General features: G+C 39.5%; 1 protein-coding gene and 1 long non-coding RNA gene across 4 annotated transcripts; one reads left to right on the top strand and one right to left on the bottom strand.

The window, feature by feature from the left end:
- Positions 1-2,231: 2,231 nt before the first annotated feature.
- On the bottom strand, positions 2,232-84,534 carry RAP1A (RAP1A, member of RAS oncogene family). Of its 3 annotated transcripts, none has more exons than XM_070367504.1 (8): positions 84,407-84,534; positions 20,792-20,875; positions 18,881-18,949; positions 16,838-16,894; positions 14,033-14,173; positions 11,988-12,131; positions 5,951-6,066; positions 2,232-2,922 (listed from the first exon to the last, which is right to left on the bottom strand). In XM_070367504.1, the coding sequence occupies exons 2-7, from the start codon at positions 20,846-20,848 to the stop codon at positions 5,980-5,982; spliced, it is 555 nt and encodes a 184-aa protein (XP_070223605.1). In that variant the 5' UTR covers positions 20,849-20,875; positions 84,407-84,534; the 3' UTR covers positions 2,232-2,922; positions 5,951-5,979. The 3 variants fall into 3 exon arrangements, with proteins under 3 accessions (XP_070223605.1, XP_070223606.1, XP_070223604.1); XM_070367505.1 differs by lacking the exon at positions 84,407-84,534 and adding an exon at positions 83,993-84,011; XM_070367503.1 differs by lacking the exon at positions 84,407-84,534 and adding an exon at positions 39,366-39,433.
- A 200-nt stretch (positions 84,535-84,734) lies between these two features.
- LOC138987216 (uncharacterized) lies at positions 84,735-98,835 on the top strand. Its single transcript, XR_011463641.1, has 3 exons — positions 84,735-84,956; positions 90,117-90,245; positions 98,258-98,835. It is a non-coding gene; the product is annotated as an uncharacterized lncRNA (long non-coding RNA).
- Positions 98,836-144,179: the final 45,344 nt, after the last annotated feature.

The raw sequence follows: 144,179 nt of genomic DNA on the forward strand, positions 1-144,179 counted from the left end.
AGGTGCAAGAGATCAGTTCAAAGTTGTAGGGGAAGAGAGTAATACCACTATCCATCTCGAAACATTTCTAAGAGAATTTACCCTGTGGACACACTAGTGAATTACTATTCATATCTCAGATGAATTTCTTATATCTTCTTTGTCCAATTAAAAACTCATGAGGGAAGGCATTTTATTGCCTCTTGGTGAGGCACGCAGTGTTTATAGAATAGATGGCTTTAATATATACTTTTAATTCAATGCTGCCAGAAGCGTTAACTGATACTGAAGCTCCCCCTGGTGGAGGGTAAAATTATAGATAACATATTTATTGTTAAGTTTTTAAAACTATGATTGGGGCACTACTAAGCCATTCAAGTTGTTTGTATTCAAAGTGGGAAAGAGCAAACAATCAACTATGACATCAAGTCTCCTTTAAATCATAATATTACTCATATAACCAAAGTTATTACACTTAAATAGCCATAAATACTAATATGCTATCAGTTCTTGAATATTTACCATATGAGATTCATATAATATCCTTGAGGACTTTTAAATTTTATGCTATAAAAATACACCACTATTTTCAGGTACCCTCCCTTATGGAACCAAGACTAAGGACTCCACATAGAGACATTATAAAAGCACACCTCTCTCATTTTCTGACAGGATACCTTTCCCTCTTGCTCAGCAATGGCAGATTTCTTTCGGATAGCGATGCATACCTCTGATTTTAGCTGGTCCTGCTCTGTACACTACTGTGTGCCAGAAGGGCATTTTTCTTCACAATTCTACCTTTATCCCAAGTGGACTGTATAAGATGTAACAAATCCAGTGTCATGTTCTAAAACAGAGGACGTGGAGTTCACGCTACTCCTTAAGCAGACTGGAACTTGGGAGTTATTTAAAATAATTCCTACTTAATCTGGCAAATAACTATACAATCTGTGTAACAGGTAATATCTAGAAATGTTTGCTCGCTTATGAGATGTTTGTCTATGATTTTAAGTCCAAAGGAATGTTTGAGAGGTGTGTTTTAAAGAAGAACGACTTTAGAGGACCTTAAAATATGCCACACTGACCTGGACAGACCGGCCCTAATGCTTCGCTTATTTTTCAAATTTATTGCATTTAGGAGATTTTGGCCCCTCAGTCCCAGACATATGTATAACTGGATCAGCAGAAGGTAAGTATTAGGTAACTAAGTTTATTAGAAACTTAAAAGAATACAATTTCCAAAAAAATTTTTTACAATATTTTAACATTTTCTCAGGTTGGTCAGAACTTACATTTGAAATTTGATCTTGAAATGTCAATTTAGTAACTGATGGGGCTGACCACACTCCTGGAAAGTCTCAGCAAGGCGTGAACACTACTTCACACCCAGTTGCAATGAGACAGCGTCTAGATCCCTGAGCAATGATTTAGACTTTCTAGGACTGGTCTCCTTGATATTCAGTAACAAGGCACAGGGTTTCCCAAGCTTCTTTCCTTCCCCAGTACTTAAGTGGCTAATGAGCTGTTTGGCTCTACTTCATGGCATACATAAGTCATATCACTCTAGGTCCATGATCTACTTAAGCCCCAACTTCTGCAAAAAATGGAAAAAAACTGGGAAGGAAAAGAAAAGCACCACTATATAGCCAGCTAAAAATTTTAACTTAGCAACCTTTTCCATATGACCACCACTATACTGCTTCTTACACAGCTGAAGAAAAAGCAACTGACACATCCTTTATATGCTTTTTCACTTTCACCCACTTTTCTTAGATACTTCAATCTACAATACTATGAAGCAAATCTGAAAAATTTTACATAACATTTCATGGTGGACTTATACTCAACAAATTAACAATGGCAAAAGGATTTCCTTGATGAAATTACAAGCTGGGGAAGACTGGAAGTAGTAAAAGTTAAACCCTGATACAGTGTTAAACTTATCTTTTTACATATAAAAATAATACACAGTGGGATATTTTATTCAATAAGATACAATCTTTAAGATCAAGAGAGAATATACAAAACTATTGTATGTAGTATGATGTATTTCACTGTATAATAGGAATAAATATTATAGAACAGAAAGTGCGAGGTCTGCTCATAGAGAAATCACCACTTACTTAGGGGTTTAAAGCCAAGTGCTCTGCAGGTACCAGTCAGAAAGGAGCTACTGCTGCATTTAAAACAATGTGGTCATTATAAAATAAAGCCCTTAAATCTATAAACAATAACAAAACACACAAACCAAATGAAAATGTACTAAAATTTAATCATCCATAAAAGCTGTAATTTAATCTGACAGTAAAACACAAGAAGCGATATTAGAGTGGGTTTAGTCTATTATAGATTTCAGCTTTGAAAGCCATAGAAATCAGTATCCCAGTTTTTTCCCTATAAAAGACCCATTTTTCCAAAGCATTATGCACAAACAATTTTAATTAGAATATAATGACAGAATGATATTTCATAATTTTTTAAATATAAAATGAAGTCAATGACTCAAAAAAGTTATCTGCTGCAATGAGTTTGAGGGGAAATTTTTTCATAATCTATACCATTACAGATAAAGTATAATGGTTCAACTTTTAGTGCTTGACAGGGAGGAAACATGATAAAAAGGTCAATATGAAATCATTTGATTATAGTAGCAATATCTAACATTTGAAATGCATCCATGCTCTTTTGTATAATCATATTAGAGTCAAGTATATTTATTTTCACATCTGTTATAACTGCTATTGCAAAGGAGAAATACTATTGTCTTATTTTCCAAGAGATATACACAGAGCAATTCTTTTCTCCAGGGAACTTGTGCAAACCAATATAAGATCTAAATTCTTCACATAATATATAAAACAGGAGAAGCCTCTTCAGATTTATTTTTTGAAGTATGGAATGCTGGCACTTTCCAATTAGGCAACAGTTCTTCATTCCTGTAATCTAGAACATCGAATAGATACAGATATATATATACATATATATATATATTTATATGTATGTTTAATCTCAATGTCAGAACATGATAGTAAATAGATATCTAGTATTATAGAAAGAAATGTTTTTAGCTGATCATTAGATAACTAAATATATTAAACAGATATAGTAACAAGGTTATTTTAAACTCTCTTTAAAATGTTTTTAAAAACAGTTTTATTGTATTTCGTGTTTCACAATGTATCCAGCAGTCCTGTCTGTACAGAGGAAAACAGTGATGATTTCCACCCCATTATCACCTTATTTTTAAAAGTTCCTTTTCTACTAAGAAAACAACTCATGGCTGCATCAACTTCCCATGGAAAATTCTTTAATTCAACCATTTTATGGTTATTATATTAGAGCTGTAAGTATTACTGTTAGCCGTTCAGTCATGTCCATCTCTTTGAGACCCCATGGACAGTAGCCCGTCAGGTTCCTCTGTTCATGGAATTCTCAAGGCAAGAATACTAGAGTGGGTATGGAGTGTTTAGCCATTCCCCCCTCCAGGGGATCTTCCCAACCCAAGGATTGAACCTGGGTATCCTGCACTGCAGGCAGATTCTTTACCATCTGAAGTACCAGGGAACTCCATATTAGGGTTACCTCTTCCAATTTAGGCTAGGTCAAAAAGAGATAATACAGAAATAGCTGATGCCTGTTTTCAAGGGCAGAAAATTCAAAGTAAGGATTACTATTCAGCAGAAGAAAATTAGGTTAAAGGAGTAATTTCCTGAAGATGAATTTCTTTCCTCCATTTTCAAAAGTAGGACATATTAGAAAAAGACTAACATGTTTCAATATGATTTTGCCTAATGGCTAAGGCTAGATAAGTTGCCCTTAAGCTTCACATACTCTTTCTAAAAACACTTAAGAGTTGCTGTTTAAATTTATTCTGTATCTCAGTACCTTTTAAATGGGATCAACATGGCACTTCAAGCCTATAGCTCTGCAAAGTATTCTGATTACTAAGTGACCTACTATTTGGTATTATCAAATAGGCACAGAGGTCCTGGGTAACATTAAATATATTGAAGGCTGAATTACCTATCAGAGTCTAAGAATTTATGCAACCAGGATGAAAGTCTTATTTCTAGATTTAAGTCAAGATTTCTTTCCTCTAAGGTAAACTCACAGTAATACACTGTAGTGTGTGTATGAATGAATATTCACAATAGGCCAGAAGATGGCACCTCTTCCTTTAAACATAAGCTAAAAGGACATTTTCAGAGAACTGGAAATTCAGTGAGAGTCAGCTCAGATAATGATAAAAATGAAGCAGTCATATAAGAGTTAAATACATTTCAGAACAGGAACTGGAATTTGGAGTTCTCTTTTCTTTTTACCTTTGTACCCTTCCCTAAAGAAATGCAAATAGCAGCAATTTTATCAATAATCCTCTTCAGAGAGCTGATGATTCATAGCTACTGACTCAAGATTTCACTAAAAGCCTAAAGCAACCATGCGGCCAGAAGCTGTTTTTCCAAAGTCTGACTACCAGAGGCAACCTAGGAACTTTTCTGCTTTCCCTCTACTTTATTTCAAAAGGGGGCATAATTACTCAGTTGTTTCCCCTAAGAGAAATTTGTTCATATCTCTAAGGAAGCACATATTAGTTAATTTGGTACTCTGGAAGAGGTAATCTACTAAATGGACCCAAGGGACTTACAAGAGTTAGCACAACCAACTCTCAAGTGGGGAGCAACTGACTTTCCTCTAAGTGGACCAAGTTTAGTAACAGTCCCATAATTAGCATCAAATTACATCATAAACCCACTTCATGAAAATATTCTTTCATGGTATGGACATGAGTTTGAGTAAACTCCAGGAGCTGGTGATTGACAGGGAGGCCTGGCATGCTGCAGTCCATGGGGTTGCAAAGAGTCAGATACGACTGAGTGACTGAACTGAACTGAATGTTTAGAGTTGAAGAACATAAGCAGAAACTGTTCAGGGGATTTAAGTATATAATTAAAGACAAACAAACAAATGGCCCCACACAGCCTGGTTTCTCACTTGATAGGCAGCTTCAATGCTGTCACTAATTTCTCTCCAATGGGTTCACTTAATGAAAACTTAAGTGCTACTTAAAATCAACTACTACTCAGAGACCTACAGAAGAAACATTTGAAAGAAGTCAACCCATACCTGAGAGGAAATAACTACTAAAACTATACTGACGTACCATCACACCCAGCAGAACTGCTCAAGTTCCAAGAACTGGCAATACTAAATTTTCAAAGGATGTGGAATTCGTAAACTGCTAGTATGTGTGTAAACTGGTACAACTACTTTGAAAGACTTAACAGTTTCCACTAAAGCTAACCACACATACAGTGTACTGTCTGGTCATTCAATTCCTACATACAGAAATGCATATGCATATACGTATATGTGCATAAAGACTTGTACAAGAAAGTGCACAGGAATCATACTTGTTCCTGAGAAGAACTCAAATGTCCATCAATAGCAGAATACATAAATATACTGCTAGTGTAGTCATACAACAGAAATAAACTACTGCTACATGCAACAAGGATTAGTCTTAGAAACACTTTTGAGTGAAACAAGCCAGACATAAAATAGCACATTATATGCTTTTGTTTCTGCTTCATTCAAAGAGGGGCAAAACTCACTTTTTCCCAGATGAACCACTGTTCCACTTCAATTCAGTATGAATTTGGGTGTGACCTTGGAAGGCTTTCCATCTATTCAACCACTATTTTTTGAATACCCATTCTATACTAGGTACTGGGGATGCTTTGGAGCAAAACAGATATGATTCCTGCCCTCCCTCAGAAAGCCTAGACCCTCACTGAGAAAAAGACAAATTTTCCAACAGATGAACATATCTACAAGTTATATAACACATTTACATTTACAAATTACAGAAGCCTGGAAATACCCCAATAGGTGAAGTGGGAAGTGGTTAACGGTGGGGAAAGCCCAACCTAAGAGGCTGAGAAAGGTGTTTGTTCTGCTTTTAGCACCTTACCTGGCTCAGAGCTGCTGCTTACTGTGGGTCTAAAGCAGCAGACACGATTTCTTTTTAGGCTTCTTCTTTTCCACTGGTGTTTTTCTATTTATCTGTCTGACCAGGTCATAAAATATCTAAATAAAAGCAAGAAAAAAGTAGTACTTATTCAAACAATATTTGAGACCTTTTTCCATAAAACAATCTTGATTCTGTTAAATATTTTTCTGCTCTTGGGTCTGTATTTCGTCGCTTATCAGCAGGTCTCAGACACTCCAGCTGATTTTCAGTCAGGGTAAGGCAGGACTTATCTATTTACAATGAAAGAAATACATTTGTTCTTAGATACTCAATAACAAGTTAATAAAAAGAATTAGTAGTGAAGAAATAAGAGAAATCACATTCTTCACGGAATCTTCTATGCTTCAAAAACCTAATTATACTTGTTTTATTTTTTAAAAATTTCAAACTTATAGAAAAGGTGCAAGATTAGCACCAAGAACTTAAGTATTTTCTTCACCCATGTTCACCAATTAGTAACATTCTGCCAAGTGTATATTTTTCCAAAGAGGAAATGCAGATGTCCAACAGGCACATAAAAAGATGCACAACATTGCTAATCACAGGGAAATGCAAACTAAAATGGCAACAAGACACCACCTCACATCTCTCAGAATGGCAAGCATCAAAAGGAATACAAATAACAAATGTTGGTGAGGATGTAAAGAAAAGGGAACGCTCACATATTGTTGGTGGGAATGTAAATTGGTGCAGCCACTCTGGAAAACAGTATAGAGGTTTCATAAAAAACTAAAAACAGAATTATCATATGACCCAGCAATTCCACTCCTGGGCACATATCCAGTGAAAAACACTGATTTGAAAAGGTACATGCCCACCCATGTTCATAGCAGCATTATTTACAAGTGCAAGATATGGAAGTGTCTACCAACAGATGAATGGATAAAGAAGATGTAGTGTACATACACAATGGAATACTACTCATCATGGGCTTAGTTGCTCAGTCGTGTCTGACTGACTCTTTGTGACCCCATAGACTGCAGCCTGCCAGGCTCCTCTGTCCATGGGGATTCTCCAGGCAACAATACTGGAGTGGGTTGCCATGCCCTCCTCCAGGGGATCTTCCCAACCCAGGGATCAAACCCAGGTCTCCCACACTGCAGGCAGATTCTTTTACCTTCTGAGCCACCAGGGAAGCCCACTAATCATAATAAAGAATAATTAAATTTTGCCATTTACAACAATATGTATTGGACTTAGAGGGCATTAGGCTAAATGAAGTAAGTCAGACAGAGAAGACAAATATTGTGTAATATCACTTACATGAGGAATTTAAAAAATACAGCTAGTGAATAGAACAAAAAAAACCACAGACTCAGATGCAGAGAACAAACTAGTTGTTACCCATGAATAAAGAAGCCGGGAGAGGCCATATAAGGGTAGGGGGTTAAGAGACACAAACTATCAGGTATAAAATAAGCTATAAGGATTTATTATATAATACAGAGAATATAACCAATATTTTGTAACTATAATGGAGTATAACCTTTAAAAATTATGAATCACTACACCATACACCTATAAAACATAATATTGTACAGCGAGCATGCTCAGTTGCTGTCATGTCTGACTCTCTGTGATTCCATGGACCAGCTCACAAGGCTTCTCTCTCCATGGGATTTTCTAGGCAAGAATACTGGATTGGGTTGCCATTTCCTATTCCAGGGATCTTCCTGACGCAGAGATTGAACCCACATTCTTGTGTCCCCTGCACTGACAGGTGGATTCTTTAGTACTCCTCCATCTGGGAAGCCCAATATTGTACAGCAACTAGGTGAAAATTGAAGTGTTAGTTGTTCAGTCGTGTCCAACTCTTTGCAACCTCATGGACTGTAGCCCACCAGGCTCCTCTGTCCATGGAATTCTCGAGGCAAGAATACTGGAGTGGACTGCCATTCCCTTCATGTCTCCTACACTGCAGGCAGATATTTTACTGTCTGAACCACCAAAGAAGCCCATACAGCAACTACACTATAAATTAAAAAAATAATTAATGGTCCCAAGATCACAAGCCTAAATTATTTGTTAAGGGGGTACCACTACCAAACAATTTATTCAAAGCTATAAAAGTGCTTCATTTACATTCTTTTCCTTCTGGTCCATCCTACTCAGTTCCATTTTCTTCAAACCATTTAATTCTATTATCTTATTTCTAAGAAAGCTGAAAACATAAGAGTTTATTAACAAAATGGTAGTTTCTGTTTCACACAACTCCAAAACCCTCCAAGAACTTAATATGCATAGTGAAAGTCGCTCAGTCGTGTCCCATTCTTTGAGACCCCATGGACTATACAGCCCATGGAATTCTCCAGGCCAGAATACTGGAGTGGGTAGCCTTTCCTTTCTTCAGGGGATCTTCCCAACCCAGGGATAGAAGCCAGGTCTCCTGCATCACAGGCAGATTCTTTATCAGCTGAGCCACAAGGGAAGCCCATACTTATTATTATGCTTAATATGCATCAGATCAGATCAGATCAGATCAGTCGCTCAGTCGTGTCCGACTCTTTGCGACCCCGTGAATCGCAGCACACCAGGCCTCCCTGTCCATCACCAACTCCCGGAGTTCACTCAGACTCACGTCCATTGAGTCCATGATGCTATCCAGCCATCTCATCCTCTGTCGTCCCCTTCTCCTCCTGCCCCCAATCCCTCCCAGCATCAGAGTCTTTTCCAATGAGTCAACTCTTCACATGAGGTGGCCAAAGTACTGGAGTTTCAGCTTTAGCATCATTCCTTAAGAAATCCCAGGACTGATCTCCTTCAGAATGGACTGGTTGGATCTCCTTGCAGTCCAAGGGACTCTCAAGAGGCTTCTCCAACGCCACAGTTCAAAAGCATCAATTCTTCGGCGCTCAGCTTTCTTCACAGTCCAACTCTCATATCCATACATGACCACAGGAAAAACCATTGCCTTGAGTAGACGAACCTTTGTAGGCAAAGTAATGTCTCTGCTTTTGAATATGCTATCTAGGTTGGTCATAACTTTCCTTCCAAGGAGTAAGAGTCTTTTAATTTCATGGCTGCAGTCACCATCTGTAGTCATTTTGGAGCCCAGAAAAATAAAGTCTGACACTGTTTCCACTGTTTCCCATCTAGCCACAAACAAAATCTCATTAGTTCCTCAGCTTTAATACATGAGCTATAAAGTGAAAAATAACAAAAGGATAAACTAAAATAGTAAATTGATCAAAACAGCACATTTCTTCATGCTAGCCAGTCTGGGTTTCTGGTACTAAACAAAATGATAACTGGTTTTGTTGTATTATCCTCAAGGATTTCTTTGGCAAATGGTGCCTACCTCACAGTAGCAGCTGGTTCAGTGATGAGGGCAAGTTCAAACTATGGTTATTTGGTTAGATATGCTGAAAGTCCTCAGCCTAGATTCTTCCTCATCTTTCTGAACTATAGAAAAATCTAAAGGGAACACAGAATAATTTTTTAATCCCTCTGTCATTCCTCAATTGGGATGTCTTGATTCCAATGTCTAGCACCAGCAAAGAACAATTAAGTCCTGATTAAGACTGATGTGATTCTGATACAGCTATATACTACTTTCAGAACACAACTTGTTCACAAAATGATGTGAAACAAGTTTTAAAAAATTATATATTCTACGATATAGACAGTAGAGAATTAAAGAGGGCAATTTAGTTAAGCAGAATGTCCCCAAACTTGAGACCAAGAGCTGAATTGTGTTAAAGTAGGATCCCTCTATCTTCAGGGACTCAGAGATCACATATGTATTTCCAAAATATTAGCTATCTGAGAAACTATTAACTACCCATGAAACTCTATAGTTGGATTATCAGGCTATCAAGACAGAAATATTAAAAGAAACAAGTTATTATACTGTCAAGAATTTTTAGCATGACGTTTGTATGTTTTCCAAAAGAATAAAGAGCCTTAAACACCTAATGTATTTCATTTTGTTGTATCATTTTTCTATTTTTGTTTTAAAACATTTATGTCAACAGTCGACTTCAATGAGGCTACTGGTTTCCAATGCAGCAGGCCTCCGAGGGAGGGAGGCCATCCCAGAGGGAGGCTTAGCAGCACGTAAGTTCCCACAAACAGGTAATGCTTCAAAGGTAAGAAATGCCTCCTGTCCCCTCTGGTCCCTGGACCCTGGCCCAGCTCAGCTCTAGCTGGGCCCTATGAAATCTGTGGGTGGGTACCAGTGAGGATAACCACAAGGATGCAGGAACTAGATCCAATCATGCTGCAGATGGTGACCTGGCACTACTATTTCCTTAGCCAAGCTCATCTATCAATCTTGTATTATCTCAAAGTTATCTCCTTGAGATAATTCTCAAAGAGTAAGACTAAACCAAAAATTAAAATTATGATTAGCCATGTTTTACAAGATAACATCTATGAAATCATAATTCTACAACAGGGAAAGCTGAAACAGGAAACATTTCACACTTCCTTTCATTACTTGGCAGTGAATTAAAAGTAAGTGTTGTTGAAGATCACAGCAAAACTTTTCCCCCATTGGTATGTTAACTTCTTTAGGGCATGACCAGTGTCTGTCCAGATGAGTGTTACTGGTGCCTAACACAGAGCCAGGCACACAGGGACATGATGAATACTCAGTGAATAAATAAAATCTGTGAATTTCTTATTTTTATGTATTTATTTAAGCTGGTTTTACCTAAGAAGCAAGCTTTGACATTCTTTATTTTTGTAAAACAGAGGATGTGTATCAAGCTTAAATTTTTTTCACACCACATGTTTAAAATAATTTGGTCATTGTCTATAACCATAAAAGAAAAAGAGACCAAAAGGACCAAAGGCCGGAGAGGAATGGCAAGCAAAAACACACAGAAGACTCTGACAACCCAACCCAGTCTTAACTTTCATCTATGTGGTGTGCTGAATTCTTAGTGACTGCCTGTGATCCTATAAATGGCAAAAGAAAGTGAAAGTGAAGTGGCTCAGTCATGGCCAACTCTTCGTGACCCCCATGGACTGTAGCCTACCAGGCTCCTCCGTCCATGGGATTTTCCAGGCAAGAGTACTGGAGTGGGTTGCCATTTCCTTCTCCAGGGGATCTTCCCGACCCAGGGATCAAACCCAGGTCTCCCGCCTTGTAGGCAGACGCTTTTACCATCTGAGCCACCAGGGAAGTCCTAAAGATAAATGGCAAGCACACTGGCAAATGAGAACGTTTGCTCTACTAGGAAAGGAAAGAAGTCTATTTCATTTTTTTGTTTGTTTTAAAGCCTGATGTTAAAATTAACAAAAGCAAGGGAACCTCTTAATATTTCGCTTGCATGTGGTGGTGGCAGTTGGGAACTGCACTCATCTTTTAGGGATCCAGTAAACCATTGGCCCTTTACACTCAGGCAGACAAGCTCACTTGTTAAGCATTCCTGTCCCCAGCTGTGTTCTCAGGATAGCGGAATGCTTAAGTCATGGACAGAAAAAGCCTTGTACACCTGCTCTAACAGGCCTAAAAGACAGAGTGAATTATAGCTCTGTATCCATCCACTCACACAGATTCTTCGAGTCATACACCAAAGGGAAGCACGACTCAAATTACACGACGTCCTTCTGTACAACGTAAGTTCATTATAGTAACTACCTTGATTTCTGTATTTTTCTACTGAATTTTACAACCTGTTTACACACATCTGCATAGCTAACTGCTGTAAGACAAGGGTGATATGCCAATTTTCACACACCACTTTCTGGTGTGTCATTTAGAGGCTTAGCAGGATTTAAAATACACTTTCTTTAACTTAAACTTCCCCTTTGCCGACAAGGTAAGTATATATGTTCTCATTATAGCCATCAAAGTGATTTTATACAGAGAAGGAATATAGTTTCTAGGAATTAGTGTTTTCCATAAACTGATGAAGATTGCTTAAAAGAACACTGCTTTTTCTTTTTAAAAAGTTGTTTTTAACTGTTAGCTTGAAAGAAGGGAAACTCAAAAGGCACTTATTTGTGCTGCCTCACAGCTGTTGGTTACCTCATTAACGTTGATCTTTGACTTTGCAGAAGATTCTAAAAAGGCACAGTTACACCACTGTCTTGCTAAATTCTGACCCTGTTCTTTGCCAACTACTCGCTCGTCTTCCAGGTCACACTTATTGCCAACCAAAATCATTGGAACCTGTGGAAAGGAAAAGACATATAATAAGCAACCAACATACTTGTTACTCAGCTTCTGATAAGCAAGCAACTACCCTCCACCAACTAAAATGTGTTAGGATTATTAGTTTCACCAAAGAAAAGTGAAAGTGAAAGTCACTCAGTCATGTCAGACTCTTTGTGACCCCATGATGTAGCCTGCCAGGCTCCTCTGTCCATGGAATTTTCCAGGCCAGAATACTGGAGTGGGAGCCATTCCCTTCTCTAGGGGATCTTCCCAACCTAGGGATTGAACCCAGGTCTTCCACAATGCAGGCAGATTCTTTACCATCTGAGCCAGGGAAGCCCATAAGCTTCACCAAGTGCTTTAAAAAAGGTGTATGTATGTGTGTTGGGGAGAAGATGCAAGGGGAAGAGACAGAAAAAAATGGACAAGATTCTACCACACTGATCTGCTAAAATCATTTTAAGAATATAATCCCAAAATTATTATGTGGACTCATGCTAATGGCTGAATTCCAAGTAGAAAAATATGAAGGAAAAGGAAATGCCTGCAATACAGAGAAGAACATACTCAATGGTCTGGGTGTGTGTTAAGTGCCTCAACTCACAGGACCAACAAACGTCAAAAACACAGCACAACCAACACAGTAATAAGTTTTACTTCTAGATCTGAAAACTAGCTTAGGTGAGACATGAAGAAACAGTAAGACTAAAAATAAAGCCACTGAGCAGCTATGTCTTCATCTATGATTTGATCTCTAGTTTATTACATGGGATAAAGAGATTAACATTATCAGAGTTCAGTGATTTGCATGTAATTGCCTATGAAAAAAGAACTCTCTTAGATGAATTAGTCATGGGAAGAAAGAGAACTATTCATTAGGTTATGGCTGGTCATGAGTCATATGGTGCAAACCCCTCCTGCCTACAATATCACCCAAAGTCATGGTTGCTGAGCAGGTGCCTGTGTTCCCATCAATAATGAGTGAGAACACACAGAAACAGAAAGGAAGGTCCAGATGAAATTTTATACCCTAACTTACACAACTTTTGAAAAGGAACTTTGTAATTCAAAACGGAGACAAACATGTAAAATATAGATTTCATCTTTGCAAAAAGGCACATTATACATCAAATAATTTTTCTAAAACAGTATATTTTACCACAATAAAAATTAACATTAAAAAATCTAAAACAAAAATAATTATAAAACTGAGTTAATTAAAATATTTAATATAATTCAAAGGAAATAACTAAGTAAAAACTGTACCGAGAGAATTTTAGAAATGGGAACAAAGCTTTATGGTTCTTGATAATGTTCTCTGAACACTGTTTTTGACATTAACTAACTGCCACCTTTCCAAGCAAAATCTGAGTCCCCCTTCTGCTACCAAGTATTCTTTGACTCTTCTTTTTTCACTACACTTGTGACCCATGTAGCACATGGTGGGTCATAAGTGCAGCGGAAAAAGAGGAACTTTACATACGTGTCCTTCATTTCATGTCCTTTCATTTCATTTCTAACCATCTCATCGGCATATCTGTTGTTGTTTAGTTGCTAAGTCGTGTCTGACTCTTGCAACTCCATGGACTGTTGCCTGCCAGGCTTCTCTGTCCATGCAATTTTCTAGGCAAGCGGAGTGGTTTGCCATTTCCTTCTCCAGGGGCTCTTCCTGACCCAGGGACTGAACCCGTGTCTCCTGCTTGGCAAGTGGATTCTATACCACTGAGCCACCTGGGACACCCTCTCAGTATATTATCTGCACGTAAATTTAGAAAGCTTAAAATTGTTTTTGGTTACCGGGCCTCTTTTAGGCACAAGGTAGATACCCTCCAAGTCCCTATTGATACAGAAAATGGATACTTTATATTTGGCCACAGAGAGATGGCAATACACCATATATAGAGAGAAATACTTACATCTTCTGTGTCCTTAACTCGTAAAATCTGTTCCCTCAGGTCTTGTAAGTCATTAAATGTGGACTGAGCGGTAATAGAATATACTAGTGCAAACCCTTGGCCATTCTTCATATACAAATCCCTCATTGCTGTAAATTGCTCCTATAATAAAAACATGCAATAAATTATAAATATGACTCCTTAAATGTACTGAATTGAAACAATAAAATGGAAACAATTTAAATCAGAATACCAACAAGTTAGCTACTGAATTCTTTATTACATGTTATAGTGACAGGAAACTCAAGACATGATACACAGCTTCTGGAAAATCTGAGGTGAATGTTCCTGTCTCCTATTTACCTGACTAAAAACAATAAACTGTAGAATTACAAGGGAAATATTAACCACTTTTTTTTTTTTGGCTGGGCTACTGTAGCATGCAGGTCTTAGTTCCCTGACCAGGGATTAAACCCATGCTACCTGCAGGGGGAGGGTGCAGTCTTAGCCACTGGACCACCAGGGAAGTCCTCACTTTAATTTGTTTTTGTGTGATTTAGAAAAACTGCATATAATTCTTTTATATATCCAGATTTTAATTAAATTATTTTGGTGCTACAAAAGATGATCTCCAAGGTAGTGTTTTCAGAAAAGTTCAAGGAGTAAACCCTGATGCCCTCCAACATTAACAGGTTGGGGAGATGAAGCCAAATCAGGAAAGGACTTGGAAACAATGAATGATACAAGGAGAAAACCAAGCAAGTATTGTTTCCTGGAAGTCAAATGAATAAAATTTTCACAGAGAAGGATAATGATCTACTGAATCAAAGGTTGCTGAAAAAGTCAAGGGAACTGAGGATATATGTGAGGGATGTATTCTGAATGACAGATCATGTGCTTGAAGCTATGTAAAGAGGGGCTTGAGGATATGAGGGATAATCAAAGATATTAGAATAAACAGACTGCAGATGCCAGAGAAGTTGAAGGGTTTGAAAGGAAGTGAGCTGGAGAAACAAGATGGTGAGTGAAGAGTAAGACACTTGAAAATGAAATTCAGGACGGTATTACGTTATTGGTTATCATACAGTCTAGGGTAAAGACCATGGGAATGAATGAATGAAGCAGAGTAGAGGTCAAGAAACTGACAAGCCAAGCTACTAAACCATCTCTATTACCCATACAGATTCTATTTGGATACCAAAATCACCAACACTTTGGACTAAAGCAGTGTTGGAGAAAGTGAGCAATCCTAAAGGAGAAAGAACTGATTTAGAATAAGACTAATGAGCATCAACTACTTTCCAACTTTTATGCAAGGCACTGGGGATAGACAAATATACAAAAAAATTATAACACAGCATGCTGACTGCTAGGATGGGAAAAATACAAGATATTTGAGAAAATAAGGGAGGATCTCTGCAGCGGAGGAAAACTTCCTTAATTTGGACAAGAGGAAGAAGAATGTCCTCACAGTTGTAGAAGCTGTGAAAGGAAGAAGTAGAAAGTTTTTTTTTTAAGTTTTTTAACTGTTGGGGTCTTTGGAAACAATGGGGAATTATTGCTGATTCAGAAGCTAGGAAAACTGGGGGTTGGGGAAAGTGGCAAGAGGGAGAGACCTCAATTCAGCTGATACAAGGCTCCTGTTGGAATAAAGATTCATTTTCCCACAAAAGGACAGGAAAATATGGTATAATTTGTACTCTAATTGCTCCAGTATTTTCATGTTTTTTGATCTGAAATTTTCTCACCATTTATAAAATTATAATGGGGTATATTTGTGAATTTTAAAACAACTTAAAACATTTAAGAATGCCATTCATTTTAGAGCATTGCCTAACAGGAAAAGTCTATACATATGGAGAAAAAAAAAGAAAATCATTTAATGTGTGCATTTTTTGTGGCAGCATAAAACATCATTAATTAACAAAAAAACTTAAAAAGGTAATGACAAGTGAAGATAATAAAATAAAAGCAAATACATAGAGTTCATTAACTATATTATAGGTATTTTGTGCCAAATGATTTATAGTCACCATCTCATTTGATCAGTGTTGTTGTTTAGTTGCTAAGTCACGTCCAACTGTCCTGCAACCCCACGGACTGCAGCCCACCAGGCTCCTCTGTCCATAGGATTTCCCAGCCAAGAATACTGGAGTGGGTTGCTGTTCAGTTCTTCGGGGGATCTTCCCGACCCAGGAACTAAACCTGAGTCTCCTGCACTGGCAGGTGCATTCTTCACCACTGAGTCACCAGGGAAGCCCCATTTGATCATTACAAGCACCCTATAATGTACTATCATCATTATACTCCTTTAAAGATATGAAAAATGAGGCTCGAAATAATCCTAAAGATTTTTGTCAGAAAACACTGCTACATCACTAGTCCCGTGAGATGTTAAAATGCTAATAAAAAGCAAAAACAATTTTTAAAATAAATGAATTACCATGGTATCAAGAGACAGTCTTATTTAAGCCCAGCGAAATACCTATCTTAACTAAAATTCTGGATTTAAAATACCTTAAATACCTTTTTTTTTTAAAGAGCAGTAATAGCATAACGCTCACCTCAATACAGGAAAAAAGAAACTCAACACACAGATTCTGTAGGTGAACTCAACATACAATTTAATAGTGATATGTGGGCATTAAGTACATCAAAGAGTTTAATGCACGTAAGAAAATGTAAGAAGTTTTACATTTAGAGACTTAAGTTCTTAATCAGAACAATTGTTTCTACTCAGAGGAATCAATCAGGTGACAAAAACCTGTTTACAAATTAAAATCTAACAAGAAAAAAGGAGAGAGAGAGAGAAAGAAACATCCTTACTGTTCCCGCTGTGTCCAGGATTTCGAGCATACACTGTTGGCAGTCTACTTCAACTTGCTGTTGGGGTCGGGGTTGGGGGTGGAGAATAAAAAAGTAACATCAAAATGTCAGTCTGTTTTCCTCCCACCTCTTCACTCAAAGTTCCTATTAACAACTGGAAGCCTTTCTCTAGCAGTTTGCTGTATTGGTGGAGACCTAACTTGGTAGTATAATAAAGAATAGGAGGTCTCAAACACATTCTACCAGGACTGTTAATGCTGAGTTTAGATATTTTTCTGACCACCTTGAAATATGAGCATTGATTTCTGTTATTATTAGAAGGCAGTGGTCATATTCTGCAATTTAAGAAAAACAGCAATAAACAGGTATAGTTCTAAAAGGAAAAAAAAACAGCAATAAAGTATGTATATTTATATTATCTTCAAAACAAGGCACAAAAGTACCAAGTAGCTCAAAATATAGCCAAGATTTGGGGGTAAAGAAAACTGACCACTTACCACATTCAAGTCGTCAAAGTTTTACTTAAATGTGCCCCCAATTTAATACAGAGTAAAATTTAAACTGAAGAGATAAAGGGAACACAATAACACTGAACTCATACAGTTTTCAAGACTTTAACAAAAAGGTACTTCTTTGGAAAAGCTGTGTGCATAAGGTGAAATTTTATGTACTAAATTCTATTTTCCCAGGGTTTTACAGAAAAAGAGAAGGCTGGCCCAAAGAAAGTACCAACTATTAATGGTTTGGAAAATTTTTAATAAATATGGGATTAAGAAAAGTGCTTCAGCACTCAAGGTACAGATCTCTGTTTATAGTTGAAGCTTTAACCAGCAACTTATTTGGGGGAGATTTCAGTAATGCAACACTGTCTTCTAAAAATAAACTTGTTAACCTAAGGACTATTTTAAACTGCTTCTGTGTCAAATAAAGGATTGATGAAGAGGACCATGGGCAGTTCTACAAACTCACACTCCACCACTTATAGGACTAATGTGATAATAATCTGCACAATCTGTGAGGGGGCATGTTCAATGAATAATGGATTAGGTCTGTGGTTTCTCAATATATCACAATTTTGTTTCCAATTTGCAGATAATGAAACTGCTCTGCTGGTAGGCTTAATGAACTTAATTCAGCAAGAGTTACAGTACTATTTAAGGTAAATTCTAGAACATCTAACAACACAACCCTTTCTTATTTGTTGAAAGGCAGGTTTAATCTTTTGGATGGGGGCGCCTACCAGGCTTTCTTACAGCACTGTCTTTTCTACCCCATAACATACTTGGGAAATAAAATCATGAAAGTTCGCCACAATTCTAGCTAGTCTTATAATTAAATAAAACAGTACTTTTTGTCAAGACCAACTATTAAAATTTATTTTCCTTTTAAATAAGTGTTATTTTTCAGAAAGTAGTTTTTGGTTCACAGCAAAACTGAGCAGAATATATCCCTTTCCTGCTCCTTGCTAGCCTCCTCCATAGCAGCACCCAACTTATATCAGAGTGGTACAAGTGGGAGGGTCAATGAACCTATATCTACATCAACACATTACCATGCAAAGTCCATGGTTAGCAGTTTTACTCTTGGTGTTGTGCTTTCTATAGGCTGGGATAAAAATGTACAGTGCCAGGTATCCACCCCTTACAGAATTATACAGAATCCAAATATAGAATTTTTTAAGTCTAAAGATGAAATATTTCTGAAGTTATTTAACTACATAAAAATAACTTTCAGTCACAGTATAACTTCAAGCATAAAGTGATCCTAATTTTAGTCCATAAAAAGAATTAAAAATATACCTAAAAAATATACTTATTTATATGCAATTTTTCTACATTCAGAAAATTCCCATCGTTAAATGCATACATTAAAGAACGATTAACAATCAGTAAGAACACAGAGCTCTCTACAGTTAAGCAATAGTCTGTCTTGGTGAAACTTTTTAAAATAGATACAGAGTATCTGTATCATTTCTCAAAACTATTTTCAAAAAAGCTATTCCATGGATACTTGTAAGCATGTGTATACAAGTTTCACGTTTACCTTTCTGTAGGAATCTTCTATCGTTGGGTCATATTTTTCAACAAAAATTCCCTGAACAAACTGAACTGTCTAGGAAAAAAAAAGCAGATAAAAGTTAAGGACTTAGAAGAAAAACCTGCCCGTCTTATAGGTCATTTAATGTCACAAAGTGGTAAAGATTAAGTGAAATTATGTGAAAACTCTGGGTGAACATGCAAATATAAAGTATCATTGTTTTTCCTTATAAGGACACATTCATAATTAATAATATATTTATGAAAGGAGGTGGTCATGTTAAAAACGGTCAGCTGACATTACACTGTTAAAATAATTACTATATTAAGTTTTAAAATACAACCAGGATACATATACATAAGGACATGGATTCTCATTCACTAAAATCTGAAAATTTATCAGTGTTTCCTATTACCCACCTTTATGTATCTATAGCAATTTTTATCTCATGCCCTCAAAGGATAGAGGCAAAAGTTATAAATTTTAAAAAGTTTTGAAACACGCTTTCTAATTGTGGGGGGGAAAAAAAAGAGGGAATTAAAATTTATTGAGTGTATTAAATTTATAATCACAGTCACATATCATATTCACCCTTTTGCTATTGCTAAGTCACTTCAGTCGTGTCCGACTCTGTGTGACCCCATAGACGGCAGCCCACCAGGCTCCCCCGTCCCTGGGATTCTCCAGGCAAGAACACTGGAGTGGGTTGACATTTCCTTCTCCAATGCATGAAAATGAGAAGTGAAAGTGAAGTCGCTCAGTCGTGTCCGACTCTTAGCGACCCCATGGACTGCAGCCCACCAGGCTCCTCCATCCATGGGATTTTCCAGGCAAGAGTACTGGAGTGCCAGCTGAGATTCAAATGTCATTCACACTTCAACTAGCCAGTGAAATATTTTATACACTATTTTAGCTTGCACTAAATAGGTCAACTTGAATATGGTCAGCTTCAACTATCTGTAATAGTGGTTCCATCTCCTCAGCTCTCATTTACTCTTCAATCTACCCAGGATGGTTATGACATCATTCCTACTGAAGCTGCTTTGATCACAACCAGCTACCTCTGTGTTATGACTTCTGCACAGTCATGTAAAGGTACTCTTTATATCCAAGTATAAAGATACATTGTTCCATCCTGGATCCTTCAATCCTACCCACTCTTTCAAGGTTGAGAGGTACTCAGAGCACTGTCCTGACTTTTCTCTCTCTAGTCCCTCCCTAGACAACCTCACTAATTCCTATGGATTTCTATTTTTATTCATGGACATATGAAAAAGTGCAAAAGACACAAAAGCATATGTAATGATAATTGAACCTATTTATTACCACTTTTTCCAATTCTATTCCCAAGGAAGTGACTGATATGCTATTTGTAACTTACTGAACCTTGCAGAAATAGTCTCTGTTCTTTTGTAATATCTCCAACTTCCTTTCTTATCTCTATGAAGAAGACTGTGACTATTTTGTTGACAGTTGTAACTTTAGAGTCTGATGTTGTAGAAGCTCAATAAATAATAAATACAGCATGTGTACAAAAAAATGACCTTTATGCTACATAAGCCTGGGGTAGGGTAGGATAGGAATTATTCCACTGGTACCTTTAATCATCAGTTTTCCCCACTAGAAAGTAAATTCCTTAGAAATGAGAATAATTTCTTTCTTTTAAATCACAAACACTAATGTTTGCCATATTATAGATAGTTAATAAATATTTGGTAAATGAAAGAAGAAGAGCCACCATTATAAAAATACACATCCATGGTTACTCAATGAGTCTGGGTCCCCTGGTGAGCCAGATACTAGGCATATAAAAACAATGCCACTTTTTCTCTTTAGTGACTAGAAATTGTAAGGCAAGAAGATATGAACATCCTTTTTGTATTATATTAATTCATTATAGTTAGCTGGCTAACTTACCAGAGCAGACTTCCCCACGCCTCCTGAACCAAGGACCACTAGCTTGTACTCACGCATGATGTGGTCTGTTTAAATACTGATAATCTGAAAGAAAAAAAAAAATCAAAGATTAGTAAACATGCTAAGAATAGCCTAAGAACATACAACTGTTACATAAAATAACATGACATTTTTCATTTTTGTTTGTTTGTTTTTCCTGAAAACTATCCAAAGTTCTGACCAGAGGTCTTCTTTGTTGAAAAAAGGTAATTCATTTGAAATTCCAGAATCCTCGTATTTTTTTGTTTTGTTGTTTAGTCGCTAACTTGTGTCTGACTCTTGTGTGATCCCATGGATGTAGCCTGCCAGGCTCCTCTATCCATGGGATTTCCCAGAGACTGAACCCATGCCTCCTGCACTGGCAGGTAGATTCTTTACCCCTGAGCCACCAGGGCTCTCCCATTCATATTTTAGTACAGAAGTAAGCAAACCAGGGCTTCCCTGGTGACTCAGCTGGTAAAGAATCCGCCTACAATGAGGGAGACCTGGGTTGATTCCCAGGATGGGAAGGTCCCCTGAAGAAGGGAAAGGCTACCCACTCCAGTACTCTTGCCTGGATAATTTCATGGACTGTTTAGTCCACGGGGTCACAAAGAGTTGGACACAACTGAACAACTTTCACTTCACTAAACAAACCCTAGAGTAAAAAAATACTCTCAGTTCAGTTCAGTTGCTCAGTCGTGTACGACTCTTTGCAACCCCATGAACTGCAGCATGCCAGGCTTCCCTGTCCATCACCAACTCCCAGAGTCCATCCAAACCCATGTCCATTGAGTCAGTGATGTCATTCAACCATCTCATCCTCTGTTGTCCCCTTCTCTTCCTGCCCTCAATCTTTCCCAGCATCAGGGTCTTTTCCAATGAGTCAGCTGTTTGCATCAGGTGGCCAAAGTATTGGGGTTTCAGCTTTAACATCAGTCCTTCCAATGAACACCCAGGACTGATCTCCTTTAGGATGGACTGGCTGGATCTCCTTGCAGTCCAAGGACCTCTCAAGAGTCTTCTCCAACACCACAGTTCAAAAGCATCCATTTTTCAGTGCTCAGCTTTCTTTATAGTCCAACACTCACATCCATACATGACCACTGGAAAAACCATAGCCTTGACTAGACGGACCTTTGTTGATAAAGTGATGTCTCTGCTTTTTAATATGTGGTCTAGGTTGGTCATAACTTTCCTTCCAAGGAGTAAGTGTCTTTTAATTTCACATCTGTAATCACCATCTGCAGTGATTTTGGAGCCCAGAAAAATAAAGTCTGACACTGTTTCCCGTCTATTTGCCATGAAGTGATGGGACCAGATGCCATGATCTTCGTTTTCTGAATGTTGAGCTTTAAGCCAACTTTTTCACTCTCCTCTTTCACTTTCAACAAGAGGCTCTTTAGTTCTTCTTCACTTTCTGCCATAAGGGTGGTATCATCTGCATATCTGAGGTTATTGATATTTCTCCCGGCAATCTTGATTCCAGCTTGTGCTTCATCCAGCCCAGCATTTCTCATGATGTATTCGGCATATAAGTTAAATAGGCAGGGTGACAATATACAGCCTTGTTGTACTCCTTTTCCTATTTGGAACCAGTCTGGCGTTCCATGTCCAGTTCTAACTGTTGCTTCCTGACCTGCATACAGATTTCTCAAGAGGCAGATCAGGTGGTCTGGTATTCCCATTTCTTTCAGAATTTTCCAGTTTATTGTGATCCACACAGTTAAAGGCTTTGGCATAGTCAATTAGCAGAAATAGATGTTTTTTTGGAACTCTCTTGCTTTTTCGATGATCCAGCAGATGTTGGCAATTTGATCTCTGGTTCCTCTGCCTTTTCTACAACCAGCTTGAACATCAGGAAGTTCACGGTTCACGTATTGCTGAAGCCTGGCTTGGAGAATTTTGAGCATTCCTTTACTAGTGTGTGAGATGAGTGCAATTGTGCAGTAGTTTGAGCATTCTTTGGCATTGCCTTTCTTTGGGATTGGAATGAAAACTGACCTTTTCCAGTCCTGTGGCCACTGCTGAGTTTTCCAGATTTGCTGACATATTGACTGCAACACTTTCACATCATCATCTTTTAGGATTTGAAATAGCTCAAATGGAATTCCATCACCTCCACTAGCTTTGTTCATAGTGATGCTTTCTAAAGCCCATTTGACTTCACATTTCAGGATGTCTGGCTCTAGGTGAGTGATCAAACCATGGTGATTATCTGGGTCATGAAGATCTTTTTTGTACAGTTCTGTGTATTCTTGCCACCTTTTCTTAATATCTTCTGCTTCTGTTAGGTCCCTACCATTTCTGTCCTTTATTGAGCCCATCTTTGCATGAAATGTTCCCTTGGTTTGTACAGGAGACAGGAATCAAGACCATCCCCAAGAAAAACAAATGCAAAAAAGCAAAATGGCTGTCTGAGGAGGCCTTACAAATAGCTGTGAAAAGAAGAGAAGCAAAAAGCAAGGGAGAAAAGGAAAGATATACACATTGAATGCATCCAAAGAATAGCATGGAGATATGAAAGCCTTCCTCGGTGATCAATGCAAAGAAATAGAGGAAAACAATAGAATGGGAAAGACTAGAGAGCTCTTCAAGAAAGAAAATACTCTACATGCTTCCAAAAAAAGCTTAAGAACAAGCTTCAAAGGATTGAGTCAATCCATAGAAAAAACTGCCTGTCAGGACAAGTCCAAAATTTTTTTAAAGAAGAAAAAAAATTCCACCATTCAATAATATAAAATTTACAATGTCCACAGCATCCAAAAAAATTATTACAGATGACAAAGAAAATATGACCTGAAATTAGGGTGGAATGAGTCAACTGAAACAGTCCCAGAACTGAGACAATGGAATTAGTCCATAAGAACTCTAAAACTGATATGATAAATACGCTCAAGGATTTAAAGGAAAATATAACGAGGAGAGAAATGGTAGACATAAAAAACAACCAAAATGAACTTTCAATGTTCAAAAATAATGTCTGATGCGCTTAACAGTATCTTAAACACTGCAGAAGGAAACTTCAAAGGAACTGAGATAAAGATAGAATAAAGTTGATGATAAGGAGGGTAAAGAGTGGAGAGACAGAGGAGGAAGGAGGGAGAAAAGAAAAGGAAGAAGGAAAATAAAAGAAGAAAAAAGAAGAAAACCACAGGACAATATCCAGCTATCAGGTAGGCTAATATATTTGTAACTGGAATGGGGGGGGGGGATTCGAAAAATAAAACAGATAATAAAATACTTTCAAAATTTGATAAATTATAAATTCATAGATCCAAGAAATTCAATGCATCCTCTCCTTAGTATAAATACAAAGAAAAGAACAATGCATAATAATCAAATTCCTGAAAGTTGTCAAAAAGAGAAAATCACAAGAAGCCCAAAGAAAAAGTTTAGATATAGAAGAACAAAGTTATGAAAATATATAGATTTTCTCAAGAAGCTAGGCAAGACAAAAGAAAATACACCTTTCAAATGCTTCAAGAAAAATATGGTCAACCTAGAATGCTAAATACAATGAATATAGCCCTCAAAAATGAAAGTGAAATAAAAAATCCTCTCAGATCCCCAAAAAAGAAAGAAAAACTGAGGAGAGGAAAAATGTTCACCAGCATGCACTTAATATACCATAGGAAAGGAAGGGAACAGGAAGAATGATGTTCAAGGTTCTTACGTTATATTTGTAGTAGTACAGTAATATTATTTGAAGGTAGGTAATTATGTATCAGGCCTTCCTGGTAGCTCAGCTGGTAAAAGAATCTGCCTGCAATGCAGGAGACCGGGGTTCAATCCCTGGGTTGGGACGATCCCCTGGAGAAGGGAACGGTTACCCACCCCCGTATTCTGGCCTGGAGAATTTCATGAAGTGTATGAAGAATTTCCATGGGGTCGGATATGGGTGAGTGACTTTCACTTTCGCTTTCAATTATATGTTAACGATGCATACTGTACATACTAGAGCAACAACAGGGATAGAAGGGCAGGGAAGAAATGGCAACCCACTCCAGTGTTCTTGCCTGGAGAATCCCAGGGACAGTGGAGCCTGGTGGGCTGCCGTCTATGGGGTCACACAGAGTCGGGCACGACTGATGTGACTTAGAAAGCAAGCAAATAAGCCAAGAGCTGAGATAAAATGAAATACTGAACAACACAATTAATTCATCCACAAAACAGCAGGAAAAATACAAGCAAACAAAAAAGCACAGACGAGATGGGAGAAATACAAAACAGGATAGAATTAAAAGGCAACCACATCATTATATTAAACGTAAATCATCTATTCTAATATTCCAACATTCAAATTCAAAGGCAAGATAAAAAAAAGCAAGACCTAATTATATGTTATCCTCAAGAAACAAACAAATACAAGAAAAGTTAAAAGTAACATTTACTAGTGACGAAGTCACAGTTGGCACTAACATTACCACTGTGGTTTGTTGCCTGCATCCAAAATAGAAACAAACACTAAATTTCATTTAGAGGTTGCTGTTACTGTTAAGTCCTCTGACTCTTTGCAACCGCACAGACTGCAGCACGCCACACTTCCCCGTCCTTCGCCATCTCCTGGAGTTTGCTCAGACTCATGTCCACTGAGTCAATGATGCCATCCAATCATCTCATCCTCTGTTGCCCCCTTCTCCTCCTGCCCTCAATCTTTCCCAGCATCAGGGTCTTTTCCAATGAGTTGGCTCTTCACATCAGGTGGCCAAAGTACTGGAGCTCTAGCATCAGTCCTTCCAACGATTATTCAGGGTTGATTTACTAACCTTACTAACATTTAGAGGTTAGTAAAAAATAAAGATGTATCTTTTTTTTTTCTGTACAAATGCTGGGGACTCTAGATTATGACTCCCTACCTATTCTAAGCAGTTAGCATTTTAGGTTACTCTAGTCAGTGTTCTCAAACATTTTGGCTTCAGATTTCTTTATACTATTTGCTATACTCTTTTTTATATGGGTTCTCAGGAATGGATGCTAGATTTTTTTCCCAATCTTTTCCTGCATCTATTGGTACTACGTTTTTCTCTTTTTCTTCTACCAATATGTTCACGCTCACCACTTCCGTCCAACAGTACTAAGCTATATACAGGAGGCTCTGTGCGTGTGCTCAGTTGTGTCTGACTCTCTGCCTCCTCCTGGACTGCTGCCTGCCAAGCTCCTCTGTCCGTGGCATTTTTCAAGGCAAGAATACTGGAGCAGGTTACCATGCCCTCCTCCACAGGATCTTCCTGATCCAGGGATCAAACTGTGTCTCTTGAGTCTCCTGATTGGCAGGTGGATTCTTTACCACTGTGCTACCTGCAAAGTCCATAGGAGGTTTTAAGCCTATAAGCCTATGCAAAAGGAAGAAATGAAACTTATTTTCACAGGCTGACATGATTCTGTATGTACAAAATCCTAAAAGGAATATGCAAAAAAAAAAAAAGCTACCAGACTAAGAAGTGAATTTAGCAAGGCTTCAGGATAAAAGGTTGATACAAAAAAAGGCAATTATATTTCCATATACTGGAAAAGAACTGGAAATGAAATTTTTTAAATACCATTTATATTAGTATCCAATAAGAAATACTTAGGTAAGTGTAACAAAATGTGTGCAAGACTTCTGTATTAAAACTACAAAATGTGTCTGGTTAAGGACTTAATGATTATAGAGCTATGCCATAAGATATGTCCATATCATTGTTAAGATATCAAGTCTCCTCAAATTGATATACAGATTCAATGTGATCACAATCACAATCTTTTTGTAGAAACTGACAAGATGACTTCATTTATATGAAAATATAAATAAGAATAGCCACCACAGTTTTGGGAAAAAAAAGAAAACATCTTATACTACCTGATTTCAAGACATACTATAAAACTACAATAATAAAGACAGTGTTGTATTAGCCTAAGGACAAACATAGAGCAGTAGAATCAAATCAAGTCCAGAATTAAAACCATGGACATACATTCCATTCATTTTTTACAAAAGGGACTGTGGTACCCATCCTCTCAGATGCTCTCCAGTGATCCTGGCCTCTTGGTAGTCCTGATTTGTGTTGTTCCCTCTCGTATTCATATCCTTGTGTAGTTTCTTCCCACGCTTACTCAAGATTGGTTATGTGACCAACAGAAAATGGCAGACAATATCTGACTTCCAAGATTATCATCTAAAAGGCATTGCTTGGACCATTGTCTCTGGGATCACTCCCTTTGAGGGAAACCACCACCATGTCATGAGGACAATCAGCCATTCTAAGAGGCCTCTGACCCATTTGTCAACTATGTGAGCCAGCCGCCTTTGAAGCCTGTCTTATAGTCAAGCTTTAATTCAGATAATTGTAGCCTCAAGAGACCATGAGCCAGACTCTTCCAGTCAAGCTACTCCCAAATCTCTAATCCTTAGAAAGTGAGGGACAATAAATAATTACTGTTGTTTTAAGACAATAAGGTTTGGGTTCATCTGTTACACAAGAATAGATCATTAATACAGGGGCTAAAGAAACTCAGTGTGTAAAAGTCTTTTCAACAAGTCAAGCTGGGGGGGGAGGGGCGGTGGGGGGGAAGAACTTCAACTCTTGGTGCTCATACTAGCCAAAATCCAGAAACAATACAAGTATACATCAAGAGGTGAATGGGTAAATGGTGGCATATCCAATCAATGGAATACTACTAATAAAAAGAAACTACTGACAGATGCAGTAATGTAGATGAATCTGAAAAACATGCTCAGCAAAATCAGCCAAATATGAGACAGTGAATATTGTATGATTCCACTTACATAAAATTCCAAATACGAAACTCAGTTATAGTGCCAAAAAGCTACGTGGGACCAGTGGTGATAGGGCAGGAGTGATGACTACAAAGGAGCATAAGGGAACTTTTCAGGGTGAAGGAAATGAGCTCTATCTTGATCATGATGGTAGTTACATGGGTATACAGATTTATCGAAACTTACTGAACTGTATATTTAAAATAGGTGCATTTTATTACATGTAAATTATAGCTCAATAGAATTAATTTAGGAAATTCAATGGGAAAGAGGGAAGAAATTTCTCAGACTAACAGTTATATGTGAAAGTCAAAGTATCAGTCATGTCTGACTCTTTGCAACCCCATGGACTGTAGCCCACCAGGCTCCTCTCTCCATGGAATTCTCCAGGCAAGAATACTGGAGTGGGTTGCCATTCCCTTCTCCAGGGGATAATCCCAACCCATGAATTAAACCTGGGTCTCCTGGACTGCAGGCAGATTCTTTACTGTCTGAGTCACCAGGGAAGCCCCCAAACAGTTATATATATATACATACTGTTAGAAACCGAATATGCCCCCTGAAAATTCTTATATTGAAGCTCTCCCCACAATATGATGGTATTAAGAGGTGGGACCTTTGGGAGATAATTAGGATTATATGAGGTCATAAGGGCAGAGCCCTCATGTATGGGATTATACCCTTGAAAGAGACTGAGAGCTTGCTTCTCTCTGCCCTCTCCCATGTGAGGATACAAGACAACCAAATACAAGCCAGGAAGTGGGTCCTTACCAAACACCTAATCTGCTAGGGCACTGATCTTGGACTTCTCAGCCTCCAGAACAGTGAGAAATAAATCTGTTGTTTAAGCCACCCAGACTATGATAATTTGTTATAGTGGCTGGAACAAAGCAACATGGTAAGGATAAATTAGTAGACTATGTAACAGACATGACACCAAGAATAGCTTTGTTCTGAATCAAATATTTTTAAAATATCTCCCAGGTAACAGGTCTGTTAATATGGACTAGATACCAGGGACAAAAAACAAAAATATGTTTCCTTCCTCAAAGAGCTCACAGAGGGGGAAAAAAAAAAAAAAAACTACAATATAGTTGCAAACAAAGTTACTATAGAGACAAGACTAAAGGGTTGGGGAAGGATGGAGGAACAGAGAAGGGGCAGGAGGAGAAGGGGACGACAGAAGATGAGATGGCTGGATGGCATCACTGACTTGATGGACGAGAGTCTGAATGAACTCTGGGAGTTGGTGATGGACAGGGAGGCCTGGCGTGCTGCGATTCGTGGGGTTGCAAAGAGTCGGACACGACTGAGCGACTGAACTGAACTGAACTGACATAAAAGCTAAGTGAAAAGCTAAAGAGGAATGTTATAGGTATGTAGTGAAGGGCATTCTAAGCAGAGGAAACAGGTGAACAAATACTCCAAACTATTAAATACAGAAGATTCAGGGAATACTGCATAGCTCAGCATGAGTAAAACACAGGGTTTAAAAATAAGGTATGGAAATTGAAGTCAGGTATGGAGACTGGGTTATGCTTACAAAAGCATTTGCCATGTTAAGAGTACTTTTTATCTAGTAAGCAATGAGGAGAAAACAATGATTTTTTTTAAAAAAGTAATGTATACACAAATATTATATAATTATAATATAGAAAGCTGATACAGTATATAAGGGAGATCAAAGGAAAAGAGAGATCAGAGATAGAATAGCAGGAAGCTACTGTAACAGCTCAGGTGGGAAATGACACAGGCCTGTAGAGTAGCTCTACAGCTGAAGGCGGGCAGTGTTTTTCTGAAGGTAAAACTGACAAGACTCCATAGCTGATTAGAGGTTATTACTGAGGCTTTTATTAAGAGGATTGAAGAACAGTCAGGATAATTCTCAGGTATCTATCTTGGGCAATTTAGGGGGCTGGTGGCACACCTCCTCCAATTAAGATAGGAAATATAAAAGAAGATTTAAAAAGAAAGTTAAATCTTTCTGCCAAAAATTAAGTTTGAGATGCTTACAGGAAAAGCAGGTAAACAACTGACAGACCAAGTCTGGAAGCTCAGTAGAAACCATTAAGGACTTAGGAGTGGGTGTTACAAAAGAGGGTAGTAGTTGAAACCATAGCAGATGAGATCAAACAAGGAGAATTTATTAATTCAGTGAAAACAGAAGAAAGCTAAGAACTGAACTCTGAGAAACAACCACATTTTACTATCTAGATGAATAGGAACCTGAGGAATAAACGAGGTGGGAGATGTTTGTGCTGGATACTAGTAATCCTATTAACTCTTATCTGTACCAAGTAGTCCTTTCATTTCTATGGGGTGCAAAAAAGCTAACTATTAAACACAAGAGACAGATCCCCATATCCCTAACCCCCTTTCCAGGCTCCCAGTGATTCTCAGTCTGGGGATTGCTGTCATTTTAATAAGAGGCAAATTCATCATCTCTCTTATCCAAAAATGTGTATCTTTTTAGAGGGAATCCTAATATAGCAAGGCTCATTTATGCTTCCCAAATTGCCTCCTAGGGCAATAGCATTTGGGGAAACGCACTCAGACGTGGCCAAATTATTTTGGGTATTCTATAACAACAAAATATTTGGCCCCCGTTCCTCAACTTGAGGAGCAAGACAGTCAACTTACAAAGTTATTTTTCACGTGTTTTGTAAGCACAGAAAATCGTTTTCTTTACACCAAACAAGTACCATGGATTATAAATGTATACACATATGCACACATGCAAATACAATAATAATATAGCTCAGATAAGGAATCACATACAAATACCAATGAGGAATAATGTAGATGAATATTTTCTTTTTAAAAGGGGTTAGTTCTAACTTATTACTGCCAAGTTAGAAAACCACTACGTTCTTCCAAGCAAATCCCATGCCTTTTTATGGAAATCTCCTGTGCCCTGCACTCCCAACACAGCACCAGAAAATTTCTCACTCTGGTTAAGACTCCCCGACAAATAAGGAGGATAAGAATAAACATTACACTATGCTTACATTTTAAGTCAATCTTGAATCCCTAACACTATGGCCCAAGTTATAATATAACAATTTTTTCATGCTTCAAACTTCAGTAAAACTACTTCTAAATTTCACAAAATAACTTAATGATTTTCCCTGTGATACAAATAGACCTGCTTTTACTGTTTTTAAATATTTAAACTAATTACAAGATGAAATGATTTCTCCTGTACAACTGAAGTTATGAAACAAAATTCATTAAAGGAAATTTAGTTGTGACAAGAAATTTTGGATAAAAAGTGTTTTACATTAAGGAACACTGAAACTTTTTAACAAGCAGTTATACTGTTGGTTATATTTAAATATTTACAGAAGCTGTGAATATTTTAAATCTGACAACTGACCACAAAATACTGGGGATGGGTGGGGATGGTGGTAAGTAATATGGAAATGATGGTAAGACTTAACTTTCTAAAATAAAAAACAACGTTCCTCATAATACATCATAGTGGAAAGTCAATCGTTTCTGTAACATGAAGTCATAGTACTATCCCACTGAAAGATTATCTTCCTTGATACTTTCTCCTCTTGTTTTTCTCAAGACTAGTACTTTGGGGGGAGGATATATATGGGGATAAAATAATCAGACATAATATACTTACAAATGAAGTTTATAAATTAGTCTTCACATTCTAAAACCAGGTAACTCAGCTCAACAGTACTTTCTTACCCCTTACCAAATGAAAGAAGATAAGCTCCTGGAAATAGAAAAGGCAAGCTGGAACTCTCAAAAACAGTAGACAATTAGTCACTGATTTGAGTAAAATCTGACAAAAGGCAATAAATTCAACAAGCAGCAGAACAAAAGCCAAAGAAAATAGAATTAAGAGGATCTATAAAACACTGTAAAATAAATGTAATATCCTTAAAGAAAACCGTGAAGCTATTAAATCTACATAAAAGACCCTGGAGTGACTTGCCTGGCAGTCCAGTGGTTCAGAATCCGCCTACCAATGCAGAGCACAAGAATTTGATCCCAGGTCTGGGATGATCCCACATGCCTCGAGCAACTACGCCCAGACACAACTACTGAATGTGTGCTCCAGAGCCCTCAAGCCGAAACTATTGAAGCTCACACTCCTACAGCCTGTGCTCCATAACAACGAGAAGCACCCCTGCTTGCTACAACTAGAGAAAGCCCATGCAAAGCAATGAAGACCCAGTGCAGCCAAAAAGTAAATAAATACATTGTAAAAAAAAAAAAATTAAAAATTAAATTATGCAGAAGTGGTGTTGTATGACTTCTGAAGCTAGAAAGGGTGCGAGAAATTCCTCCTGGATCTCTATTTGAAGTCTGAAGTCATGCCTTTGGGCCCAGAGTTAAAAGGCTGCCCTGAAGTGGCCACTTTGGAAAAACCACAGAGATGGACAGAGCTGCCAGAGGAGCCCCAGCTGTGAGACCTATCAATAAAGAAGATAATTCCAGACAGCCACCATTTGACTGCATCACTCAGAGGAGAGACCTTGGGCCAGATCTTCCTAGATGAGTCATTCCCTAATTCCATACTCAAGAAACTATGGACGATAATAAATGGTTACTGTCTTGAAGTGAAAGCCGCTCCATCCTGTCTCTTTGTGATCCCGTGGACTAGAATTCTCTAGGCCTGAATACTGGAGTGGGGAGCCTTTCCCTTCTCCAGGGGATCTTCCCAAGCCAGGAATCAAACCCAGGTCAGATTCTTTACCAGCTGAGCCACAGGGAAGGCCATTGAATACTGGAGTGGGTAGCCTGTCCCTTCTCCAGTGGATCTTCCCAATAAAGGAATCAAACCAGGGTCTCCTACATTGCAGGTGGATTCTTGACCAACTGAGCTATCCGGGAAGCCTGGTTACTGTCTTAAGCCACAATAATTTGAATGGTTTGACTACTAAAAACAGGAGGTAGAAAGGAAAAAACAAAAGAACAAAGAACAGATGGACAAACTGAAAATAATGGATAACCTAAATATCATTAATTACATGAGTACATATTCAATAGGAAAAATGAAAATTAAAATGCAAAACAAAACATATATATAGCAAAAGTTAACAGAACCAAAGGGAAAACTAGTCAAACAAAAAATCAGGATTAGATTTTAACAAATTCAATAACTGAGAGAAAAGGAAGACAAAGTCAGTAAGGATATATTAAGGATTTGACCAAATAATGAATCAACTTAATTCAGATGACATATATAAAACACCACACCCCAAACCCAGCAACTGCAAATTACACATTTTTCTAAATTGCATATGGATCATTTATTAGAACAGACAATACTGGGCCATAAATCAGGTTTAAACAAATTTCAAAGGACTGAAATCATACAAAGTGTACATTCTGACCATAATGCAATTAAATTAGGAATCAATACAAAAATATAATTATATAATCTCCAAATGTTTTTAAGTTAACACAATCCTAAATAATATACAGGTCAAAGAAGAAATCAGATGGAAAGTAAAGGATCAGAGCTAAATGATAATAAAAATATATATCAGCAAAAATTATAGCTAAGTATTTGATTATCACTGTAAAATAAGTACAAAAATCTGAAAATAAAACTGTGATTATCTCAACCTTTTAGTTTGGGAGAAGACAGAAAGGAAGGCATGTTAAAAGTCTTTCTCTTCTTGGGAAGAGCATAAAGATACTGAGCCTCTCTTTTTCCATATACTGAAAAAATATAAATAAAGCATGAAAAATATAATATCAATAACTAAATCACATATAACTTAAAAATCACTAGAGGAAAAACAAGCACAGAAAACTTGACCAGTGCCAGAATCACAAAGTGAAAACTAAACAACACAAAAGAAAGGTAAAGAAAAGAGTATAGGAATAAGACAAAATAAATCAGTAATCCCAATAAAAAGAAATCCTAAATCCTAATTCTGCAAACCACAAATGATACAACTTTATTCTATGCAGATTATGATGACAAACTTAGAAAACAATACACTTTTCTTGCATGTAGCAAATCTTCTAGCATGCTATATTACTAGCTGGCTTTGTCTTTTCTTGTTAAATACTGAATTCAGTATTTTAGCAATACTGAATTCAGTATTTAACAACAGAATGCCTGAACTACAGTAAGCGTTTCTTTTGTGGCAATTCACTCTAAAAACATCTCTAGATACAGTCATCTGTTCCTTTGAACTCTATACTCACTAAACAGAGTACATTCCATTTCTGGATAATTTTACATTGCTGTTTCTCTGTACTGGCTACTTGTTGGGCCCCTGCCTCTGATGCTAAACAGTATAAAGAGAACTCTCCCAGGCTACGCTCCTTCAAATATTTGAGGACAGCTATTTCCCCAACCATAACCTCTTTTTCAATAAGCAGTCCTATTCCTTTTTCAAATGATGGTTTCAAAATCTGTATTCATTCTGTTTCCTCTGCAAAAGTTTTAGGTCTTCAGTTTAGTTCAGTTCAGTCACTCAGTTGTCTCCGACTCTTTGTGACCCCATGAACTGCAGCATGCCAGGCCTCCCTGTCCATCACCAACTCTCGGAGTTCACTCAAACTCATGCCAATCGAGTCGGTGATGCCATCCAGCCATCTCATCCTCTGTCATCTCCTTCTCCTCCTGCCCCCAATCCCTCCCAGCATGAGTCTTTTCCAATGAGTCAACTCTTCGCATGAGGTGGCCAAAGTACTGGAGTTTCAGCTTTAGCATCAGTCCTTCCAATGAACACCCAGGACTGATATCTCCTTTAGAATGGACCGGTTGGATCTCCTTGCAGTCCAAGGAACTCTCAAGAGTCTTCTCCAACACCACAGCTCAAAAGCATCAATTCTTCGGCACTCAGCTTTCTTCACAGTCCAACTCTCACATCCATACATGACCACTGGAAAAACCATAGCCTTGACTAGACGAACCTTTGTTGGCAAAGTAATGTCTCTGCTTTTCAATATACTATCTAGGTTGGTCATAACTTTCCTTCCAAGGAGTGTCTCTTAATTTCATGGCTGCAATCACCATTTGCAGTGATTTGGGAGCCTAGAAAAATAAAGTCTGACACTGTTTTCACTGTTTCCCCATCTATTTCCCATGAAGTGATGGGACCAGATGCCGTGATCTTTGTTTTCTGAATGTTGAGCTTTAAGCCAACTTTTTCACTCTCCTCTTTCACTTTCATCAAGAGGCTTTTTAGTTCGTCTTCACTTTCTGCCATAAGGGTGGTGTCATCTGCATATCTGAGGTTATTGACATTTCTCCCGGCTTTAGGTCTTACATTCTCTTAAAAGTAATATATGCTAATTAGTACTATTAGCAGGCATTATGAAAAGGCTTATAATAAAAAGAGCAGTCACTGTATCTCCTTGTGTGTGTGCGTGCATCTGTGTGTTAGTCATTCAGCCATGCAGAACTCTTTGTGACCCCATGGACTGGAGCCTGCCAGGCTCCTCTGTCCATGTGATTTTCCAGGCAAGAATACTGGAGTGGGTTGCCATTTCCTTCTCCAGGAGATCTTCCCGACCCAGGGATCGAACCTGGGTCTCTCACATTGCACCCAGATTCTTTACCATCTGAGCCATCAGGGAAGCTCTAAACCTTAACCTATTTCCAACTTCTAGTTCTTTCTCTGAGTGTTCCCCATACTTCTGAGTAAGATATTTATACTCCTATCTCTTGATTTTTAGTTTTAGATATTGCTATTATGGTAGGTGAGAATTCTAGCTCTCTTAACACAGAGCAAAAGAATATACTAAGATTACATTTCCTTTTTCATATAATATGTGTTTATTCTGGAATTGTCTACCAACATTTTCTACCCAAACTTGCCAGATAATCTATCAATATCATACCCTTCTCTCCCCTGCTGCCGTCAAAATCCTTCCTGGAGCTTGCTGTAATCTGTACCAGCTGCTCTCTAGGCCTGCAGATGTCTATCAGTCTAGGACTTTGTTATGTGTTGGTGTGCTTCAAAGTGCCTATCTACAGAGGTTACCACCACTAATTCTTCTTTTCTTTTGTCTATGGTTTTATTTTCCCCAACACCACAAAGGAATGCAGTTCCAATATTATCATATCTCACAAATTTTCAAGAGAAGCTAGAATTCTAACGTTTGGGAAAGGTTCCAGTTTAAGCTAGGATTTAAACTCAAATTATTTGTGTGTGTGTGTAAACACACACACACACACACACATATATAAAAAATATGGAGAAGGCAATGGCACCCCACTTCAGTACTCTTGCCTGGAAAATCCCATGGACAGGGGAGCCTGGTGGGCTGCAGTCCATGGGGTCGCTAAGAGTCAGACACGACTGAGTGACTTCACTTTCACTTTTCACTTTCATGCATTGGAGAAGGCAATGGCAACCCACTCCAGTGTTCTTGCCTGGAGAATCCCAGGGACGGGGGAGCCTGGTGGGCTGCCGTCTACAGGGTCTCGCAGAGTTGGACACGACTGAAGTGACTTAGCAGCAGCAGCAGCATATATAAATATATATATATGTATATATATTTTTAATTGGAGTATACTTGCCTTACAATGCTGTGCTGGTTTCTGCTGTAGAACAATGAGAATCAGCTATATGCTTACATATATTCCCTCCCTCCTGAGCCTCCTATCCCTTCTAGGTCATCACAGAGCACTGAGGTGAGCTCCCTGACCACTATTATTTCTACTGCTCCTCCAGAAAATAAGGAAGTTGTCCCTATAAGTCAGCATCTTTTTTAAGTACACTGTCTAAATCAATTGAACAGTGTGAATATGAACTACAGGGCTGGTGACAATATTTTTTTTAAGAGAAAGAAAGAAAACACTATAGATCATTTTCAGTACTGTGTCATTACTTTTTTGAACCAGCATCGAAAACTTAAAAGAAGAAAAGCTTTTAAAAGCACAATGTCTCCACTGCTTCTCAGGTTCTTACATTTCTTTGAGGGGTTCCCAGGTGGTGCTAGTGGTAAAGAATCTGCCTGCCAATACAGGAGACATAAGAGACATGGGTTCAATCCCCGGGTCAAGAAGACCCCCTGAAGGAGGGCATGCCAATCCACTCCAGTATTCTTGCCTGGAGAGTCCCGTGGACAGAGGGGCCTGGTGGCTACAGGTCACAGGGTCACAATATCTCACAAAGAGTGGGACTGAAGCGACTTGACACAGTACATTTCTTTACTAAATGACACTTCCTTCTTTATATATTAAAAAGGATCATAAATACTACCATTCTAAAAGAAACTCATTCATCAATTATCCCCAAACAAGTTTTTACTAAAATTTTTAATAAATTATGACTGAGACAATTATTCCATTCGTTGTACCCTTGATATTCTCTACAAATTCAAAGTAAAGGATTAAAATGTTTAATCCAACCATATTACTTTATCAAGAGTAAAATTTCTGGCAAATTTGACCAGTGGTCTTGAAAGACTTAATACTAGTATGCAACAAATGCAATAATCTACCATTTGAAGTTATTCCTTAAAAAATGTGTTAGTAAGTATACATGTTTCGTTTACAATAATCTTTGTAGCATCTGTAGTTACATCTCTTTTATTATGGTCTCTCTTCTGATGCATCCTAGTAGATCTGTTAATTCTATTAGTCTTTTTCTAAAAATCAACTTTGGCTCTGTTGACTCTTCATTGTTGGCTTCTTTTATATTTCTTTAATATCTACTTTTATGTCTATTATTTCCTTCTTTTCTTTATTCTGTCCTTTTTCTAATTTAGATTGAATGCCTGGCTCTTTCATTTTCAGCCTTTCTTCTTTTCCAATGAGTATCTCAGAGCCTCAATCTGGGATCTCTTTCTTCTACCCAAAGTGTATCTTTTAGAATTTCTCTTAATGATATTCTACTGGTGGTAAAACATTTTAATTTTTCTGAAAACTTTATGTACCTACATTCTTAAAAGATATTTTAACTTTAATAGTTATTTATTCTCAGCACACCATAGTTATTCTTTTCTTTTGGTTTCAGTTTCAATTTTTCCTTTTAATAAACTAGTCTAATAGTAGATCTTTTGAAGGTAATCTGTCTTCTCCTTCAGACTATTCCTGATTTTGTGCAAATTTAACTATGACATGTTTAGGTATTGGTTTTTCCTCTCCTGTTTAGGATACACTTCTTGAATTTATGCCTTTTTGAAATTTTAGAAATTCTCAATTATAAACTCTTCAAATATTATTTCTACTCGACTTTTCTTCACATCTGTATTCTGCTTTGATAACTGTTAGATCTTATGCTTTTCTTGTATTGGTTAAGGTTAATATGAGACTGGGCTGATACAGTAAGAGATTCTACTATGGCTTAAACAAAATTCAAATTTTTTTCCTCTCTCACGTGACAGTAGAAAGGGACAGTTCAGGACTGGTTTGGCAGCTCAGCAGTCTGAGAGCTGAGCTCTTGTACCTTGTTGCTCTGTCATCCTTAGAGTACTGCCCTGTGCCACAGAGCTAAACAGTCCACTACCATGCCCACATTCCAGTCTATGGGAAGGAAGAGGATGGAGCTGGCGCATCTCTCTTCTTACAGGCATAAACCAGAAAGCTAAAACCTATGCACACAGAACTTCTACTTGCATCCAAATTGCTGAAACTGACACACAGTCAGAAAGACACTGAGATGGAAGCTATAGCTGGAGAGCAAAGCTTCCGACTAATAGTGATTACTCAGATGGAAAAAGAAATCAAGGGAATTTAGCAATCTCTGCCCCAATTTTCAAATTCTCTTTTCTTCTCTTACATATGCTTTATCTGTGTCTCTGCATTTTGCTTAATTTATTTTTCAGGTCATCTTCCAGCTCATGAATTCCCTAATCTATTGTTAAACCTATCTATTGAATTTAAAACTTGTATTTGTATTTTTCATTTCCAAAAGTTCTTTTATTCATTTTTTCTCAAAGCCATTGGTAATTGTTCATAGTCATTCTCCTTCTCACAGCATTACGGTGAAATGTTCAGAAGTCTGAACTTAGGATCCATACTGCCTGACTAGAATCCTGCTCTACTATTTACTAAACTCTGACTAGAACACTGACTACGAAGAATCTGGGAATGACACTATTAAACAGAATATGGGAGACTATCACTCTATCCAAAAATATTCCCTAAAAAAAAAAAAAAAAAGGAGGGAATACCTATCTTCTTTTAGCAACAGAGTAAATCATCATAAAGTACATCAGAGTGGACCGCTTTTTATATGTAGTATAATCTACTTAGATGAATATTCTTCAGCAACTGTTATCATTACAGGCAAATAAAACATTTGTAAACCATGAAGAAAATTTTATAGGCAGTGACTAATACTTTCTATGTTGCCCCCAAAAGATTTTTCTTTAAAAGATAAGTCTTACTAAGTTAACTTTACTAATCTATGCTAAGTATATCAATTATAGAATCCTGATGTCAGAATCTTGACATTTCCATAAATAGAAATATTTACTCTAATGTTATTCCCTTAAGGGCACTGCCATATAAATTACATAACCATAATCTGAAAATTTAAGACTAACACTAAAGCAAGTCATAGCAAATTAAAAAAAAAAAAACAAAAACATGAATTTAAAGAGGCTTCCCAGGTGGCGCTAGTGGTAAAGAATCTGCCTGTCAATGCAGGAGACATAAGAGACCTGGGTTCGATTCATGGGTCAGGAAGACCCCCTGGAGCAGGGCATGGCAACTCCAGTATCTTGTCTGGAGAATCCTATGGACAGAGGAGCCTGGTGAGCTACAGTCCATAGGGCTGCAAAGAATTGGACATGACTAAAGTGACTTAGCATGCATGCACATGAATTTAAAATAATTTCTAGAGCAAAACAGCATACCTGTCACAAATTTCTGAAATCTTTAGAGACTTCACTTCTTAAAACCAACAGAAATGTTGTGATCTCTCCTAGAAGGGAAAGTAAAACGATGTGACCAATAACCTCTATAGAGCATTTTATCATGTACAAAGCTCTTTATGTTTTAGTTTACCATATCAAAACTGTATATGATTTCCCCCACTATAAAGATAAGGAAACCATCTAAGGTTTAACTTGAGTTAACGACTTACGTGCAAAGTAACTAGGAAGCTCTATTCAAACTTATCCTGACAGTAAATGCCATTCTCTTTCCAATGTATTCTGCTTTGTTACATAACAACAACAAAACAATATTAACAGCATATATTTACTGAGAACTTACCACATGCCAGGCACTACCATGAAAAATCCTCACAAAAGTCTTAATGAGGTAGGTACTATAATTTGCCCAAACCACACATCCAGTAAGAGAATCCACACTTCAAACTTTGGCAGCCTGGATCCCAAGTTCACACTCTAAAACGCTAAATCACCTCTACTCTTATATGTGCATAGATACTTGTAAATACATGGAATACCTCTGGAAGGAAACTGAGGAATTAGGGGACAAGGAAAGATTTTTACTGTATGCCTTACATACATTTCTTGAAGGCAACAAAGGGGTTGGGGTAGGAATTCACTACAGATATGGAATTTCATGGGAAAAAAAGGTGTAGATTCAAGATAATGAAAAGCCTAATAAAAAAATTATTTTAAAAGAGTCCAGGTGGTTTGAGCATTTACAATGAACAGCTGGGATAAAGCTAGGGGGAAAGAATGAGTACATATGTGGTTTAAACAGTGATTAGGCTAGCAAGCTACCAAAGACCCTGTAAGATAAAAGACCTGAAATTTCCCTATTCCCTATCAGAGGAAGAAAGCCACTTAAGGTTTTTCAACAGATAATTCGAGGGAAAAAAAGATTAAAAAAAAAAAAATCTCCCAACTTCTATGAGAAGTGTGTAGGTAGGAACAAAGGATTGAGAAATTGGAGCAGGAAGTCCAGTCAGGAAAACAAAGAATGGGGCTGGAATTTGAGACACAGAGAGGGTTAGCCTTAAAGTAAGGGGACATAGTTCCGCAACACTGTTGTGAACACCAAGTCAGATAAATCATATATATAGCACTTAGCACAGTGCCTGGCTAAAAAACAACTACTACACTTTACTACTACTTCACTGCTTTACTACTGTAATTAGAGTTACTGGTATTTGGAAAAGAACTGTGGAAAGGTAATGCAACACAAGAGTGCACAGCACTGTCAGATTAGGAACCCCAAATCAGGAGGCAGCATAATAAAATTTACTGATTCTGAACTTTATTGAATTGAAGGGTCATCAGTTCTCTGAAAACTGTTAGCACACAGAGAGAAGAGGAGACAAAGGAACCCAAACTAAGAACCCCTGATCAAAAGAAACCCCTGGCATATCTGGATCCCTGTGTGAGCCTGGGAAAGTTATTTGTTAATATACAATTTCCTTATTAGGGAAACAAAGCTGGATTAAGATACTGGTTCCTGATAATTAAACAAAATAACATATTTTAAGTAGGTACAAAATGCTTAAAACATGGGAGAAATTAAATGCTTTCCCCTCCTAAAGTAAAAACACAGTATCAACATTTTGGTTTGATGAAAACACTGCCACATTAGAAAACCACTGCTCAGATTCTAATTTACTAGTCTGTTTGCTTTAAGAACTTCAAATCTATCTTAGCATGGCCAGGTTGTCATGAATTTCTGATTTGCAGAAACTCTGAAGGTTCCTGTGGGCAGAGCATTGGCTCTGTGACAAGAAATAACACACACACAGACACCTTTGTCTTCAAAATTTCCTGTTGAGGACAGTCTTAGTCCTAACCAACTTCTTTATATTTGAGATAAGAGGAGTTCAGAAGAATATAATAAGGAAATTATTTAAAGCTTGCTTTCACGAGACAATCAATTTGATCAGGTCTAAAAACGGACCATTAAATAAGAACTAAACTTAATCAGGGGATATTGTGTTTTGTGTATAATGCTAAGAAATACACAAAAAATACATAAAATAAAAATCACTGCTCTAAATATGTCAATATGCTTTTTCACCAGTAGTGTCAAATGCTGAGCTTTCATATAAAAGGGATAAAGTGGAAGCAGCAATGATTCTTGAGTGTACTATTCCCACCAAGACCCAAATTGGAGGTAAAATTACATGCAAAATTGGAATATAATTTGAGACAAATGCAAGATTTCAAAGAAGTTTTTTTACATTAAATTGAGAAAGTCTACCCCCAAAAGTCCTTGCCAAATTATTACCTAGGAATCTCCATTTTAATAAAAATTTAGTAGACTCTGAAAAAAAATAAATAAATATTGATTTTTAGTTTCTAGGATTTTTATATTGAAGAAGAGTAACACTGGGTGAGAGATTTCATTTTCTTGTAATGGAACCAAATGGGGATTCTATAAATGGGAGATCCTAATTTAGCAATTAAGAGTTATGAACTGCTGAACCACCTAGGTTTATAAATGGAATTCATGGTAAGAATCAGTTCCAAACATTCTTTTTTTGTATGGCCATGAAAACCCTAACAGATTAAGCTACCATAGGTTTATACCTAAATCACTGCAATAGCCTCTTACCGAGTCTCTTCACATCCAATTTTCCCCTCTCCACTCTTCCTCCCACAGTGAAAATAGAATGATCTTTATAAAAAAGACATATTTCATCATGTTAGTGACCCTCCTCCCAAATCCCTCCGGTTAAGATACTTTAGTGATCTGCCACCACCCTTTAGGATAAAGTCAAAATATGTTGACATGGCCTGCAAGAGTCTGCCACAGTTTGGTCCCTAATTCCCACACTAGCGTTATCTCACAATGTGCTCCCTCTTCGCTCTACATGCTCCAGCCGAACTGGCTTTATACCATTTTCTCCACTGTGCCATGCTCTCTCCTGACAGACAGTGGTCAGCTGGTAAACTATTCTGGAGAAAAATAAAGCATGAAAGGGGGTACAGGGAGTTCACAGGGCATGAAGATTTGTAGTATGAAAAAAGTGATATTCGAGTAAAGACCTAAACGCAATGGTAAAGAAGAGAGTCATGTGGACATCTGAAGGAAATGGCAAAGTCTTGAGATGCCTGGTGACATCTATAGAGAAAGGAGGGCACCCTAATTAGAGGGCAATGATGAGAGGATTAGTAGGAGGTAAGGTAAGAGATGAAACAGCTAAATATGGGCTTTCAGGCCATAAGGACAGTGGCTTTTACTTGGTATGACAAGGTAAGTCACAGGACAGTTCTGATCAAAGGATGACAAGTTCCCACTGAAATTTTAGACAGATTTCTCTAATCTGTTGTGTGGTGAAAGGAAGGAGGAGATCAAGGGCAAAAGCAGGGAGAACTATTTGAAGGCAAATGAAACCCAGAAGATGGCAACATGGACCAGTGGAAATGGTAAGAATTAGTTATCTTCCAGATACATTTAAATACAGGGCCTAAAAGGAGTGAAGAGTTAGGAAGAAAAAAGCTACTAAACAATTAACAGAAGACAGATACCAAACAGAGAACATCAAGCAGGATAAACACCAAAAAATCTACACCTAGGAATATATTCAAACTGCAGAAAATCAAAGACAAAGAGAAAATGTTGAAGAAGCCAGAGGGGGGAAAACACAACTTCTAGAGGAGCAAGGATGAGAATTACATGAGATGTCTCTTCAGAAATTACACAAAAATGAGAAGAATAAAGTGAAATGTTTAAGCATTGAAAGAAAAAACCCCCACAAAGCTACAATTCTGTAAATCCAGCAAAATTATATTTCAAATGACAGAGAAATACAGACTTTCTCAAACAAAATTTCAGGGGAATCTGTTGTTTTATATATCTGCTCTGTAACAAATGTTAATAGAAGTTCTTGAAAAGAAGAGAAATAATTTAAGCCAGAAACTTGAAACCAAATAAGAATATATGAAGGTAAAATTAAATCTTTTATTTTTCTTGTTCTTAACTGATCTAACAGATAATAATTTGAAATAACAGCAGTAATGAATTAGATGATTACAGCTGATGGATAAATGAATGACAGCAATGTTATAAGGGATTTTAGGAACTGGAAATAACTGTTATAAAGTGCCTGTATTATCTGTGAGGTAGTATAGTGTTACATGAAACTAGACTTGGATTAGTTATAAATGTACATTTCAAATTCATGGGCAATCACTAAAAAAAAGTGTAACTGATATGGTAAGAGAAGAGAAATAAAAAATGCTCAATTAAAACCAGAAGGTAGCAGAAAAAGAGTAGAAGACAAGAAACAAGGGCAATGAACAGAAAACAGTCACACCTATGGTAGCTATTAATCCAGCTACATTAAAATCATTAGTCAAAAGTCTAAATACACCAATTAAAACAAAGAGGTGTCAGAGTAGATCAAGAAACCCACTTTGAATGTAAAGACACAGATTAAAAATAAAGAGGTGGAGCAAAATATACTCTGCTAATACTAATCAAAAGAAAGCTGGAGTAGCCATATTAAGTTCAGAGCAAGCTGACTTACGAGCAAGGAAAATTATCAGGGATAAAGAGAGGAATGTATAATGTATATTAGTATCCATAATGATAAAGTGGTCACTTCTCCAAGATATAGCAGTCCTCAAGGGCTTCTCTTGTGGCTCAGCTGGTAAAGAACCCGCCTGCAATGCAGGAGACCTGGGTTTGATCCCTGGGTTGGGAAGATCCCCTGGAGAAGGGAAAGGTTACCCACTCCAGTATTCTGGCCTGTAGAATTCCACGGACTGTGTAGTCAGACACAACTGAGCGACTTTCATGAATGAATGAATGAATGAATGTGTATGTGCCCAACAACAGTGTCAAAATACATGAGGCAAAAACTGACCAAAGAGCAAGGAAAACAGATGAATCTACCATTACAGCTGGAGAGGCTAACACCCCTTTATTAGTAATTGGCAGATACAGCAGCAGAAAACAGTAAGGACACGGCTGAACGGAACAACACTGCCAATCAATTGGACCTGACTGATAACTTTACAATACCTCATGAACAACAAGATATATATTATTTATAAGGGCATATGGAACATTTAAATAGATAGACCATGTGGGACTTCCCTGGTGATCTAGTGGTTAAGATTCGGCACTTGCAATGCAGAGGGTCAGCGTGGGTTTGATCCCTGGTCAGGGGAACCAGGATCTCATGTGCTAGTAGGGGGGCGGGGGAAAGACAGACCCCATAATCTAGACTATAAATAAGTCTCAGTAAATTAAAAGAAATTTAAGTCCACAAAGTATTTTTTCTGACCAGAGTGGAATCAATAATAGAAAGACATCAAGAAAATCCCCAAATATCCAAAAATTATAACATATCTCTAAATAATCCTTGATTCAAGGAAGAAATCAAAAAGGAAATTAGAACAGAATTAAAATACTAAACAAATGAAAATAAATATAACATATCAAAATTTGTAGCCCAGAAATAAACCCTTATATAAATGATCAAATGAATTTTGACAAAGGTATTAATACCATCCAATGAGGAAAAGGCAGTCTTTTCAACATATGTATTGGGAAAACTAGATATTCACATGCAAAAGAATTAATTGGACTCTGGCCTTACACTATATATGAAAATTAATTCAAAACAGATCAAAGACCTAAAGGTAAAAGCGAAACTATAAAACTCTTAGAAGAAAATAAAGGGGAAAGTTTCATGACACTGGATTTGGCAATTATTTTTTGGATATGACATCAGAAGTACAGACAACAAAAGCAAAAACTGATGAATTGAACTACATCAAAATTTAAAACTTCTGTGCATAAAGAGACACAACCAACACTTTAAAATGGCTACCTGGAAGAAAGTACTTGCAAATCATATATCTGATAAGGGCTTAATATTCAAAATAAAAACTGCTGAAACTGAACAACAACAAAAAAAGCCCAAACAAAATGGGGAAAGGACTTGAATAGACACTTCTCCAAAGATGATACACGGATGGATAATATATACATGTAAAGATACTCAACATTGCTAATTATTCAGTTCAGTCACTCAGTCATGTCCGACTCTGCGACCCCATGGACTGCAGCACACCAGGCCTCCCTGTTCATCACCAACTCCCAGTTTTTACTCAAACTCATGTCCATTGAGTCAGTGATACCATCCAACCATCTCATCTTCCATCGTCCCCTTCTCCTTCTGCCTTCAATCTTTCCCAGCATCAGGATCTTTTCAAATTAATTGGTTCTTAGCATCAGGTGGCCAAAGTATTGGAGCTTCAGCTTTAGCATCAGTCCTTCCAATGAACACCCAGGACTGATCTCCTTTAGGATGGACTGGGTGGATCTCCTTGCAGTCCAAGGGACTCTCAAAAGTCTTCTCCAACACCACAGTTCAAAAGCATCTTCAGTGCTCAGCTATCTTTATAGTCCAACTCTCACATCCATACATGACTACTGGAAAAACCATAGCTTTGACTAGACTGACCTTTGTTGGCAAAGTGATGTCTCTACTTTTTAATAAGCTGTCTAGGTTGGTCATAACTTTTCTTCCAAAACTAGCGTCTTTTAATTTCATGGCTGCAGTCACCATCTGCAGTGATTTTGGAGCCCAGGGAAATAGTCTGTCATTGTTTCCCCATCTATTTGCCATGAAGTGATGGGACCAGATGCCATGATCTTAGTTTTCTGAATGTTGACTTTTAAGTCAACTTCTCCATTCTTCTCTTTCACTTTCAAGAGGCTCATGAAAAGGCTCATTTACCTTTCATGGAAAGGTAAATCAAAACCATAATGAAATACTGCTTTATATTCATTAGGATGGCTATTACAAAAACAAAACAAATGAAGAAACCAGAAAACAAGTCTTGGTGAGGATGTGGAGAAATTACAATCTTTGTGCACTGCTGGTGGGAATGTGGAAAAAGGTATGGCAATTCCTCAAAAAAATTAAAAATACAATTACCATATAATCCAGCAATTCCACTTCTGGGTATAGACCTAAGAGACCTGAAAGCAGGGATTCAACCACATATTTATAGTATACTCATGTTTACAACAGTATTATTCACAATAGGACAAAAGTGCAAACAACCCAAGTGTCCATCAATAGATGAATGGATAAACAAAATGTCGTATGTTCATGGGGCTTCCCTGGTGGCTCAGAGGTAAAGAATCTGCCTGCGTATGCAGGAGACCCCAGATGGATCCCTGGTTCAGGAAGATCCCCTGAAGAAAGAAATGGCAACCCACTCCCGTATTCTTGCTTGGGAAATTCCATGGACAGAGGAGCCTAGTGGGCTACAGTCCATGGAGTCACAAAAGTCGAACACGGCTTAGCAACTAAACAACAACAAACAATTGTATGTACATACAATGCACTATTATTCAGCTTTAAATGAAACTGTGATACCTGCTACAACATGGATCAATTTTGAGGCTATAATAAGTGAAATAAGCCAGTCACGAAAGGACAAATACTGTATGACTCCACATGTATGAAGTATCTATAATAGTTAATAATCAAATTCATAGACAAAAAGTAGAATGGTGGTTGCCAGAGGGAGGAAATGGGAATTAGTGTTTAACAGATATGGAGTTTCAGTTTGGGAAGATGAAAGTAAGTTCTGGAGATGGATGAACAATTTCACAAAAATGTAGATGTACTTAGTGCCACTAAACGATACACTTAAAAATGGTTACAGTGGTAAATTTTATGTTATGTGTATTCTATCACAATTTAAAAATAATGTAATTCACCATGCTGCTGCTGCTGCTAAGTCGCTTCAGTCGTGTCCGACTCTGTGCGACCCCATAGACAGCAGCCCACCAGGCTCCCCCGTCCCTGGGATTCTCCAGGCAAGAACACTGGAGTGGGTTGCCATTTCCTTCTCCAATGCATGAAAGTGAAAAGTGAAAGTGAAGTCGCTCAGTCGTGTCCGACTCTTAGCGACCCCATGGACTGCAGCCTAGCAGGCTCCTCCATCCATGGGATTTTCCAGGCAAGAGTACTGGAGTGGGGTGCCATTGCCTTCTCCCAATTCACCATACTAAGTTAAAATAAATCATAGAGAGAGGTGCCAGCAAAGAAAGACCAGATGCAACAGCCGTTAAGGTAAGGGGAAAGCCAAATATGTGGTTTCTTGGAACAAAAAGAAACTATTTGAAAGAAAAGGAACTGATCAACTGTTAAATGCTGTTGACAAGTCAAGTAAGACGAGGATTGCGAACTGACCACTGGAGGTCACTGGAGACTTGATGAACCATTTCAGTGAAATAACCTAGGCCAAAAGCCGGACTAGATTCAAGGCTGGGAGATGGCAAACTGGAAACATTAGATGACTTTTTCTGAGGCGTCTGCTTAAAGAATAGAGAAATGGGGTGGCCACTATGACAACGCAAAGAGGATGTGGGTTCAAAAGGGGTTTTATTTATTCTATTTTTACAGTACGTTAGAAGTTCAGTAAGTCAAACACTTAAGAACTACTTAGTAACGTTTGTCCAGAATGAACCATTCTCAAGACTAGCTTTACTGCTTGACACTAGAAGGTACAGAGCTGCAATTCTGAATCTTGCTTCCCTCCACCTCTCAAAAGTATGCTATCTTATTTTTCCAAGGTCATTAAATTTTTTTTTAGTAAAACTCTTTATCAAATAATACTGCTGGGCTGGAAGAAGCACAAGCTGGAATCAAGATTGCAGGGAGAAATATCAATAACCTCAGATATGCAGATGATACCACCCTTATGGCAGAAAGTGAAGAGGAACTAAAAAGCCTCTTGATGAAAGTGAAAGTAGAGAGTGAAAAAGTTGGCTTAAAACTCAACATTCAGAAAACAAAGATCATGGCATCCCGTCCCATCGTGGAAACAGTGTCAGACTTTATTTTTTTGGGCTCCAAAATCACAGCAGATGGTGACTGCAGCCATGAAATTAAAAGACGCTTACTCCTTGGAAGGAAAGTTATGACCAACCTAGATAGCATATTCAAAAGCAGAGACATTACTTTGCCAACAAAGGTCCGTCTAGTCAAGGCTATGGTTTTTCCAGTGGTCATGTATGGATGTGAGAGTTGGACTGTGAAGAAGGCTGAGCGCCGAAGAATTGATGCTTTTGAACTGTGGTGTTGGAGAAGACTCTTGGGAGTCCCTTGGACTGCAAGGAGATCCAACCAGTCCATTCTGAAGGAGATCAGCCCTGGGATTTCTTTGGAAGGAATGATGCTAAAACTGAAACTCCAGTATTTTGGCCACCTCATGCGAAGAGCTGACTCATTGGAAAAGACTCTGATGCCGGGAGGGATTGGGGGCAGGAGGAGAAGGGGACAACAGAGGATGAGATGGCTGGATGGCATCATGGACTCGATGATGAGTCTGAGTGAACTCCGGGAGTTGGTGATGGACAGGGAGGCCTGGCGTGCTGCGATTCATGGGGTCGCAAAGAGTCGGACACGACTGAGTGAACTGAACTGAACTGAAATGTACAAAAATTTAACTATCTTTTTTGATCTGTATCCAAACATTTTGTTACAATAGATAACACTGCAATGAATCTGTGCATACATTTTTATCCAGAGTTACCATTTTTTCTTGGGGTAACATTTTCAGATGGATCATTATTAGTTTTAAGGTTAGGAGCTTTTTGAAGGTTCTTCATGGAGATAAGTAGTTTTATCAACTTACATTCCCATATCAAGAATACGTGGGTCTTGGGAATTCCCTGGTGGTCCAGTGGTTTGGACTCTGAGCTTCCACTGCAGGGGGTATGGTGTCGATTTCTGGTCAGGGAACTGAGATCCCCTAGGCCTCCACGTGGCCAGAAAAAGAAAAAAAGTCCTAGTTTTCCCTAATAATCTTCCCTAAAAGCTTCAACGTAAATTTGCTCATTACAATTTAAATGTTCTTATTTGTCGGCTGTATCATCAAAGATGCATTATGCTGTTTTTAGTTTAAATTTCTTCAATTAACTAGGGAGGTTAAAATATTTATCAAGTCACCTCTTTTTTCTTTTGTGAACTGCCTATTCTCATTTGTTTTCAAAAAAGTTATTTTTCCTGTTATGTTTATTGATTAGGGACAGTCACTCTTTTGCTTACTGCAATTTTTCCCTGTAGGTGTTATTTACTTTTAACTTTTTATCATATTCAAGTAAATTTTTGTTAATCATGTTAAATCTGCATTTTCCTTTGCCATTTTTCCCTTTCACAATTTGGTTTATAACTACTAAGGAGTGCATATGGGTGAATTAAAGCAAAAGACTGGCTTTAGGAGTGAAAGTTCTGCTGTAAGGAAGTCAGAAAGCTTCTGGTTTATTGGTCTCTATTTAGAGTAAAATTTATAAATGTATATGCAATAAATAAATAAGTATATAATAAAATTTGGTAAAGGCAACAGGACTTGGATTCAGAACATCTGTAATTAGGTGCTGGCTCTACCAGTTAGCAGCTAAAAGACTTTGGACTTCTTAACCTTACTCAACTCTCCTAAGCTATAAATAACAGCATTTCTGAGGGCTTACCATATGCCAAGCATGACTCCAGGAATTTCACTCAATTTGTCAACTTATTTAAATACAACTCTATGATATTATAATCACCACTTTACATAAGAGAAAACATGTAACCTAGAGAGGTTAAATAAATCATTAAAATTCACACACAATCAGTAAATGGCAGAACCAGGATTTGAATCTAGGCTTTCTGACTCCAGTGCCCTCATCCTGGCTCCTCATCACTCTATTATATGATCTCTTTCAACTCTAAAATGGGAATGATATCATTCATCTCATAGGTGTGGGGAAAGGAGGAAAGGAGGCAATATTCATGAAAGAATTTTATTGTGTAAAGTGGCAAACATGAGGAAGAGTACTATTAAAGATTCTTGTTCTGAATATCAGCAAGAAATCAGAAATACTTTATGACTTAATAAAACAAAAAAGATGGGAAATTCTTTACCACATACACTGAGAATTAAAATCCTTACGGTAACCTGTTAAAAGTACCATGGAGATAGCCCTTAGGCTCCAGCTATCTGGCTGGAAAAAGTCTGTCTCAGGCTAGAAGAATATACAATTTATTCCATGAAAATGACAACATAAAGCATGATCCCAAATTAGTTAAATATGCACGTTCAGAAGCCCTCTGAAAACAAGAGACTCAGTTTGTCTTTCTCCCTTAGTCTTGCCACTGCTTCCTCTTCTGTGTAACAGATATAGCTTATATCCCTCATGGTGTTATACCATACCTACCCACTTCCTTTTTCTATCCAAATCCTCCAAGCCCTGTGGGGTGCATTTCAAGTCCCAACTTCAAAGTTCTATCCAGTAACTCATGCCTATAGTCTTCTTTATCTAACCTCTTATTACAAAAACTACTTAAGTCTTCAGTTATGTATTCTATTGCTAAGATAGAACTCACATACCGTAAAATGGTTTAAATTACATTCACAAGGTTGTACAATGATTCACCACTACCTAATTCCAGAACATTTTCACCACTCTAAAAAGAAAACCCCCATGTCCATTATTTACTTACTCCCCCATTCCCTACCCCTAGCTTCTGGCAACCATTAATCTACTTTCTGCCTCTATGGATTTGACTATTCTTAGAGTTATGAAACAACAGAAATATATGACCTTTTATGTCTGGTTTCTTAATGTTTTTCGCGGTTCATCCCTGTTGTAGCATACATCAGTACTCCATTTCTTGCTATGGCTGAATATTCCGTTGTATGGCTACACCACATTTTGTTTATACATTCAATGGTGAGTTGCTTCCACTTTTTGGCTATTATGATCAATAATGTCATGAACACAATGTACAAGATTTTATGTGAACCTGCTTACAATTCTCTTGGGTTATATACCTAGAAGAGAACTGCTGGGTCATATGGTAACTCTAAGTTTAACTTATTGAGGAACTTCCAAAGTGTTTCTCACAGTGGCTATACCATTTTATATTCTCACCACATCCTCGTCAACAGTTGTTACTGCCCATTTTTTTTGATTACAGATATCCTAGTGAGTGTGAAATGGTATCTTATTGTGGTTTTGATTTACATTTCCTAATGTCTCTGGTTATATTTTATGTGATATATTTCCTCTAATTTATAGTCAGCAAGCTTTTCCTATAAAGGGCCAGACAGTAAATGTTTCATGCTTTGAGGGCTACATATGGTCTATTCTACATATTCTCCTCTGTTTTTTTTTTTTGTTTTTCAAACAACAAAAGCAAAAGCCATGCTTAGCTTGCTGCTGCTGCTGCTAAGTTGCTTCAGTTGTGTCCGACTCTGTGCGACCCCACAGACGGCAGCCCACCAGGCTCCCCCGTCCCTGGGATTCTCCAGGCAAGAACACTGGAGTGGGTTGCCATTTCCTTCTCCAATGCATGAAAGTGAAAAGTGAAAGTGAAGTCGCTCCATCGTGTCTGACTCTTAGCAACCCCATGGACTGCAGCCCACCAGGCTCCTCCATCCATGGGATTTTCCAGGCAAGAGTACTGGAGTGGGGTGCCAGAGGGCCATATAAAAATGAGCCTCGGACTGTAGTCTGGGAACCTCTACTCAGATTGTTTCATACTTAGCCTGGCCTTTCCTATCAATGTCAATTTTGTTGAAAGCAAAGACCAGACTATTTTACATTCCTTCATAGTGATCTGCACAGTTCAGTTTAGTCACTCAGAGGTGTCTGACTCTTTGCGACCCCATGGACTGCAGCACGTCAGGCTTCCCTGTCCACCAACTCTCGGAGCTTGCTGAAACTCATGTGTATCAAATTGGTGATGCCATTCAACCATCTCATCTTCTGCCATCCCCTTCTCCTCCTGCCCTCAATCTTTCCCAGCATCAGGGTCTTTTCATATGAGTCAGTTCTCCCCATGAGGTGGTCAAAGTATTGGAGCTTCAGCTTCAGCATCAGTACCTCCAAAGAATATGGAGGACGGATTTCCTTTAGGATTGACTGGTTGGATCTCCTTACTGTGCAAAAGACTCTCAAGAGTCTTCTCCAACACCATAGTTCAACAGCATCAATTCTTTGGCACTCAGCTTTATCCATGGTCCAACTCTCACATCCATACCTGACTACCTGACTCTGATCTGCACAGAGTCCACAAATACAAAAGCAGAGTTTTTAAAAATACTTGAACTGAACTTTCTGCACAAAGAATATCCCCAATTAAAAAAATATCTTCCCACAGGTATTTACACAATATAAATAAAGCATACTAGTTATCCTAAAACTACAAATAAGATTAGAATTATAGTAATGTACTATGGCAGAACTCATTATTTGTTCCTCTAACTTACTAGCCATAAAACAAAAGGTATATATATACTTTGGCAAATGTGAAAACCCAGTAATTTCAACAATTTGAGTTTTACATTCTGGAAATTATAGGTTGATCACAAAGAAGGAATTAATTCTACATAGAAACTCCTGGACAAAGAATGAAAACTAATGTATCAGGGAGCAGACAGCTAGTTATTTATTTCTGGAAGTCACTGAACTTCTTCCAAGTCCAGATTTCTCATCTTTAATAGCAGAAGTGGTTTCATCCGTCCTACCTTTCCCACAAAACTGTGAAGATCAAATGAGACAAAGTTTATAAAATTTTATAAAAATCACTACAAATAATATGATTCATATATTGTTAGAAGAATTCTAAGCCAAAACCAAGATTTCACTATTAAAATAAGTATAAACAAGAGTTCTCTGGGTCTTTAGAGTTATAACAAGTATTTTTCCTAACGGTCCACATGACATCAACAAACTCTATGGTGATTTTTTAAAAAAATCTTTCTAAAAGAGCAATGGAAATCAGTACAAACTTGGTGTTACATTCTGAGTCTCAAAAAGGTTAACCAAGTGCATAAAAACATTCAGACCAGTTCCCCGGGTCTTAGAAATCTAAGACAACATTCATTTTACGGCATCTTTACTTTATTCTAGCTAAAAGGAATAATATACTAAACATTCCTTTGAACATTAAACTGCCTGCTAAAAATTCATGGGAACCAAACAGTAACTTCAAAGACAAAGCCAGAATCAGTAGTAAAGTTTTGATCAATAGAAAAGAAGGAATAATATAAATATCTAATATTCTATGTTAAGTACCTTTATACAGACCATACCATTTGATTTTTATGACCATAAGGTAGGGGTACTATTATTATTCATATTACAGCTAAAAAGTGAGGCTAAGAAAAATATCTTACCAAAGCTCACAGTAATCTGCATAGCAGGGATTAGAATTCAGATAAACTGTGTTTATCACATTTCATTTGGTTAGCAACCAAAGCTAACATTTGGTACAAAAAAGCTAACCAAAAACAAAATCTAAGGAAAAGGCAACATTTCCAAAAGTGTGCTTCAATTATTTTTCTTCCCATATCTGAGTACTGCAAAGCTGATAAAAAAAAGTAGTTAATGACCAGAAGACCACGTAAAAAAATAGGGTGATGTCCATGGGATTTCCCAAGCAAGAATACTGGAGTGGTTTGCCACTTCCATCTCTGTGCGATCTTTCCAACCCAGGGATCAAACCAAGGTCTCCTACATTGGCAGGCAGATTCTTTTCCACTGAGCCACCAGGGAAGCCCACCTTAAGTATTATTAAAGTCTTGAGGCGCAGGGTTCAAAGAGAGACACTACAATTAAACATTTACAATTAAATTTTCTAGAAGTTACAATCTTAGATCTAAAGCCCTGTTTCTTTTTTTTAATATAAATTTATTTATTTTAATTGGAGGCTAATTACTTTACAATACTGTAGTGGTTTTGCCATACAAGCCCTGTTTCTAACAATGCATTTTTTAAAATTTTATTTTATTTTTAAACTTTACATAATTGTATTAGTTTTGCCAAATATCAAAATGAATCCGCCACAGGTATACATGTGCTAACAATGCATTTTCACTGGCTAGAAGCGAATAATTCAAACATTGGCCTGAATCAATCTGTAAGGCACACCAAACGGAGCAAACATCGACCTTACCTTGCTATCTAGATTAATACAGAAAAAAAAAAAACAATAAAACAATGGTCCCCAGTGCCACAAATATCTATTATGTTTATCTACTATAAATGAGACACCGAGAGACAAAGGAAGATAAAACCAGTTACCCAAATTTAACAACAAAAAAATACTATAATCTCATTTTTCAAAGTGTTGGTTTGATTAACTTACCAATTATATAGACTGTAGATAACAAAAATTGCTAGAAAAAGCCAAATACCTTTCAAAAAAGCAAACTGGTTCTGTGTTGAGAAGGTGCTCCACTTTGAGGGATGCACCCATTTTTTAATTCTTAGTTTGCATTTGCTGACATTTATTTACAAATTGCACATCAAGTTAAAAAAAGAATAGAAAAGGAAATCTGATGGAGAACTTAAAGACAGACAAACACACGCTGTCTTTCCAAATAAGAAAAAAAAAAAACATCTCCAGCTCTAAATGGCAGAGCTCCCCTACTAAACAGACGTAAGTATACTAGTGGATACAAACAGGCAAAAATGAAAAAGTCTGCCAAATTAATGTTATGTTATGAGAGGAAAGAGAAAGAATAGGAAAGGATCTGGTCAATAATTAGGATTCTGTCAAAACTAGGGTGGTGGAGCATACAAAAGGAAACAGAGATGCTTACCATTAGCACACAAAAATGGAGCAAAAAGTATTGTGCAGTCCAGACATGACTCAAATATTCATTGGAAGGACTGATGCTGAAGCTGAAGCTCCAATACTCTGGCCACAAGATGCAAAGAGCCAACTCATTAGAAAAGATCCTGATGCTGGAAAAGACTGAAGGCAGAAGGAGAAGGGGACGACAGAGGATGAGATGGTTGGATGGCATCACTGACTCGATGGATATGAGTTTGAGCAAAGTCCAGGAGATGGTGAAGGACAAGGAAGCCTGGCGTGCTGCAGTCCACAGGGTTGCAGAGTTGGATACGACTAAGCGACTGAACAACAACATTAAGAATTACTGATAACCGTCTAAATTAGTATCTTGTTTCAATACTTGGCCTGGTATAAACATACCCGTGTGTGGGTGTGTTCTGCAAAAACCTCCACAGCACAGATTTTCCACCTCACTGAAACTTCTGATACAATCATCTCCTTTCCTTCCCTCCTAAACCTGGACTCCAAGAGTGATCCTCAGAGCAGCTTAATAGTAGCTAAGCACAGACACTGAACCTAACTTCCTGGGTTGTGAAGTCCAGCTCTGACACTTGTTCTGTAACCTCAGCAATGTCTTGACCTCTCTGTGCCTTAGTATCATCATGGGGCAAATAGTACCTATGTCACAGGGTTATTTTGAGTAAATATGTTAGTATCTTTAAAGCAAACTTATAAATATGCCTACCACAGAGGAAGGGCTCTAGAAGTGTTTGTTCTTTACCATTATTGCCATTTTTGTCTGAGTTATTCTTTGCCTTGAATATCCTGAATATTCATTTCAAGGACTGATGCTGAAGCTGAAACACCATACTTTGGCCACCTGATACGAAGAACTGACTCACTGGAAAAGACCCTGATGCTGGGAAAGACTGACGGTGGGAGGAGAAGGGGACGACAGAGGATGAGATGGTTGGATGGCATCACTGACTTGATGGACATGAGTTTAGTCAACTCCAGGAGTTGGCGATGGACAGGGACGCCTGGAGTGCTATAGTCCATGGGGTCACAAAGAGTCAGACGTGACTGAGCGACTGAACTGAACTGATGGTTAGTTCTATGTGTCAATCCGGTTAGGTTGTGTGTGTGTGCCATGCTAAGTCGCTTCAGTCATGTCTGACTCTTTGCGACCCCATGGACTGTAACCCACCAGGCTCCTCTGTCCATGGGATTCCCCAGGTAAGAATACTGGAATGGGTTGTCATTTCCTCCTCCAGGGGAATCTTCCTGACCCAGGGATCAAACTTGTTTCTCTTGTGTCTTCTGCATTGGCAGGTGGGTTCTTTACCACTAGTGCCACCAGGAAAGCCCAGTTAGGCTACAGCACTCAGTTATTCAAATAAACACTAATCTAGGTGTTGCTGTGAAGGTATTATGTGACTGTTGCTAACCATCACGTAAAGAAGATTATTAATAAGGTGAGGAGGCCTCACCTAATCAACTGAAAGCTCTTAAGGGACAAAAATGATGTTTCACTGAAGAAATTCTGTCACCAAGAATTTATGCCAAAGTTTCCAGCTGGTATGCCCTATAGATTTTGGACTTGAGCAACAGTTAGAACTGGACATGGAACAACAGACTGGTTCCAAATAGGAAAAGGAGTACGTGAAGGCTGTATATTGTCATCCTGCTTATTTAACTTATATGCAGAGTACATCATGAGAAACGCTGGGCTGGAAGAAGCACAAGCTGGAATCAAGATTGCGGGGAGAAATATCAATAACCTCAGATATGCAGATAACACCACCCTTATGGCGTAAAGTGAAGAGGAACTAAAAACCCTCTTGATGAAGGTGAAAGAGGAAAGTGAAAAAGTTGGCTTAAAACTCAACATTCAGAAAACGAAGATCATGGCATCTAGTCCCATCACTTCATGGGAAATAGATGGCAAACAGTGGAAACAGTGTCAGACTTTATTTTGGGGGCTCCAAAATCACTGCAGGTGGTGACTGCAGCCATGACATTAAAAGACGCTTACTCCTTGGAAGAAAAGTTATGACCAACCTAGATAGCATATTCAAAAGCAGAGACATTACTTTGCCAACAAAGGTCCGTCTAGTCAAGGCTATGGTTTTTCCAGTGGTCATGTATGGATGTGAGAGTTGGACTGTGAAGAAAGCTGAGCGCCGAAGAATTGATGCTTTTGAACTGTGGTGTTGGAGAAGCCTCTTGAGAGTCCCTTGGACTGCAAGGAGATCCAACCAGTCCATTCTGAAGGAGATCAGCCCTGGGATTTCTTTGGAAGGAATGATGCTAAAGCTGAAACTGCAGTACTTAGGCCACCTCATGTAAAGAGTTGACTCATTGGAAAAGACTCTGATGCTGGGAGGGATTGGGGGCAGGAGGAGAAGGGGATGACAGAGGATGAGATGACTGGATGGCATCACGGACTCTATGGACGTGAGTCTGAGTGAACTCCGGGAGTTGGTGATCGACAGGGAGGCCTGGCGTGCTGCGATTCATGAGGTCGCAAAGAGTCGGACACGACTGAGCGACTGAACTGAACTGAACCCCTACAATCATATAAGCCAATTCCTTGAAATAATTTTTTATTTTTATACACACAGAGACAAAAATGCATATGTGTGTATGCTAATGTGTATGTGTGCACATGTATCCTACTGGTCTGTTTCTCTGGAGAACCCTGACTGATACAAATATCTGCTGTTTACTGATGCTGAGAACAAGATAAAGTCTGTTTCTGTTGCTTGCAACCAAAGGACTCCAAGGACAGTTATATATGTCACCACCTGAGAAGGAGAGTCCACAAAGATCTCACTGTTCAACCACATGCTAATAGTTTAAGATCAAAGTTGTAACCAGAAATTTTAAATTCTAAACCTAATGGCAATAAAACTAATTTTCTAGACTCCTCCAAAGTAAGAGAAACTAAAGAATGAAGGTATACTTAAGAAAAAAAGGGTATCTAAAACAGCTGTTAGAACGTTCAGGCTCCTTTATATTAGTTCAGTCTACTACCTGTTTTTGTGTGGCCTATAAACTAAGAATAGTTTTCACATTAAAAAAATTTTTTTAATAAAAAAAAAAAAATTTTAAGAAAAACAGTATTTTGTGACATGTGGAAACTACATGAAATTCAAATTTCAGTGTTCATAAATAAAGTGGACACAGCTATGCCCATCTGTTTACATATGGTCTATGGCTGCTTTGCCTATAACAGTAGAACTGAGTACTGCAACAGAGTCAATGTGACCCTAAAAGCCTAAAATATTTATTATCTGTCTCTTTACTGAAAAATCTTTGCTGATCCCCAATCTAGTTTCTCAGAAAAATCATAGCCTATCTTTAGGAGGAATGGGCAAGAAAAGGATAGGAAATGTTAGAAAAGAGGATATAAGAAAAGGAACAAATTAATTGTAGGTATACTGTTTTGAAACCTTATCATGCACAAAATACTGTTTGCAGCACTTTACATATATTAGTATTTTTAATACTTAAAACATTCTTAGGAGGTGGAGACCATGACCCTGATTTTATAGATAAGGCAGAGAGGCTAAAACAAACTTGCCACGCTCAACAGACATAAATTACAGAACAAGGATTACAACCCAGGCTGTTTGGCTTTAGCATCCATGCGGTTAACCACATCATACTGCTTTATCACTCATCTTCTTGTCTATCTAATCTGCACAGTACTAATGATGCTGATTTTCCTTAAAACTAAAGTATTACAAACCATGTAACTGAACCAACACTGGAATAAATGAAGATGTTTGTGGCTGTATATTCATTAGAGAACTTGAGGGACGACAAACACCTATGCCTGTCTTCTTTCTTGAAGACAGGAAACTCAGGAAGATGCCCCCCTGGATTCAATCACCTTCCCCAAACTATACCTGAACTCAAAAGCTCAAGCAAGCTTCTATATGCAGGCCAAGATAATGCATGTTCTCCTCCCACATGTTTTGCCTCATCCTGACCAATTAAATAAGAATCTGGACAGTGGAGCCGTGATGCTGATATTTCTTAAAACTTCTCAGTTAATTCTAATACACAGTCTTTCCAGGGTTGAGACCTGCCATACTACATTTCTCTCCTTTCAAGGAGAAGAGCGGTGATCAAAAGAAAAGAGTACAGGTGAGGGGAGGGGCAAAAGCAGAGATGGGGAAAATTGACAAAACTTATCTTTCAAGAATGGAATTTTCATTTAGTACCATAGCATCCTAGCAAAGTGCATTTCTAAGTCTTCGTGTATCAACTACATCCAAAAACTTAAAATAAATCCAAAAAAGTAGGTATAAAAATAAAACTAAATGTTTTTATATATGCATGTATATACAGGAATTTCTATAAGATACACAGCAAACAGATAATCATTATTTTTGCCTTATCTGTATTTTTTACTTGATCTGTGTTTTTTGTCAACTTGTATTTTTTATAATGTTATTACTTGATTAATTAGAAATAATTTTAAAAGTGTAACTAAAAGGGTGTTCAAGGATCACTTTAATTATACTTTGAATATGAAAATAACTACATAAAGAACTAGTAAAACTTACTTGGTACCCCCTGGAAAGCAGTCTACTTCTTGTCAGCAGTCTCCCCAACTTCTATGTGCAGCAGAGATGTATATTCTAACAAATCTATTAAAGAATTTTTTCCACCAGATGACTATTAACTAACTAAAATCTTACTGGTACTAATTTATCACAGTACCTAGTGAGGGGAAAATATTTTAAATAATAAAAAATAATAAGGGCTTCCCTGGTGGCTCAGTGGTAAAGAATCTGCCTGCCAATGCAGGAGCAAAGGTTCAATCTCTGGTCCCACAAGACCCTACATGTCTTGGAGCAACCAGCCCGTGCGCCACGACTACTGAGCCTGTGCTCTAGAGCCTGGTGGCTGCAAATACTGAGCCCATGTGCCACAACTACTGAAGCCCAAGCTCTGCAACTAGAGAAGCCACCACAGTGAGAAGCCTGCGCACCACAACTAGGGAGTAGCCCCTGCTCACCACACTAGAGAAAAGCCCACACGGCCACAGAGACCCAGCACAGCCAAAAGTTAATACATAAATAAAACTATAAAAAATAATAATAAAATAGAAATATTTCAATGTCTTACAAACACAAATATCTATTACACATTCTAATTTTTATAATCATTTGTAATGATCTCACATAACAGTTAAAATCAAATCTCCTCTTTAAATGCACTATTCATTTAAATGAATCTTAAGTTTTTACTATGGCTTCAGAAACAAAGTAGGCAATGGGGGTAGTAAGACAACATCCAAGTAATCACACAGGCTTGGCCAAAGGTCTAAAGTCATAGTGAGTTAATGTTCAAGCACAGCTTGTCATTCGTTTGCTACTGTGATTCTCAGTAAAAGACCCAGCTTCATGTACATTCACAAAGTGTTTAAGTTTGCACTAAAGAATAACACCTCAAACCTGGTTAAATGCTAAGTAAGCCTCAACAGATAAAACCACATGTCTATTGGTAAAGAATCTGCCTGCCGATGCAGGTAGACCTAAGTGACGTGGGTTCCATCCCTGGGTCGGGAAGATCCCCTGGAGGAGGGCACAGCAACTTACTCCAGCATTCTTGCCTGGAGAATCCCATGAACAGAGGAGCCTGGTAGGCTACAATCCACGGTGTTGCAAAGAGTTGGACACAACTGAAGCGACTTAGCACGCACACACACTGAAACGTAACTGGCAAGAAAAACCAGACCATGAAGGAACACGGTTGGTTTTCATTTGGCCAGAACCATGACCCAAAGTAAGAACTTAACTCCAACTCTTAGAAAAGAGTCCTCTCTGAATTACCTAGGTACCGAGTATCATTTGTTGTTCAGTTGCTAACCCATGTCTGACTCTTCATGATCCCATCGGCTGCAGTACGTCAGGTTTCCCTGTCCTTCACTATCTCCCAGCGTTTGCTCAAACTCATGTCCATTGAGTCAATGATGCCACGCAACCATCTCAACCTCTGTCATCCCCTTCTCCTCCTGTCCTCAATCTTTCCCAGCAGCAGGGCCTTTTCCAAAAAGCCAACTGTTCACATCAGGTGGCCAATACTGAATATCATGTATTCTATTCATTATCGTTAGCTTTTAACGTGGTGGTGAACATGGTACTCTCAGAAGAGATTTTTCTTGACAGAGGTAAACTAAGTCTTCCAGAATACTAACAGTGTTTTAAAGTCTCACTCAAAAATGTATTAGGGAGTTCCCTGGCAGTCCAGTGGTTAGGATTCCACACTTTCACTGCTGAGGGCGTGAGTTTCTGAGTTCCCTGGGCGTGGAATTCACAAGCCATGTGGTAGCCCAGAGGGGGAAAAAAAAGGAAAAAAACCAAAAGTATGTCTTAAGAAAAAAAGTTAGGTTACAGTTAGTAAGTAGGGTCAAAACAACATTTAAAGATTTGGGTAATGGTGTGAGCAGTTAAATTTAAATGAGAAACTATCTCAGAAAAAAATGCCTTAAAAAAAAAAGCCTAAAAACATTTCTACTTTGAAAACCAAAGCATAATTCTTTCACAAGGTTTAATGGATCTATTCTCATGTATTTTGAACTTTAGGAAACTAAACTTATGAAAAATGTAAGCAGAAACAGTATATACTATGAGATACCTAAAATAAGGGCATTACCAAAAATGTAGAAAGAGACATATTATATCTCCTTTTAAAAGGAATAAAAGTTAGATAGCAAAGAGAGGACATATCCAAGATATTTCAATCAATAAACCAAAGATTAAAAGAAATGCTGGACAGGAACGCTGTGGTTCCAAGTATTTCCACAGAGCTCACAGCGCAACAATTTGCTCGTCCACTGTGCAACTCAGAGGTGCCTGCAGAATTCTGAATTACTGCCAGGCACTTAAAGTTCTCAAGCCTAAATATGTCAGTCCTCAAAAATTTGTATTATTCTAATCTAGTTAAAATACATATACTTGTCTTCTTAAAAAAAAAAAAAGGAAAACTTAGCCAAACTTAAACAGTAACTCAGAATCTGAAAAATATACAAAAGCACATCTGCCTATTAAAGAAACCTTTAGTATTTCCAGATATGAGAGTACAACACTACAAAGTGTAGTAACAAAAATCTAGTGCCAACATCAGAGTAGGTAAATAAAAGATGAAAAAGAGAAAGCCTAAAGAGACTCAAGCATATAATGCCATTTCAATTCTTAAATGACCCAGCAATTCCACCATAAATGGAAATTTATGAAACAGAAAAACACAAGCAAACAAATATGTATGTCAGAAACAATCACACACACACAAAACAGGAAACAAAAGGCCCTTCAACAGAAGAATGGATAAATGTGTACAGTAATTCAGTAAATACTCCAAAAAGAAATGAGATAAATTACAAGAGTCATATGAAAAGATGACCAAAATGCCCTGGACAAAAAAGAAAAAGCAACTTGCCACAGTTAAAGTTCAGCCTATTAATCGTTTTCAAAAGATACATAGATACAAGTTTATAAACTATTTATGTTAGAATATATACAGGGAAAAGCTGGATAAATATTCACAGTACTAGTGGTTGTCCTTAGAGAAAGGAACTTTCATTAAGTTATACATATCAAAAATATTAAGATATACAGAATAAAATAATTCTGTTTCTTGGAATTCATCCTAGGGAAATAAGTAAGAATGCCTGGAGAAATTCAACTACAATGATATTCAAAAAAGAGTTTTTATTATAAAATATTGAAAGCTAAGGGAATAAGTTTTTTAAATGATGGCAAATTCACATAACAGAGTATTTACTATCTATTGATATTATTTATCCAATAAATACTAAAATATATCCATTTTGACAAAAAAGTCACAATATACTTTTTAAAGGGAGCATGCATCTGATTTCATTTTCTGAAGGAAAAAAGGTATGTACTGAAAACCATGGGGCAAGATGTTAGTAAATGTTAACAGGCTGGGAGGTAAATGAAGGGTGATTTTCCTTTTAGTTTATTGCACTCATTCCAACAGGGGCAATATCACTTCTAAAGGGGTAAAAAAAATCTTTACCTTTTAGTGTATAAAGAAAAAGATTAACATACAATAAATAAACAAATATACAGGATACCCATGGTATTAAAATTTCATGAGGGGAACAATTAGGAAAAAACATATAAAGACTAGACTGAGGGAAGCAAGTGATACTGATAAAAAAGGCTAAGAAACTATCTCATTGGTACTCTCACTTTTTTCTACAATGAACTAGGTGTTACTCGAGTCTGAATAAGTAATATATGTACACTGATTGAACTACTGAAAAAGGAACTTACTATGAAAAGTTAACATTAATTTTCATTACTAAATATAAAGTTTATTCCTATAGTCTTGAAGTTTTAAAAATACAATACAGAGTTTTAAACACATAATGTTAAAATAAAAATACAGAGGGACTTCCTTAGTGGTCCAGTGGTTAAGAATCCACCTGCCAATGCAGGGGACATGGGTTTGATTCCTGCTCTGGGAAGATGCCACATGTGGCAGAGCAACTAAAGTCCATGAAAGAAAGTGAAAGTGAAAGTGTTAGCTGCTCAGTTGTGTGGGACTCTTTGCAACCCCATGATAACTCTGTTGGTAAAGAATCCGCCTGTAATGCAGGAGACCCCGGTTCAATTCCTAGGTGGGGAAGATCCCCTGGAGAAGGGAAAGGCTACCCACTCCAGTATTCTGGCCTGGAGAATTCCATGGACCTACTGTCCACATGGTGGTAAAGAGTTGAAGAGGACTGAGCAACTTTCACTTTCACTTTTTTTCACTTTGCAATCCCATGGACTGTACCTGCCAGGTTCCTCTGTCCATGGAATTCTCCAGGTAAGAATACTGAAGTGGGTGGCCAATTTCCTTTTCCAGAGGATCTTCTCCACCCAGGGATTGAACCACAGTCTTCTGTATTGCAGGTAGATTCTTTACCACCTGAGCCACCGACTAAGCCCTTACGCCGCAACTATTGAGCCTGTGCTCTAGAGCCTGGGAGCTGCGACTACTGAAGCCTGAGCACCCTAGAGCCAGTGCTCAGCAACAAGAGAAGCCACTGGAACGAGATGCCCGAGCCACAACAGCTAGAGAGTAGCTTCTGCTTGCTGTAACTACTAGAGAAAACCCAAGCACAGCAATGAAAAATCAGTGAAGTCAAGGATAATTTAATTAACTCTTTTAAAAGCTAGACCTACAAAATGAAATTATAAGAGAAAAAGAAATTGAAACAGAGTATTACATCAGAATCATCTGGGATCACAAGGTTCCTTGACCATACTGCAGATATGATAATAAAATCAACATTTCTAGGGATGAGGCTAGTAGCTTTTATTAAATGAGGCACAATTCTATCATCATGCCACTCTATGGAAATATGAAATCCAGACAGATATATATCCTATTATCCATTATCTCTACTGGGTACAAGGCATTGTAAAGAATATAAAAGAAATAAGCAAAACTCATAAACTTTGCCACTAAAATAGTCATTTCAGTTAAATCTTCAAAACCCAGCATTAACTACTGGCCTTCTCAGGCAGGGCAGTATCATTCACAAAGAAACACAAGTTTTTAACCCTATGATAGAGAGTAAACAAGTAGGAAACAAAAATCACTGCTGAGTAATAATAACTAGGATGCTGTCAGCTACACTCAATTCTCTACAGTTAATACCGTGTTTGGCATGTCAGCCTTGAAATATACAGAATTCAAAATTTTGCCTACCCCAAATTAAAAATCTCCCCTGTTAAGAGACTCTGGGTTTAAAACATGAAACCACATATGCCAAGATTTACTGTGTATATAAATAATGAATCTACCTAACTGTACAGGCAATAGTCCCACTTAACTAAAGAAGACTATACTGGTTAGTCAAAATAGGCACAAAGGATTAAGATACTACTTCATTCCCTAGCAGTCGTCTCCAATTTCTTACAGACATCAATGCCAACTTTTGGTGGTAGTAATAATGATGGCAGCAATAATATTTAAGAGCTTTTTGTATGCCAGGCATACTTATTCAATCTTTAAATATGTCTAAGAAATAGGTACTGCTCTTTTTCCATTCTACAGATGAAAACAACCGAAAAATAAAGAAATGAAGTAACAGCTAGTAGATACTAACATATAAACTTCCATGGAGTGTTTGCCTACTAACCACAAATGCAGTATCAAATGACCAAATATTCAAAATGAGATGTGGCATATCATTTATATAAATAAGCTTATATCTTGTGATTAACAATCATCTATAAAACAGTATACAAATGAATGTAACTAAGGCACAATTGCACTCATCTCACACGCTAGTAAAGTAATGCTCAAAATTCTCCAAGCCAGGCTTCAGCAATATGTGAACCGTGAACTTCCTGATGTTCAAGCTGGTTTTAGAAAAGGAAGAGGAACCAGAGATCAAATTGCCAACATCCGCTGGATCATGGAAAAAGCAAGAGAGTTCCAGAAAAACATCTATTTCTGCTTTATTGACTATGCTAAAGCCTTTGACTGTGTGGATCACAATAAACTGTGGAAAATTCTGAAAGAGATGGGAATACCAGACCACCTGATCTGCCTCTTGAGAAATCTGTATGCAGGTCAGGAAGCAACAGTTAGAACTGGACATGGAACAACAGACTGGTTCCAAATAGGAAAAGGAGTTCGTCAAGGCTGTATACTGTCACCCTGCTTATTTAACTTATATGCAGAGTACATCATGAGAAACGCTGGACTGGGAGAAACACAAGCTGGAATCAAGATTGCCGGGAGAAATATCAATAACCTCAGATATGCAGATGACACCACCCTTATGGCAGAAAGTGGAGAGGAACTCAAAAGCCTCTTGATGAAAGTGAAAGAGGAGAGTGAAAAAGTTGGCTTAAAGCTCAACATTCAGAAAACGAAGATCATGGCATCCGGTCCCACCACTTCATGAGAAATAGATGGGGAAACAGTGGAAACAGTGTCAGACTTTGTTTTTCTGGGCTCCAAAATCACTACAGATGGTGACTGCAGCCATGAAATTAAAAAGACGCTTACTCCTTGGAAGGAAAGTTATGACCAACCTAGATAGCATATTCAAAAGCAGAGACATTACTTTGCCTACAAAGGTTCGTCTAGTCAAGGCTATGGTTTTTCCTGTGGTCATGTATGGATGTGAGAGTTGGACTGTGAAGAAGGCTGAGTGCCGAAGAATTGATGCTTTTCAACTGTGGTGTTGGAGAAGACTCTTGACAGTCCCTTGAACTGCAAGGAGATCCAACCAGTCCATTCTGAAGGAGATCAGCCCTGGGATTTCTTTGGAAGGAATGATGCTAAAGCTGAAACTCCAATACTTTGGCCACCTCATGCAAAGAGTTGACTCATTGGAAAAGACTCTGATGCTGGGAGGGACTGGGGGCAGGAGGAGAAGGGGATGACAGAGGATGAGATGGCTGGATGGCATCACTGACTCGATGGACGTAAGTCTGAGTGAACTCCGGGAATTGGTGATGGACAGGGAGGCCTGGCGTGCTGCGATTCACGGGGTCGCAAAGAGTCGGACACAACTGAGCGACTGATCTGATCTGATCTGAAGGCAAACCTGAGTGAGAAGAATCAAAAGTTTTCCCAAGTTATCATACAATAGTACAATACTTTTCCCTCTTTTCTCACTTACTACACCAAGAAAATGAACTTAAATTTGCCTTAAAGTACAGACTTTATCATTATGCATAATTCCATATCAGGAATACATTTGTTTAATTCATTTGTAAAGCCTTTAACTCATTTTATCCCCAAAGAACCTTCATTTTTAAAAGCTTTATTAAATTCAATTTCATATTCTATAATGAACATCTTAGAACCCAATTATAAAATATATGAACAGTGTATAAAATTCAGGAAATAAAATTTAAAATTAAAAAGAAAAATAAAAATCACCTGTAATTCCAACTTCATGATAACTTTGGTCCTTTTGATGTTTCCTTTTCACCTACATTCTACATATGAATAGGAACTTGTAAAAATAAGAACTGAAATCGTACTACATAAACACTGTTAATCAACTTTTTCTCTCTAACAAAAGTGCCTTTTTTTAAATGGTGTGGACAAATGCTATATGACTGTGTGTGTGTGCATGTACATGGGCGTTCAGTATATCTGACTCTACCAGCCCGTGGACTGTAGCCTGCCAGGCTCCTCCGTCTATGGAATTTTCCAGGCAAGAATACTGGAATGGGTTGCCATTTCCTACTCCAGGGGATCTTCCTGACTGAGGGACTGAACCCACGTCTCCTGCATCTCCTGCACTGGCAGCAGATTCTTTACCACATCACCTGGGAAGCACATTATATGACTGACTTTCTATAAAACACTGGCTTATAGGATTGAAAAAGAAGTTTCTTATATCGTGAAAATTAACCACAAGGTGGAGGGGGGACAGTTGGTCCTTCACATAGAGTCATTTCTCTTTTTCAAGTACTTGAATGCTTTAAAAAAACAATCATTTAAAAATTTTTACTCATTAAATAGGCATTTTCTACATTACTAAAAAACCTCACTTGTCCGTCTTCAGCACACCAACACACAGAAAGCATTAATACATACATATATTATGTATTCCATACATAGTTATGGAAACGTTATGGTTGCCAAAGATCAAAAATGTGACAGTCCATGTAGACACAAGCTCAACCCAGTACAGTTGAACCTAAACAGAGCCAGCCTGGAACACCACAAAGCAATGATTCTTTATATCCAATGCTTAAGGCCTACTGCTTACATATAACTCAAGCAGATGGCACTAGTGGTGACACCATCCCAAGCTTGTTCTACTGATGCCAGCAGTACAATTCTAAAGCATAACAGGAATAACAGAATGACTCCATCACCTAAAACCTTCCTAACGATGGTTTCAACTGCAGATTTTGGTTGGTACTTAAACTATAAGGCTGTCACTTTTTCCATGTAAAAACCATATTTAAATAGCAGTAAGAAGTTACTATTTAAAATTCAAAATGTTTCACATAGTTCGTCCCATGTGTGAAACTCGATATTCAAAAGGCACAGGAACTTTTCTTTTAAAGAGTATATCTTGGAAGGACTGATGTTGAAGATGAAACTCCAATACTTTGGCCACCTCATGCGAAGAGCTGACTCATTGGAAAAGACCCTGATGCTGGGAGGGACTGGGGGCAGGAGGAGAAGGGGACGACAGAGGATGAGACGGCTGGATGGCATCACCGACTCGATGGACACGAGTCTGGGTGAACTCCAGGAGTTGGTGATGGACAGGGAGGCTTGGCGTGCTGTGATTCATGGGGTCGCAAAGAGTCAGACACAACTGAGCGACTGAACTGAACTGAACTATTTCTCCAGTTACGAGTTACTTAAATTCCAGATCTGTCATATGGATATAAAAGAAACATCATCGAAATAACCTAGTATCTGAAGATCTAAACAAATAAAAGTGGGTCTGAGACATAAGATTCACCCTCCAGCTCACTTGTCCATGGTTTTTCTTAAATTAATCTAATATTCCTAAGTAATGTATGAAAGTTTCACTTACACCAACTTTTAGATATACACATCAACAGGCAAATTGTTGCTTGTACTTTATATGCAAAACAATTTTCTGAAGCATGAAAATTTCATGCCAAGGGGTTACGCATGTCATTACTAAACTGATTATATGATTAAAATAAAGAGCAGCAGAATATAACAGTAGAGCAGTTGAAAACTCATACAGAAATCTAGCCCCTAAAAACCTACAAAAAGAGCACTTTGAGGATACCAAGAACCAAAATATCACATAAAGTTATCTTTTATAGACCCATATTATAACCTTAGTCTCAAACTACTAGAAACAAATTTAAAAATATGTCCCATCTTCACAAAAACAAGGCTCTTCACTCTGTCCAGGTTTATTGTACTTCAGACCCAAACCAACAAGACAGATCCCATCCTGCACGAAGTAGTGATACTGCCAAAATGGTGAGATTCGTCATATCCTCTCAGAAGGTCCCTCTAGGCCACCGTGTCTAACCTAAAGTGTTCTTTCTATTCTTCAATGTTAATTTATCTCCGAATAGCCCTCATTTCATCAATTTCCTTTCTTTTCTCTTTAGGTGAAAATAAATTTCTTTTCCACAGTCCAGCAAAACAACTTCCATGTGTTATCCATTCCCTTATAGAAAATCCTTATTAGATTTCTTTCCCTTTTGCAACCCTCCACTAAAATAGTTTCTTTTAATCTCTCGATTATCAGCAACTATTTTCATCTCTTAAGTATCCATTCCTATTAAGAATTCATTTAAATGTCCACTTTAGTTCAGTTCAGTCGCTCAGGTGTGTCTGACTCTTTGTGACCCTATGGACTGCAGCACGCCAGGCCTCCCTGTCCATCACCAACTCCCAAAGTTTACTCAAACTCATGTCCATTGAGTCGGTGATGCCATCCAACCATCTCATCCTCTGTCGTCCCCTTCTCCTCCTGCCTTCAATCCTTCCCAGCATCAGGGTCTTTACCAATGAATCAGTTCTTCACATCAGGTGGCTAAAGTATTGGAGCTTCAGCCTCAGCATCAGTCCTTCCAATGAATATTCAGGACTGATTTCCTTTAGGATGGACTGGTTGGATCTCCTTGCTGTCCAAGGGGCTCTCAAGAGTCTTTTCCAACACGACAGTTCAAAAGCATCAATTCTTTGGTGCTCAGCTTTCTTTCTAGTCCAACTCTCAAATCCATACATGACTACTGGAAAAACCATAGCTGTGACTAGATGGACCTTTGCTAAGGCAAAGTAATGTCTCTGCTTTTTAATATGCTGTCTAGATTTAATATGCTGTCTAGATAACTTTTCTTCCAAGGAGCAAGCATCTTTGAATTTCATGGTTACAGTCACCATCTGCAGTGATTTTGGAGCCCAAGAAAATAAAGTCTCTCACTGTTTTCATTTTTTCCCCATCTATTTGCCATGAAGTGATGGGACCAGACGCCATGATCTTAGTTTTCTGAATTTTGAGTTTTAAGCCAACTGTTTCACTCTCCTCTTTTACTTTCATTAAGAGGCTTTTTAGTTCTTCTTTGCTTTCTGCCATAAGGGCAGTGTCATCTGCATATCTGAGGTTATTGATTATTTCTCCCGGCAATCTTGATTCCAGCTTGTGCTTCACCCAGCCCAGTGTTTTTCATGATGTACTCTGCATATAAGTTAAATAAGCAGGGTGACAATATACAGCCTTGACATACTCCTTTCTCGATTTGGAACTCTGTGGTTCCATGTCCAGTTCTAACTGTTGTTTCCTGACCTGCATACAGATCTCTCAAGAGGCAGGTCAGGTGGTCTGGTATTCCCATCTCTTGAGAATTTTCCACAGTTTGTTGTGATCCACACAGTCAAAGGCTTTGGCGTAGTCAATAAAGCAGAAGTAGATGTCTTTCTGGAACTCTCTTGCTTTTTCAATGATCCAATGCATTTTGGCAATTTGATCTCTGGTTCCTCTGCTTTTTCTAAATCCAGTTTGAACATGTAGAAGTTCATGGTTCACGTACTGTTGAAGCCTGGCTTGGAGAATTTTGAACATTACTTTACTAGTGTGTGAGATCATTTAAATGTACTCTAAACTTAATTAATTAAGATATTAATTTATTTGAGAGGTTAGAAACTTTTGAAAGGTTAGATCTCATACTGCTGTTCTGCCTGAGTATTAATATCAGTTGGAGAAAAAAGTCCCATTATGTAATTTTTTTAACCCTACTAACCATTAAATGCCCCCAAATTACTGGATCATATTTCTGAACAAATCACACACGATGATATACTAGTGGTGGTGGTGGTTTAGTCACTCAGTCGTGTCCGACTCTTTAAGACCCCATGGACTGTAGCCCACCAGGCTCCTCTGTCCATGGGATTTTCCAGGCAAGAACACTGGAGTGGGTTGCCAGTTCCTTCTCCAATGATATACTAGCAGAAGACAGAAATACACACATACTTCCCCCACAATGAAACAGAGATTAGATGAACAACACATGTTGGCTGCATAAACAGTTTGATTACTGTTGTTCATTTCAAAAAACTAAGCTTTTAAACAGTTAAAATTTAAGTGATACAAACAGAACCAAAAGATGATGATATCCTGAATACAAATGGAAAGATCTAGAGCAAATTTCCTTTAAGCTGAAAACATCAGGGACTACTTGAGTAGTCAAAATCTTAGTGAAAATTACACTTTCTGGGTTTCTGGTCTTTATTTCTCTCCTTAGAATTTTTAATGTGTGATTTATTTTAAGCAATTTAAGCCTTATGGGGAAGTAAGAGTTTTGCAGAGGAAAAACATAGGTGAAGTCAATTATTTCTGAAGAGTTTTCTAGACTCATCTAAAAGAAAAAGAGAGTGCTGCACTGAAGATTAGAGGGAGAGAGGCAGTCTTCTGTCATTCGCCTACTCATTCATTCATGTTTGCATACAAGCAAAACACAAAGATTTACCGGCCTCTTATTTTGTGCTTCGTATTGCAGCAATTCTTTCTTCTGAAAGTTTGCTGTCAACATTATCCTCCACAATTAAGAGTTTGTGGGACTTCTGTGGTGGCACAGTGGATAAGAATCAACCTTCAAGCACATGGGACATGGGTGTGATCTCTGGTTTGGGAAGATTCCACGTGCTGCGGAGAAAGTAAGCCCATGCACAGCTACTGAGCCCGCACTCTAGAGCCCACCGGCCATAAATACTGAGCCTGCATGCCACAACTCTGAATCCTGAACACCTAGAGCCCATGCTCTGCAAGAAGAGAAGCTACCCCAATGAGAAGCCTGTGCACCCCAAAGAAGAGTAGCTCCCAATTGCCGCAATTAGAGAAAGCCAGCATGCAACAATGAAGACCCAGTGCAGCCAAAAACAAATAAATAAAATTTTTAAAAAGAGTTTGTGAATTTTCATATATATAATTACTTTGGGTTTCATCATCTTCAAAAAATGAACAATACTTATTTCACAGATTTGATATGCAGAAGAAATGGGATGTAAGGGCTTTACCTTCCAAAAAAAAAAAAGTTCCCTTTTCCTTATAAGTCTCTCTAGAGATTGGGACATTTATCAGTAGTTCTCAACCTAACTATGAAAAATCGTTTATTCTCCACAGATTCCAGGTCTTCAAAGACTTTTGTCTATCAAATGCACTGATATTTTATTAACCAGATATATAATGGCTAATAAGAACCCTCAAACTGTCAAAGACATAAAAACTAATGAAACTCAATGCTGGGTTCCTGAGGCATAAGCACAATGTTTCATTTCATTAACAGCCTGCAAATCACCGCACTGTATGGTAAGGATAGTGTGGCGATTAGTCCCAAAGATTTGAGTTAATATAATTACTGGCCAAAGATACATAGTATTTCACCTGTATAAGTCTACTGAGAGCAAATACTAGGCTTTTTGCAGCATTAAAAATCTTTGGAAGGAATGATGCTAAAGCTGAAACTCCAGTACTCTGGCCACCTCATGCGAAGAGCTGACTCATTGGAAAAGACTCTGATGCTGGGAGGGATTGGGGGCAGGAGGAGAAGGGAACGACAGAGGATGAGATGGCTGGATGGCATCACTGACTCGATGGACGTGAGTCTGGGTGAACTCCGGGAGTTGGTGATGGACAGGGAGGCCTGGCGTGCTGCGATTCATGGGGTCGCAAAGAGTCGGACACGACTGAGCAACTGAACTGAACTGAACTGAACTGATTCTTATTTCTGCAGACCCCTGGGGGAAACACAATTTATGTATAAGTTAGTGATTTTCTGCATCTGGAAAAATACTGGTTACCCTGCAAATTTGTTTCAGCCAGATTCATTAGTAACCCCATCTTCAAAATCAAAAGTTGTACATATTTATCTATAAAGGTAGGTAGTGCTATCCTGTGAACTTCCTTTGTTTTTATAAAAACAAAATCCAAACCCTTCACCAGAGATTTATGTGATCTGTCCCTTGCCAACTTCATCTAGCAGTCTCCCCTCAGCTTACCACTCGTCAGTCATGACTAGCTGCTTCCTACTTTAGGGCTTTTACACCAACTGGCCCTCTTGTCTGGTTAACTTTTCTTGCTGATCATCACATGTCTGGCTTTTTGTGACTGAGGTATCAGAATAAATATCATCAGGGAATTTTTTCCTCAGCACTCAATCTAAACCCTTACATCAGTATCATTTCTTCTTGTTATGGCTTCTTCATAGCATCTGTGACCTCTTAAATTATCTGTTCACTTATTTATTTATTTACTGTTTCTCTCCAAAACCACCAAACCCCACTGGTATAAAGAATTCCACATGACCAGTCTACTCATTGCCCTATCTCCAGTTCCTAAAATAGTACCAGGTAACCAATAATCACTCAATAAATATTTGTTGGCTAACCAGCCAAACTGTTTAAGATTATTCTGGGGAAGGTCTATGATTTCTTTGTTAAGAACTTATTTAGCATTTAAAACTGCTCATTCAAAAGGAATAAGAAATAATGTTCTTTTGATTAAAAAAAGAGTAAGAAATGTACACAATATTCAACCAGTGGGCTTTATTTTCTTTTATGACAATCCTTTGGGATAGAAAAATATGCAAATCTATTCATGTTTCACACACCTCATAGGTCACCTCATGCAAAAACTCAGTAAATTTTCTTTTTTTAATTTTAGCTTTATTGCAGTCTGACGTTTAAAACTGACTTTTCTTATAATAATATACCATGAGCTGCTAGCCACTCAATCTAATAACATTTTTCCTGCCAAGAAGCAAGAATGCTTCTAAGAATGTAAGAAGTACAGACTGGGAAGCCATAGCTGACATCACAGTGACAGTGTCAGCACGGCCCAAATCAGGGAAGATCCTGTTCTCAGCTATGACAGAAGAGAAGGAAGGAAGGAAAAGAGGGATCAGTCTGAGGAAAATCACTGTAGTTCTGATTTTGGTTGACAAACATAAATATCTTCAAATCAATTCAAAACAGAGTCAACTGGAATCTTATAGCTTGAGACATTAAATCCCTGCTTTGACCATCTGAGGTCTCTAGTAAAAGAAATAATCACACAGTTCACCAGACCTGGGCTTATATGAGAAAAGCAAGTGTTTGTGGAAAACAAACAAACAAACAAACATATAATCCCCAATACTATATGCTACATTTGCTTATTAATTTAAAAATAGTTTCAAGGATACTTGTAAAGTGGAGAGATGTGAATAAAAATAATAATGAGTTTATTTCTGAGTTTAGAAAATATTTGGAAACTAAAAGAAACATTAAGAAAAGGTATAAAACTCAATGGTTTAAAAATGCAAACATCCTGAATGTAACACAAACCTGTATTTACTTTTTTAAAATTGGAGGTTGTTTCTTTTCCCAACTGGTAACATAAAAGGAGACAGTAAGCAGATAATTCACAGCTCATGTGAGTTTACCTCTCAGTCAAAAAGAAATATTAATATCAATCTTTAGGCTAACTTGCTTACACAGTATTCAACCAAGTGGAAAGCACAGCTAGCATAGAGCTAGAAGCAGGTACCAGAATGGCTAAGAATGGCATTTGCTCTTTTTTTGTAATTAAAAAGTACTGAAAGTGTTATTTTTTCTAAAGATCATGTACTTAATTTCCTATTTTTTGCTGTTCCATATTTCACTGTCTTCAACATTATAAGCCGCTTAATAAGAAGCTATACTTCACTTTTCATCACTTCTGCTCACAAAACTGATGTTTCTAAAGTCCAGTTACATTCATGAAAGCTGGAAAACCACATATAGGAGAATTTTACCTTACAGTTAAGTATTTTAAGATAGAAAGAAAGTGAAGTTGCTCAATTGTGTCATACTCTTTGCAACCCCACAGACTATGTAACCTGCCAGGCTCCTCTGTCCATGGAATTCTCCAGGCAATAATAATACTGGAGTGGGTTGCCATTTCCTTCATCTTCCCAACCCAGGGATCAAACCCAGATCTCCCACACTGCAGGCAGACTTTCTATCATCTGAGCCACCATGGAAGCCCTATTTTAAGATAATATCGCCAGCTGCTGCTGCTGCTGCTGCTAAGTCGTGTCAGTCGTGTCCGACTCTGTGCGACCCCATAGATGGCAGCCCACCAGGCTCCCCCGTCCATGGGATTTTCCAGGCAAGAGTACTGGAGTGGGGTGCCATCGTCTTCTCCAGAAATATGTCTAAAAGTGAGGATTCTCTGTTAGCTAAGAACTCAAAATGCTAGATAAGTAAATTTCTGTAGGAGACTATATATTTATCAAAGAAATAGCATAAACATATGCTTTTTACTGATTAAAAAACAGGAATCTTTTACCGATCAATTTTTTAAAAAAACTCAGCAACGAACACAGCGTACAACCAGGGTCCTATTTTCTCTCAGAGGTTACACACCTAACTCTATATAGCCTATTCATTAGACTCAGACTCTTTTGAATTTCATCTCCAAACTGGATATATCTGAAGATCTAGAGATCTTCACAATGGTTGATTCCCAGCAACACCCCCCCAAACCTTTCCTCTTGTTTTCTGTTAAACTCTCAGATCTTGGCTTACCTCTCATGTTTATTTTAGTAAAAGGAGATTAAATGCTCCTGTGTGTTTAAACCAGTCTCCCTGTCTTCAGTCTCTTTCTTCCTCAATTCATTCTGTACTCTGCATCTAGATTCATTTTCAAAAGATGAATGCTCTGATAGGATCTCATTCCTCATATCAAAACTTCCTGTGCTCCCACATAAAGCCTATACTTCTCAACCTAGCACTCGATGACTTCCATAGTCCCGATCAATCTTGATGCCCTTACTGCCATTATTTTCTAATTATACACGCCTAGGCTTCTGTCAAATCAATCTTCTGTCCTCCAACTTGTCCTGAACTTTCTATCTTGGCTCATGTCATTCCTACCACACAAAGAATGTTCACCACTCCCTCTCAGCTGCCACTGCTTAAGGCCCCTTTGCATCTCTGCATTTATTTATGTAAATAAGGACACATACAAAAGATATGTTCTGCCCCGCCCAGCAAAACTGGCCCCAAATTTTCAAAGCCAACAACTGCCAGCTTTTATTAAATGCCTACTATGTGCTCAGCAGTCTTAAACAGTATTTCCAATCCTCTCAACAATCCTATAAAGTAGGTATTATTATTCTCCTTTTACAGATGAGAAACCCAAAGCTCAAAAACATCAAACTATATATATTTAGTAGTTATCCTCAAACTGTATACTCAGTAAGTTGCCTCAAATCATACACTGAGTAAGTGGCAAAGCAAGGATTTCAACACAGGCTGCTTAACTCTACAGCTATTGCTCTAAACACTAAGTTGTGTAGTTTGAGGGTTTTTTTTTAAGTCTGAATCATGTGACTATCCCTCTTCTCTATCTGAAATAATTTAGTTTTACATATTTCTACTTACTACACACTATAAAATAAGCCTTATCATGTCTGTTATTTTAGTAAAGGGAGAAGATTAAATACTATTTCTTTTGAAGAGAAGAAGAATACTGAAACTGTAATGTCAAGGAACATCTTTTTTGTCACAAAGATTACTTTTACTAAAATATTTTCAAAGAAATTCATTCTAAGAAACTTTTTCAAAGATGACTACAAATTAATAATCATACCCTTTGATGTTTTTACAGATTATTAATAATATGAGGATTTTGTGATCACCACCCAAGACCTGTAACTGGTATCTTTCAAATTGGCAAAGACTGTAAAAACTGACCTACTCAATGCCATTTAAGGTGCAGAGAGACACACGTTCATACACAGGGTAACCACCCTTTGATCCAGTTATTCCACTTCTGGGAATCTACCGTAAAGGAAAATTAGAAAAAAAAAAAAAAAAAAAAAAGATGCAATCAAGGATAAATGTACAAAAATGTCTGTCCCAGTGTTATTTAAAATAGTAGTATTATAAAGATCAACCTAAGAGTCCCACACTAGGAGAACAATAACCTGTTCAGAGATAAAAGCAGGGGTAAAACCACATTTACAGAAGTATAATTTCAGAGTTTTTTTTTTTTTTTTTTAAAAAAGAAGTAAGAAAGGAGAACTAAAAAAACGTAAATCGAAATGTTTGTAGAAATTATCTCTGGGCGATAGGTTTATGGGTAATCTTCAATTTCTTCTTTACATTTACGCTCTTTTCAAAATTTGCCACCACAATGAACATGAATTAGCTTAAACAAGAAAAAAGGTTTAAGCAGTTATAACCCTGAAATATCGGAGAAGGCAATGGCACCCCACTCCAGTACTCTTGCCTGGAGAATCCCATGGACGGAGGAGCCTGGTAGGCTGAAGTCCATGGGGTTGCTGAGGGTCGGACACAACTGAGCAACTTCACTTTCACTTTTCACTTTTATGCACTGGGGAAGGAAATGGCAACCCACTCCAGTGTTCTTGCCTGGAGAATCCCAGGGACGGGGGAGCCTGGTGGGCTGCCGTCTATGGGGTCACACAGAGTTGGACACAACTGAAGTGACTTAGCAGCAGCAACCTCTGAAATATGGCCCTGAAACAAACAAGGGCATATTGCATGGAGTAGAAACTACACTTCCTACTGCAAAGAAAGCATCAAACTTGTTTTCCTTCCAGCTTTTATTAGGCTTACTTGTACTTTTAGACTGTATAAAGAATGTCATCCAAAACTCAGTAGTACTCATGAAATCACACAAGGCTATCTAAAAGTCAGCCAATACTCCAGCAGAAAGCACCACAGTTAAATGAACTTTTATTGTATGCCTATTGAGGATAATAAATGTCCAATTAATCCTAACTCAAAACATGCAAAATGGAAAAACCAGAAAAACTATTCTCATTTCACAAATTGACTAAATATACTGCTGTTGCCTTATAAGCACATCACAGTTAGGTCTGGGAGGAACTTGAAAATAAAGCTGGCAAACTACCAACAACATCACTAAAAATGCACACTGATGCATTTGACTACTATCTTTTATTTTAGTGGATAGCTCACTTCAGTGGCACAGGATGATTTTAATCATTGTAGAAAAAATATTAAGCTGTCCTTCCAAAAAAAAAAAAAAACCTCCAAAACGTCTCACATTAAACATTAGAATTAAAACTGTTAGCTGAACCAGGAAAAAACTTACCTACAATGTAGCGTATATGCAGAAAAGCAATTTGGAAAAAAAAAGACCAACTGAAGTAAAATAGGTAGTTGAACAAGCAATTCTTATTTTACTATATACTTTAACCAATGGGAGTCTGGTTTGCTCGAATACTAAAAAGCTGTTAGAAAATAAGACCACAGAAATAGTTGTTAGCAACTGAAAGAGAATTAAAATATCACAAAGATTTTACTTAGAAAATGAGTATTGTTCTATTTTTACTCAATCATGAAAACACAACATTTATTTATAAAACATATGTCAGGTTCTGGCAAACAAAATAAATTACTAGACTATAATAAATTCCTTAGAGTAGAAATTACATCCCCACGTCTCAGTTTCCATCAAACAGCCTAATACTGGGTCACTCACACATCTGTTCAATGGCTGAATCTGAAATCTATTAATGAAATTATGCAATATTTCCACAACTACACAATGAAATTTAAAAGGTAGTTTAAAAGACATCAATGATTTGGGATAGACACTGAAAACTACATAAAACCCAAAGATTAGTGTTAAATGTCAGCTGCTAAAATAATTAAGTTATGGTTGCTTGCTTAATATTCTATACAATACTTGTCTAGAACAGAATGACTATGAATTTAAAAATATCACGAAAAATAGTGAATGAATTTACTCTCTGGATCACACATTTGACAGATCTGAAATGTTCAGTCTGCAATAAGAATTCCTACTATTACTTAGAATCTTATATAAGTGGCATCTGGGCTTTGTCCAAAGAAACAGTTGTACCCAGTTTTTTGTGTCTCTTCAACTTTATACTTTTGTCACTGATAACTAAGCTACAGTTCTGAGTGAGTATAACATAGCACTGCAAACAACCATGCATGTTACAGGCATACATATGTACTTGTGGATTCAAAGTCATCTCAAGCTTTAATTAATCCAACAGTGTCTTTTATCAGTTATGTGTAGTTTCAGTTCAGTCACTCAGTTGTGTCTGACTCTTTGCGACCCCATGAATCACAGCACGCCAGGCCTCCCTGTCCATCACCATCTCCCAGAGTTCACTCAGACTGTGTGAGTGAACACACACAGTGTCCATCGAGTCAGTGATGCCATCCAGCCATCTCATCCTCTGTCGTCCCCTTCTCCTCCTGCCCCCAATCCCTCCCAGCATCAGAGTCTTTTCCAATGAGTCAACTCTTCACATGAGGTGGCCAAAGTACTGGAGTTTCAGCTTTAGCATCATTCCTTCCAAAGAACACCCAGGGCTGATCTCCTTTAGAATGGACTTAGTGTAGTTTAGTACATTCCTATCCTTATGAGATATAGCCTAATTTAAATATATTCTGAAACCAAACAAAGAATTATGCATTTAATCCTAAATTTGGTTAATTTTACCATTCCACACTTTGAACCACTCTCTTATCAATGTGAACTAAATAAATAGGGTGGAGATAGGAAACTATCTCTATCCCTGGAAAAACTGGATATGCAAAGAAATCTTCTTTTCCAGATTTATCTAATCTAAATTTATACAGCCTAAATAAGTCATTAGAACTTTAAAAAAAAGCTATTAGTCTAATAATTGAAAATAATTTCATAGAACATATTTAATCCTCCATGTGTATATCATGTACTTCTGAAAAATTATAATAAAAGGATGGTTTTTAGACCACTTAACAAAAGTACACTATCTCAACTCCACCTTAACCATCATACACAATTTCCTTTGCACCTTTTACCTCTAAAAGGCCTATTTTCAAGTGGAAATGAGAGCAGGGCACAGTTCTCTGCTGAACTGCTTAATGGATCAGAACACTGTGATAAACTAAATTTATAGGTTCAATACTAATCTGGATCTTTTAACTCTGAAACAAACTACTCTCTTAATCAGTCATCTCAAAATTGAATGCAAACAGGATTGGAGAGAGCATGTGTGAACCTTCATTGCATACTCATAACCACTATTACAAAAATTCAACATGTAAAATGGCCAATACTTTCTCTGTATATGAAAGTGAAAAGCACAAAAAACTACCATTTGTAATCTCCAAATTTCAGACACAAACAAAAGGGAAAAAAATGGACCCTTCATCTGTCTCAGTAACATAAGAAAGCTTAAGTATCTTTATTTTAAACAGTAATCATTTCCATAAGATATGAATTTGGCATTAAGTCATATAGCAGTATATGACATCAGAACGAGCAGAAAATACTTGGCAATATGCCATAACTCTTTTTAAAATTGATGAGTTCAATTTGAAAGGAACATTAGGAGGAAGTAAGTTTATGTTCACAATTTTAAACTTACCACAACATTAAGATATAAATGCTTTATACAAGATATTTCTATTGACCTTCTAAAATGAGAATTTTAGAACTGGGAGCTTAGAGGTTATATGAGGTTCAATGGACATTTGCTGGGTCCCTAGCACGTGTGAGACACAGTGCTCGGTGCTTGCAGGTAAACTCCATTGGCTCAGCCCACTCGCTTTATAGATGCTGGAGTTTCTGCTCATGTCAAATCAAGCCTTTTAGACTTCTGAATTAGAAATGCTGAGCAATGCCATCACAATGGTATAATTCTATTAAAACAGACTGATACTATCCTTCCTCATAATCTAAATAAAATTTCAAAGAGGCAATGTTGACTTAACAGAAACAATAGTCTCTGTGTTTTGAATAACTTACAAAGAATTACAACAATTTAAAAATTCAACTGTGAGAGTCCTCAACTAAGTGCTAGTTGCATAATTTACTGCAAAGAACAAAACAGAGGCTATCAGAGATTTAAGATTCTAAAGACATACAAAACAGAAATTAACCTAATCGCTGATACCATTGAAAAGTCCTTTTATAAGAAAAAAAGAACTAATATGAAAAATTAGGTGCTTGACTGGGATATCTATTCTTTATAAAAGACCACCAACCATATACTAACAAAGTTCTTGAGTAATAGTAAACACTGACAAGATTTTAAGTTATTTAACTATGAGATCACAAATTATGACATAATATAAAACTTCCTGAGGGCAGAGACCCTGTCTAATTCAACTGTTATCCCCAACAATTAGCACCCTGTTATTAAAATGTTAGAGAGTTGAACGAACGTTATGAACTCATGTGAGCTACTGGAAAATTCAACCTAATGATCTAAAAGGTCTCTTTTTATAATTCAAATTGTTTAAGTATTAAATAATATTCACTCAAGTAACATTGCATGAAACTTCAGATCAACAACTGTGGCTGTCACTTTAGTACAAACTACTCTCTGAAGGAATTAATAGATACACCAAGAAGACAAGTATATTTATATACTTTGATTCAGTAGTCCTTCTGGAAATCAATTCCAAGGAAATATTAAAAAAGAAAGAAAATGTTGCATACACAAAAGTGTTCGTTTCATTGTTATTTTCAATAAGGGGAAAAGGAAACTATCTATATGCCCAAGAACAGGCAGACAGACTATTTTGCAACCATGCAAAAAGGTTTAAAATGAACATTAACCTCCTAATTGGTCTTTCTGCTTCCACTCCCTGCTGCCTTCCCCAAGTTGATTTTCACATAGCAGCCAGAACAGTTCCCATAGACTTAAGTCAGAACAGTTCTCTCTTCTACCCAAAACCCTCCAGTGGTTTCCCATTTCATTCAAAGTAAAATTCAAGACCACTGCCTACAGGCTTTACAGTGGCCGCAGCCACTTCTCTAATCTCAAGCTCTCTCATTTTCCCTCCTGCTTACTGGCCTTCTCCAAAAGGCCAAGTACACTGAGTGGTCTCTGCCTGTTATCTTCTTCCCCTAGAGAGCATAAATTCCTCACTTTCTTCAGGTCTCTACTCCAGCATCATGTCTTCCCTGGCTACCATTCCTTGCCACTCTCTGTACCCTCTAACCCCACTTTACTCTTCTGCATATTTCTTACCATCGGACTTATTCTGTATTTATATGGTTATGGCCCATCTCTCCTGATTAGTATATAAACTCCATGATAGCAAGGACTTTGTTTTATTCACATAATAGGCGTTTAAAAAGCACTTGTTAAACAGATACTGAATACTGATACAATAATTATTAACTACACCAAAAACCATGCATATAAACAAACTTGGGAGAGAATAGGAAAAATGATCTGTGAACCTTTTTTAGTGATCATATTGCTAACGAGTTTAAACAACAAAAAATGTAAGTCAGTCGTGATTATGATTTTAAGCTGTCAATAGTGACTATGACAATCTTATCTCCCTCAAAGCCATTTGTTTAGAATTATGAGAACTTTTCCCATAAAACTGTTAATAACAATGAGTCTTAAAATCTTGTTCCCAAAGACCCAAATAAGTCTGTGAGGGTAGACACTCATGCTTGAGGTCACACAGAAAGTGAACAAAGGCTTCTGAACACTTTTAATATAGAACTGAATAATACTCAGAGTTTACATTTAAGACAAGCACCCATGGTTGGCTTCAGACAGTCCCTAAAGATGTAAAATTCTGTACCTAAATGTCTATTACTTCTTTCCTGAGGAGAGAGTCTATATGTGCATTTCATTATATTCTCAAAGGTATCAGTGGCCCAGAAAAGGTTAATAATTACTATTTTGTATGTTGGAAGTGAAGTGAAATCTAATTTGAGCTACCTCTCAAAGGATAGAAAATATATAAAACCAAGACACATCTTTGCAATAACACATTTCATTCAAGAAATACCAAGTGCCTACCATGTGCCGGGCATGGTGTGATTTTGAGCACCTTACACTTAACCATATTTTGTAGCACATAATTCAAAATACATAGGAAACAAGATTCACTGAAACACCAGACTAAAAAGAAATCCAGCGAACACAAATATAATTTCAAACAGAAAGTGGTATAGGAAATCATAATACAGACAGAAAGGAGCTCAGGGCCTGATTTAGTGCTTATTATGTCAAAATATCCACAGATACCAGTTACATCAAAAGAAAAGAAAAACTACACACACGTGTGCCCACCCCCACACACTGTGACAGGAAACCAAAATAAAGTTTCCAAATCCTGTTTCCAGCAGCATCCCTTCTGAGACTGCCCTTCAGCATGCTTTTGAAGGTAGGAGCTTCACGTTAAAACTAAAGGCTGATACTTTACTCTTACTGTGATAAAAACAAAAAGAATCACTTCAAACCCAGCAGACAGAAAACTGTGGCCACCTGTACGGCTGTGACCCATTAACCTCCTGCCCTGTTATTCCCTTTCTTTTTATACCCCACTTCCTTCAAAGCAGTGACAGAATGGTCTTCCCTCCCAAAATGGAATGACTCCTGAACGCTAGTTCTTTTTCCAAGAGGTCCAAAGGTCCCCTAAACTCTGCTTCTTAGCCCTGTGAGTTGATGTCTTCCCCTCATCTTTTCCCCATAGCAGTAAATTACACAATTCAGCTGAGGACACCGTCCTTAACTTCCTGAATAAGGGGGCAAAAAGACACTCCTACCAGTCCAGCCTGAAGGAAAACAAGAATCACACGGTGACCTCTTCCCTAACAAAATTCAGGGAGGAAGCAGAGACCCAAGAAAGGCCACGCCGAAAAGACGAACACATGGCATGCTACGGAAGACGCGGGGGACAGAGGGCGGGAAAGGGGCTGAGAGGTGGAGTGGGGTGTAAAGATGTCAGCTCTGTGCGCTAGGGGAATGAAGAAATGCGAGATCCCGAACCCTGACAAGTGAACACAGAAAGGACACCGCTCCCGTCTACCCACACTTCTCCAGCAGTCCAGCGAGGTCAGAAAATTCACCCAACCCTCCAACTCCCTTCTTCGTGTGCCCCCCAAAGGGTGAAATGGGTTTGAAAGAAGAGCTGACACTAGTCAGGGTACAAGCAAGAAAAAAAATGAAGCGATGTCCAATCTAGTACCTCTCTCAGGCAGCAAGGGGCGAGGGCACAGTGTCCCGGGAGATGGAGAGGGAAATGGGCTTGTGCCATGACACCTCGGGGAGTTGGAGGGTGGGGGACACAATGTCCTCTTTCTCTCCCACACCCGGCCCGGGCCCCTCCCGTCCCTCTCCCGCAGGCCCAGCCACAGTCGACCGGCTCGGTCCGCGGGCGTGGTTGGCTCCGGCCCCGGTGGCGGCAGCCGGGCCTCCCCAAGTCCTGGCCCCTCCCGCCGGCCAGGCCCCCGGGCCGCCGCCCCGGACACCGAGGGAACACGGAGGAGGAAGGGGGAGCCAGGGGACTGACCGGCGACAGGAGCCGCCTCGGCCCGGACTCGTCCGACCCGCGCCCCTCGCTCCCTCTGGGGCCGGCTCCGGTTCCCCGCCCCTCACTCACCCCCCCGGTCCGGCACCTCCTCCACCTCCTCCTCCTCCTCCTCCCTCCTCTCGGCCGTGGCTCCTGCTCCGGCTCTACGCGGCGACGGCGGCGGTAGCGGCCTCGAGAGCAGCGGCGGCGGAGCCTCCAGAACGCGCACGCACGCAGCACGCAGGCCCCGCCCCCAAGTTCCGCCCCGCCCCTTCGAGTCGGCGTCTGCAAGGTTTCGGCCCCGCCTTCCCCACGGCTTTCCGGAGTCCGCTTAAAGGGGCCGCGCAGGAAGGAGGTGGAAGAGCTAAGAACGCCGCGGGGGAGGAGTGGGGAGCTTCGGCTTTTAGCTTGGGCTGGGTAGTGGAGGGGGGAGGCCGGAAATGAAATGAGAAATGGTTCGAAGATTCGGGAGGAGAAGAAGTTTGGAGGGAATACGACCATTTGACAAGTACTAATTGAGCATCTAGTAGGTACCAGGCACTGTCCTAGGCACAGAGAATAATGGAAGTAAAGGCCTTTATGGAGCTTGCATTCTAGTGGGAGAGAAGAGACAACAAAGAAATAAAAATTTCAGAAAGTGGTAAGTGGAGTGAAGAAAAACAAAACCAGGAATAGGATGACTTCATAGATGGCCAGGTATTGCCCCTCAGAGGAGCCCTATAAGCACATACGCTATGACATGAAGGAATAAGCCTAGCAAATACCTCGGGAGGGGAGGGGAAACGGATGGGAGTCTACCAAGCTGAAAGAACCTCGGCTGTACACGCAAAGGTAGGGATAGCCCGGCATGTTGCAGGACCAACAAAAAAGGCTAGTATGGCTGAGTGTAATCAGCTAGCCACAGAGCAGTAGTAGGTTGAGAGAGGTGATGGGGGAGGTCAGATCCTATGGAGCCTTATGGGCTGTTATTAAGAGCAACAGAAAGCCATGGGAGGGTGAGCAGAGAAATGACCGCATCTCGTTCACATTTTAAAGAGTTACTTTTGCTATTATTTGTAAAATACAGGGAAGCACAGATGTCTTCAAGGAGGGACCAGTGAGGAAGCTCTTTGTGGTCGCTTGGACTAGGATGGCAGCAGAGAAGGCGTAGAAGGGGTGTATCAGTATGTATTCAGATACACTTTGAATTGGAATGGATTTGGCAGAGAATGTGAACGAACAAAAGCTCATCGCTGATTTTTAAGTTCAGGACCTAAAGGGTGAGTTAGTGGTGGTATTATTTAGTGAGCTGGATAAGATTTAAAGAGAAGAAAATTTGGAATGGGGGAAGTAGGAATTCTGTTTCGTACGTTACATAAAGTGCTTGTTCTACATCCAAGTGGAGATGTTGAGTAAACAATTGTATGGATATATGAGTCTGAAGATATGAATTTGGGAATCATCAGCACATAGATGCTTTTTAAGCCTTAGGTCTTACATAAAATCACTTAGGAGGGAGAGTAGCTAGTGGAGAGGACCAAAATGACTTCCAACCTTCGGAAATTCTGTAGAAGAGGAGAAGGAACTACCAGATAGGAGCCACACCAGGAGAGGGTGGAGTGTTGGAAGATAAGAGAGTTGTTTCAGGAAAGTGGGAGTGATCAGCCTTATCAAATACTGTTGAAATAAATAAGGTGAGGACTGAGGGTTTGAACACTGCATTTGACCTGATGAAGGATGCTGATGTCCTTGAGAAAAGCAGTTTCAGTGAAGTCTGATTAGGGTGTGTTAACAAGAGATGGGAGGTGAGGAAGAAAAGTGTTCATAGCAAGTCTAATCAGCTCTTGAGGACCTTTGCCCTCAGGATCCACTGAGAGAGAGGAGTACTTGGGATCGTTGTTCAGTCGCTCAGTCGTATCCAACTCTTTATGATCCAATGGACTGCAGCGTGCCAGGCTTCCCTGTCTTTCACCTGAAGCTTTCACCCTGTCTTTCACCATCTCCTGAAGCTTGCTCAAACTCATATTCATTGAGTCAGTGATGCCATCCAATCATCTCGTCCTTTGTCCTCCCCTTCTCCTGCCTTCTATCCTTCCGAGCGTCAGGATCTTTTCCAATGAGTCAGTTCTTCACATCAGATGGCCAAAGTACTGGAACTTCAGCTTCAGCATCGGTCCTTCCAATGAATATTCAGGGTTGATTTCCTTTAGGATTGACTGGTTTGATCTCCTTGCAGTCCAAGGGCCTCTCAAGGCTTATCCAACACCACAGTTCAAAAGCATCAATTCTTTGGCACTCAGTCTTCTTTATGGTCCAATTCTCATATCCGTACATAGTAATAGTAGTAGTGTTAGTCAGTCGGTAGTGTGTGACTCTTTGCAACCCCATGGACTGTAGCCTGCCAGGCTCCTCTGTCCATGAGATTCTCCAGGCAAGAGTACTGGAGTGGGTTGCCATTTCCTTCTCCAGGGGATCTTTCTGACCCAGGGATCGGACCCTGGTCTCCTCCATTGCAGGCAGATTCTTCACCATCTGAGCTGTAGGGAAGCCCCCAAAAGACTACTAGAAAAACCATAGCTTTGACTAGATGGACCTTTGTCAGCAAAGTAATGTCTCTGCTTTTTAATATGCTGTCTAGGTTTGTCATAGCCATTCTTCGAAGGAGCAAGCGTCTTTTAATTTCATGGTTGCAGTCACCTTCTGCAGTGATTTTGGAGCCCAAGAAAATAAAGTCTGTCTCTGTTTCCATTGTTTCCCCATTTATTTGCCATGAAGTAATGGGACTGGATGCCATGATCTTTGTTTTTTTTTTTTTGAATGTTGAGTTTTAAGCTAGTTTTTTCACTCTCTTCTTTCACCTTCATCAAAAGGCTCTTTAGTTCACTTGTTATTTAGGGGAGGTATTTTAAAGATAGGAGTTGTTTCCTTATGTTGGTATGCTGGAATGATCCTTTAGAGAGGTAAAGGTGATGGTGCAGAAGATAAGAGGGGTCAGCTAGAGAAAGCTTGTCCTTCAGTAGGTGAGAAGCAATGGGACCTAGCGTAGAAGTGGAGGAGTTGACTGTGGATAGGAGCAAGGACAGTATTTTAGGAGAGAAGGCAACGTTTATGGGCACAAACACAGTGAGGTCAGGTAGTAAATTTGGTGATGGCTTATTCAGGCCATGTCTGTCCAGGAAGCATGTGGGAGCTGAAATCCAGCCTCTGTTTTTCCAACCAAGTTTTGAGGCCAAATCAACCTGGAGGAAGGGGCACCTTTTCTAATTCCTCCATCTGCAGAGGCAGTGCCTTTTAGAAAATCCTCCGTATCATCACATGCACACATACAAAGTTTGTGTGCTTCTTTTCCCAGTTTGTACCAAGTATTCTTTGTGCAAGTTGCCTCCGTGGGTTTGATAAGGTAGATGAGGGCTGTTGAGCTTTCTTTTATTCTTAGCAATAGAAAGCTGTGAGTAGGGAAGGGCTGTTGGGTATATGAGATGGAAGCTGTGAGAAAGATGGAAGAAGTGAGAAAGAATTCCCTCCAAGAGTGGAAGTGTAGTATGGACAAGGCTGAAGGTCGTCTTGAGTTGGTGGTCCTATATTTGAATGAGACCACTCAGCAAGGTCGTATGGTTTTTCTCCAGCCACATTCCATAGCTTGCGGGGTTGAAGGAGAGGTAGATTTGGCCAGGGCTGGGTTTTGCTGATGGAAGTCCTGAAAAGGGGAGGAGTATAAGGCAGGGAGTAGTTATAGTGATAGGCCTTAGAATCTAAGCTGGGAGGGAACAGCTGTTTTGCTGTTGGTCGCTAAGTTATGTCTGACTCTTTCTGACACCATGGTCTGTAGCCCACCAGGCTCCTCTGTCCATGGGATTTCCCAGGCAAAAATGAATACTGGAGTGGGTTCCCAGAGAGCAAGTAAAAAAGCAGTGGGGTCAATGGTTTGGTGGTCCCTGTAGGAAAGATTAGTTCAAGAGAAAGCTATCAAGTAAGTGGAAGCGAGGGGACTTTCCAAGAATTGAGCGTGGGAAAGGGTGAGTGAGGTGTCTGTGAGAAATGAGGTCCAGGCAGGTACCTCGGAGTTGAGGGAATACCAGACTCTTGGGCTCCTGTCTTGTCACAGTCCTTGTGATCCACTGACCTGGGGGAGGTTGAGAGCAGGGGATTGTGTGGCTTTATGAGCCTTGGGAGAGTCCCTTTTGCCCTGCTTTACTCACCCGAGCATTTGTGTAGGTACTTTGTCCTGCCTGATGTTTGACGGAAACTAAACATCTTTCCTCCTTACTTCCGCTTTCCTGCTCCTGGCATTATCTTTCTCAGTCATTCATCCACCAAACTTCAGCCATCTTTAATCCATCTTCCCCATCCCTGCACCCAACTGACCCCCAAAGTGCAGTGATCAACACCATCCAATAAAACATTCTGCTGTGATGAGAATGTTCTTTATCCACGTATCTAATACAGTAGTCATGTGGCTATCGAGCATTGACTGAGGAACTGGATTTTATAACTTGTTCAGTCGCTCAGTCATGTCTGACTCTTTGTGACCCCATTGACTACAGCACGCCAGTAACAAAGTTTATAACTTTAGTGTACATAAATTCAATTTAGATAGCCACATGGGGCTGGGGGGTACCGAATTAGACAGAGTTATAGACCTTTCCTACCCAGTGTCTTTTCCATCCGCCCCTGCCTCTGTGTCCCCATTGCCACTGCCCTCGGTCAGCTACTGGTTACCTCTCATCTAGACTTTTGCTGTAGTTTCCTATTTGGTCTTCCGCTTAGTTGCTTTCCCTTCAATCCATTTGGTGTTCTTGCCAGAACCATCTCCCTAAAGCAGTGGCCAGATCACAGCTCCACCCTATTTTAAAAATTATCAGTAGTTTCCTGTCAAATTAGGTAAAACTGCTTAATCTGACGTTTGTCCAGTTGAATGTCCCTTTTCCAGCCTTACCCTGCACTGCCCCTTTACATAATGGAGTGCTGGTTCTCAAGCAAAACTGAACTGCTTGCTATATTTCCTACCAACTTTTTACAAAGCAGCTAACTCATTTGCATAAATTGTCTCTGCCTGGACATGTGCCTCCCATTTCTTCTTCCAGACCCCAAATCTGTTGAAATTCTTGAAGGCCTGTCTTATGTAGCAGTTTGTACCTGGAAACGTTTCTGATTGTTCCTCTCCTCCTAAATACAGTTTCTGGTTTTTGTTGGTGTTGATGTTTGTTTGTTTGCTGTACTGCATGGCTTATTTCCCTGACTAGGGATCAAACCTGGGCCCCGGCAGTGAAAACACCAAGTCCTAACCACTGGACAGCTAGGAATTCCCTACAATTTCTGTTTTTAACCTCACCTGTGGTACTCATAAGTTGCCTTGTCATTTATTTTATGCATTCATTGTATTGCTGTTACAAAATTTTCCTTCTTACAGATCACTGCTTTCTGTATCATTGCCGCTTTCAGTGTCAGTCTTGTACCTGATATATATGAGGTACTCCTCAATTAGCCTGTGAATTGAGTTCTAGAAGAACATTCATGCTCCTTAACTCTAAGAGTGGTATCAGTAGCCCTAAAAGAGAATGTCTTTATACCTTGGAAGAAACAAAGAGAAAAAGAAGCAGAAGGGGCCAAAAGCACTGATGTGACAATTGAGAATTTCTTAAGTTGGAAGGCCAAGAACTCTTGGAAATGAAAAAGAAATGAAGGAAAGAAGAACAAGCAGGAAAAAAGTGATGAAATGGGAAACAGCCATTCAAAATAGTTAATAATCCTGACACATCTTGATTCCCTGTTCTTGGAGGATGTCGGAAATGATATGGAGGTGGATGATTCTTTGTTCCAGGACCCGGAGGAGGATGAGGAGGATCTAGGCTACATTCCTGCTGACCCTGACACTGCCTTGACCAACTGATGGACTACCCCTGTCCTCGAGCGTTCTGACTGCCACAGCTTCGGTGGCTACGCTAAGAAGGTGGTGATTTTCCTTTCTTTTTTTCCAAGAAAAAATAATTTTTAGGAAAATCTTCTTCTGATAGCTTTCGTCATTGAACTTAGTAAACTGATCTTAAAATTAAAAACAAAAACAAAACCAGGAGATTTTCTAATATGAAATTCCAACTTTTGAAAAGAAACAGACTGTGTTTCTTTTCATGTTACTATTTGCTGAGAGTTTCTTCCAAATGCTTCCCGCCTTTTACAGGGTAGTTTTACAAGTCACTTCTAACCCATAATCCTAGAGAACATGGGCATGCTTGGAATTCGCAGGATCAGTTTAGCTACTCAGAGGGTCAATTTATGGAAAAGGCCTATAAGAGCCATTCAGATGGTGATACAAATCAATAAAAAGAGGTTTCCATCTAATAATTGTTTATAAAATGTATTTTTAGACCTTTAACTCTTAGAAACCTGAAACCTGAGAATAGAATTACATTTTCTCTGTTCCACAGTACGAAATATACTTTTCCTGTTGGTGCAGTGGTTTTAAGGATTTGAACAGCAGGTGCTATGTTTTACACACAGAAAACATAATTCACATGTGTAGGACCTTATATCTGTTTATTCAATAAGCCTTAATCAAGTGCTTGCTCCTTGCTAAGCACTTACACTTGTTACCAGATATACAAAGAAAGAAAAAATATGGTACTTGCCTTCAAGGAGGAAACAGGGTAAAACTCTGACTGACATTGGTATATCATTTTACAGTTTTCCAAATGATTCCACGGTACCTAATTTAATCCTACCAACAATGTCATTAAGGTAGGTATCAGTCTCATTTTGAATTAGGGAAAGTAGTTCAGGGTGATTACAAGAATTGTAGAGAAGTACAGAGCTATTAGGGCTTAGCAGGTGGTGCTAGTGGTAAAGAACCTGCCTGCCAGTGCAGGAGATATAAGAGATGCAGGTTCGATACCTGGGTTGGGAAGATCCCCTGGAAAAGGGCATGGCAACCCACTCCAGTGTTCTTGTCTGGGGAATCCCATGGACAGAGAAGCCTGGCGGGCTACAGTCCATGGGGTCTCAAAGAATCAGACATGACTGAAGCAACTTAGCATGCACACGCACACGGAGCTATTAACTGGTGGGAAACTGAGCTGGAACTCAGATCTATGGGTGTCAGAACATTGGTTGAATTAGAATGGAAGTTTCCTGAGGACAGGCACTTGATCTGTTTTGTTCATTGCCATATTTCCAGAACCTAGAAAAGTACCCGGCATATAGTAGTTTCTCAGTAAATATTTCAGGAATATGTGTATGTGTGTGTGTGTGTGTGTGGTATGGAGAGAGAGTGAGGGGGGCAGTGGGTGAGGGAGGGAGAGAGAATACAAGCCAAACATCGAAATCATTAGCATATCTGTATATTTTAGTTATGTGCTAAGTTGATCTTTTCTGTATTAGTGCTGTCCAAAGTGTGGCCCACAGACTGGTGCTGGTCCACAGAATTGCTTAATACCAGTTGTAGTTCACTGAGGCTGCTATAACAAAATATCACAGACTGGATAGCTTATAAACAACAGAGATGTATTTCTCACAGTTTTAGATACTGAAACTGAGATCACAATGCCAGCATGCTCATGTTCTGGATAAGGCCTTCTTTCTGGTTCTTATTGGCACCTTCTTGCTGTATCCTCAACTGGTGGGAGGGGCAGGGGGTCTCTCTGGCATGTCTTTTTTTGGCTGCACAGGGTCTTCATTGCTGTGCAGGCTTTCTATGGTTGTGGTGAGTGGGCTACTCTCTAGTTGCAGTGCACAGGCTTCTCATTGCAGTGGCTTCTCTTGTCACAGCGCGCGGGCTCTAGGGCATGCAGGCTTTCGTAGTCGTGGTGTGTGCGAGCTCAGTTGCTCCATGGCATGTACAGTCTTCCCATACCAGGGTCGGAACCCGTGTCTCTTACAGTGGCAGGCAGACTCTCAATCGATAGACCACAAGGGAAGTCCCTTCATAAGGGCACTAATTCCATTCACAAAGGCTCTACCCTCGAAGTCTAAGTACCTCCCAAGTGCCCACCTCAAATATATTTTTAGTGTAAAGTTCCATGCAATTCTTGGGGTTTGTTTATCTGAAATTCAAATTTAATTTGGCATCCTGTATTTTATCTGGCAGCCCTAAGTGTGATTAAACATGTAGGCTCTGGAGTCACACTGTGCGACTTCAAATTCTGACCCTACCACTTACCAACTGTGTGACCTTGGACATGTTACTTGGGAATTAGGATTTCAACATAAGAATTTTGGGGGAATACAAACATTCAGACCATAGCACCAGCTGACCTTTAGATAAATACAGAAAATGAGAGTAAACATTTAGAATATTTTGCGGCTACTTCATATTGTTCTGACATATGAGCGTGTGGTCAGTAAACCTGTCTATTTGAGTAAGGCATAAACCTGCGCAGATGTTGTCCAACTTGTGTAGTGAATCACATGAGGGATGAGCTGTATGCTAGTCAGACAACATCTAATTTTTCTTTAACCTTTTGACCCTCTTCACCCATTTCTCTCACCTCTGGCGATTGTCAATCTATTCTCTGTATCTATGAGTTTTGTTTTTTCTTCTAGATTCCAAGTATAAGAGAGATCATACAGTATTTGTCTTTCTCTCACATACTTCACATAGCATAATGCCCTTTAGATCCATCCACATTGTCACAAATGGGAAGATTTCCTTCTTTTTATTGCTGAATAATATTCCATTTTATGTACATACACCAGATTTTCTTTATTCATCCATCAGTGGACACCCAGATAAACATGAGTGTTTGGTGTTGTGTATATTGCCTATTTATTGTTTTACACAACAGATTTGATGTGCAGTGTCCCTTTCTGCTAAGTTTTCTGATAAGCCAGCTCATCCTTTTCCATTTCTTTCTGTGAACATCATCATCTGGGAGGAAGCAGCTACTCAACCATGCAACTCTAAAACTCCAACAAAGAATCTAAGATTTCTGCAGCAAGCAAGTAAGGGTGAGCACCAGGCAGGACACTTCTGGCCTCTGAAGAGAAAATTTGATGTAGGCAGGAGGCCAGAATGTGCCAACCGTAGGCAGAGACTTCTCTTATCAATAGAGAAAAGCTTGCACTTAACCACCCTATCACAGGAAAGACTGGCCCCAGACCAGCCCAGCCTTCGATAAATGGAAGGAAGAGGAATCCAAGAGGCCTGTTCTAGTTTGTGGATGAGTTAACATCATTTCCTATTCTGTAACAAAACTCGAGCATATGTAAACCACAAATTAAGCAACCTGTATAGATACAGACATATGTATGCCTTTTTAAGAAGGCAGAAGAATGTGGTTAGGGTTGCTAGGTTTAGCAAATAAAAATACAAGATGTCCAGTTAAATTTGAATTTCAGATAAACAACCAACATATTTTTAGTGTAAATATGTTCCATGCAATACTTAGGGTTTGTTTATCTGAAATTCAGATTTAACTTGACATCCTGTATTTTATCTGGAAACCCTAAGTGTGATTAAACATGTAGGCTCTGGAGTCACGCTCCAGAGTGTGACTTCAAATTCTGACCCTACAACTTACCAGCTATGTGACCTTGGACAAATTACTTCCCCTCTCAGAGCCTCAGTATCTGTGTATGTAAAATTTTCCTCGTAGAGTTGTTGTGAAAATTAAATAATACATAAACATTTACAATGGTAACTGACACACGGTAAATCCTAAAATAAAAAATACTAGCTGTTTTTACAGGAAAGATAAATCATTATTTGCTAACCAAACATCTTAAAAAATAGACAAAAATATCTAGGCAGAGATTCCACCCCCCCCAACCCCCGCCCCCCCCGCCATTTTCATGCCACTTTCAATACCCCTTACAACAAATTAAAGTCATATGACTTAGACCCATTATCTATGGCATAAAGGAACACCCAACCAGCATCTCATAGTATCATCAGGTTTTCTATTCCTTCCCTTGATGCACAACACTCGGACCCACTCTTGGAGATGTCTTAAGCTCCAAATTTCCATGAGAAATTTGGGTAAACCTTTATGAAGTATTACTTGAGTATTTACTAGGTGAGTATTTACTCAGGAGTCAATGCCATCTCTAGGATGGGGTTTCATCAGAATGGTACATACTCAAGTAACATGCAGATGTCTGTCCTCTGTGGGTTACTTAAGAGTAACCACCTTGTACAGAGAGTTATAGTTCTAGCATATAGAATTTTATTAGCACAAAGTTAAAAATAGGACAAGAAGAAACATGGTGAAATGTGAAGAACAGTAGGCCTGGAATCCAAAACTCTGGTTCTACTCCTCAGCACGAGCCACCTAATATTTGAGGGGTAGGGGTGAAGTAGAAGAGAATAACTTTATTGCTTTTCCAGGTAAAAGTGGCCACAGCAGGCTAATACCCTCAAAACTGTGTCCCCACCTGGAGGGGGTAGTGAGGAGTTTCATAGTAATGGTTCAAAGAGTGCAGGATCGGCCCATGAATGTTCTTCTAATTGATTTGTGGGGAGGTAAGTGGGAGTCACCATCATCAGTCTTCTGGTTCTAATCATCTTGGATCTATCCCACCTAATATTTTTAAATATTTAAAATATTAAATATTTAAATTTAACTTAAATATTGCTTCCTCATTTATGAAAATGGAAACATCAATGCTACCTTAAAGGATAAGAGTTAAGTTAAATCAAATAACAAAATGAATAATACAGTACTGGGAACAAAATATGCATTTGGTAAATATTTGTTAACATGACTGTTTATTCATTAGAAAGAAGAACATATCCCAGAGCAGTCTTATAGAAAGATTAAAGCCTGGGATCTGTACTACTTTATATGGCTGAGCTAAAACAGTAACTCTTTACTCTGTCCCTGTCTGCTTCTGGATAAGAACCAATCATTTCAAAACAATGATACAATCTAAGGGGAATTCAAGCAACGACTCCATCTTTCCCATCTCCAGTGGTGTGTGTGGGGGTGTGTGTGTGTGTGTGCTGGGGTGGGAGGGGAGGCTGTGGTAAGATAGGAGAAAGGCCAGGGAAAGGGTTGGAAATTTCCTTTCTATTTTAATAATTAGTTGAGCCAGATCCTAAACTGTGCATAAAAACTATTAGTTTTAGGTCAGAAAGTAGAAAACACACTTCTAGTACATGGACAATATTAAGTTTGACTTGAGGGAGCAAATCCCAAATTCAAACCAGATTCAGAAATTATGATCTCAGCTTTTCCAGAGTTCGTACTGATTAGGCTTGTTACAGATTAACCAGAGGTAGAATGTATTAGGGGGAAAACATAGAAGAAATAAAATAGAATTCATGAGATTACTCAAACTCAGAGAATGAAGTTTCCTGTCTTAGTGCTTGCTGTTAATAAATGAGATTCAAGGGAAAGTGTGGTATTTTCTAAGGAGGACTGAAAGGGTGAACTAGGGTTTTGCCAAGGGGATTACCAAGGGTGTCAGTTGCTTTGGGCTGGAAAGTCATGAGGAGTACACAGTTTTGCAGGGCAATACAGAGATGATGGTAAACTAGGGGAATAGAGCTGCTAGCTGTAGAATGAGCTATATATGACTCTTTGGAACATTAATTAATTACCATTTACATATTGAGTATCAACTGTATACTCTGTTGTTGTTCAGTCACTGAGTCACTAAGTTGTGTCTGACTCTGCCACCCCATGGACTATATCACACACCAGGCTCCTCTGTCCTCTCCTGTCTCCAGGAGTTTGCTCAAATTCACGTCCATTGAGTCAGTAATGCCATCTAACCATCTCATCCTCTGCTACCGCCTTCTCCTTGTGCTTTCAACCTTTCCCAGCATCAGGGTCTTCTCTAATGAGTTGGCCCTTCTCATCAGGTGGCCAAAGTATTGGAGCTTCAGCAGCAGTCCTTCCAGGGAACTTTCAAGGTTGATTTCCTTTAGGATTGACTGGTTTGATCTTCTTGCAGTCCAGGAACTCTCAAGAGTCTTCTCCAACACCACAACTCAAAAACATCAATTCTTTGGCACTCAGTTTTCTTTATGGTTCAACTCTCACCTCTGTACCTGACCATGGGAAAAACTATTGCTGTGAATATATAGACCTTTGTCAGCAACGTGATGTGTCTGCTTTTTAATACACTGTCTAGGTTTGTTATAGCTTTCCTTTCAACAGTAAGCGTCTTTTAATTTCACAGCAGTAGTCACCATCGGCAGTAATTTTGGAGCCCAAGAAAATAAAATCGGTCACTGCTTCCACTCGAGAACTTAATAAACACTCAGGAGACTCAATGAGACATAGAGCAGAGCACTAGCACACAGTATGCCTAGTTTAGGGGAAAGTAGCCTATGTGCCTAGTGCAAGAGAAGAAAAAGCTAAATGGAAGGCCCTGGAACCAGAGAGTTAAGAAATCTTGAATGACTAATAATTTGAATTTCAAAAGTAAAGGCTAAATTCTAAAACAAAGAATAACAATAGATTTGCTACCAAAGAGGAAGACTCTTGACAAAAAAATTCGTTAGGTGTCAGGTATGCTGGGGATATGATTAAAGGCCTTGGCCTGGGCTTTGGACTTGGCAAAGGGTAGACGGGAAGTGTTTCTCAAGCCCTTCCCTTGTCTCTTGCAGAACTGAGGTGCATGGTGTAAAGGAAGAAAAGCCAGGGCTTGTACATCACAGGATGGGCGCCTGAAATGCATCGTAATATTGTTGCTGGGAGTTGTAGCGTTTCTCACCACCTCTCTCTTCACCCTTCGAGCCGTAATTGCCAAAATGAACAGATTATCACGATTTCAGCCTACACAGCTATCTCACTAATGCTCATTTGCTGACTTTAATGAGTTCCAGAACCAATTTGTGTGATCCTACAATCAACTCAGGTTTATCACGGAAAGAAAGCACTGTCTTTCTTTGCCGAATACAGATCCATTGATATGAAAATGAATTCGAATGAATTCTTGTGGGCATTGTAAGGCCCCAAAGTTCCCGAACACCATTGAGCATAGATATGTTAGATGCTGGCTGTCCTGATGAGCTGGCTTTTGTCCAATACCTGTCTGGCAGACTACATTCACGTATCCTTTTGTTCTATCTTCACATTTCACAGCTTCCTCTTCTCTGCCTAAAAAGGAAAACGCACGTCTTCAAGCTGTTACAATAAAACTACTGGCAGTGTGTAAAGTGAGAACAGAGCCTTGCTTTAATTTACTGCACCATGCAGATTTATTACACATCAGGATAATAATAACAATACCTAACAACTGTGACTTGCCACCTGATAATCTCCTCCCCTGCTCTCGTAGGAGGGAGTTTGGAGGACCCCGTAGACTCCCTGTATGGTGCTAAGCGCTGCCGGGCACACTCTTGGTTCAGGGCCGAGAGATGATGTGGACCACTGGGCCGTGCAGTGCCCAGATACACTGCAGAGCTGGTAAGGAGATGTAGTGTTTGCACAGAAAACACCAGAAACCATTTGCCAAGTGTACAGAGAAGTGTTTTCACAATTGCTCATTGCTGGGGGAATAAGCATTCTCCTTCTCACAGGAAGTTCCTCTACCTGAAATGTGATGAGAAGACAGTTTGAGAATCGTAGAGGTGAGAGAGTCCTTCAAAAGGAATTTGACCTCCTTTAGGCATCACTGCACTTAAAAGAATCTGGGACCTTCAAAGTTACATCTGTTCAGATTTACATCTGTTCAGAGTTTCTGAGGAACAGCTAACAAAAGGCAGGGTTAAAGATAGTCAGCCCTTTGGCCCAGGGTCTCCTTCAGGATGCCAGTGTCACTTCTGGCCTTCTTCTTGGGCTCCTCCCTATGGCTTCCGAGTCCTGGGTGCCCCATCTGTCTTGGCTGCTTCTGGGGAAACTGCTCCGAGGCATGTGGGCACACTGCTGGCCTGTGGCAACATTGACATCCTCACAGAAGACAGCGTCCATCAGATGTGCCCTCCTGCTGTTCCACTTGCTCTGAAAGTCTCTCGTTAGGGTTTCTAAGTTTTAAGATAATAGAAACTTAATGAGGATTACTTTGATTTTCTCTCACCAGCCGCCACTTTTGTATCCAAAGCGCTGCTGCCCGCAGCTGCACTGCTTGAACAAATTGCACCGTGAGCAAGCAAAAGCTGCACCCAGGAGACTGCTGACGTGACCTCAGAAACGCACAGTCCAGTCCTATTGCCCAATGCTTTTGCCCAAGAGCTTTGCCTATCATAGCGTTTGGATTTCTGGCCATCTTGGTGACCATATTGGACCTTCCTTCTCCCTGCTCCCATCAAGTTTTAAACAGAAACATCTCTAACAACTCATCAGTGACCAATCAATGAAATGGTTCTAAGCTCTTGGGAGGCTCAGGCTCCTGCTGTTTCTCTCCTCTCCTTACCACATTTTATAACAATTAAAAAATTAGTCCAGCCACAATCCATTACCTGGTTGTACTCTAAGACAAGGATTTGCCTTCCAAGGGCAATTCCAAGACAGAAATGATTGGAAAATTATGTATGATTAACTCTCCCAGGAATCAAATGACCTCAGTAAATATTTTTTTGAGACCATTAGGCCCCAGGGATGCAAAGACATTATCCCTGTCTTCTGTCCAGAGCTTTGGTTTTCTTCTCAATAAACAAACCTAAGTTTTTGTTTGTGTTTTGTTAAGTGGTGATTGGTGGGATAAACTGGCTGTTGGGGATTTTTATCCTGCCAAAATGATGGCCAACCACAAAAATGGGCAAACCATCATTCTTAAAAGACTCTGCCCAGCACTTCACAGCATAGGCTGAGCAGACTCTGCCCAGCTCTTCACAGCATAGGCTGGCTGGTTAGGGGAATCCCCTTCCTCTGTTGGCTGTTAGCAATTAGGACCACTCGGCAAATCCTAAATCTTGGAAATCACTTCAGTCCTGTGGTTGCTGATTCCTGGCAAGTAAGATACCATGTCACTTTTCTGTCTGAGGTTCGGTGTTTTATTATCACTACCAACTTGAACTTCTGGCAATAGGTCTTCATCTCACAACTAAGCCCAAAGCAGTCTAACCGAGTGGAAACTGGAGTGTCTGAGAGGTTGATGAGTCACACAAATGGAGAGAAACATGGTCCTAGTTAGGTTAAGAGAGGTGACAGTCCTGATGCTTCAAAGCACATTGCTGATCTTTTTGTTGGAAGGCCCAAGATTATTTCACCTCAACAATTGTTTTGAGGATGAATTTTCAAGACAGGCAATCCACTGTCCAGCCATTTTCTGGAATGGTTGTCAATAGGCTGGCCCAGAGGGTACCAAAGAAGGCAAATGGCAATGCAGGATGGAAAGCAGATCGACACTGTCACATGGTAAACAAGCCAAGAAGTCAAAATTGTGACAGAAGTGGACTCCCAATTTTATTTATTTTAGTGTGTTTTATTTTTTTTTCATTTTTGGTTTTAAAGAGTATAAGCTAATTGTAGACATCCTGGCCATAGTAGAACTAGCATGTGATAGGAACCCTGAGAAGAATTCGAATCACATGGAGGAGATGAGAGTGAGGCAGAGGCTTCCGCCCCACGAGAAACAGCTCCTCAACTCACAGGATGCCTGTGTCACTGACAGCGTGTAGGAGTGCAGACAGCGTGCAGAAACTCGCCAGCCCCAGATGTTGCCCGATAGGGGAGTTTCACTGTGGGGCACAAGGCACAGGCCGGTTTGCTACCTTCGTCAGCCTGTAGGTGCTGACTTCGCTGATAGAGTCTCCACCGCAGCCCAGGGGCCCCTTCCCACTTCCTTCTTTTCTCACTGCTCTCCTGTCAGAGAAGCCAAGGCCCACTCTAGCCTGGTTTGCATCTCTTACATCAGAGGTTCGGGATGGCAGATTGCAAATACTCATTGAAATCTTTTCCTTTCATGTTCTTGACATTTGAGCAGAGAGGTAGAGGGTATGTGGCCTAGGAAGCAAATGAAAGTCTACATTTTCAAAATGAGTCTGAAATGAAGCTCATTTGAAAATGGAGGGGGAGGCAAAGACAACCTTCAGGGCAGAAGCTGATCTCATAGACTCTCAGTCTTAGAAATTTTACTTGTTTTGTTGGAAAGAGAGGGGAAAAAAGCTCAATACTAGCTCCTTTGCATGGCAAGATATGAACGAGAATCTAAACGATGGGTTCAATTATTTTTTTTAAATCGCAGTCATGAACAGTTGCACTGCGAGAAGTGGGCTTTGTAATGCAACACAACTGTTCATGCCTTGGACTTGGAAGGAGAAAGGTGAGGATATTTTACAAAGGAAAAAGTAAAATAATTGTTATTGAAAAAATTCTACCATGACAAAAAATTAAAGTGTAATCTACAAGCCAAGGAACATCCTGTCAAATCGTCACTGCACCCCAGCTGACACGCCACTGTTTGACTCAGCTCTGCCTAATTTTGTCACCTTTCATCTCAGAAAACATGGTAAATACTAATTACTTTTAACAGCATTCTAAAGTCGGTCGAGTCATTCACGCTTATAGTGATGACAGTTTGGGCAATAGGTAGCAATTTTCCTTTGTTGTCATTATCCTTCCCACATGCTGGGAAACTGAGGCATGGGAGGCTTCAAGGGTCTGGATCAGATTGGTAGTGTTCCAGGAACCAAGCCTTGAGAACTTCCGTCATCTCTAGGAAGTGGCTTTTTGATTCAGCAGCGGTACTTTCCAATGTCAGCACTTGTGTGTGTCAGCAGCGAAGATGACTCCCGTCCAAGGGGCCCCAGATTCTTGGCCTCTGCTTCATCTCAGACAAGTTCTCTGGCAGTTGAAGAAAACAGAGTGGGTGGGGAAGTAGGGTGAAGCCTTGGTGAGTCTGATGGTTAGGTGACTGAATGGATCTTAGCAAGGAAGAGAAGGGCTTTGTGACTGTGAATTGGTATAACTGGAGCAGATTGGACCAGACACTGAGCGTTGTCCTTAGAACCCTGATAAGAAGCTGGCAGGACTTACATGATACTGAAGCATCACAGTGCTCAGGCCAAGACTGACCCCTTGCCTTACTTGTCCTACTCCCTTGGGTGCTACATAGAAAGAAAGTGAAGTCGTTCAGTCGTGTCCAACTCTTTGTGACCCCATGGACTGTAGCCCACCAGGGTCCTCTGTCCATGGGATTCTCCAGGCAAGAATACTGTAGTGGGTTGCCATTTCCATCTCCAGGGGATCTTCCCAACCCAGGGATCAAACCCAGGTCTCCCACATTGCAGGCAGACGCTTTAACCTCTGAGCCACCAGAGAAACCCTGGGTGCTGCATACATCCTGTAAACTCTGCAAAGGGGCCATACTGAGGTGGATTTTCCTGAAGCCTTTGTTTCCACCTTCAATAGTGATCAACACAGCATTTACTCTTGGTTGATCAAAGTAGTCTTAGATTAGCTTGATAATTCAGTATCAGGTGGACTTTGATCATTGTTTTGAAGTGCTACAAGACATAAGTGAACAATTTACACCAGGTAGAGAAGATTAAATCCATCTTCATGATCCCTTGCTTCAGAAAAGTTGGAGAAATATAAACTGACACAGCATTTGGTGAATTCCATACCCGCAGAGTAGTCCAACTCTCTATCTCACAGGAAAGGGGGAAAGAGGAAGTGCGAACTGACATCTGAGTGCCTGCTGTATGCTGGTCACTTTAATTTAATCTAGTCCTCCCTCACAAGACCCTACTATACAGGTATTATCTCTATTTTTAGAAATAACTCTCTTAGCTGCTCACATTTAAGAACCAGGAGGCCAAAATAAAAAACCCAGGACTTCCTAGCTCCACATTCTTTTCATGACTATTGTTTACATGCTGAAGTGCCCATTTTAAATGAAGGCTGACTGTATCCTGAACTCAGCCTATGGGAGGAAAAGGACAGTAGTTGGGTACTGTCTTCATATATGCCTGTGGGCTAAGTCGTTTCAGTCCTGTCCGACTCTTTGCCACCCCATGGACCATAGCTTGCCAGGCTTCTCTGTCCATGGGATTCTCCAGGCAAGAATACTGGGTTGCCATTTCCTCCTCCAGGGGATTTTCCTGACCAAAGGATTGAACCAGCATCTCTTACGTCTCCCGCGTTGGCAGGAGGATTCTTTACCGCTGAGCCACCTGGTGAGCCCCATTTCCAGGTGGCAATAGTGATAAAGAACCCCCCGGCCAATGCAGGAGATGTCAGAGATGCAGGTTTGATCGTGGCTCAGGAAGATCATCTGGAGGAAGAAATGGCAGCCCACTCCAGTGTTCTTGCCTGGAGAATCCCATGGACAGAGGAGCCTGGTGGGCTATAGTCTATGGCATTGCAAAGTCAGACACAGTTGAGCAGCTGAGTGCACACCACACACACATATACTTTATTTATTTACTTTTGGCTATGCTGGGTCTTCATTGCTGCAGGAGGGCTTTCTCTAGTTGCAGCAAGTGGGCTCTACCTTCACTGTGGTGCACGGGCTTCTCACATTCGTGACGTCTCTTGTTGCAGAGCAAAGGCTTTAGGCACATGGGGTTGAGCAGTTGCAGCACTCAGGATCAGTAGCTGTGGCAGGTAGGCTCATTAGTTGGGGCTCACAGTCTCTAGAGACCAGGATCAGTAGTTGCGGCACACGGGCTTAGTTGCTCCTTAGAGGCGTATAGGATCTTCCCAGATCAGGGATCAAACCAGTGGATTCTTACCCATTGTACCACTAGGAAAGTCCGGGGTACTGTCTTATATAAAATGGTTATCAGAATATCCTTTCTGACAGAGGGCCAGGATGTCAGACTTGTTTAAAAATCCTATTTGGCTGAAAGATCTGATTCATTGAATGAACACTTTTCTTTCCAGGGCATGGGATGCAGGTCCTTCCAAAAGGTGACTGACCTATAGAGGGAGATACTCTGACTTTGTTGAAAAATCTCATTAGAGTTTACCCTTAATCACTTGTCAATAAATGTAGGGATACCTTAAACTAGAAGGGTCTTAAAACTCTGCTCTCACCCTTGTCATAAAAGTAATTATACAACTTCCCTGGTGGTCCAGCGGTTGTGAGTCTACCTGTCAATGTAGGGAACATGGGTTTGATCCCTGGTCCAGGAAGATTCCAGGTGTCTTGGGGCAACTACGCCCATGCGCCACGACTACTGAGCCTGTGTGCTGCAGCTACTGAAGCCCACGTGCCTAGAGCCTGTGCTCCACAAGAGAAGCCACTGCAATGAGAAGGCTAAAAACCACCACTAGAGAATAGCCCCTGCTTGCCGCAACTAGAGAAAGCCTGTGAGCAGCGTGAATGCCCAGCACAGCCAAAAATAAATAAATGAAAATCCTTAAAAAGTAGTTACAGCTAAATTTATTGAGGGCTTATGTGCCAGGAACTGTTCTTTAAGCTTCAGATATGTTATTTAATCCTCGAACAATCCTTTGAGGAAGGTATTACTGTTTTCTCCATTTGACAGATAAAAGGCACAGAGAGGTTAAGTAACACGCCCAAGGTTACACAGGAAGGAAGTAGTACAACTGGGATTTGATCTTCTAAACCTGGGCACCTATCGACAACACATTTTGCTGCCTGTCATTCAAAGAAGATTATACACAGGCAAGAAAGGTTGATTATGTATTTGGAGAAGAGTGTCTTCTCATTTTCTGTTTCTGGAGGAATAGCAAGCTTCTGCCACATGAACCACTAGGTCCCTTTCCCTGCATTCGTGTTAACCTGCTGGAGAAGCCTGTTGTCAGCTCCTCATCTTTCTTTGCAGAGCTTGGGCCTCTCTTTCCTCAGCTGGTCTTCAGCATCTTCCTCATGTGATGGCAGTGAGGGGCAACTGCAGACTAGGAGTTTCCTTCTCGGCTATGGGTTATCCATCCTCTGGTGTGATCATTGTCCTGGACACCCACAGGCAGTAAAAAGTGGCTGACATCCCACTCCTTGGACAGGAAAGATCCCACCATCATCATGGGCTTCGACAGAGAGAGGCAGGTCAATTACTTATGCTGAACATTGCGGATGAGGTTCATGGACATGGACCTCACTTGGGAGAGACCAGGTCTTCAAGGAGAGCTCTTGGGGATCCCACCCCTGCTGCTGTGGAGAGGGACTGAGGGGGCGTCTGGTAACCTCGGCTTCTGATACTGTGTGCTGAAACTCACATCTGCCTCTCTTTTCCTGTGTAAACCAGGATTGCAAAATTACTCACTCCACTCAGATATGTAAAGAAAACAGTTTCTTTTTTCTCTACGTCATTCTGTTTTCCCATATGAGTCCCCACCTGCCCGATAACAAGAGGGGAAAACTAATTTTAGTTTCACAGGTTCTAAAACTTTATCTTTCCATTTTTTAAACAGTTTCTTTAGGTTTAACTCTGTGTTTGGGGTGAGGCTCTGTCTTTCTCGTTCTTCCATTCTCCTGCCTGCTTCTCTGTAAATGGAATTGCTCATGCTTCTGAGACCAGGCCCCTGGCTCCCTCATCCCATTGCTATGCCCCTCTTAAACGCAGTGCCTTAGCAAGGGCTTTTATGGGAATGCAAAACAGTTCTCCTGCCGTGGATGCTCTCTTAATTTATTTCATTCTCTTCAGACAGAGATGTGGAGAGGTGAGGACAGGGGCCCAAGTCTGGTGTGCCACTCACTGTCCACTCCATCTCCTTTTAGCATCGAGCTGCAAGAAGAGGCCTGCTAACCTTTATCACGAGCAGAAGTGTATTCCCTTCATACTAAGGAGGAAACTCTAAAATTAAAGTGCTTGGTTCTTGAACCTCTAAAGAGAATGAAGTAAAAGTGAAAGTGTTTGTTGCTCAGTCAGGTTCCTCTGTCCATGGGATTCTCCTGGCAAGAATACTGGTGTGGGTAGCCATTCCCTTCTCCAGGGGGTCTTCCCAACCAAGGGATCCAACCAGGGTCTCCTACAGTCCAGGCAGATTCTTTACTGTCTGAGCCACTAGGGAAGCCCTAAGTTTAGAGTATCCAGTTCATTTTTTCCAAGCTTGTTGTTAGTGACTGTCCTGACCTGCCTGAGGCATTACACCTCTAGGCAAGCCCTGGGGATGCAGGCTGCAACAATAGAGATTTAGAGAGGAACTGAAATGCAGTCTTTCCTCCATAACAACAGGAGATTTATTCCAGGACCCGCTACAGATACCCAACTCCAGGGATACAAGTCCTGTATGTTAGGCGGTGTCGTATTTGCATATAACTTATGTACCTCCTTCTGTACTCGTTGTGACTTCCCTAGGGGCTCAGACAGTAAAGCGTCTGCCTGCAATGCGGGAGACCGGGGTTCCATCCCTGGGTCAGGAAGATCCCCTGGAGAAGGAAACGGCAACCCACTCCAGCATTCTTGCCTGGAAAGTCCCATGGAGGGAGGAGCCTGGTTGGCTACTGTCCATGGAGTCGCAAAAGAGTCGGGCACGACTGAGTGACTTCACTATCACTATCACTATGTACCTCCTCCTGTACACGTTAAATCATCTCTAGAGTATTTGATACCTAATACAATGTAAACATTATGTAAACAGTTGCTACAGTGGCAACTCAAGTTTTGCCTTTTGGAACTTTCAACTTGTTTTTTTCCTGATTATTTTCCATCTACAGTTGGTTGAATCCCTGAATGTGGAAGCTGCAGATATGAAGGAGTTAATGTATTTTGTTTACTGAATATTGTCTTCATTCTATCAACGCAGGCTTGGGCAGCTTAAGGGGAAGAGAAGTTCTAGAATGCGTTAAAAGTGCTCCTCAAAGGAGAGGCAGTGTGGTAGTGTTTAGATACATGGATACATGGGCTTCCCTGGTGGCTCAGATGGTAAAGAATCTGCTCGCAATGCAGAAGACCTGGATTCGATCCCTGGATTGGGAAGATCCCCTGGAGGAGGGGCACAGCAACCACTCCAGTTATTCTTGCCTGGAGAATCCCCACGGACAGAGGAGCCTGGTGGGCTACAGTCCATGAGGTGGCAAAGAGTCACGACTGAGCAATAAGCACAGCACATGGATTCAAGATCCAGATTGGGCTCTGCTATTTCCTTGTAATTTGGACAACTTTATTTATGTGCTGTGCTTAGTCACTCAGTCGTGTCCTACTCTTTGTGACCCCATGGACTGTAGCCCGCCAGGCACTTCTGTCCAAGGGGATTCTCCAGGCAAGAATACTGGAGTGGGCTGCCATGCCCTCCTCCAGGGGATCTTCCCAACCCAGGGACCGAACCCAGGTCTTCTGCATTGTGAGCAGATTCTTTACCACCTGAGCCACCGAGAAAGCCTTTATTTATATTACTTTATTTATATGTAAACTCAATTTCTCCATCCTTAAAAATGGGATAATAGTACTATCTACCTCATGGAGTAATTACAAAGTTTATATCTGTGAAGATATATAAAGAACTTTTATTTTACTATCTCATAGTAAACACTGAACCAATGTTAGCTGTTCATTTATTTATTTAATTTTATTGCCACACCGTGTGACTTGTGGGATCTTAGTACCCTGATCAGGGATTGAACCTGGGCCCGGCAGTGAAAGCACCAAGTCCTAGTCACTAGACCACCAAGAAACTCCCCAATGTTAGCTATTTAGATTCTGAACACACAAAAAAATATTGAATTTTAAGCCTTAGAAACTCCATATGTATGATATAGGGGGAAAAGCATGGATTTTCAATATAGACAGCCTAAGTTGCATAATGTTGAACAAGTGATATGGCTACTGTGAGGCTTGGTCTAAAGAACGAGGATGAGAGTATCGTAGGACAGCTACCAGGATTAAATGAAATAGTGAATGTGAAACACTCGGAAAAAAGCTGGGCAGATAACAGGCTCAACCAATATTTCTTCCCCTTTATCCTTAGGTTAGTAACATGGTCTTTTATAATAGTTTACTGTTATATCCTCAACCAGAAATCTTGAGCTTCTATAATCCCCTAACTGGCTGGTGCATAGAAGAAGTCCAAAAGATTCACTGACAGATTCAAATAAGCCTCCAAATGTGGGACTCAGGACCCAGAACTTCTTCCTGTTGAGTGCAGCTGGTTAGAGGACAGTTTCTGTCTTCTACTTTTCAGATCTCATAAGATAAGTATATGTATTTCTCCCTTCTTTGTCGTACAGTTTCACTGAGGTCCGTTGGAGGCATTTGCATCTGCTTTCCTCATATTGCTCAACCCACACTTGGAGAGAATTGTGTTTGCATAAATACTAGCAGATGAATTTTTTAAATATCACTTTTTCTCTCCTGGCACTCTGTGAGAGAAATGAGCAAATATAAACAGAAGAGTATCAGACTAGAAATATAGCAGATGGGTTCCTGCTGGGAATCTGGACTTTCCTGGAGTTTACACACTTGGGAGATGTGGGATTATGACAAAATCCACTTGTAATGCTCTTGCTTTTTGTTTCTTGGGCACAATATTAATTGCTTAATGACTAAGCTTAACGTACATTTTCAGCCCGACTTTTCCCATTGGGAAACAAGCAGGATGCTGTAAGCACTGTATATAGGAGGGATTCTCTTCTCAAGCCTAGCATAAATCCAATTTGATTGAGATATCAAGGAGAAGAAAAAAAAAAAAACAATGTTTATCTTCACTCCATGCTCCAAGGGCAGCGGAAAAAAGGAAACACTTCACTTCCCATGTCTAATGGCCTCATGCTTGTGACCAAGAGTTTATTATGGATACTAAAAAATGGGAACAGATTGTACATACTTCCTGACCAATCCTGATTCAGGTCATCTCAATTCAGACTACACATCCTGAGAGACACATCTGTACCCGAGGAGTTGATCATCATCCTTAACTCAGCCTACAGCTTTGGCTCAGACTTGAGTAGATATTATCTTCATTCGTTCATTCAACAGATTTATTGAGCATCTGTTATTGACTAAGCACTGCATTAAGATTGGGAATATACCAATGAAGAAAATAAGTATAGTCCGTGCCTTCACAAAATTTAAGTCTAGTGGGAAAACAGATACTTATCTTATGATACAGTCATTCCATTACACAGGTATCTTTAAAAAGCACAGTAAAGCAATAGTTTTTATTCCCATCATCTGTAATATATTCCAAGAACTGGCTTTAGAAAAAATGGGAGGTAGAAGCTCCCTGTCATCTCCTGCTGTTAGAGCCTCCAGAGGATCTTTAAGACCGCCCCGTGGAAGAGGTCCTTATCCACTGTTGAACTTGACTGACTCCTAGCCTTCATGAGTTAGGGTCTCTTGAAAGAATGCTGTGAATGACTTCTGGAGCTCAGGGAAAGCTCCACCTTTAATCAATAAGTATTAGCTTGTTTTTTATTACAAGAATGATTATCAATAGATAAATAAGGCTTAACAAGGGAGGCACTGTGATGTAGGGCAAAGACTACAGGATTCAAAGTCAGCTCTGAGTTCTAATCTTGACTCAAACATTTATTAGCTACGTCCCTTAAGTGAGTTATTTTACTTTTCTGTGGTCTAATGGCCTCATATCCAAAATAGGGAAAAGAGCACCTGACTCTGAATTGTTGAGATTCTTAAATTGAAATAATCACTTAAAAAGTACTCAGCATCCTCCTCCATTATGCTCAGGAACTCTATTCTGTATGACACAGTACCTGCCTTTGAAAGAAAACAGCATTTGCATGAAATACTTAATGACTACCATACAACTATGAACTATTTGGTAAAGGATAAATTACCTCCATAACTGTCTTTGCCCATCCTAACTAGTACTAACTCTTTCTGCTTCTGTAGCTCAAAACATATCTCTCCAGCAAGTGACCCAACCAGGGAATTCCACAAGAAATCAGAATGTTCTAATAAGAAATCAGAATAAGAGTAAGATGCTTTATAAATATTTTAAAAGGAGAGCCTCAGCCTTGTCACATTGAGTGTAGTCCCTGTCCTTTATTTTACTGTTCTTTTCATTCATTGAAAATATTATCTGTTATCTTCAGGATGCTTGAAAATGTGGGGCTAGAGATAGAACATGTGGGCCACATTCAGTAGGAAATACACAGCTATATGCCGTGACGTTACCTCAAGCAATATCTGTGTCCTTCAGGACTCCTGTACCAGAAAACCATGAGTTTTATAGCTGAAGAGGGGCTAGATCCCGAAAGAAGTCTGACCAGCAGGTCCCTCTGATTATCTGTCTTATAGATTCCTCCTGAAACCCTCAAGTTACCAACGGGGATATTATTATGATTTACCACATGGCTAAGTGATGGGGCTACTGTGAAAAGCTCCAAATTTTATACATTTATTAAATCAAAACATAGTTTCAAAAAACTGGAACCATATATAATGTCCAAAACATAATCTATGAATTATATGTCAGCCATTAATAATTATCATGGTTACCTAATTTTCCATGTGATAACAGAAAAGGATATATTTAGCAGAAAGCAGTGCACAATATTCTAATACAGAATGAGAACCACTGTGTAGAAGAATGAATCTGTGCCTATGAAAGCCCTGGAAAGAAACGCACTAAAAGGTTAACATTCTGAGTGTGGGAACTATGGCTGGCTCTTTCATTTCTACTTTTATTTTTATATGTTTATATCATCTTAAAAGTGCTTCCCAGGTGGCTCAGATGGTGAAGACTCCACCTGCAATGCAGGAGATCCAGGTTCGATCTCTAGGAAGATCCTCTGGAGAAGAAAAATGAAGACTTCTGAGGCCAAGATTATGAACTTCCCTGAGATGATTTTCACAAATCATTTCCAAAGAAGATTTTCAGTAATTCACCAGTTGGCTCACTGAGGTCAGTTGAATTGAGCAGAGGCAGCCTTCTTCAGGAACTTAATGGAGATCTGGAAGCTCGGTTTGATTGGATCTTGGGTTCTGGTCTTTCTTCACAGCGGCTGTAATTGTTCTTTTTCTAGCTGCACAGCCTTGTTAGCGTTAGGTCCTCCGCTTCCTCTCAAGATCAAGCTTTGATATTTCCAAGTCATGGCATCTGCTTGTGCTCTTCTGTGGGGTGACGGCGGGTGTGCAGGGGCAGCGGAGACAAAGCCAAAAGCTGAGTCCAGGCCTCACTGCAAGGTCGCGTGGAGCGGAACACGGCTGCAGACCCAAAGCAGCTCCTGTCCCTCTCCTCTCTTTTTAAGGTAGTCACCAAACTTCCATATAGCTTGTGAGCAAACCCCATTATCCCATGATCTGAATCAGCCTACCTCAAGGAACATTTTATTTTTCTTCAGAAGATTTTCCTGACAGCCATGCCACATTAACAGTCTTACTTTCATCCCAGCCCTTGTCTCTTGCACACGTGGCTTTTCCTTCTGGCTTCTTGTGACAGTTTAAATCTTTGAGAAGGATTGTGGGCTGGCCAGGCCCACATGAAATCAGACCATTAGACATGTTCCAAGAACTCAGCCTATTCCACTCCCTTTTTACTTGGAAAAGTAGAAAAAGTAGGAGTCGTGTCCTAAGCTTCCAGGTCACATGCCCTGTGGCTTCTAAGCCAAGCTGACCTGGATGGGGTAATGGCCCCAGATCTCGCAGCAGAGTTACAGCCTTAGGTGCCCACTGTGTTCACTCCCAGTGCTGCCCGAAGCCTTGGCCTTGAGCTTGCCTTTCAGCTCAACTGTTATGCTTTGAGATAAGATTTTTGGGGAAATGGTGCATCCTAAAAATCCCCAACAAAGGAGTACAAAGAGGTAATTTAAATTAATGTCTTGACTCTTGCCACCCAGATAACTTACAACCAGAAAGGGAATGGCCCTGGATCAATATCACCATGTCCCTGATTAGAGCCTTACAGCAACCTGGACAAAGAATTCCAAGCCTTAGGACTCGGAACTTGTAAACCAGAGAGGACAGTAGTCAGATGACTTGTCCAGCCAGGTTTTACTGGACAGTTTAGTGTTAGCAGGTCCAGAGGGGGCTGTGCTTAGCCTGAGTCAGCCAGGGTGTGACAAGCCACAGTGCCGATTTCACCTTTGCAAGCCAACCAAGTTCCCTGCCCCCTCCACCCCCTCAGCTGCTGTCAGCCACCTCTGCCAACTTGTTCATTTTGTTTCTATTTTTCTCCCTCTCCCTCTGTCTCTGGGCAGCCACCTCCTCTATTTACCCCCAGCAACACACCCGCTGATCTTCAGAATGCTGCTGTTAAGTTTGGTGACTCATTTGTTACTTAGGTATTTTGGGTTCATTACTCTTCAGCCACGTTACTGAGAAGAACCACACAGAGCCAAAACAGAGAAGAGAGGAAATGGGGGCGTGCAGATGGGAGGGGATGGGGCAGAAATCCAAGAGCTGCTGTGGAAAAATTCAGCAGAGGTGCTGTTGTCAAAGCTTGGACTCAGAGAACAAGGCCATTCCAAAAGCAACAATGGGAAGGAAATAGTGCTTTGATTAAAACTTCATTGAGAGTCCTGGATACACACCCCAGAGCTCTCCCACAGGGAGGTGGCGTGTTCAGGAGTCCAGAAGAATCGTCATTGCTCTTTGGGAATATTTATGAACGACCACACCCAAGCTGTTGGCCAAAGCAAGGTGGAAGGGTGCAGTTACAGGTCAGCCAAGCACCGCCTACAAAATACAATCAGAATCATTTGCCCTAAACTTCCCCAATAACCATGTGGCTTTGGCTCAACTATCTAGATTTGTCTTGTGGACAATATCTGGTATGAAGTTGCTGCTGTCCAGAATAGACAGATACTGCTTATGTTGTCAACAATGGGAAAATCCTGTGTGATAAGTCAGCCAGAAGATTCATGAATATGTGTATTTCAGAGGCCCCCAGAAAGTTGTTTCAAAATTAATTTTCCTGAAATGGTTCCCCCAAGACTGTGCATCCCATGATGCTTCTGCTTGCACTTGTAAGCCTGCCTCGTTCTATTTTCAATCTTTTTAGTAAGAGTATTGAGTTACTGCTTGTGACATTTGTCATCCGTTCCTAGTTTGGGACTTGCAAGATTAGCATTCTGGGAGATATTAATTCCTTTCTAATTATGCATTCTTTAATTCGACAAATATTTTCTAAATGCTTAATGTTGGAGGCAGCTCTTCAGGTCCAAAGCTGAGGAATGAGATGGAGAAATTTCAGAACAGGATTGTGAACCCTATCTGAGAAAGAAATTGATGAGAATAGAGTGAGGACTGATTCATGGCAAATCTCAAGATTACCGAGTTTGGGTCTGTTAATTCCTTTTTACCCAGCTTGCTATGCTAAATGAGTTCATTGTACCTAACAGCTGCTATATGAAAAGCATTTTCCTGGAAATAGTAAGGAATATAAAAAAGGTTTATTGTGAAAATCATGTATTAGGATGACGGAGCAGATAGATAGAAGGATTAGGTCTCTGATGGCACATGCCACCATCTTAACCAAGACAATAACTAATCAGCAATCACATAGATCACATTGTCTGATTTATTAAACAAAAAATAGCTTACTTAAAATATTTAATTTCCTTGGATTAGGATATCTAAATATTCTTCTAAATAACATGAGTAGTAAATCATAGCTGATGGGCCAAAGGAAAAAGATTGTGATTAAAATTAGTACAGAGAGCTAAATAATTAAATATATCTCAAAACTTATGTGATACAGAGAAATCTATAAAAACTTGAAAATGCATATTATAAAAGAAGAAAAACTAGAAATTAATGAGTCATTGTCCAAATCAGGGCACTGGAAAAAGGGACAGCAGCATACACACAAAGAAAAAGAAGAAAAGAACTACTGTAGAGGAGAAATTAATTAAACAGAAAACAAAGTTGCAGTAGAAATGATCAAAAAAACAAAAAGCTGGAGGTTTGAAAGACTAAGAAAATCCACAGATTAAAAGAAAAAATCACTGCACATATGTAGAATTTTTGAAAATAAGAGAATTAAAAAGAATAAACTTCATGCAACTAAATTTGGACACTTATATGAAATGGCCAGTTCCCTAGAAAAAGGAAACTTACCAAAACTGACTCAAGTAGAAATAGAAAACTTAATTAGACAGCTATAGTTATATTTTGAAAATTGAATTGGTATTTTACAAATGAAAATGAAAACACAACTCTCCAAAACCCATGGGATGCAGCAAAAGCAATTCTAAGAGGGAAGTTTATAGTGATACAAGAAACAAGAAAAATCTCAAATAAATAATCTGAACTTACACTTAAAGGAACTAGAGAAAGAAAAACAAACAAAACAAAAGGTTAGAGGAAGGAAAGAAATAAAGATCAGAGCAGAAATAAATGAAATAAAGATTTTCATTTATTTTTTATTAAAAATGTTTATTTTTATAAATGTTTCATTAAACATTTTAATAAAACTTTTAATAAGTGTTTTATTAAATGCTTTAATAAAATATTTAATAAAATATTTTATTAAAAATCTTCATAAACAATAGAACAGATCAATGAAATTAAAAGCTGGTTCTTTGAAAAGCTAAAAAAAACTGAGACAACTTCAGCCAGACCCATCAAGGAAAAAAAAGGGAGAGGGCCCAAATCAATAAAGTCTGAAATGAAAGAGGAAAAATTACAACTGATACCACAGAAACACAAAGGATCATAAGAGAATACTACAATAAACTATATGCCAATAAAATGGACAACCTAGAAGAAATAGACAAATTCTTTAAAAGGTGAAATCTCTCAAGAGCTGAACCAGGAAGAAATAGAAAATATGAAGAGACCAATGAAATTAGATCAATAATTAAAAAACTCCCAACAAAATCTAGGACCAGATGGTTTCACAGGTGAATTCTATCAAACATTCAGAGAAGAATTAATACCAATGTTTCTAAAACCATTCCAAAAAATTGCAGAGGAAGAAATGCTTCTGAATTCATTCTATGAGGCCACCAGCATCCTGATACGAAAATCATAATACTCAACAATGAAAAGCTGAAAGCATTTCCTCTAAGATGAGGAAAAAGACAAGAATGCTCACTCTTGCCACTTTTATTCAACATAGTACTGGAAATCCTAGACATGGCAATGAAAGAAGACAAATAGATAAAGGAATCCAAATTGGAAAGGAAGAAGTAAATCTGTCACTGTTTGCAGATGACATGAGGCTATACACAGAAGAATCCTAAAGACACCACCAGGAAACTACTAGAGCTCATTGATGAATTTGGTAAAATCGCAGGATGCAAAATTAATATACATAAATCTGTTGCATTTCTATACACAAACAATGAAGAATCAGAAAGAGAAATTAAGGAAATAATCCCATTTACTATGACATCAAAAAGCATAAAATACCTAAAATAACTGTTCCTAAGGAAATAAAAGACCTGTACTTGGAAAACTGCAAGACACTACCCTTATGGCAGAAAGCGAAGAGGAACTAAAGAGCCTCTTGATGAAGGTGAAGAGGAGAGTGAAAAGCTGGCTTAAAACACAACATTCAAAAAAAGCTAAGATCATGGCATCCAGTCCCATCACTTCATGGCAAATAGATGGGGAAACAATGGAAAAGTGACAGATTTTATTTTCTGGCCTCCAGAATCACTGCAGATGGTGACTGCAACCATGAAATTAAAAGATGCTTGCTCCTTGGAAGAAAAGTTACGATAAACCTAGACAGCATATTAAAAAGCAGACTCATCACTTTGCCGAAAAAGGTCTGTAAAGTCAAAGCTATGGTTTTTCCAGTAGTCATGTACAGGTGTGAGAGTTGGATCATAAAGAAGGCTGAGCACTGAAGAACAGATGCTTTTGAATTGTGGAGTTGGAGGAGACTCTTGAGAGTCCCTTGGACTGCAAGGAGATCAAACCAGTCAATCCTAAAGGAAATCAATCCTGATTGATTGCAGGGACTGATGCTGAGGCTGAAGCTCTAATCCTTTGACCACCTGATGCTAAGAGCTTACTCGTTGGAAAAGACACTGATGCTGAGAATGGTTGAAGGAGAAGGAAAAGGGGACAACAGAGGACAAGATGGTTGGATGGCATTATTGACTCAATGGACAAGAGTTTGAGCTAGCTCTGGGAGATGGTGGAGGACAGGGAAGCCTAGCATGCTGCAGTCCATGGGGTCACAGACAGTTGGACTGAGCGACTGAACAACAACAAAGAGATGGAAAGATAAAGCGTGTTCTCGGATTGAAAGAATTAACACTGTTAAAATGACTGTACTACCCACGGTCATCTACAGATTCAATGAATCCCTATTAAAATATCAATGACAGACTTCCCTGGTGGTGAAGTGGATAGGAATCCACCTGCCAATGCAGGGGACATGGGTTGGGTCCCTGGTCCAGGAACATTCCACATGCCACAGAGCAACTAAAGCCCATGTACCACAAATGCTGAGACTGTGCACCACAACCACTGGAGCCTGAGCTCTCTAGGCCCTGCAAGCCACAATTACTGAGCCCGCATGCTGCAACTACTGAAGCCCATGTGCCTAGACCCTGTGCTCCACAACAAGAGAAGCCACTGCAATGAGAAGCCCACACACCACAATGAAGAGTAACCCCCACTCACGGCTGCTAGATAAAGCGTGCACACAGCAACAAAGATTCAATGCAACCAAAACATAAATGAATAAACAAATAGTAAAAAAAAAATAAGGCATTCTTCACAGAACTAGAACAAATAATTTGAAATATGTATGGAAACACAAAAGGTGCTAAATAGCCGAAATGAGAAAGAAGAACAGAGCTGGAGGAATCGCACTCCCTGACTTCAGACTCTACTACAAAGCTCTAGTAATCAAAACAGTATGGTACCAGCACAAATAGGGACACTCAGATCAATGCAGCAGAATACAGTGTCCAGAAACAAATCCACACACTTACGGTCAGTTAATCTATGATAAAGGAAGCAGGAATATACAGTGGGGAAAAGAGTCTCTTCAATAAGAAGTGTTGGGAAAACTGCAAGCTACATGTAAAAGAATGAAATTAGAACATTCTGTAACACCATATACACAAATTAACTCAAAATGAATTAAACACCTAAATGTAAGACCAGAAACCATAACACTTCTACAGGAAAACATAGGCAAAACACTCTGTCATAAATTGTAGCAATGAATTTTTGGATCTGTCTCCTAAAGCAAAGGAAATAAAAGCAAAAATAAACAAACAGGACCCAATTAAACTTAAAAGCTTTTGCACAGCAAAGGAAACCATTGACAAAATGAAAAGACAATCTACTGAATGGGAGAAAATATTTGCAAATGATATGACTGAGAAGGAATTAATACCCAACATGTAGAAAGAGTTAATACAACTCAACATCCAAAAAAAAAGCAACCTAATTTTAAAAATGGGCATCAGAACTGAATAGATATTTTTCCAAAGAAGAAATGCAGATGCCCAACATGAAAAGATGCTCATCGTCACTAATCATCAGGGAAAGGCATCACCTGACACCTATCAGAATAACTCTCAGCAAAAAGAACACAAATAACAAATGTTGACAAAGATGTGGAGAAAAGAGAACTCTGTATACTGTTGATGGGAATTTAAATTGGTATAGCCACTATGGAGGTTTCCCCAAAATCTACAAAACTAAAAATAGAACTTCCATATGACCCAGAAATCCCAGTTCTGAGTATATATATCTGGAAAAAACAAAAATACTAATTCAAAAAGATACCTGCACCCCAATGTTCATAGCAGCATTATTTATAATTGCCGAGATATAGAAGCAAACTAAGTGTCTGTCAACAGATGAATGGATAAAGAAGATGTGGTATATATATAAAGTGGAATACTACTCAGCCATAAAAATGAAAATTTGCCATTTGCAGCACCATGGATAGCCTTAGAGGGTGTTATGAAAAGTGAAATAAATCTGATAGAGAAAGAAAAATACTATATGATATCACTTAAATGTTGGACTCTAAAATGTACAACAAAATAGGGAGTATAACAAAAAAGAAGCAGACTTACAGACATAGAGAACAAACAAGTGATTACCAGTAAGGAGAGGGAAGGAGGAAGGGGCAATACATGCACAGGGAATTAAGAGAAACAAACTGCTATGTATAAAATAAGCTACAATGATATAGTGCACAACATGAGGAGTATAACCAATATTTCATAACAAGTATAATTGGAGTCTAATCTTTAAAAATTGTGAATCACTGCATTGTACATCTGTAACTTATGTAAGATGGAGAAGGCGATGGCACCCACTCCAGTACCCTTGCCTGGAAAATCCCATGGACTGAGGAGCCTGGTAGGCTGCAGTCCATGGGGTCGCTGAGAGTCGGACACGACTGAGTGACTTACCTTTCACTTTTCACTTTCATCCATTGGAGAAGGAAATGGCAACCCACTCCAGTGTTCTTGCCTGGAGAATCCCAGGGATGGGGGAGCCTGGTGGGCTGCCGTCTATGGAGTCAAACAGAGTCGGACACGACTGAAGTGACTTAGCAGCAGCAACTTATGTAAATTGTATGTCAACTGTATTTCATTAAAAATTAATTTTAAAAGTCAAACTTTAGATGTAATTTAAAAAATTAAATTAAATTTTAAAAATCTGCCTACGAAAACAATTAGGATTAAGATTTATGGTCTGTTAGGGTTTATTTATCCCAGAATTCAACACTAGAACATTAGAAATTTTTTTTCTAAATTTTAATACTTTTGGAATAACATGAATCAGCCATGGATGTATATGCGTTCCCCATCCTGAAACCCCCATCCACCTCCCTCTCCCACCCACCTCCCTCCCCATCCCATCCTACAAATTAGAAAATTTATTGACGTAATTCATTATTTTTATATATTACTACATTTATATATTAGAGGAGAAAAATAATTATCTCAATGTCTAAAGAGAAATATATGATAAAATTTAATCATGGTAAAAATTCTTAGCAAATGCATTATAGAAGGACCTTCCTTAACATGAAAAAAGGTGTCCACCCAAAATTTATAGGAAAAAATACACCTAATATGTTTAATAATTAACTTTTTAGAAGCATTTCTTTTTAAGTAAGGAATATGACATGATTTTTATCATCACTACATTTATTAAATTGAGTAATGAAGGGCCTAGTGAACCACTATAAATAAAAAGAAATTAAATGTATAAGGATTTTAAAGGAAGAAACAAACTTGTTAGTCACAATTAATGAGATTATATAAAAATTTAAGACAATCTACAAACTATTAAAATAAAAGAGTTCACTAAAACCCATAAATACAAAATTAAAATGCAAAAATCAGCTGTATTCCTATATATAAGAAGAAAAATAGTTTGAGACTGTAATAATAATAAACAACAATGACCATGCTCCCTAGCAGCAAAAAGTTAGGAAAAGGAAAAAAAAGAATATAACCAAAGATGTATATCACAATTGTGCAAATAGCTATATAACCATATTGGAAAACGTAAAATAATATTAATACCTAAATGACTACTGAGAGATACTATATTTTGTGAAAGGAAGACTCAATAAAGATGTCAATTCGTCATGAGGTAATTTAAGTTCAGTGCAATTCCAGTCAAAATCTCTGAGTGTTGTGTTGTTTTGATTAATTGATTTGAATGGCAATTGGTAATTTCAACCTAAGTTCAAAAGGTAGAGCATTGAGAAGACCATAGACAGACAATATATATTCAAAGATAAGTAAAATTGGGAGAACTTGTCCTGTTGCGTATCAAGTTAATTAAAGTCAATAACAATGAAGTTACTGTGAGATTGATTATGGAGAGGCAGATAACTAATGCAACAGAATAGAGAGACCAGCCGGAGAAGGCAATGGCACCCCACTCCAGTACTCTGGTAGGCTGCAGTCCATGGGGTCACTAAGAGTTGGACACGACTGAGCGACTTCACTTTCACGCATTGGGGAAGGAAATGGCAACCCACTCCAGTGTTCTTGCCTGGAGAATCCCAGGGACTGTGGAGCCTGATGGGTTGCCGTCTATGGGGTAGCACAGAGTCGGACACGGCTGAAGCGACTTAGCAGCAGCAGAGAGACCAGAAAGTGCCCCAAACATACATGGAAGTTAATCCTGTGGCCAATGTGTGGTGTTACAAATCAGTCAAAACATGGGCTAAGATAATTGGTTCCCTCACAGAAAAATAAAATAAAATTACACAGACCATAAACAAAAATTAATTCTAGATGGATTAGACTCCCAAATGTCAAAGTCAAGCTTTAAAATTTAAACAAGAAAATGTGGAAGAATATTTTTATGACCATGGGAAAGGAAATTGCTTTTATTTTATTTTTTAATTATTCATTTTGCAGGGTCTTTGTTGCTACCAGGGGGATTTCTCCAGTTATGGTGAGCAGGGGCTACTCTTTGATGAGTGCTCAAGCTTCTCATCATGGTGGCTTCTCTTGTTGCGGAGCACAGCCTCTAGGCTCTAGGACTTCGGTAGTTGTGGCTTGTGGGCTTAGTTGCTCCATGGCATGTGGGATCTTCCCTTACTAGGAATTGAACCTGTGTCCCCTGAATTGGCAGGCAAATTCTTGTCCACTGTACCACCAAGAAAGTCCCCAAATTGTTTTTAACATAAAGATACAAAAAGCACAAATCATAAAGGTGCAGACTGACACATTTTAGCATATTAATACTAAAACTTAACAAGAAGACTCAAAGTGATAAGTCAGAAGCCGGCAATGTGTATTTATAATACATGGAAACCATTCAATATCACAGTAATCCAAGTCTATGCCCCAACCAGTAACGCTGAAGAAGCTGAAGTTGAACGATTCTATGAAGACCTTTTAGAACTAACACCCAAAAAAGATGTCCTTTTTATTATAGGGGACTGGAATGCAAAAGTAGGAAGTCAAGAAACACCTGGAGTAACAGGCAAATTTGGCCTTGGAATACGGAATGAAGCAGGGCAAAGACTAATAGAGTTTTGCCAAGAAAATGCACTGGTCATAACAAACACCCTCTTCCAACAACACAAGAGAAGACTCTATACATGGACATCACCAGATGGTAAACACCAAAATCAGATTGATTATATTCTTTGCAGCCAAAGATGGAGAAGCTCTATACAGGCAGCAAAAACAAGACCAGGAGCTGACTGTGGCTCAGACCATGAACTCCTTATTGCCAAATTCAGACTTAAATTGAAGAAAGTAGGGAAAACCACTAGACCATTCAGGTATGACCTAAATCAAATCCCTTATGATTATACAGTGGAAGTGAGAAATAGATTTAAGGGGCTAGATCTGATAGATAGAGTGCCTGATGAACTATGGAATAAGGTTCGTGACATTGTACAGGAGACAGGGATCAAGACCATTCCCATAGAAAAGAAATGCAAAAAAGCAAAATGGCTGTCTGGGGAGGCCTTACAAATAGCTGTGAAAAGAAGAGAAGCGAAAAGCAAAGGAGAAAAGGAAAATATAAACATCTGAATGCAGAGTTTCAAAGAATAGCAAGAAGAGATAAGAAAGCCTTCTTCAGCGATCAATGCAAAGAAATAGAGGAGAACAACAGAACGGGAAAGACTAGGGATCTCTTCAGGAAAATCAGAGATACCAAAGGAACATTTCATGCAAAGATGAGCTCGATAAAGGACAGAAATGGTAGGGACCTAACAGAAGCAGAAGATATTAAGAAGAGATGGCAAGAATACACAGAAGAACTGTACAAAAAAAGATCTCCACGACCCAGATAATCGTGATGGTGTGATCACTGACCTAGAGCCAGACATCCTGGAATGTGAAGTCAAGTGGGCCTTAGAAAGCATCACTACGAACAAAGCTAGTGGAGGTGATGAAATTCCAGTTGAGCTATTCCAAATCCTGAAAGATGATGCTGTGAAAGTGCTGCACTCAATATGCCAGCAAATTTGGAAAACTCAGCAGTTGCCACAGGACTGGAAAAGGTCAGTTTTCATTCCAATCCCAAAGAAAGGCAATGCCAAAGAAAGCTCAAACTACCGCACAATTGCACTCATCTCATATGCTAGTAAAGTAATGCTCAAAATTCTCCAAGCCAGGCTTCAGCAATATGTGAACCGTGAACTTCCTGATGTTCAAGCTGGTTTTAGAAAAGGAAGAGGAACCAGAGATCAAATTGCCAACATCCGCTGGATCATGGAAAAAGCAAGAGAGTTCCAGAAAAACATCTATTTCTGCTTTATTGACTATGCCAAAGCCTTTGACTGTGTGGATCACAATAAACTGTGGAAAATTCTGAAAGAGATGGGAATACCAGACCACCTGACCTGCCTCTTGAGAAACCTGTATGCAGGTCAGGAAGCCACAGTTAGAACTGGACATGGAACAACAGACTGGTTCCAAATAGGAAAAGGAGTTCGTCAAGGCTGTATATTGTCACCCTGCTTATTTAACTTATATGCAGAGTACATCATGAGAAACGCTGGACTGGAAGAAACACAAGCTGGAATCAAGATTGCCGGGAGAAATATCAATAACCTCAGATATGCAGATGAAACCACCCTTATGGCAGAAAGTGAAGAGGAACTCAAAAGCCTCTTGATGAAAGTGAAAGAGGAGAGTGAAAAAGTTGGCTTAAAGCTCAACATTCAGAAAATGAAGATCATGGCATCCGGTCCCACCACTTCATGGGAAATAGATGGGGAAACAGTGGAAACAGTGTCAGACTTTATTTTTCTGGGCTCCAAAATCACTACAGATGGTGATTGCAGCCATGAAATTAAAAGACACTCCTTGGAAGGAAAGTTATGACCAACCTAGATAGCATATTAAAAAGCAGAGACATTACTTTGTCAACAAAGGTTCGTCTAGTCAAGGCTATGGTTTTTCCAGTGGTCATGTATGGATGTGAGAGTTGGACTGTGAAGAAGGCTGAGCGCTGAAGAATGGATGCTTTTGAACTGTGGTGTTGGAGAAGACTCTTGAGAGTCCCTTGGACTGCAAGGAGATCCAACCAGTGCATTCTGAAGGAGATCAGCCCTGGGATTTCTTTGGAAGGAATGATGCTAAAGCTGAAACTCCAGTACTTTGGGCACCTCATGCGAAGAGTTGACTCATTGGAAAAGACTCTGATGCTGGGAGGGATTGCGGGCAGGAGGAGAAGGGGAGGACAGAGGATGAGATGGCTGGATGGCATCACTGACTCGATGGATACAATGAGTCTGGGTGAACTCTGGGAGTTGGTGATGGACAGGGAGGCCTGGTGTGCTGGGATTCATGGGGTCGCAAAGAGTCGGACAGGACTGAGTGATGATCTGATCTCATCTGAGACACCCCCCCTCAGATTACCATTATCAATAATATACTCCATAAATTATTACGAATAAGGTAACTCAATAGTGGGGAAATAAGCAAGAGATGTGAACAGATACTTCACAAGAAAACAACACTAAAACTAGTGAATAAACATAAGGGGAAAAAAAGGTCAAGTGTATTAGTAATCAGAGATACATTAAAGCAATCATGTATCGCTTTATACCTATCAGATTAGTAAAATTAAGAAAAAATGTTTGAGTGTTGATGAGCCTGTGGGAGCTTGTATGCATACAGTTTACTACTTTTACGCTCTGCCACCTGGAATGCAAATTTCATGAGGGCAGGGATTTTTTTTTTTTTGGTTCACAGGCATAATCTGCAGTGCCTAGAAGAATGCTTGCACTGCAGGGAGGTGAAGGCAAGAGGCGAGAAAGTTGAAGGTGCACAAAAACTAACTGCATTCGTAAGAATGTGATTTACAGAAGGTATCCTAGGAAACGGAGAAGGCAATGGCACCCCACTCTGGTACTCTTGCCTGGAAAATCCCATGGACGGAAGGGCCTGGTTGGCTGCAGTCCATGGGGTAGCTAGGAGTTGGACATGACTGAGCGACTTCACTTTATTTTTTCACTTTCATGCATTGGAGAAGGAAATGTCAACCCACTCCAGTGTTCTTGCCTGGAGAATCCCAGGGACGGGGGAGCCTGGTGGGCTGCCGTCTATGGGGTCGCACAGAGTTGGACACGACTGAAGCAACTTAGCAGCAGCAGCATCCTAGAAAAACTTTTTTACACATGCACAAGAGATCATGTCCAGGTGTTTATCATTTCAAAATGGCAACAAGTTGGAAGTAAGAGAACGGATAAATACTAGATTGTGGAGTATTTAGACAATGGAATAATATATGCCAGTTAAAATGCATAATTTAGAACTAAGGTGTATCACTGTAGTTAGAACGTTATATTTTTCTCTATACTTGAAATATATTGCTCAAAATATGTCATTAGAAGAGTTATACTCTGTCTTGCTGCTGCTGCTGCTAAGTCGCTTCAGTCGTGTCCAACTCTGTGCGACCCCATAGACGGCAGCCCACCAGGCTCCCCGGTCCCTGGGATTCTCCAGGCAAGAACACTGGAGTGGCTTGCCATTTCCTTCTCCAATGCATGAAAGTGAAAAGGGAAAGTGAAGTTGTTCAGTCGTGTCCGACTCTTCGTGACCCCATGGACTGCAGCCTACCAGGCTCTTCCGTCCATGGGGTTTTCCACCCAAGAGTACTGGAGTGGGCTGCCATTGCCTTCTCTGATACTCCGTCTTGAAGGGCTTGAAAAATGTTACAAAACTTCAATATAAAATGAAATATTAAACTGTATAGTCATTTTTGCTATACAAAGTTAAAAAAATAAAACATATAGTAAGAGGTACAAAATGATATGAAGAGAATCTCTTCAGAAAAAAATCAGAGAGATGTTTATGTATGAAGTCACACTTAATACTTAATTGTTGGAAATGGAGCAGAGAGATTCTTGGTGGAGGAAATAAAGGCCTAAAGAGAAGAAATAAAGCATTGGGAGAAATGTAGGACATTTCAGAGAGTGTTTGGACGTTCAATTTGACTAGAATATTATAAGATAAGTACAGAAGAATGGTGAAAGATGATTTGGGATAAAGTCTTGGAGAAATTTAAATGCCAAGTGAGAGTCCTGGTTGAGAAAACCCAAACCATGTTAGGTGTATTGTAGAACCTGGATCTGTGTTTCAAATACTTAGGCTGCACTTGAATTTTCCTTGGGAGATCAGCTTAAGATGTATTCCTAATGAATTAAGCTTTTTTCCACATAAAAACTAGAATATCAGCAAGACACCAAAATATTAATAATATATTAACATACTCTTTTAAGAGAATAATACAGTTTAGAGAAGGATGTAAGTAAACAAAGTTATCTAATTTAAAGAAGTGCTTTTTTTTTCATATTTCTTTCACTGTTATCATTACTTAGTTTACCTACAATTTTCCCTCTGTCTAGAGTGTAAAACAGTTTTTAAAATTGAAATATAGTTGATTTGTAATACTTTGTTAATTTCTGCTACACAGCAAAGTAATTAAGTTACACATACATATAAACTTTCTTTTAAAAATATTCTTTTCCATTATGATTTATTATAAAATACTGAAGATAGTTCCCTGTGGTATACAGAGGGACCTTGTTATTTACCCATTCCATATACAGTAGTTTGCATCTGCGGACCCCAAATTTCCACTCCATCCCTCTCCCGTATCCCCTGCCCCTTCACAACCCCAAGTCTCTTCTCTGTGTCTGTGAGTCTGTTTCCGTTTCATAAAAGTTCATTTGTGTCGTATTTTAGATTCTACATATAAGTAATCTATGGTATTTGTCTTTCTCTTTCTGACTTCCTTCACTTAGTATGATCCTCTCTATGTCCATCCATGCTGCGGCAAATGGAATTATTTTGTTCTTTTTTATGGCTGAAGAGTATTCCATTGTCTATACGTATCTCACCTTCTTTATCCATTCATCCGTCAGTGGATGTACAGCTTGTCTCTATGTTTTGGCTGTTGTGTGTGGTGCTACTGTGAACATAGGGCTGCATGTGTCTTTCTGAATTACAGTTTTGTTTGGGTATGTGCCCAGGAGAGAGATTGTTGGATCATATGGCCACTATTTTTAATTTTTTGAGGAACCTCTATACCGTAAAACAACTTTTCATTCACTTATTTTTAGACTTGAAGGCTCAGTCTTCAAGTGAACAAAGATATGAGCTGATTTGTTCATTCATTCATTCTACTAATATATATAACAGCCTAAGCCAAATAATACATGGTCCTTACTTTCTTGGAGTGTACATTCTAGGACAAGACATATATATATATAGACACCAGCAATGAAATAGAGGTGATAGAAGTGTGCATAGGATCTCTTGTAGAATAGAGGAGCAGCAGCTAATCAGGGAGTTAAGGAAGGCTTAGTTGAGGAAGAGATGCTCAAGAAGGATGTGCAGCAGTTAGCTGGACCAAAGAGGAGAGGCTAGGAGAGCACTGAGGAGGAGGCTGGGGGTATAAATCATCCTGCGTGTATTGTTAAGTGTGATCAGAAAAAGAAAGTAGTAGAGTACATGGTTGAATAAGAGTCAGAGGCACACCATAAGGGATTAGGAGTTAGAGTTTTGTTTTTATTTTGGTTTGCCACACCTCACAGCATGCAAGATCTTAGTGCCCTGACCAGGGATCGAACCTGTGCCCCTTCAGTGAAAGCATGGAGTCTTAACCACTAGACTTCCAGGGAAGTACCAGGGTATTTTAATTTTATCTTGAAAGCTACTGGGGAACCATCTAATTAATTTAAGCAGGGAAATAACATGATCTGTTTTGTATTTTGGGAAGATTATTCTAGCAGACTGAAGAAGAAGCAATTAGCAGACCACTATAGTGAAACAAGTGACAGATGACAAAGGTGTCATTAAAGTAGATGCTTTGGAAATGGATCAACAGATGGTAGGAGGCAGACTCTAGAAGCCTAAGTAACTGATCAGATGTGCAGCTGAAGGAGGGACGAGTCCAAGGGCACGGCCTCACTTCTGGCTTGACAACTCTGGGGCTAGTTGGTGATGCTTGTCACTGAGGCAGGAGGAAAAACAGGTTTATGGGAGAAAATGATGCGTTTAACTGAAATCTGTTATCACCAATGTGGGGAGAAGTTTGAGTTGAATGCATTTAGCACAGATTTGGGACTGAGGGTCCTATGTGGAAGCTGAAGCAGTGTATTTGATGGAAGACCACCCAAGAAATGTCATAAGTAGACCAGGAGAGCAAAAGGCTGAAGACAGAGCCTCCTTCTGTCTGATCAAAGAATAAAGCAGAGTAAGAAAAAGTATGAAAAAGGAGGAGAAAATGGTGTCATGAAAACCAAAAGAGAAGAAATGTCAAGGAGGGAGGTTCCGTGCTAATAAGGACTAATGAGAAGTAAGGTCAGATACTGTTGGCCACATGGCAGTCACTGGCGACCCTAAAGAACAATTTTATTGGTATAAGAAGGATGATTTCCAGATTTCAGATTACAGTAGCCTTTCAAATGAATAGGAGATGAAAGTGGAGACAATAATAAGTAGACTGTACAAATTTGGCTTTGAAGGGAAGAGAAAGGGCTAGCACTAGGAGAAAGGAGCAGTGTGTGGATGAGTAAAAATTGTTTTTAAAGAGAAGAGATGAAAATATTTACACGCTGTCAGGAAAGATCAAGTGAAAGGGAAGCTTAGAGTAAGGGAGATAGAGGGGATGATTAATAGAGTAAGAGTTTCCTGAGGAGGAGGCAGAGATCAGATGAAGGGATTAGCCTTGAACTGGAGAAAGAGTCATTCTGAAACAGGAGGAACAGATAGAATTAGAGTTTTTAGCTTTTAGGTGCTGGGGGGGAGCTCAGGGAGTTCCAACCTGATGGCTTTTGATTTTCTGGTAGGGTGGAAATGAAGATGATTTGCTGAAATCCTGAGGATTTGGGAGAAAATAAGGAAAGGGTAAAAGAGAAGAATGGCAGATTAAATAGGTAGAATGTTAGAGAATGGCTGATATTCACAGACCAAGAAGAAGAGATCTGGGAGGAGAATGCTGGAGAAGATAAGGCAAGGCCACTGGTACTGAGGAGTCAAGGGCATGTAAGATCATGTGACAGAAGTCTTCCACATGAAAATCAGAGTTTCACAGTTTTATGGCATAAGAGGTGGTGGAGAGAAAATAAGAATGTGAACCAGATTCCAAGTCCTAGGTGAAGCTTCAATACTTTGGTCACCTGATGCGAAGAGCTGACTCATTGGAGAAGACCCCGATGCTGGGAAAGATTGAAGCCAAAAGGAGAAGGGGGCAGCAGAGGATGAGAAGGTGTCATAGCATCACCAACTCATTGGACATGAATTTGAGTAAACTCTGCGAGATAGTGAAGGACAGGCAAGCTTGGCATGCTGCAGTCCATGGGTCGCAAAGAGTTGGACACGACTTAGCAACTGAAAAGCAACAACAGGCGAAGGTTGGGAGATTCATGATTCCAGCCAGTGATTCAGAGAAACATTATTATAAATTATCATATTTGCTTTGATCTTAAAGTTTTTGTTGATTTAACACAGTAACAAGGTTTCAGCTTCTTAAATATAATATATAACTTTTAATGACAGATTTCAAGCAAACATATTTTAAGTACAAAGAATAATATATTTGGTAGTAATTTGCCAGCACATAAAAAACAATCTCAAAGGAGGCAGGGAGTGAGGTGCCTTTTCAGCGTTCCCAATTAGCTACTGTCTGTTCACTCCTTTTACTCCAATCCTTCAACAACCAAACAATATTTATTGAACATTTACTATGTTTCAGATCCCCATCACTGGGATGTACAGGGTATATCTCAAATCATCAGTTCCAAAACACACATCTCCTGCCCTCCTCCCAGTTTTTTAATATCTCTGAAATCCACTGGGATGCTTCTTACACTGATGTTAGCCAGGCTTTGGTCACGATGGAGTCGTCATGGTCTGCCCAGGCTCAAATTTACTCATAGCTGTCCATGTTGTCATTTTTTCAATTGAGTTAAGTACATTGTTGGTAATAACATGTTGAGCTTGGTTGCCATTTAAATGACCAAAAATTACACTTTTGTTTGTTGTTGAAATGAAAAGTGATTTAAAAAAAAAAAGAAAGAAAAGTGATTGCATTTGCAGAAGGCATGAAAATAGCAGGGCACAAAACTGACATTATCAAAGCAGATATTTATCGCTGGAGAAATTACCACAATTCCATGTGTTATTGCAAAAAATAAGAACCAAGTGTTTTATGGGACCCATGAAAGAAAAAATACCTATAAACAAATAAAACTGTGCTATGTTTTGTTATTGGTATAGACACAAAAGAATTGCCTAGGATAAGCCAAGCAATACAGTTGAAGGCAGGGAGAATTGTTCCATATTGCAAAGTCATGAGAGGCTGGTGTGACAGATTCCTGGTCAAAGAGTTGTGGTTAAGGCATCATGTCACAGTTTAGTTGGCAGGATTTTTTTTTTTTTCTTAGTGAAACATAAAATGATGATGTGTCTTAAATGTGGTTTTAGAATGGATGTCCTAGAGCTATCTAAATATTTTGTTTTAGAGAAACAGAATGTCAGATCTGGAAGAACAAATTCCTTTCTTTCCAAATTGAGGAAACTGAGTCCCAGGATGTAAGAGGCTGGCCCAGGATTGCACCACACAGCTTGTCAGAGGCAGAGGAAATTTATTTACTGTAGAGATATTATTGAGCCTTCTGGCAAAGAAGCAAGAAAAGATAAAACTTACATAAAGGCTTAATGGCCCAGACCTCTGTTAAAAACCCTGTGATTGTTTTTTTTTTTTTTCCTATTGGAAAGATGATAAACAGGTTTAGTAACTACTAATCAATAACCTCAGATATGCAGATGACACCACCCTTATGGCAGAAAGTGAAGAGGAACTAAAAAGCCTCTTGATGAAAGTGAAAGAGGAGAGTGAAAAAGTTGGCTTAAAGCTCAACACTCAGAAAACGAAGATCATGGCATCTGGTCCCATCACTTCATGGGAAATAGATGGGGAACCAGTGGAAACAGTGTCCGATTTTATTTTTTTGTGCTCCAAAATCACTGTAGATGGTGATTGCAGCCATGAAATTAAAAGACGCTTACTCCTTGGAAGGAAAGTTATGACCAACCGAGATAGCATATTCAAAAGCAGAGATATTACTTTTCAACAAAGGTCCGTCTAGTCAAGGCTATGGTTTTTCCAATGGTCATGTATGGATGTGAGAGTTGGACTGTGAAGAAAGCTGAGCGCTGAAGAATTGACACTTTTGAACTGTGGTGTTGGAAAAGACTCCTGAGAGTCCCTTGGACTGCAAGGAGATCCAACCAGTCCATCCTAAAGGAGATCAGTCCTGGGTATTCTTTGGAAGAACTGATGCTAAAGCTGAAACTCCAATACTTTGGCCACCTCATGCGAAGGGTTGACTCATTGGAAAAGACTCTGATGCTGGGAGGGATTGGGGGCAGGAGGAGAAGGGGACACCAGAGGATGAGATGGCTGGATGGCATCACCGACTTGATGGACATGGGTTTGGGTGAACTCCGGGAGTTGGTGATGGACAGGGAGGCCTGGTGTGCTGCGATTCATGGGGTTGCAAAGAGTCGGACACAACTGAGCGACTGAACTGAACTGAACTGAATCTTTGACAACATGCTTCTGATTTATGCCATCATCTATATCAATTTGACCCCCTTAACCACTGTCTTCACTGGCTTTATGGCTTAACTATTTCATAGAGTACTTTTTCTCAAGAAAATTTCAAGGTATATAAGGCAATTTTAAAATCGATTTAGGTAACAAGCTATTATTTGCTGTGACATATTTTTTGAATACTTAAGAAAACTAAGTTTCTTACTCTCAGTCTTCCCCTGGAACTGGGATAGTTAAGGACAGCAGGTGTACAAACTCGAGAGGCACAATTAAACCAAGGACAGTGGTGGTATCCTGTCCCATCCAACTGATGAAAGCATCATGGACTAATTAGAGAATTATCACTTCCTTCCCCTTCCTTTGGCTCCATGCTGTCAAAGAAGCCAGCTCTTTGTTTACCATCCACAGCTCCTAATATTGGTAAGGAAATACAGCACAGAGTGTGAAAATAAAGATAAGAGGTACTTAATTTTCTAGTCTTGCAGTGGAAAGCTCCCGACACTTGTGGTAAGAATTTCATGGCCAGCAGTTGGAATACTTTAACCAAATACGATTCTCAAAAAAAATTTATGCCTGTTTTGGTTTTAATAGCTGCTATTGTTTTATTTTTACTAAATAATGGTATTCTGGTCATCAGTCATACCAGGCAGTTATAAATTATTACTATTTATAAATGAATTGCTCTAAGGGCCTTAGGAGGATTCAGAGACCCTATTTTTCTCTTCTCCCCTCTTTGAGGCTCCTGTTATCTCTAAGTGTTTCCAGTACCGAAGAGGTTTGCCCTTTTTTTCATAGTAAAATTGATCTCTAGTGTATCTTCTTATTCATCCTTCTGATCTTTCTTTTTTGTAAATAAAAACCTTACAAGTTGTAAGCAGCTAATAGCCAGTCACATTTTTTAGAAAACTAGATTAGATTAATTCATTAATGGTGGCTTCCAGTTTTTCCTCATTAGCTCCAGAAAATTCACTCGCCTTTGGTCCCTTTTAAACAGCTGGGAGATTGGTATGTATTTGACTTTACACTCTGAAGCAACATCCTGGCAGTCACCCACAGCTATGTCAAGTTCAAAGGACATTGCATTGGAGTACTTCTAACAGAGGAAATAAAAGGCAGGTTTGATCAGTTTGCAAGGCCCACACCATGTGGCTAACTCAACCTCTTTGAGTTTATCCCCTGCATGTTGAAGACTTCCTGAAAATCATACTTTCTCTTCATCTGCTTTCCCACTTTGACTGTGGGGTCTGAGAAGGAACTATAAGAAACAATGGAGGTGGATTCAAAACATTGGACCAAGCTTCCCAATCCTTTCTCTATGCATATTTTTCTCAGTTAAAACATCAGTTGAAATCAGCTGTGCAGAAACTCCCTGGTAGTCCAGTTGTTGTGACTCTGTGCTTTCACTGCTGAGGGCTGGGGTTCAATCGCTGGTTGGGGAACTAGGATCACACAGGGAGCAGTGCAGCCAAAACATATATATATATAGTGTGTATGGTTGTGTATTCAGTATTATGTAGCATTTCCTTATGTTACTGATACTCTTAAGAACAATTATTAATAGCTGCATAATATTTCACTGGGAATATAACATTCCTTTTTTCAAAAACCTATTCTGTGATTATAGATTTAAGGTGTTTCCAGGATTTTGCAATTGTAAATAATGCTGCAATGAACATCTTTATGTGTTCATCTTTTTCTGTGAGAAATAAGATTAACTTCTTTCAGGCTAGCTGGGTATTTTTTTTTAATATACTGGATTGGTAATTAGTGAATGAATTAGCAGCCTAAAAGTAATAAATGTGTTTAAATTGACTGTATTTAAAGAGGAACTTTTTTTCTCTTTGGAAGTATGTACATTTACCTATCATCATCAAGGCTGGACTCCTTGTCCCAGAGAATAATTGAGTATGTGTTCAGCAGCCTGGGATGAACACTGCCCTTTTCCCCTTTTCCAGAGTGGGGAAAGACATGGGGGGTGAGTGAGAGAGGGGGAGTTTAGAGGGCTAGCAGTGATTCTGTGCCTCAAAACTTCTGCTCTGTGACCAGAAAATAGTCGAATACTGAAAAATATTTTGCGAGTATCACTTTTTCCTGCATTTCCAATTAAATGATACATTCCATGAAAACTGAGTGAACCCCAGACCTCTATGCACCCTTTATCCCCTTGCAGTCATTATAGGACTATACGATTATAGGATCCAGAAACCCAACACCGTCAGGATCTGGGCCAGGAGACTGGGTTCTGGCCCGGGTGGGAGTAATCCCCTAGCTTGGCACCTAGTAGCTTCAAAGGACGATTTGATCTGAAAGCCCTTAGGTCACACTTTTTAACACAGCTGCTAGAACACACACCCTATAAACAGGAAATGCCGTAGGAAGTACGACTGAAGATTTATTTTTATTTTTAAGAAACTACTAAAAAGCCTGAGCTGAGGATGACATTTATCTGACATTACTTAACAAGCTAGAAGTGCTTCCCCGAAAGCCTTGGTTTTATGTTTTGGGCAATTGTGTGCCCACTGCTGCTTAGTAGGTACTAAAATTCTTCCGATTAATCTCTCACTCATTTTGCCTTGTAAAATGAGTATGTCTAGTCAGGGGATTTGTAAGTTGCATAGTTCATTTTTCCTGTCATAGAAAACAAAAAGATTTACTAAACCCTAAACCAATATTTAGATACCACTGTGCTTGGAGTAAAGACAATTTAGCACCAAAAAAAAGGAAAACCCTATAAAACAGATAATGAGGAGGCTGTAGCTGGTTGAATAGCATCAGGAAAGATTAAAATTAAGAACTGCCTACTTCTAGAAATGAATTGCCTGTGTGGTGACATCACTGCTCATTTACCCTTGTGCCAGCTTCCTCTCCTGCGCTGGCTGTGTTCCGTTTGTTTCAGTCAAACAGCCTCATCATCTAGGCTGTTTCACACCACAGGGCCTTTACACATGCTTCACAGCACCTGGAGTGCCACTGTTCCTCTCTTCTCCTCTCTTTATTGAAGTCCTGCTCATCCTTTTTCTTTAAAAAAAAAATTTATTGGAGTAGAGTTACTTTAAAAAGTTGAATTGGTTTCTGTTATGCAGCAAAATGAGTCAGATATACATATACGTATGTCCCCTCCTTTTTGGATTTCCTTCCTATTTAGGTCACCATAGATTACTGAGTAATGTTCCCAGTGCTATACAATGGGTTCTCATTAGTTATCTATTTTATATATAAGATAAATAGTGTATATATTTCAATCCCAATCTCCTGATTCATCCCACCCACCCCCACCTTTCTTCCTTGGTATCCACACATTTGTTCTCTACATCTGTGCCTGTAATTTCTGCTTTGTAAATAAGATTGTCTATACCAATTTTTTCAGATTTCACATATATTTGTTAATTACAGTATTTGTTTTTCTCTCTCTGACTTACTTCACTCTGTATGACAGTCTCTAGGTCCATCCATGACTCTACAAATGACCCAATTCCATTCCTTTCCACTATGGGCTTCTCAAGTGGTAAGGTGGTAAAAAATCTGCCTGCCAATGCAGGACACACAAGAGATGCAGGTTCAATCCCTGGGTCGGGAAGATATCCTGGAGTAGGAAATGCCAACGCATTCCAATATTCTTGCCTAGAAAATTCCATGGACAGAGGACTCTGGAGGGCTACAGTCCATAGTGTTGCAAAGAGCTGAACATGACTGAACTTAGCATGCACACAATATTCTGTTATATATTAATATTCATACACATATTCTTTATCCATTCCTCTGTTGATGGATATTTAGGTTGTTACCATGTAAACACAATCAAAATATGAGTGGAAAACCTAGATAGACATTTCTCCAAAGAAGACATACAGATGGCCAAAAAGCACACGAAAAGATGCTCAACATCACAAGTTACTAGAGAAATGCAAATAAAAGTACAATGAGATATCACCTCACACCGGTCAGAATGGTGTTTATCACAAACTATACAAACAAGAAATTCTGGAGAGTGTGTGGAGAAAAGGGAACCCTCTTGCACTGCTGGAGAAAATGTAAATTGATACAGCCACTATGGAAAACAGTATGGAAGTTCCTTTAAAAGCTAAAAACAGGACTACCATGTGACCTAGCAACCCCACTACTGGGCATATACCCAGAGAAAACCATAATTAAATAGATACATCTACTCCAATGTTCATTGCAGTCCTGCTCATCCTCAAAGGCTAAGATGTCAGTTGATTTTGTTATAGCATAAAGACAGCATAGAACGAGAGATGCATGTATGCATGCTAAGTCGCTTCAATTGTGTCTAACTCTTTGAAACCCTGTGAACTGTAGCCTACCAGGCTCCTGTATCCATGGGATTCTCAAGGCAAGAATACTGGAGCGGGTTGCCATGCCCTCCTCCAGGGGGTCTTCCCTACCCAGGGGTTGAAACTGCGTCTCTTGTAGCTCCTGCACTGTAGCCAGATTCTTTACTGCTGAGCCACTGGGGAAGCCCTAGAGTGAGACATAACTGGATTTAAATCTTGGTACCCTTTTTAACTAGATGGATGATCTTAGGCAAGTTAACTTGAGTCTGTTTCCTCCTTAGTTAATAGAGTTAATACCTTGCTCACTGAAGTGTAGTAAATATTAAGTCATAATATATACAGTGCTTGGCATACAGTAGAGACTCAGTAAACGTCAGTGTCCTTTTGCCATGCCTATCTTCCAAGCCTTCCTTGATTCTCTAGGCAGCATCATTTTATTCAAAGCTTAGAGTGTGAGCTTGTGTCTTATCTCTGAGTTCCCAGAGATACACTGTATTCAAATTCTTCATGACCCATTTAAGTCATAGGTCTTCCAGTTGGAATTTTTAATTCATTTATTTATTCAATAAATATTTGTTTGAGGATATCAGATGGCAGTTCCTACCACTGTGCTCTTAATATGTTTTTTCTTCCTTTAGACTAGGGCTTCTCAACTTTGATGCTATTGAGACTTGGGCCAGATAATTCTTAGTTGTGGGGGGCTATCCCATGCAATGTGGGATGTTGAGAAGCATCTGTGGCCTCTATCAGCTAGAAGCTGGTACCAACTCCCCAACCCAGGTATGACAACCCCAAATGTCTCCAGACATTGACTGCTCTTGGTTGAGAAAAACTGTTCTGGAACGTTGCTCCCCTGGCTATCCTCTCTCTCTCTCTCAGTTCAGTTCCGTTCAGTTCAGCTCAGTTGCTCAGTTGTGTCTGACTCTTTGTGACCCCATGGATTACAGCACGCCAGGCCTCCCTGTCTGTCGTCAACTTCCAGAGCTTGCTCAAACTCATGTCCATTGAGTCAGTGATGCCATCCAACCATCTCATCCTCTGTCGTGTCCCTTCTCCTCCTGCCTTCAATCTTTCCCAGCATCAGGGTCTTTTCAAATGAGTCAGTTCTTTGCATCAGGTGGCCAAAGTATTGGAGCTTCAACTTCAGCATCAGTCATTCCAGTGAATATTTGGGACTGATTTCCTTTAGGATGGACTGGCTGGATCTCCTTGCTGTCCAAGGGACTCTCAAGAGTCTTCTCTAACACCACAGTTCAAAAGCATCAATTCTTCAGTGTTCAGCTTTCTTTTTGGTCCAACTCTCACATCCATACATGACTACTGGAAAAACCATAGCTTTGACTATATAGACCTTTGTTGATCAAGTAGTGTCCCCACTTTTTAATATTCTGTCTAGGTTGCTCATAGCTTTTCTTTCAAGGAGCAAGCGTCTTTTAATTTCATGGCTGCGGTCACCATCTATAGTAATTTTGGAGCCCAGGAAAATAAAGTCTGTCACTGTTTCCATTGTTTTTCCATCTATTTGCCACGAAGTGATGGGACTGGATGCCATGATCTTAGTTTTTTGAATGTTTAGTTTTAAGCCAGCTTTATCACTCTCTTCTTTCACTTTCATCAAGAGGCTCTTTAGTTCCTCTTCACTTTCTGCCATTAAGAGTGGCGTCATCTGCTTATCTGAGGTTATTGATATTTCTCCCTGAATCTTGATTCCAGCTTATACTTCATCCAGCCTAGCATTTTGCATGATGTACTCTGAATATAAGTAAAATAAACAGGGTGACAATATACAGCCTTAATGTACTCCTTTCTCAATTTTGAACCAGCTCATTGTTCCATGCCCGGTTCTAACTGTTGCTTCCTGACCTGCATAAAGATTTTTCAGGAGGCAGGTAAGGTGGTCTGGTATTCCCATCTCTTTAATAATTTTCCACAGTTTGTTGTGATCCACATAGTCAAAGGCTTTAGAATAGTCAGTGAAGCAGGGTAGATGTTTTTCTGGAATTCTCTCGCTTTTTCCTCCCTTGTGGGCTTCCCTTGTGGCTCAGCTGGTAAAGAATCTGCCTGTGATGCTCATTGGAAAGATTCCCTGAAGAAGGGAAAGGCTACCCACTCCAGTATTCTGGCCTGAAGAACTCCATAGACTGTATAGTCCATGGGGTCCCAAAGAGCTGGACGTGACTGAGACTTTCATTTTCACTTGCTTTTTCTATGATCCAATGGATGTTGGCAATTTGATCTCTGGTTCCTCTGCCTTTTCTGAATTCAGCTTGAACATCTGGAATTTCTCAGTTCATGTACTGTTGAAGCCTAAATTGGAGAATTTTGAGCATTACTTTGCTAGTGTATGAAATGGATGCAATTGTGTGGTAGTTTGAACATTTTTTAACATTGCCTTTCTTTGGGATTGGAACGAAAACTGACCTTTTCCAGTCCTGTGGCCACTGCTGAGTTTTCCAAATTTCCTGCCATATGGAGTATAGCACTTTAATAGCATCATCTTCAGCCTCTTGGCACCTTTCTCTCATGAAAATATACTATATTTTCTAGTCTTTCAAAACAAAACTAGTCAATCAAACCAGAAGCCCTCTCCCTTCACTGTCAAGCTCTTCAAAAGCATAGTCTGAACTTGTGGTCCCTTTCCACCCATTCTTCCACCTGCTGCCATCAGCCTCCTCCAACCCCTTCGTGAGATGCTCCTACTGAAGTTCCTACTGATAAATGGCTAAATTCTGTCTCCTCTTTCCACTGCTCACCTTACTTAACTTCCCTGACATTTGATGCTTCAGAAATTCCAGGATGTCTTTCTTTACTGTTCTTCTTTGACTCTGTTTCACAAACCCAAGCGGGGTCTCCTTTGTGCTATCTTTTAAATTCTGTCATTCCCCAAGCCTCTATTCTTCATCTTCTCTCTTCTCTCTCCCTGGCACATGTTCACTCATTTTCAAGGCTTTAATTCTCAATGAAGCATCAATAGCACAATGCTTAGTTCCAGCCCCGTTTCTCTGCTGTGGAACTCACAGACTTCTTAAAGAGAACTTATTTTTCTCATCTCCTCATCCTAAAGTTGTCTCTCCTCCCATCTTACCATGTCCCATCTCTTCTGCCCAATGGATTACAGTATGCCTTTCTGGCCCTGGTGATGCAGACCCTAGATGGGCACTTCAGCAAAGACATTCATCTTAGGTAACTCACTCATGCAAGACTGAATTGGTTCCTTGGTGGCCCTCCTCACAAGCCTCCGGCTGTAGCCAGTATGGAGCAGTGAACCTTAGTATTATATTAAATGATTTCCAGAAAGCCCTTGGAACACAGTGGATACTGAGTACAACATGTTAATTCCCTTTCCTGTTATTTTCTTCTGGAAGACACACTCTAGAACATTAAGAGTTGCATATGGGTAGTTAGATTATATGGGGTGTTTTTTTATGTTCTCTAATACTTTTCCCATTGAAAAGAAATTATTTTTGCAACTAAAGAAAAATGTTTTGTTAAAATGCTCTTAGGCAACTGATCATGCTACTTGCCTTTATTGGCTGTTCATTGTCCCTTGGTGGAGTCCAAAGCTCTAAGAATATCTTACAAGATGTTGTGATTTGGCCTTGATCTAGTTATATAAACTTATTTCATGCTCTACCACTGCCCCACCACTCATCACACACTCTGGCAACTCCAAACCTCTTCCAGATCCCTGACTGTCGCCTATTTCTGCAGAAGGTTCTTCCTCTACTTGATGACTGACCCATGTCCTCCAACCCTTCCCTTCCATCCCACATCACAAGTCCACACTTAGAATACTCTCAGACACCTGATCTACTCTCTTTTCTTCAAACTCAGTTCAAACACATCCTTGTTGGACCCTTTTTCTTTTTCATTCTGTCTTTTTCTCTCATTTTTTTTTTCTTTTTAAGCATATATCCTTCTCAGCTTTATTATATCTGGGTTCAGGAGTGATTTTGCCTGCTAAACAAAATTAGTTCTATTTCTTAATTTTCAATAGTGGTTCAGGGCCTTCTTGCCTATGATGGTAGATCACATTGATGTCTATTGAGTTCCACACAGTCAACCTCTCTAGGATTTCTGATGTGGCAGGTTGGACACTCCAATCCCTTCCTTTATTTTCATTTAAGAGAGGAGATTGGACTTAGACCCTCTTTTCCACGGGGCTACAACAGATGCTGGTGCACAAGCTTGTCCCTGAAGGTCTGGGCCAGCTTGATTTAGTTCTTGATCTGCATAGGTTGTTAACAAAAAGTGTAATGGGTCCACAAACACAGTTTTTGTGGTAGTGGTGTGTGCAGTGAGCATAAATCATTAGTTTGTCCTGGATCACCGGGACTGTCTGTAGCTTCTGGCAGAGTCCAGGCATAGGCACAGCCAAGACTCTGGGGCCCATCAGGTGCTTATAAAGGAGAAAGAGTCAGTCGTCTGTTACCGGTTTATTAACATCCAGGTGGAAGAGATCCATACAGCAAAGTGTGGGGGACCCTCTCTCCAGGAGTGCTCCTCTCCCCAAATCTCCACGCATTCACCACCCAGAAGCTTTTGAACCCTGTTCCTATCTCCTAAGTCTCCAAGCTGAAAGTAAACATGCTCTGCTTTGTTGCTCTTTGTCCATTTAGAAATCTGTCAGGGCACCTAGGGTACTTGATTATATTTATTTGTCCTCTGTCTCCCTCTAAGAGACAGTATTTCTCCTTAAGGGCAAGGACTGTGTCTCTTGTTTGGCAAATAGAAGATGCTTATTTAGATTTTATCTCACTGAGAAGCACTGGGGTAGATTTTAGGGTTGGAAGAGAGAAAGAAAATAAGCCACAGCCCCTACGGCCTTTATGGGGCTTGCAATGGGATCATGGAAATGAATGTGATTAACTGGGGTAAAGAAAGAAGAAATCATATAAAAAGCTAACACTTTAGGACGTTACTGGTGGCTGGTAAAGAATCTGGTCAAAGAATCTGCCTGTCAATGCAGGAGGCACGGGTTAGACCCTTGATCTGGGAAGATCCAACATGCTGTGGAACAGCTCAGCCTGTGCACCACAATTAGTGAGACTGTGTTCTAGAGACTGGGAGCTGCAACTGCTGAAGCCAGTGTGCCCTAGAGCCCATGCTCTGTAACAAGAGAAGCCACCCACCCCAATGAGAAGCATGCCCACCATAACTAGAGAGTAGCCCCCCTCACTGCAATAGAGAAAAGCCCGCACAGCAATGAAGACCCCGTACAGCCAAAAATAAATAAATACATACAAATTAAAAAGTTAACATTTTATATTTTTTTATCTCTCAGTTAACCCATGATCTACTTGGTAATAAGTACTATTATTCCAGGATGTCTGGCTCTTGAGAGTCACTTGGACAGCAAGGAGATCTGACCAGTCAATCCTAAAGGAAATCAGTCCTGAATATTCATTGGAAGTTCTGATACTGAAGCTGAAACTGCAATACTTTGGCCACCTGATGCGAAGAACTGACTCATTTGAAAAGACCCTGATGTTGGAAAAGATTGAAGGCAGGAGGAGAAGGGGACGACAGAGGATGAGATGGTTGGATGGTATCACCGACCCAATGGACATGAGTTTGAGTAAGCTCCGGGAGTTGGTGATGGACAGGGAGGCCTGGTGTGCTACAGTTAGTGGGGTCACAAAGAGCTGGACATGACTGAGTGACTGAACTGAACTGAAGTACTATTATTTTGTAAATACGAAGAATTGAGAGTTTAATGAATCAAGTGACTTGACCAAGTAGCTGGTAAATGTCCAAAATCCAATGTCTTAATCTAAATACAATAGTGTATTTGATTTTCAGTTTGAAGTCCTCAAAAATCTATTTGGGGAAAATTACCATCAGGGGTCAATTTGATCACTTACTCTGCAAGAAACCTGGATTCCAGCAAAAGAATACCCAGACTGATAAACAATCAATCCGTTGATTAATCCAGAGTTTCCAGGGGCTGAGATCTCTACTGCTCCACTCTGCCATCTCCAACTCTAGAAAATCATTAAAAACAGAAGTTTCCCCCCAAGTTGCTGGATCCACCTCTGCTTGCCCTACGGAAACTCTTGGGTCTCAGGGGCCCTCAGAGGACAAGGAAAATCTGACCTGTGTATGGTCAGGCAACTGGAAGCGATTACTTCTCGGGGCACAGTTAGAGCACTAAGCCATGATGATACAGATCTGCGGGCTCTACTAAAGATGTTCATCTTAGGTTACTGAGTAACCCAAGGCTGAGTCTGTCCTTCCTCCTCCCCAGGCCCTCTTCCTAAAGCTCTTGCTGCAGGCTCACGTGGAGACTTACCTTCTGATAGCTTTGCTAATTACTTTAAAGTCTGATTGAGATCAGGTAGCCTCCAAGCTGGCACCAACACCCATTATACTCTCCAAAGATAAGGAAACCAAACATTAGCTAGCTGGTGGCAAACAGTGCCATAAAAGCGTCCACGCCTTCCTCCCCTCAAGGGAGCAGCAAAATGCCACTCCTGGCCTTATTTGGATAGGGAAATACAGAACTGAATATGACCTCAAGTAGATGGTTTAAGGTGACTTTAGTCCTGAGAGGTTCTCCTACGGGGATAGCTTTCATTTACCCTGGAATCAAGTGCCTTTCTTCCTTCCTTCCTTCAAGAATTCTCCAGATAACTTCACCTGCTCGAGCAGCTTCACTCTCCAACCCTGGATTATACATTCACTTACATAGCACTGAGAACTCTAATCATTATACATAGATACAGGATGCAGCTTAGAGAGTATTTCTTAGTATTTCCTTGATGTGTTTTGTTTTGTGTCTTGGGTATCCAAATAGTTTATATCCCCTTGTGGCCTTGGCTTGCAGTTACTGGAAGCAGGATTTTGGTTCCCCACCAGAGATTGAAGTCAGGTCGTGGCCGTGAGACTGCTGTATTCTAGCCACTACACCACCAGGGAGAGCTTCCCTGGTGGCTCAGATAGTAAAGAATCTTCCTGCAACGCAGGAGACCTGGGTTTGATCCCTGGGTCAGGAAGATCCCCTGGAGAAGGGAATGGCAACCCACTCCAGTATTCTTGCCTGGAAAATCCCAGAGACAGAGGAGCCAGGTAGGCTACAGTCTATGGGACTGCAAAGAGTTGGACACTTCTGAGCTACTAACACACACAGACCACCAGGGACCCGTAGTCAGTGACAAGGCCCTGGCGCATTGGCTTTGTACAAATGAATTCCCACAAAGACAGAAAGTAGTGAAACAAGTAAAATCTTTATTAGGCGGAAAAAGGGTTCGTGTGAATAGACTCACAAGGGCGGGCTTAGAGAGAGAGTTTCGCTCTCGTTGTGGTTTGAATGATTTATTCCGGACATCTCTTCCAGGTTTCCTCTGCCGATAATCTTGGTTTGCCTGGTTGTGAGTCTGTATTTGGTTTATTTCGGGTCCTGCCCCATGTGTGCCTGTCTCTTGGCCAAGATGGAGTCTAGCAAAGAGGCCTATGGTTAGGCTGAAATCATTTACTATGGGGTGACACTCCCTTCCCTTTTGACTTTCGAGGAAACATTCTTGGCATGTGTAGTCAGGAATGTCTCCGTGACCTTGAGAATGAGAAATATGTTGTCTCTTTATCTCATATCTGGGCAGGGCTAAGCTCCTCTCTTGCGCCTGTCCCTCACGTCTGACCCACCTCCCCAGGGGACAAACGCCAGCTGCTCAGCCTGGGGCCCATCTAGCTCTTACCTCACTTGGGATCAAACAACCAGCTTCTTCAGTGTTGCCTGGTATGGTCCTCTGACTGGAAGCCTGAGAATCGCTCCACCCTTATTAGAAATGCAGACTTGCTGGCCCCACACCCATCCCACTAAATCAGAATAAGATCCTCATTTTAACAAGATCCTCAGGTGATCCTCAGGTGCACCTTAATGCCTGAGAAGCTCTGGGCTAGAGTGTTGTTTACTGACACACAGACTCTTCTGTGAGGCCAGCATGGTGGTCAGTATGCGGCGCAAGGGCAGTTTTCTACGTCCACCGCTCCAAGATTCACCAGTGTGGACAACAATTCCACTGATCCTTTCTGTGTGGTTTTGTACATACTAAGTAATTTTCAGTGCCCTGTGCAGATATTTTTATTAATGGTAAATACTGATAATCATAAGAACAAGAAATGTTACTGAGCATTTGTATGCTAGGTGATTTATGTGTGTTATTCTTTTAATCATTATCGTATTAGTTTGCTGGGGTTGCTGTAACAAAGGACCACAGACTGAGTGGCTTAAACAACAGGAGTTAACTTTCCCACAGTTCTGGAGACTAGAAGTCCAAGACTGAGGTGCCGGCAGGTTTGGTTTCTACTAAGACCTCACTCCTTGGCTGTCTCTTTGCTGTGTCCTCACATGATCTTTCCCCTGCATGCGCCTGTCTGGTGTCTCTCTCAGTGTGTTCAAACTTCCTCTTCTTGTAAATCAGATTGGATTAGGGCCTCTGCTAAAGGCTTCCTTTTAACTTAATTACCTCTTTAAAGACCTTATCTCCAAATAAAGTTATCTTCTGAGGTACTGGAAGTTAGGACTTTAACATATGAATTTTGAAGGGGTATAATTGAACCCATAAAACTGTAAAGTGGCTGATAATTATAATCCCCATTTTACAGATGAAGAAACAGAGGCTTTAAAAAGTTGATTAACTTGATTAATGCCACATGTCTAGTAATGATAGAGCCAGAGCTGGACCTTTTCTGTTTACACATTTATTTAGCAAACATTTATTGGATATCTGCTATGTGTATGCACTGGGATAAGTGACAGGGATACAGAAGTCATAGTGCCTGCTCTCATAAACCTTATATTTTTGTGAATTATTTTTTATTCTGGAGTCCCTATGCTTGCCCTTTCAAATGCTATAGAGATTCATTTTGTATAACTTCATAAAATATTTATTGCCAAATCCAAGAAAACAGTATAACAATCTTAAAAAAAAAATACCAGACCCTGAATCTAGCCTCATAAACGTCTATCTGAGACTGAGACTATATTTGTTTCAGGTCAGTCCTGGCCATTTCCTCCAGTGATCAACTCATCATAGTTTGCCTGGAACTGTGGTCTTGGACTTCCTTGTTTTTTTTCCCCTGGCTTTAGAACTTGGACTTCCATGGTTTTAGCACTGAAAGTCCTGTGTCCCAGGAACTTCAGCTCCAGGCAAACCATCAGAGTCGGTTTCCCTAATATTTCCTGATTTGTGCCTTGCTAGGATAGGAAGCAGCAGGAAACAGCAGACATCACATAAATAAAGAGCCAGATTTCAGATGCGAAACGGATTAACAGGACAACAACACTCAGTCTCACCCAGGCCTTTCTGTACTGCTGAACCAGAAATTGTATGGCAGCCTTTTGCCCCCACAGATTGGAACCGAATCGGGGGTAATGGACTGTCTCCAGCTTCCACTGCTCTTGATGTAAATATGAATACTGCGAGTGAACAAGGTATCATCTCTTGAGGTTTCTTAGCTGAAGGTTCAGGAATTCCTGAGTAACAAATATCCAACTGCCCTTCCTTAGATAATCCTCATTTCAGGTAACAACAGGTGATGGACTCTAACCGGCCACCATGGTGGCCCAGGCAAGCATCTCAGACCAGCCATCTTGGGGAGTGTGAGCCCACTATGCTTTGTAACATGAGAGCCCTCGGAATGTGCAGAAAGGAGCTCCTGAACAGCAGCCAAATCCTCCTGCGTAATGGATGACCATGGCGGGGCCCTGCTGACCTGCTCTGGTACTTTCCTGGTGCTGATGCATTTCCACTGCCCCCTGCCTCTGAGATGCAGCTACTCACCAGCCTATGGAAATGACAGGCTTCTCAGCAGCAGAGGTGCCAAGTGCACTGCATTCCAGCCTTTGCTTTTTGTTATCCTATTAGAGCTCAAGGCTTCAACGAACGGGTCAGAGAATAAGGAATAGTCAGGGAGCCTCAAAATGAATTAAATCTCTGTGTGCATGGGTGCTAAGTCACTTCAGTCCTGTCCGACTCTTTTCAACCCTATGGACTGTAGTCCGCCAGGCTCCTCTATCCATAGCAGCCAGAATACTGGAGTGGGTTGCCATGCCCCCCTCCAGGATATCTTCCCAACCCAGGGATCAAAACCAAGTCTTCTGTGGCTCCTGCACAGAGCCACAGAATTCTTTACTGCTAAGCCACCAGGGAAACCCCAGTTAAATCTATGGAAACTCCTAAATAAGAGATTTAGTTTTTTAACAACAGCAGAAAAAAAAAATAGCCAAAATGTATGTTGTTTTATCTGTTCTCTCATCAAATTCACGTGCATGTAAGGCAGCGTACATTCTCCTGGCAGAATGGCCTGTCACAAACACAAGGGCCCTTTGAACGTTCTGACTTCAGGGAAAGGGGGTTTCTTAGCCGTATTTACTTCCTTATTTCCATTTACTTATGCTTTTTCTATTTCA

This window comes from Bos mutus, chromosome 3 (assembly GCF_027580195.1).
Source record: "Bos mutus isolate GX-2022 chromosome 3, NWIPB_WYAK_1.1, whole genome shotgun sequence".
In the NCBI taxonomy this organism is placed as follows: Eukaryota; Metazoa; Chordata; class Mammalia; order Artiodactyla; family Bovidae; genus Bos; species Bos mutus.

What these genes read in the sequence shown, in the direction of transcription:
- RAP1A (XM_070367504.1), bottom strand. Translation starts at nt 20,848, where the DNA reads ATGCGTGAGTACAAGCTAGTGGTCCTTGGTTCAGGAGGCGTGGGGAAG. An exon ending in GCGTGGGGAAGTCTGCTCTG is followed by an intron (nt 18,950 to 20,791) that starts GTAAGTTAGCCA and finishes TTTTTTTCCTAG; the next exon opens with ACAGTTCAGTTTGTTCAGGG. An exon ending in TAGAAGATTCCTACAGAAAG is followed by an intron (nt 16,895 to 18,880) that starts GTAAACGTGAAA and finishes CGACCCCAACAG; the next exon opens with CAAGTTGAAGTAGACTGCCA.